The sequence below is a fragment of the Apium graveolens genome, chromosome 11 (genome assembly GCF_009905375.1).
Source record: "Apium graveolens cultivar Ventura chromosome 11, ASM990537v1, whole genome shotgun sequence".
NCBI classification, from domain to species: domain Eukaryota; kingdom Viridiplantae; phylum Streptophyta; class Magnoliopsida; order Apiales; family Apiaceae; genus Apium; species Apium graveolens.
Window position 1 is genome coordinate 197,746,063 of NC_133657.1, and position 108,088 is coordinate 197,854,150.

Sequence of the window (108,088 nt, forward strand, 5' to 3'; positions counted from 1 at the left end):
TGATGATATATTTAACAAAACACTTAAGTAGAAATTCAGTGTCTGTAGCCTCAACGGATAAGACCACTTTGGCTATCCGTTGATGGTGTAGCTTTACTTAGAAATAAGTCTAGTGTTGTAGCATATTTCAGTCTCTGTATTTAAGATGTAATTCTTAGAAGTTGAGGGAAACTATGAGTCATGTTGACTACTAGAAGATATGCAGATAGGAAGGCCAATTGTAAATATTTCATGCCTTGTAATTTTGTATAAATGAAGTGGTATCAACGGATGACTTAAAGACCTTCAACGGATGAGAAGCTAAGCTTCAACGGATGTCTCTAAAGCTTCAACGGATAACATCCTTCAACGGATGAGTGCATCAACGGATGAAAGCTTCAACGGATGTTCTGTTGAATAACCGTTGATAAGTGGTAGTTGTACCTACAAACAGAGGCACGTGGGTGAACAGAGATAACTGAGATGTGGCAGCCTAATTTCAGGAACATCAGAAAAAGCAGCCGTTCTACTCTAGTATAAAGAGACATTAAGTCAACAAAGTACTGGAGTGAACTGGAGAAGAAACAAGTGGAGATCTTACTTTATTATTTTATTATATCCTTGTCTTCACTTGTAAACTTGGTAATATATAAACCAAGTAGTAGCTAGTAATTAGATGAGAATTTTTCCAGAGCTGTTTAGAAAATCTTGAGAGAAAAATTATCTAGTTTGTACTAGGATGCAGCTGTGATCAAATTCTTAGATCACAGAATTTCTGAAATACCATCTCTGGTGGAACAACAAATCCACCAGAAAAGTTTTTAAAGGTTTATTGTGTTCTTTACATTTGTGTTTGAATATATATCTGTCTGTATCAGCTTAAAGCAATTCACACACTTGTTCATCTTGAACACACAGTCTTTATAAACTGCTCAAAACTTGAAAAAGTTTTGAGATTTACATTCAACCCCCCTTCTGTAAATCTCATTGTTAGTTCACTAGAAATAACAATTGGTATCAGAGCAGGCTCTTGACAAACAAAGAGTTTAAAGATCTTGGAATCTAACAAAGATGAGTAAGAAGGATATTGGAGTAAAAATCCCAGTTCTTGACAGAGACAATTATCACCACTGGAAGGTGAAAATGCACCTTCATCTACTCTCCCAAGATGAAGGTTATGTAAACTGTATTGAGAATGGTCCTCACATTCCCCACAAAGTAGCCACAGTTGCTACGGCCACAATTGCTGTTGGTCAATCCATTCCAAAACCTAGAGCAGAATGGACAATGGAAGACACAGAAGAAGTCCACAAGGATAAGAAGGCTATGAACATTTTGTTTAATGGTCTTGACAAGGATATGTTTGATAATGTGATAAATTGCTCAACTGCCAAAGAGGTTTGGGACACAGTTCAGCTGCTGTGTGAAGGTACAGAACAAGTAAAGAGAACAAGATGCAGCTTCTCATTCAACAGTATGAGTATTTTCATTTTGAAGAAAATGAATCTTTAAATGACACATTTAACAGATTCCAAAAGCTGTTGAATGGATTGAAGCTGTATGGTAGAGTGTACCAGGTGAAGGATTCAAATCTTAAATTCTTAAGATCCTTGCCAAAGGAATGGAAACCCATGACTGTCTCCTTAAGAAACTCTCAGGATTATAAGGACTTCACTCTTGAAAGATTATATGGAATCTTGAAGACTTATGAACTAGAGTTGGAACAGGATGAGGTATTGGAGAAGGGGAGAAAGAAAGGAAGGTTCAGTTGCATTGGTAGCTGAAAATGAGAGAGAATGCAGACAAGAAACTGTGAGATCTACATCAAACTCCAAAGATGGTACAAGATATCAGGAATCAAGCAAGGAAAAGAGCAAGTTGCTGAGAATGAAGACAACTCCAGTCAAGATGACTCTGATAGTATTGATGAGCATCTTGCATTTCTGTCCAGGAGATTTGCAAAGATGAAGTTTAGGAAAAACACTAGAGCCACTAAACCTCATAAGAACATGGTGGACAAATCCAAGTTCAAGTGTTTTCAATTGTGGTATAAGTGGACACTTTGCAAGTGAGTGCAGAAAGCCAACTTCTGAAAAGAAGAAATCTGATCCAAGTAGATTACAAGAAGAAATATTTTGATCTGCTCAAGCAAAAGGAAAGGGCTTTCATTACTCAAGAAAGAGACTGGGCAGCTGATGGAGAAGAAGAGGATGAAGATGTGGAATATGTCAACTTGGCTCTCATGGCTGATTCTGAGGAGAATGAAGTTAGTTCATCAAGCAACCAGGTAATTACTACTGATATAACACAGCTTACTAAAGAAGAGTGCAATGATGCTTTTAATGACATGTCTACTGAACTGTATCATTTGCGTGTGTCTCTTAAATCTCTTGCTAAAGAAAATAGTAGGATTAAAGAGAACAATCTGTTTTTAAGTAATAGAAATGCTCTGTTAGAAGATAAGTTAATTGACCTAGAAAAGACTAAACTGCATTATATATCTATTGAAAATGAACTAGCTGAATCTGTTAAGAAAGTAGAAATACTTTCTAATCAATTAGAGAGAGAGCAAGAGGTGATTAAAGCCTGGAAAACATCTAGGGATGTTAGTGCTCAAATTTCCAAGGTCCAAGGAATTGAATCATTCTGTGAAACTGCCTGGGATAAAAACAAAAAGAAACTGGAATTAATTGATGGGCTGTCAACGGATGTGGAATCAACGGATGATGAAAGTTATCCGTTGAAGGAAGAAAAGGAGCATCCGTTGAAGGTTCCTCAATTAAAACAGGCAGATGTTTATAATAGTGAAAATCTAAAGAAACTCAACAAAAAGTTTGGTTCAACTTCCAAGAACTTTGTCAAAGAAGAAGCAAGCACATCCAAAGATGTCAGTAAGGTGAATATAGGGCACATGACCTTAGAACAGTTAAATAATAGGCTCAAATTGGTTGAGGATAAAAAGGAAACTAAAAGAAAATCTAATAGAAATGGGAAGGTAGGGGTTAACAAACATAACAATTACACACCTGACAAGTATGCTCCTAGAAAAAGCTGTGTGCATTGTAGTAGTGTTAATCATCTATCTGCTAATTGCAAATCTATTAAGAAAACTCCCATGCCTGTACCCTCTTCCATGCCTAACATGTCTGCATCACCTCTACATGCTATGCCTATTACGTCTCAACAGAATCCTTATGCACATTTTGCAAACATGCCATATTTTAACAATCCTTATCTTGCTGCATTTAGTATGCCTCAAATGCCATACAATATGCCTATGTGGAATAACATGTATGCACAATCCATGCCTTATCATATTCCAAATGTGCTAAATGATTCTGTGACTAACCCTACACCTCAACCAACTACATCCAAGACCAAGGTTGACTCAAAGTTACCTAAGTCTAAAGATGCAGGAGGAATGAAGTCTAGGAGAAAGGCTAACAAGAATGGACCCAAGGAAACTTGGGTACCAAAATCAAATTGATTGATTTTATGGTGTGCAGGGAAATAGAAGAAATCTATGGTACTTGGACAGTGGCTGTTCAAGACACATGACAGGAGATTTCACCCTGCTCACAGAGTTTAAGGAGAGAGCTGGCCCTAGCATAACCTTTGGAGATGACAGCAAAGGGTTTACTATGGGATATGGCTTAATTTCAACAAGGAATGTCATCATAGATGAAGTTGCATTAGTTGATGGTCTCAAGCATAACTTACTGAGCATCAGTCAACTATGTGATAGAGGGAATACAGTTTCCTTCAATTCTGAAGCCTGTGTTGTCACTAGTAAGAAAGACAACAAAGTGGTTCTAACTGGAGTTAGAAAAGGAAATGTGTACTTAGCTGACTTCAACTCTACAGATGCAGAATCTATTACTTGTCTCTTCAGCAAGGCAAGTTCAGTTGAAAGTTGGCTATGGCACAAGAAGCTATCCCATTTGAATTTCAAGACAATGAATGATCTAGTCAAAAAGGACTTAGTAAGAGGAATTCCTCTTGTTGAATTCTCAAGGGATGGTCTGTGTGATGCTTGTCAAAAAGGCAAACAAAGGAAAGCATCATTCAGAAGAAGCTTGAAACAATAATTGATGAACCATTACAGCTGCTACATATAGATTTGTTTGGACCAGTCAATGTATTGTCAATTGCAAGAAAAAGATATTGCTTAGTGATTGTAGATGATTTCTCAAAGTTTTCATGGGTCTATTTTCTTGGATCAAAGGATGAAGCAAGTGAAATCATTATCAATCACATCAGGCAAGTCAATAATCATCCTGACTTGAAGGTTAGGAATATCAGGAGTGACAATGGAACTGAGTTCAAAATTTGTCAATAAGGCTGTTCTGTGAAGAAAATGGAATCATGCATGAGTTCTCAGCTCCAAGAACACCTCAGCAAAATGGGGTAGTTGAAAGAAAGAACAGATCTTTAATTGAGGCTGCCAGAACAATGCTTGAAGAATCAAAGTTACCAACATATTTTGGGCTGAAGCTGTTAATTGTGCCTGTTTCACTCAAAATATTTCTTTGATCAATCAAGCTAAAGGTATGACTCCTTATCAGTTGTTCAAGAGAAGAAAACCAACTCTAAACTTTCTTCATGTCTTTGGATGTAAATGTTTTATACTGAGGAATCAATCTGACCATAAAGGGAAGTTTGATGCAAAGGCTGATGAAGGGATATTTGTTGGTTATTCAGCTGGAAAATCTTATAGGGTCTACAATCTAAGAACCAACATTGTTATGGAATCTGTACATGTTGTGTTTGATGATAAAAAGATTGATGGACTAACAGATGAGGGACAACATGAGAGACTCAAATTTGACAACATTGAGATATATAGTGATGATAGTGAAGAGGAGATTGATGGAGATGACACTTCAAAAGGGATTCAAAACATGCCCTTGGATAATGCACAAAATACTGCATCCGTTGATAGAGGCAATGCAGTATCCGTTGAAAGACATAGTGCATCATCCGTTGAAGTACAAAATGAAACATCCGTTGATCGTATTTCATCAACGGATAATAGGTTTACATCATCAGTTGATAGAACTCCAAGTTCCCTGCAAAGGACCAACAACTCAGGGGGAGTTTCAACTAATCAACACTCTGTCTCACATCATGACAATACTGAGGCCACCTCATCTAGAGCACATCTTCCACTTCAAAGGAAATGGACCAAGAATCATCCTTTTGAACTGATCATTGGTGATGCATCATCTAAAGTGCAAACAAGAAGAGCTACTCAAGATGAATGTCTGTATAGTAGTTTTCTATCTCAGGAGGAACCTAAGAAAGTGGAAGAAGCCTTATTGGATCCAGATTGGATATTAGCTATGCAGGAAGAGCTAAACCAATTTGAGAGAAACCAAGTTTGGAAGCTGGTACCCAAACCAAAGAACAAGAGTCCTATTGACACAAAATGGGTATTCAGAAACAAGATGGATGAAAATGGCATTATCATAAGGAATAAAGCCAGATTGGTTGCTAAAGGCTATTCTCAGCAAGAGGGAATAGATTTTGATGAGACATATGCTCCTGTTGCAAGACTTGAAGCCATCAGAATTTTTCTAGCCTATGCAGCCCATGCCAATTTCAAAGTCTATCAAATGGATGTCAAGAGTGCATTTCTAAATGGGAAATTAGAGGAAGAAGTCTATGTAAGTCAACCTCCAGGATTTGAAGATCCAAATTTTCCAGACTATGTGTATTATCTGTTGAAAGCACTCTATGGACTGAAGCAAGCACCTAGAGCCTGGTATGAAACCTTATCAAAATTTCTTTTGAAGAATCACTTCATTAGAGGTACCGTTGATAAAACTCTCTTCTTTAGAAATGTTAATGGCTCTAGTATACTTGTTCAAATTTATGTAGATGACATAATATTTGGTTCTAAAGATGATAAACTTTGTAAAAAGTTTGCTAAGCTAATGCAAAGTAATTATGAAATGAGCCTTATGGGAGAACTAACCTATTTTCTTGGTTTACAAATTAAACAAGTTAGTAATGGAATTTTCATTAGTCAAACTAAATACATTCATGATCTTTTAAAGAAGTTTGACTTAATGGAATGTTCATCTGCAAAAACTCCCATGGCCACTGCCACCAAACTTGAATTAAATAAGACTGAAAGGTCTGTGGACATTACAAGTTATAGAGGCATGGTTGGTTCACTTTTATATTTAACTGCTAGCAGACCAGATATAATGTTTGCTACATGTCTGTGTGCTAGATTTCAAGCTGATCCTAGGGAGTCTCACTTAATAGCTATCAAAAGGATTTTCAGATATCTCAAGGGTACACCAAATTTAGGTATTTGGTATCCTAGAGAATCTGGCTTTGATCTAATTGGTTATTCAGATGCAGACTATGCAGGTTGCAAAATAGACAGGAAAAGTACAACAGGCTCCTGCCAATTCCTGGGAAACAAGCTTGTATCATGGTTTAGCAAAAAGCAAAATCCAGTCTCTACTTCTACAGCTGAGGCTGAATACATTGCTGCTGGAAGTTGCTGCTCTCAAGTGTTATGGATGAGAAATCAACTCCTTGACTATGGACTTCATGTTGATAGAATTCCTATCTTTTGTGACAACACAAGTGCCATAGCCATAACAGAGAATCCTGTACAGCACTCAAGAACCAAGCACATTGATATCAAGTACCACTTCATTAGGGAACATGTCATGAATGGTACAGTGGAACTACATTTTGTTCCAAGTGAACAACAAATTGCAGACATATTTACCAAGCCACTTGATGAATCAACATTCACAAGATTAGTAAGTGAGCTAGGTATGCTTAATTACTCTTAAAATTCATATCCTTATTGCAATTTGAATTGAAGCCTGAAATGTATTAGCTACTAGAACAAATTTGACTTCTAACACAGATTATTTCATCAACGGATGATCCCTATCCGTTGAAAGTCAAAATTGTTCTGTCAACGGATGTTCATTATCCGTTGAAAGACAAATACATTTCTGGAATTTTTATCCGTCAACGGATAAAGCTGAAGTGCTTTTCAACGGATAATAGTTTACCTTATCCGTTGAAATGACACATCAGTCATTTCAGGTGTTTCACAGCCGTTGATTCTTTTACTCAACCGTTGATACAAATATACAGTGTTGTATGTATGTGTATTTACGGTAGTTTTCAGAATCTCTACAGTTTTATTTATTCCTGAACGGCTATCACTTACTTAAAAGTATCTTTTAATTATTTTATTTACGTTTTAATTCAAGAAAGTATAAAAGCCCAATTGAATTCTTATTCTCACTTTACGCTTTCTTGCAATTATTATTCTCTCTCTTATTTTTCAAGTTTTTCTCTGCAACCTCTACTCACAACAATGGCACCAGTAGTCAAAATTATGTCTTAAACAGGATTTGTTTATGAAAAGAATAATTTCATAGTCTTGGTTGAAAAGAATGAAGCCCATTCTGATTATCACAAGATGATGGACTTCATCAAGAACTGCAAACTGAGCTATGCGATGTTGGAAGCCCCAACCATCTACTGTGAGGTGGTAGAGGAAATTTGGACTACTGCAGAGTTTAACTCCACAGATATGACTATTGCCTTCTCTCTCAAAGGTAAGAACTATTGCATTAATTGTGATGATGTACAATCTTGCTTTAAGTTGCCTGAGAATAATGCCATGACACCACACACTGATAAAGATGTCTCTGCAATGCTAGATTCCATAGGCTATGCTTTTAATTCTGCCAGTTTAGGTAGTATTAGAAGGAAAGGACTTAGGAAAGAATGGAGTTTTCTTGGAGATGCCTTTATCAAGGTTTTCTCTGGGAAAATTAGTAATTTTGATGCCATAACTTCATCTCTAGTTAATATGCTCTATATGCTTGTTTCTGATAGGTATTTTAATTTTAGCAACTATGTTATGCTAGAATTAGGTTCCAGATTAGGTAACAAAGCTAATAGACCACATAACATCTACTTTGCTAGATTCTTTATGTTGTTAGCTAACCATGTTGCTGAAGGTTTGGTTATATCCAATGAGAATAATAAGCTCAAATGCTGGGCACAAGAGAAAAGGGTCCTTGCAGACCTTTTGAGAATGAACCTCAACAGCCAGGTGCCATTGGTATACTTGCCAATTATGAATGCACCACAGGTAAGTGAGGTAAATGTTTCCATTACTCCTACTATTTCCAACCCCAATGTTTCTTTGCCTTCTAGTGTGGCTATGGAACCTGTGTCTTTGACCAAACAGGCTCCTACCAAAGCCACCAAAACTAAAATTTCCAAAGTCAAGTCAAAGAAGCCTACCTCTGTTGTCTCTCAAAAGACAACAGTTGTAACAACTACCAAAAACCCTGAAGGGAGTGAACAGGGTGTGAGTGGTGAGGGGAGGGGTGAACATCAAAAAGCCCCCCAGGATAAGGTGGGAGAGGTGAGTGGTACCCAAACCAGCCAAGCCACAGTCTCTCAAAAGACTGTGGTGGTTCAAAAGGAGTCCAGCACATCCCTAGTTGCATCCTCCCAAAAGGATGTAACTATTGAAAAGAGTCCCCAACCAGGGACACAGAACAAAAGAGGGAGGGACACTGAAGCCACACATTCACCAATTAAAGCCTTTTCAAGAAAGAAGAAGGCCAAAACCCTAGTTTCCACACAAGGGACACACACAGCACAGATACATCCACCAGTATCTGTGCCTTCTCAAATTCAGCTTGATGTGATTCCAGCAAATGTGGAATCACAGCCCCATTCTCTCAATATAGAAACACACCATTTATCAAACTCTCCAACACCCTCTCTGGATGTGGATATGATATTCACATCAATTCCTGATTCTCCCTCATTAAAACTCAGGGAGGAGCCCCACTCAAATATAGGTGATCATCGTCTTTTAGATGATTTGTTGGATCACCCACAAATTCTTTCAGATATAATTGAAGGATCTGTGTCACCAATTCTCAAATCAATCCACACAGATTCAACAGTTATATCACTTTCAATTTCTACTTCTTTTCCTTCTTCAACGGATATCACTCATCCGTTGACAAGTGGTTGTTCTTCAACGGATAAGCTTAACAGCAGTTATCCGTTGATATCATCAGTTTCCACTTCAACGGATACTCCTTATCCGTTGATGGCCTCTACACACTTAACAGAAACTATTCCAACTGTAGAGGACATGGCAACTGTACAATCTCTTTTAGGACTGAGGGAAGGGAGTGAAAATTTGAGTGAGAGGCTGGGTTGCTCCCAGGCAAAAGGAGAGGTTGAGAGCTCATATATGCATGCTATTTCTTCCAGCATGGCAAAAGTAAGTGAGAGGAGTTCCACCTTAGTAGGTGAAGGTGAGGGAGTGAGATGTGTGAGCCAGGGGGAGCCCTGATGCAAGAATATAGAGAAATTGAGAGAATAGCAGGTACAGAAGCTATAAGGGTGGATCCAGCCATTGCTAATGAGTCAATGATTGTGGATGATGCTGAAAAGGAAAGACAATTTCAGCAACATTACAAAGCTGTAATTGATAACATTTCCTTGGATGCTGACACTTTTACTCATCCTGTGTCAGCCTATCAAATGTTCGCTGCTCAGGGCAACGAGGAGGCAGAGAAGACACTACATCTAGTACATACAACAGAATCTCTTCAAAGGGATAAAGCTGCTATTAACAAGATGCCTTCTACAGCTGGTGAGCCATCTGAGGAATTTGGAGTAAATTCTGATGATGATGACTCTGTTTCTTTTGATGGAAGCATGAACTTAGGGGGAGATGAAGGCCCTAGTTCAATTCCAAATCTACCTGAATGGGCTTTGACAAAGGAGTATAGATCAGGGGAATTCAATGTCTCCTTAGTCAAACAAATCAACACTATTCAACAGGCCATTCAGAATACTTCACATGCAAGTATCAAGGCTATCCTTCAAGCTCACCTGGACTCACTGCATCTCATGAAGTTGCAGCAAGTAAAGCAGAATCTGAGTATGGATGATCTCAGGAAGGATATTGCTGACTTGAAATCCTACAGTTCTGAAAAATTGGATTCAGTCATGCCCTATGGTACATTGCAGGACTTGGTTTCGAGATTGAAAAAGGAATCAGTTACTGGGAAAAGGCTGGCCAAGTTGGAAGACAGAGTTCAAGTTATTGAAGATTCTATGGCCACCATTCTTCACAACCAACAATCTCAAACCAGTCTCTTAATGCAGCTGGCAAAAGCACAAGGCTTGACCCCTCTCCTTGATGATAACAAAAAGGGGGAGAGTAAAAGGGAAGGGGAAGGAGAGCCATCTACAAAAATCAAAATATCTAAAGTGCTAGTTCCTGCCATCACTACTTCTCCAATCATTCAAATCAAAGGAAAGCCTGATGGAATTGATTTAATCCAACTGGCAGCAGCTGAAATTCAAGTACAAGAGCAAAGGAGGAGAATTGATGAAAGGGTGCAACAGTTGTTTGGCTCTACACAAAATAAATCAAGATCTGTGAAATATAGCACAAAGATTGAACCAATCAACATGGAGCTCAAGCCAGTAGGGAGACATAAGGATGGAGAAGCTTCTTCCAAAGAACTACAAGCTATAATTCTCAAGCCCAATAAAAGATCCAATAAGGACTCTACAAAGAATCCTTTAAAAGAAGTGGACTTTCCTCCTCCAAAAGCTGATGAGAACAAGCTTTTAGGTAGGAGTATTGCTTATCTCAAAGAGACCATGGATGAGGCTGTAAGGAGAAATAGGGCTATTATCTCTAGAGAGGGAAAGAGCATATGTGTGATGCAAGGACATCCCAAATTCTCAATAGCCAAGAAGGAAGAAGTCAAGCAACTAATGGCTGACAAAAGAGCACAAGCAAAGCTTGAACAACAGCTAAAGTCAAGTCAAGTTGAAGAAGAAAAAGGAATTGAAGTCAGGGGTGAAGACAAGATTACAGACCTAGATGAGGTTTTTGGAAGTATATTTGGTGAGAGTATGGAGGAAAGAGAGGAATGGCAGAAGGGAAACAGAAGAAAGGCCAAGGCACACAGAAGGAGTGAAGATAACCCTGAACAAACCAAATCTACATCTAAACCACTACCTTCCATACCTGAACCCTTTATTGTTGATCCCACTATAAACATCCATGGTGAACCAATCATTCCAAAAGAGGAACCTGTTGATTGGGACACCATCAAATTGCCTACCTTTCTAACCACTCTTCCACTACCAAAGAAACAGAAAAGAAAACCCAAATCTACACCTCCCATAACCTCTAAGAAATTCACTCAAAAACAAAAACCTAACCCTAAGCCACCCATTTCTAAAGATGATTATGTTCACATCTGTGACATAAAAGAAGCTTCAGACATTAATCTCTATCTGGATGAGCTGGAGGAAGTAAGGGGAATAGCTGCCTACAGACAGCTACCAGAGAGATTGGTGTTCAGATACAAGGGAGCTGGGGAAAGAACATGGCCTCTCTACAGGATTCTGAATGAAGGCTACTCTACCTTAATCAGAGTCTTTTCAGCCATACAGAAGGATTCTGGCTTTACCAGAACTGCTAAGACTGAAATTCTCAACAAGATTGCCAACATAAGGAAGACTTGGAGGGAACCCAATGCTTTGCCCAGAACCTTACTCATACAAGAAAGGGGAACTACAATTCACAAATCACCTCATTGGTTGATGGAATTTAGAGATGACAAAGGAGTCAGAAGATTTTTCAGACTTGAAGACCAACTCAAGATTGCCAGCAATGAAACTCTCAAGGAAATGCAATCTAAGTTGGATATCAGTGATGAAGATGAAGCTGAATTCTTCAGACAACTCCAACTCCAAATTGAGGAAAATGACAAAGGGCTAGGAAAGAAAACCAGGGAACAAAGAAGAAATTAATGATTTGCTCAGGCTAGAGGAGCACCCTTGGAAATACTGTAAATCTTCAATTACCTCCTAGTACATACACTTTTGCAGCACTTTTAAAATTTCTACTTAGTTTCATTCCATATATTTGTTAAGTGTTTTGTTATCATCAAGTTAACCCTGAATTTATGCCTACAATTCTTATAGACATAAATAGGGGGAGATTGTTAGGAATATATGTGCATTAGTTTGCTGATATGTTTAACAAAACACTTAAGTAGAAATTCAGTGTCTGTAGCCTCAACGGATAAGACCACTTTGGCTATCCGTTGATGGTGTAGCTTTACTTAGAAATAAGTCTAGTGTTGTAGCATATTTCAGTCTCTGTATTTAAGATGTAATTCTTAGAAGTTGAGAGAAACTATGAGTCATGTTGACTACTAGAAGATATGCAGATAGGAAGGCCAATTGTAAATATTTCATGCCTTGTAATTTTGTATAAATGAAGTGGTATCAATGGATGACTTAAAGACCTTCAACGGATGAGAAGCTAAGCTTCAACGGATAACATCCTTCAACGGATGAGTGTATCAACGGATGAAAGCTTCAACGGATAACATCCTTCAACGGATGAGTGTATCAACGGATGAAAGCTTCAACGGATGTTCTGATTAACCGTTGATAAGTGGTAGTTGTACCTACAAACAGAGGCACGTGGGTGAACAGAGATAACTGAAATATGGAAGCCTAATTTCAGGAACATCAGAAAAAGCAGCCGTTCTACTCTAGTATAAAGAGACATTAAGTCAACAAAGTACTGGAGTGAACTGGAGAAGAAACAAGTGGAGATATCACTTTATTATTTTATTATATCATTGTCTTCACTTGTAAACTTGGTAATATATAAACCAAGTAGCAGCTAGTAATTAGATAAGAATTTTTCCAGAGCTGTTTAGAAAAATCTTGAGAGAAAAATTATCTAGTTTGTACTAGGACGCAGCTGTGATCAAATTCTTAGATCACAGAATTTCTGAAATACCATCTCTGGTGGAACAACAAATCCACCAGAAAAGTTTTTAAGTTCTGCTGTGTTATTTTCATAAGTGTTTGAATATATATCTGTCTGTATCAGCTTAAAGCAATTCACACACTTGTTCATCTTGAACACACAGTTCTTAAAACTTCTCAAAACTTGAAAGAGTTTTGAGATTTACATTCAACCCCCCCTTCTGTAAATCTCATTGTTAGTCCACTAGGAATAACAGTGACACAGATCCTTCAATTACATCTGAAAGAATTTGCGGGTGATCCAACAAATCATCTAAAAGATGATGATCACCTGTATTTGAGTGGGGCTCCTCCCTGAGTTGTAAAGAGGGAGAATCAGGAATTGATGGGAATAACATATCCATATCCAGAGATGGTGATGAAGTGTGTGGTGATTGATGTGTGTTAATTGTGAGAGAATGGGGCTGTGACTCCACATTTGTTGGAGCCACATCAAACTGAGTTTGAGAAGGCATAGATACAGATGGATGTATCTGTGCAGTGTGTGCACCCTGTGTAGAAGATTGGGTTCTAGCCCTCTTTCTTCTAATAAAAGCTTTTGTTGGTGAGTGTTTGGCTTCTGTGTCCCTCCCTCGTTTGTTCCGTGTTCCTGGTTGGGAACTATTTTCAATAGTTACATCCTTTTGGGAGAATGCAGCTAGGGATGTGCTAGTAACCTTTTCAACCACCACAGCTTTTTGAGAAACTGTGGCTTGGCTAGCTTGGGAAACACTTATCTCTCCTTCCTTATCCTGGGGGTTTCTTTGATGTTCACCCCTCCCCTCACCACTCACACCCTGTTCACTCCCCTCAGGGTTAAGGGTAGGTGTTACAACTGTTGTCTTTTGAGAAACAACAGAGGTGGTTTTCTTTGTCTTTGATTTTGAAAGTTTAGTTTTGGTGACCTTGGTAGGAATCTGTTGGGGCATTGTCACAGATTCCATGGGCACACTAGAAGATAAAGAAATAGAGGGGTTGGAAGAAGTAGGAGTTGTAGAAACAATTACCTCACTTACCTGAGGTGCATCCATGATTGGTAAATATACCAATGGTACACTGCTGTTGAGATCCATTCTCAATAAATCTGCAAGAACTCTTTTCTCTTGTGCCCATCACTTGAGTTTATTATTCTCATTGGTTATGACCAAACCTTCAGCAACATGGTTAGCCAATAACATAAAGAATCTAGCATAATAGATGTTATTAGGTCTATTAGCTTTGTTACCTAATCTAGTACCCAATTCTAGCATAACATAATTGCTAAAGTTAAAATACCCATCAGAAACAAGCATATAGAGCATATTAACAAGAGATGAAGTTATGGCATCAAAATTACTAATTTTCCCAGAGAAAACCTTGATAAAGACATCCCCAAGAAAACTCCATTCTTTCCTAAGGCCTTTTCTTTTAATACTCCCTAAACTAGCAGAGTTAAGAGAATAACCTATGGAATCTAACATGCTGGATACATCATTATCAGTGTGTGGTGTAATGGCATTGTTCTCAGGCAATTTAAAACATGCTAGTAAATCATCACAGTTAACACAGTGATTTTTACCTTTGAGAGTGAAAGAGATGGTCATATCTATGGAGTTGAACTCAGCAGTTGTCCAAATCTCCTCAACTACTTCACAGTAAATCGTTGGGGCTTCCAGCATTGCATAGCTAAGTTTACAGTTTTTGATGAAGTCCATCATTTTGTGATAATCTGAGTGGGCTTCATTCTTTGCTACCAAAGCTATGAAATTGTTCTTCTCATAGATGAACCCAGATTGAGACATAATTTTTACTACTGGTGCCATTGTTGTAAGTAGAAATTGCAGAGAATAACTTGAAGGTTTTGCAGAGAGTAAATGGTAAAAGCTTTGAAGTTTCAAGAAAGCGTAAAGTAAAAATGAAAAATCAAAAGGGCTTATATACTTTCTCAAATTAAAAAGCATAAATAAAAGATTAAACAATAAATATATGTAAGTGAGTTTCAGCCGTTTAAGATTAAACTGTAAGTATTCTAAAAACTACCTTTAAAACAAATACATACAGCTGTATGTATGAGTATCAACGGTTAAGAAAATAGAATCAACGGCTGTAAGACACCTGAATCGACTGATGTGACATTTCAACGGATAAAGTAAATTGTCATCCGTTGAAAAGTACTACAGTTTTATCCGTTGGCGGATAAAAATTCCAGAAATGTATATGTCTTTCAACGGATAATGAACATCCGTTGATGGAATAATTTTGACTTTCAACGGATAGGAAATACCCGTTGATGGAATAATCTGTGTTAAAAAGTCAAATTTGTTCTAGCAACTAATACATTTCAGGCTTCAAATCAAATTGCAATTAGGACATAAATTTTATGAGTAATTAAGCATACCTAGCTCACTTACCAAACTTGTGAATGTTGACTCATCAAGTGGCTTGGTAAATATGTCTGCAATTTGTTGTTCACTTGGAACAAAATGTAGTTCCACTGTACCATTCATGACATGCTCTCTGATGAAGTGGTACTTGATATCAATGTGCTTGGTCCTTGAGTGCTGCACAGGATTCTCTGTTATGGCTATGGCACTTGTGTTGTCACAAAAGATAGGAATTCTATCAACATGAAGTCCATAATTAAGGAGTTAATTCCTCATCCATAACACTTGAGAGCAGCAACTTCCAGCAGCAATATATTCAGCCTCAGCTGTAGAAGTAGAGACTGAATTTTGCTTTTTGCTAAACCATGATACAAGCTTGTTTCCCAGGAATTGGCAGGAGCCTGTTGTACTTTTCCTGTCTATTTTGCAACCTGAATAGTCTGCATCTGAATAACCAATTAGATCAAAGCCAGATTCTCTAGGATACCAAATACCTAAATTTGGTGTACCCTTGAGATATCTGAAAATCCTCTTGATAGCAATTAAGTGAGACTCCCTAGGATCAGCTTGAAATCTAGCACACAGACATGTAGCAAACATTATATCTGGTCTACTGGCAGTTAAATATAAAAGTGAACCAACCATGCCTCTATAACTTGTAATGTCCACAGACCTTTCAGTCTTATTCAATTCAAGTTTGGTGGCAGTGGCCATGGGAGTTCTTGCAGATGAACATTCCATTAAGTCAAACATTTTAGAAGATCATGAATATATTTAGTTTGACTAATGAAAATTCCATCACTAACTTGTTTAACTTGTAAACCAAGAAAATAGGTTAGTTCTCCCATCAGGCTCATTTCATACTTACTTTGCATTAGCTTAGCAAACTTTTTGCAAAGTTTATTATCTTTAGAACCAAATATTATGTCATCTACATAAATTTGAACAAGTATACTAGAGCCATTAACATTCCTAAAGAAGAGAGTTTTATCAACAGTACCTCTAGTGAAGTGATTCTCCAAAAGGAATTTTGATAGGGTTTCATACCAGGCTCTAGGTGCTTGCTTCAGTCCATAGAGTGCTTTCAACAGATAATACACATAGTCTGGAAAATTTGGATCTTCAAATCCTGGAGGTTGACTTACATAGACTTCTTCCTCCAATTTCCCATTTAGAAATGCATTCTTGACATCCATTTGATAGACTTTGAAATTGGCATGGGCTGCATAGGCTAGAAAAATTCTGATGGCTTCAAGTCTTGCAACAAGAGCATATGTTTCATCAAAATCTATTCCCTCTTGTTGAGAATAGCCTTTAGCAACCAATCTGGCTTTATTCCTTATGACAATACCATTTTCATCCATCTTGTTTCTGAATACCCATTTTGTGTCAATAGGACTCTTGTTCTTTGGTTTGGGTACCAGCTTCCAAACTTTATTTCTCTCAAATTGGTTCAGCTCTTCCTGCATAGCTAATATCCAATCTGGATCCAATAAAGCTTCTTCCACTTTCTTAGGTTCCTCCTGAGATAGAAAACTACTATACAGACATTCATCTTGAGTAGCTTTTCTTGTTTGCACTTTAGATGATGCATCACCAATGATCAGTTCAAAGGGATGATTCTTGGTCCATTTCCTTTGAGGTGGAAGATTTGCTCTAGATGAGGTGGCCTCAATATTGTCATGATGTGAGACAGAGTGTTGATTAGTTGAAACTCCCCCTGAGTTGTTGGTTCTTTGCAGGGAATTTGGAGTTCTATCAACTGATGATGTAAATCGATTATCCGTTGATGAACTATGATCAACGGATGCTTCATTTTGTACTTCAACGGATGATGCACTATGTCTTTCAACGGATACTGCATTGCCTCTATCAACGGATGCAGAATTTTGTGCATTATCCAAGGGCATATTTTGAATCCCTTTTGAAGTGTCATCTCCATCAATCTCCTCTTCACTATCATCACAATATATCTCAATGTTGTCAAATTTGAGTCTCTCATTGTGTCCCTCATCTGTTAATCCATCAATCTTTTTATCATCAAACACAACATGCACAGATTCCATAACAATGTTGGTTCTTAGATTGTAGACCCTATAAGATTTTCCAGCTGAGTAACCAACAAATATCCCTTCATCAGCCTTTGCATCAAACTTCCCTTTATGGTCAGATTGATTTCTCAGTATAAAGCATTTACATCCAAAGACATGAAGAAAGTTTAGAGTTGGTTTTCTTCTCTTGAACAACTGATAAGGAGTCATGCCTTTAGTTTGATTGATCAAAGAAATATTTTGAGTGTAGCAGGCATAATTAACAGCTTCAGCCCAGAAATATGTTGGTAACTTTGATTCTTCAAGCATTGTTCTGGCAGCCTCAATCAAAGATCTGTTCTTTCTTTCAACTACCCCATTTTGCTGAGGTGTTCTTGGAGCTGAGAACTCATGCATGATTCCATTTTCTTCACAGAACAGCCTTATTGACAAATTCTTGAACTCAGTTCCATTGTCACTCCTGATATTCCTAACCTTCAAGTCAGGATGATTATTGACTTGCCTGATGTGATTGATAATGATTTCACTTGCTTCATCCTTTGATCCAAGAAAATAGACCCATGAAAACTTTGAGAAATCATCTACAATCACTAAGCAATATATTTTTCTTGCAATTGACAATACATTGACTGGTCCAAACAAATCCATATGTAGCAGCTGTAATGGTTCATCAATTGTTGTTTCAAGCTTCTTTTTGAATGATGCTTTCCTTTGTTTTCCTTTCTGACAAGCATCACACAAACCATCTCTTGAGAATACAACAAGAGGAATTCCTCTGACTAAGTCCTTTTTGACTAGATCATTCATTGTCTTGAAATTCAAATGGGATAACTTCTTGTGCCATAGCCAACTTTCAACTGGACTTGCTTTGCTGAAGAGACAAGTAATAGATTCTACATCTGTAGAGTTGAAGTCAGCTAAGTACACATTTCCTTTTCTAACTCCAGTTAGAATCACTTTGTTGTCTTTCTTACTGGTGACAACACAGACTTCTGAATTGAAGGAAATTGTATTCCCTCTATCACATAGTTGACTGATGCTCAGTAAGTTGTGCTTGAGACCATCAACTAATGCAACTTCATCAATGATGACATTCCCTGTTGAAATCAAGCCATATCCCATAGTAAACCCTTTGCTGTCATCTCCAAAGGTTATGCTAGGGCCAACTCTCTCCTTAAACTCAGTGAGCAGGGAGAAATCTCCTGTCATGTGTCTTGAACAGCCACTGTCCAAGTACCATAGATTTCTTCTTTTTTTCTGCACACCATAAAATCAATCAAGTTGATTTTGGTACCCAAGTTTCCTTGGGTCCATTCTTGTTAGCCTTTCTCCTAGACTTCATTCCTCCTGCATCTTTATACTTAGGTAACTTTGAGTCAACCTTGATCTTAGATGTAGTTGGTTGAGGTGTAGGGTTAGTCACAGAATCATTTAGCATATTTGGAATTTGATAAGGCATGGATTGTGCAAGCATGTTATTCCATATTGGCATATTGTATGGCATTTGAGGCATACTAAATGCAGCAAGATAAGGATTGTTAAAATATGGCATGTTTGCAAAATGTGCATAAGGATTCTGTTGAGACATAACAGGCATAACATGCAGAGGTGATGCAGACATATTAGGCATGGAAGAGGGCACAGGTATGGGAGTTTTTTTAATAGATTTGCAATTAGCAGATAGATGATTAACACTACTACAATGCACACAGCTTTTTCTAGGAGCATACTTATCAGGTGTGTAATTGTTATGTTGGTTAACCCCTGCCTTCCCATTTCTATTAGATTTCCTTTTAGTTTCCTTTTTATCCTCAACCACTTTGAGTCTATTCTTTAACTGTTCTAAGGTCATGTGTCCTATATTCACCTTACTGAAATCTTTGGATGTGCTTGCTTCTCCTTTGACAAAGTTCTTGGAAGTTGAACCAAACTTTTTGTTGAGTTTCTTTAGATTTTCACTTTTAGAAACATCTGCTTGTTTTAATTGAGGAACTTTCAACGGATGCTCCTTTTCTTCCTTCAACGGATAACTTTCATCATCCGTTGATTCCACATCCGTTGACAGCCCATCAATTAATTCCAGTTTCTTTTTGTTTTTATCCCAGGCAGTCTCACAGAATGATTCAATTCCTTGGACCTTGGAAATTTGAGCACTAACATCCCTAGATGTCTTCCAGGCTTTAATCACCTCTTGCTCTCTCTCTAATTGATTGGAAAGTATTTCTACTTTCTTAACAGATTCAGCTAGTTTATTTTCAACAGATATACAATGTAGCTTAGTTTTCTCCAGGTCAATCAACTTATCTTCTAACACAGCATTTCTATTACTTAAAAACAGATTGTTCTCTTTAATCCTACTATTTTCTTTAGCAAGAGATTTAAGAGACACACGCAAATGATACAATTCAGTAGACATGTCATTAAAAGCATCATTGCACTCTTCTTTAGTAAGCTGTGTTAAATCAGTAGTGATTACCTGGTTGCTTGATAAACTAACTTCATTTTCCTCAGAATCAGCCATGAGAGCCAAGTTGACATATTCCACATCTTCATCCTCTTCTTCTCCATCAGCTGCCCAGTCTTTTTCTTGAGTAATGAAAGCCCTCTCCTTTTGCTTGAGCAGATCAAAATATTTCTTTTTGTAATCTACTTGGTCAAATTTCTTCTTTTCAGAAGTTGGCTTTCTGCACTCACTTGCAAAGTGTCCACTTATACCACAATTGAAACACTTGAACTTGGATTTGTCCACCATGTTCTTATGAGGTTTAGTGGCTCTAGTGTTTTTCCTAAATTTCATCTTTGCAAATCTCCTGGACAGAAATGCAAGATGCTCATCAATACCATCAGAGTCATCTTGGCTGGAGTTGTCTTCATTCTCAGCAACTTGCTCCTTACCCTTGCTTGATTCTGATTTGCTTGTGCCATCTTTGGAGTTTGATGTAGATCTCACAGTTTCTTGTCTGCATTTTTTCTCATTTTCAGCTACCAAGGCAACTGAACCTCCTTTCTTTCTTCCCTTCTCCAATACCTCATCATGTTCCAGCTCTAGTTCATAAGTCTTCAAGATTCCATATAATCTTTCAAGAGTGAAGTCCTTATAATCTTGAGAGTTTCTCAAGGAGACAGTCATGGGTTTCCATTCCTTTGGCAAGGATCTTAAAAATTTAAGATTTGAATCCTTCACCTGGTACACTCTACCATACAGCTTCAGTCCATTCAACAACTTTTGGAATCTATTGAATGTGTCATTTAAAGATTCATTTTCTTCAAAATGAAAATACTCATACTGTTGAATGAGAAGCTGCATTTTGTTTTCTTTTACTTGTTCTGTACCTTCACACAGTAGCTGAACTGTGTCCCAAACCTCTTTGGCAGTTGTACAATTTATCACATTATCAAACATATCCTTGTCAAGACCATTAAACAAAATGTTCATAGCCTTCTTATCCTTGTGGACTTCTTCTGTGTCTTCCATTGTCCATTCTGCTCTAGGTTTTGGAATGGATTGACCAACAGCAATTGTGGCCGTAGCAACTGTGGCTACTTTGTGGGGAATGTGAGGACCATTCTCAATGCAGTTTACATAACCTTCATCTTGGGAGAGTAGATGAAGGTGCATTTTCACCTTCCAATGGTGATAACTGTCTTTGTCAAGAACTGGGATTTTTACTCCAATATCCTTCTTACTCATCTTTGTTAGTTTCCAAGATCTTTAAACTCTTTGTGTGTCAAGAGCTTGCTCTGATACCAATTGTTATTCCTAGTGGACTAACAATGAGATTTACAGAAGGGGGGTTGAATGTAAATCTCAAAATTTTTTCAAATTTTGAGCAGTTTTAAAGGCTTTGTGTTCAAGATAAACAAGTGTGTGAATTGCTTTAAGCTAATACAGACAGATATATATTCAAGCACTAATGTAAAGAACACAACAGACCTTAAAAACTTTTCTGGTGGATTGTTGTTCCACCAGAGATGGTATTTCAGAAAATCTGTGATTCAAAATGTTGATCACAGCTGCGTCCTAGTACAAACTAGATAATTTTTCTCTCAAGATTTTTCTAAACAGCACTGGAAAAAATTCTTTTCTAATTACTAGCTGCTACTTGGTTTATATATCACCAAGTGTACAAGTGAAGACAAAGATAAAAATACAATAATAAAATGAGTTCTCCACTTGTTTCTTCTCCATATCACTCAAGTACTTTGTTGACTATTGCCTCTTTGTACTAGAGTAGAACGGCTGTTTTTTCTGATGCTCCTGAAATTAGGCTTCCACATTTCAGTTATCTCTGTCAACCCATGTGCCTCTGTCTGCTGTTACAACTACCACTTATCAACTGCTATTTAACAGAACATCCGTTGAAGCCTTCATCCGTTGATGGCTTTATCCGTTGATGTGTTAGCAGTTGAAGCTCTATCTGTTGAAGCTTTAGAGACATCCGTTGAAGCTTTGTTTCTCATCCGTTGAAGGTCTTTAAGACATCCGTTGATACCACTTCATTTATACAAAATTACAAGGCATGAAATATTTACAATTGGCCTTCCTATTTGCATATCTTCTAGTAGTCAACATGACTTATATTTTCTCTCAACTTCTAAGAATTATATCTTAAATACAGAGACTGAAATGTGCTACAACACTAGACTTATTTCTAAGTAAAGCTGCACCATCAACGGATAGCCAAAGTGGTCTTATCCGTTGAGGCTACAAACACTAAACTTCTACTTAAGTGTTTTGTTAAACATATCATCAAACTAATGCACATATATTCCTAACACATAAAGTGATAATTATTACAACCCAAAAGTAATTAAGTCTTACCGGGGAGTAACCTTTAAGTAAGGCTAGTCCGTCGGTCAAATATACGTTTCTTATTTATTACCTTATATAAGTCATACTTATAAATGAGCCGAACTAAAAACAACTGGAAACCAATCCAGCTTATTCGGACTACCTGTGGTACAACACCAAACAACCTACGGAACAGCTGGCCATTTCCTACCCGTTTCCTGGCTGTGGTTCTCATGGTAGGCATCTTGATTCACTGTTGTGTTGTGTCAATTTAAGAAAACAAGTGTGAGCTATAATGCCCAGCATAATAATGTACAGTATGAAAATGACTGTAATGATAAACCCACATAAAACATCATATATGATAATTATGTTTTATTCAAAAATAGTTTTCCTTGGCGATACACACCTTCTCAGGAAAACAATTCTTTAGTGGATTTTATTATCCTGCGAATACCTTAATGGTAAACCCAACACCTAGGCTTGGGTTACGATATTGCATCACAATTCCAATTGGAAGAATATGACATTCACTGGAGCCACCGCATACGATGATCAGTCATACTACGGAAATAGTAACCTTTTCTACATGTAGATGAACGATTCCCTTTTATTATCGGTTATCACCCTGGCCGCATTCAGGCCTTTTCTGTGTCCGTCCCTCTCAGGTACACACTTCGCGTCTATCCCTCTCAAGACATGGTTTTTGCGTCCATCCCTCTCAGGTACGCATACTCCACATGTTCATCAGTATATAAGATACCTTCTCATGTGGTAGTAAATTGGTAGTCTCCCCAGTCCACGAAGTACTGGAGTCTACCCCTCCTTGTCCTTGTAAGAATCCCATCATATATATGGAACTTATATTGTTCCCCAAACATATTGCTTGTTGATAGGTACACTTTGATTTGTATGTACACATATGTACTTCCGAGAATTTTCGGAGGAAGTACTAAGGATGTGAGTTGACCGTTGTCAACATATTTGTTATATAAGAGGGGAGTTTCTTTTGAAACTATAATCAAAATAATTAAAATAAGTCGAGATAATATTCTCCGACGTACTGAAATTATTCGAATGATTTTCCGAAAATTAGAAAGTATTTTAAATCAGGTTTTATAATTTTTAAATCATAAATAACTCATTTAATAAATAATAAATAATTAAATAATAATCGTTAAATAATTAAACCTCGAATAATTATACTTTTTAAAAGAATATTTGAAATAATATTCCTCAACTAATTTATGTTTAAGTAATTTAATAATCTTTAATATTTAATCGAGTCTGAAATAAATATTCACTGGAGAATACTTCTCCCATAATAAATGAATAGTAAATAAATATTTACTATTCGAACGATAAAGTATAGTTAAGGGAATACGATCTTTGGAAATCATTTTCATAAAAGTTCGAGGTATTTAATATTTCGTAAGTGGACGTTGAGTCCCTTAAAACGTACTACTATGAACTTTTAATCGTCCTATAATATCACCGGGATGATCACCGGGTTTTTATCTTAAAATCCCGACCAACTCTCGGTCTTATAATTATACGTCACGCTTAAAGTGGAATTAAACATTTTACGATACATACTTATCGTACAACATCGCTACATCATGTGAAAAATTCAATTATTACGTATCATGGCAAGCATGGTATTTATGTAATGACAATAAAACAATCCTTTCACAACACAACAGTAAATGGAGTTGGGTTCGTAAACTTGCCTGGGTATCTCGAGGTGGAGGATGCTCTAGGTTCCGCTCGGAAATCTATAATCATAAACACAATTCGTTTCGTTAGGTCCCGTTCTAATTTACGGCTACCCGCACTCATATGCTAATTATTATGCATCCTCTCAACTTATATTACCCTTATTGTTTCTTTAAGTCCTTTTTCTCATTATGGTCGCTTCCTTTTTCAAAATATCTTAAGTCCATTTTCATTTTCGTCGTCGGCTCCGCTTATGGATTCTATGGTTGTGGCTCCGATATTTTTATAAAATTGAAAAATCATTATTCTCACTTGAAATTTTTATGGCAGTTAGGAAACTCAATATTCTACTCTCTGTAAAAATTTCATGATTTATGAACCTTCAGTCGATCCTTTATATTTTAAAAATTCGTAATTCGTAGCAGTTTTTGTCGCGTAAATCACTTTTAGTAAAACGGTCATAACTTTTGATCCGTAAATCGGAATCAAGCGATTCAAGTGCCTAAACGATCCTTATAACATTGTATATCATAATCAAGGGTTATTTTTCAAGAAACTACAGTTTACATCCTCGGGACTTTCCGCAGAAACTTAAAGTTACGTTTTGTTCGTTTCAACGAGATTACGGTTACGATCAGAGTTTCGTTTATGCCTTAAATCATTATACTACCACCAACAACCAACATATCATCATCAACACACTAAATTCTCTCAATAACATCATGTTCTTCAGGCAACAACAATCAACCTTAAATCTACTTAGCTAAACATCAAGATTACAACAATACTCCCACCAAAACTATGTTTACAACTACATACTAAAAGGATCTTGAACTTAAATCTTAAATAAAGTTGGGCCAAAGATTTTTAACTTTATTGAGAGCTTGAAATGTGTTCTTGATGATGATGAAGTCTTGGGAGTGCTTAGTATGGTTTTTGGAACCTAAAACAACCATCAAAATCAAGAAACCAAAGAAGAGTCACTATTCATACTATTCATTATCAACTTTCTTGATTTTATTTCACCCATCAAACCTTGATAAAAAGAGCTCAAAGATTTATCTTATCTTAGTTTGGTTGTTAGGAAGCTTGAGAATTAATGGGAGGATTTATCCATGTATAGAGCTTGAAGTTTTGATTTTGATTTCTTGGTTTTTGAAGAAATAGCCGAATGGGAGGTTTAGAGAGAGAAGAAATGTTTTAATGCTTGCTTTCTTGGTTGCTTTTTGGAAGTAAGGTTGTGATATCTTTTTATTTTATTGATATTCTCTAGTTTAGATCCTAGGATTTTATTCTTGTTGCAAATCTTGGGGACAAATCCAACTAGCTTCCTAGTTTACAAGCTAAGCCACTTGTTTAGCTCTTTAGCTTACTATTTGATAGCCTTGGTTGATCATCCTACACCTTAGCTCACTATTTGATAAAGTAACCATGGTTACTTTCTTACCATGGTTAGTTAGTGTGTTACGTTTATTTAATCGTTTACGCATTCGCTCGGTCGCTTAAACGTTTTTGAAATACTTTCTCGTAAATGGTTTGCGACGTAATTCCTTTCGTATTTATTCCTTATGTTTTGAATTATCATACTTGGATATAAATCCGTAGGGTTTTAATTTTTTTAATTATATTGTGATTCCCGTAATCCTCGATGATTCGTAAATATGGTCGTTTTTCAAAGTTCGTTTTCTTCGAAAACTAATAGTGTTTACATACACTCATTTGGTACGTATAATCATAATATCAACTCCGAAACTCATTTTCTCATGCACTACATAGCGTGGGCTAAAAAGTTTTTCCCCGTCTGTCAGGGTTACTATTCATTAAACGTTTTACAAGGTCTAAAAAATTTGAGTTATTACAATATGTCTCGTCATAATCGATTCCTTCCTGTTGGTTGTATCCCTGAGCAACCAAACGAGCCTTGTTTCGAATAATATTACCTTTTTCATCTTTCTTGTTCTTGAAAACCCAACGAGTACCAATGATTTTGGCATCCCGAGGAGGTGGGACAAGTTCCCAAATATCACAATGCTCGAACTGATTGAGTTCTTCCTGTATTGCAACTGACCAATGCTCATCTGCAACAGCTTCTTGATCATTCTTGGCTTCGAACTTAGCAACAAAAGCACAAAATGCACAAAGATTGTGAAGTCTACTATGAGTTGAGATTCCTTGATCCAAATCTGTAAGAAGATTATCAGGAGGATGATTCTTCACTGTTCTGGAAGACTTTGGAAGACTAATATTTCTCATTTCTTCTTCATTAGAATTGTCTGCCTAAAACTGAATAGGAGTTGTCTCATTTGAATGAGACGGTCTCATTTTCGCTTGTGAAGATATATCCGGAGGAGTAGCAGAGAACACATTTGAGACACTATCAGGAGTCTTTGGAGAGCCAGAAGATTTATCTGAATCTTGAGAAGAACCTGAAGAGTTATTAGAAGACTGCGATGGACCTGGAGAGTCTTGACTGCTCGATTTGTCAGAATGAGACTGACTCTTTTTAGAAGATTGATCCGCAGTGTCTTCGTCAATTTGAGATATATTGCTTGAAGATTCATTGAAAGCAATATTTATGGATTCTTCTACTTTGTTCTTGACAGAATTAAAAACTCGATAAGCTTTGCTTGTTGTAGAATAACCCAAGAAGATTCCTTCCGTAGATTTGCATCGAACTTGCCTCGATTATTTTGAGTATCTAAAATAAAACACTTGGAACCAAATACTCCAAAATAACTAATATTAGGAGTCTTTTTCTTAAGCAATTCATAAGGAGTTTTAAGCAATATAGGACGAATAAGTACTCTATTTAGAACATAACATGATGCATGAACAGCTTCAACCCAAAAATTATGAGGAAGCTTACTCTCATGCAAAAGAGTTCTTGATGTCTCCTGTAAAGTTCTGTTTTTGCGTTCGACAACTCCATTATGTTGAGGAGTTCTAGGAGCGGAAAACTCATGAGTAATTCCCCTGGACTTGCAAAAAGTTATGAAATCCTTTTCGAATTCACCTCTATGGTCACTACGGATAGTCTTGAGCTTATATGAATACTTAGTTTCAAGGTTAGTAATAAGGTCTTTAAATTCAACAAAAGCTTCATCCTTAGTACGTAAAAATAATACCCATGTAAAGCGTGAGTAATCATCAACTATGACAAAAGCATAATTTTTACCTCCAAGACTTACATATCTTTCAGGACCAAAAAGATCTAGGTAAAGAAGCTGTAAATGATCAGTTGTTGACACACGATTCTTAGCAACAAAAGATGTTTTCACCTATTTTCCTAGCTGACATGCCGAGCAAGGTTCAACCTTCTTGTATTTCAGCTTGGGCAGACCTCGTACCAGACCATGAGAAGATATCTTTCGATGAAGATCCATGTGAACATGACCTAGACGTCGATGCCAAAGATTATGTTGTTCTTGAACAGTAGCAAGACAGATTTCCTCCTGATGTTCATCAAAATCTAACACGAAAATATTCCCTTTTCTTTTGGCAACTAAAGCAAACTCATTAGATTGAGTACCAATATAACATACATCTTTATCAAAGTTAACTTTATGACCAGCATCGGTAAGTTGACTTGCACTAATAAGATTGTATTTCAAATCATCTACTAAATGAACGTTATAAATAAAAAAACCTGTCATTACCAATTGTGCCTTTTCCAATAATTCGGACGGTGTTAGAATCTCCAAGAGTAACTAAACCACCTTCCTTGGCAACTAGAGATATAAAATTGGATTTATCACCGGTCATATGACGTGAACAACCACTGTCGATGATCCATTTATTTCGCGGAACATGGACCTTCAAGCAAACCTGCAAAAATTGCTTTATCTCTTAGGTACCCACTTCACTCTGGGTCCTGGTGTGTTAGTATCACAAATTTTATATAAATGCCTATCAGATTTTTTAATCCACATTTGAATAATAGTAGCAGATGTATGTGTAGGTTTACGTCTAGTATTAGATCTAGAAGAAAGGTTAGGAACATGGTCCTGCATGCCACATAATCTGGATTCTGAAGAAGGATGAGCAGATTTGCCACAATCTCTGCATTTCTCATATGACATTTTATACTTCATACGAGTTCTCTTGTATCCATCTTGAAATGCTCTTTTCTTGATGGATTCATATCCTAATCCACTCTTATCGAGAGAAGACTTCTGCTCTGTAAGTAAAGCATTTAGAGTTCCTTCACCATGGAAACAACGAGCTAGATCATTTTCTAGCTGCACCACTTTCTGTTTCAATTCAGGAACCAACGGATCAGGAGTACTGTCTCTTTTGACATTTTCTGGAACAACTGAGGCTGTCTCTTTCTTCAATGCTTCCAGACATACATCCTTCATCTCAATCTCATTCTTGAGATATTGATTTTCCTCAGTAAGCTTAGAAACCTTTTCAAGCAAAAATTTGTTTTCTGCAGCCAAGGCTTCATCCTTCATAGGATCGTTCATTTCACTAAGAACTTCACTTAATGCTTGTTTTAAATAAGCATTCTTTTCTTTTAGCTTCTTAACCTGGACCTGCAAATTCAACATAGATGAAGATACATTTGAATTTACATTATATTTTATATTCTGTACCTCATCGTTGTCACTGGAGCTGTCCTCGAGTCTAACAAAGCAAAGTTGAGCAACTTCATCATCTGAATCGATCTCAACATCAGACTCATCATCACTCCAAGTGATCAATGCCCTCTTTTTGTTCTTCATCTTGTAGCAGTCCTTTTTGAAATTCCCTTTCTTTCCATATTCAAAGCATGTATCCTTGCTTTGATTTACTTTATTCTCCTTGCTAGGATTAGATTTGAAGTCCTTCTTTGGAAACTGCGACTTCACAGGTCGTTTAGAGGCATTCCGTTTGGCAAGAAATTTATAAAAATTCTTGGTCAGAAGAGCAATTTCCTCATCGGAATCATCAGGAGACTCATCAGCTTCGGTATTGTGTGCAAGAGTCTTTTTACGAGGAGCTTCATCTTCTTCATCATATCTGCGTAGCTGATTTTCGAACACTTCCAATTCACTGAAGAGTGTTAAAGTGTCCATAGTCGAAAGAAGTATTGAATCTTGCAGAATGGTATCCTTTGGAGCGAACTTCTTTGGTATTGCCCTGAGGATTTTCCTATTGATCTTAGATTGAGGAATGATCCTTTCCAATAGTGAGATAGAGTTCATTAGTGTCAGGAATCTTCCTTGAGCATCCCGTACACTTTCATCTCTTTCCAACCTGAAACCTTCATAATCGCTCATTAGCATACTTAATTTGACTTCACGTACCTTAGAAGTGCCTTCATGGCTGACTTTGATCGTATCCCAGATCTGTTTCGCAGTTGTACATGCTGATACTTTTCGTAACTCGGTAGCTACCATGCCATTAAGAAGTGAGTTCATAGCTTTAGCATTGGAATTGATTGCATTCACTTCTTCTGGAGATAGTTCCTTCAGAGGTTTAGGCTTTCCATCTTTCATAGGGATTGTGAAACCATTCTTAACAACATCCTATTCAAACGCATCACGCTGGAGGAAGATTTTCATCCGGAATTTCCAGTCATTGTAGTTTTCAGCACCTTGGAGCAATGGTGGATAATTATTTGAATACCTATCTGGTTGAGTCATGGATCGTTAGCAAAATAAACACTAAATAGAAAACTAAATGCACCTGCTCTGATACCAATTAAAATTTAAAAGCTCGATAGATATGTATTATATTCTAACTGACAAAGCAAATGGGACAGTCTCTTATGCAAATGGGACAGTCCCTTTACAAATGAGATAGGGTATGAGACAGTCTCTTTTAACTGCAGAAAGAAAATAACAGTAAAATAAATACAGTATGCTGTAAACTGAATAAAGTAAAAAACACCAGAAGTTTTCACTTGGTTCGACCCTTATACATAGTTTATGGCCTACATCCAAGTCCCAATGCCAACTAGCATAGAGAATGTATTAAATCAACTTTAATAAAAGAACTTTAATAAACCCTTTCCCAAGCTAATCTTGCTACCTAGCCTACTGCTATTCTTTAGCCTTCTAACTACCTTGCTATGCTTTGAAATCAAGCCTTGCCACAACTTGACACAAAGTTGATATGAATACACGAGTACAAGAATAAACAAATTGATTACAACTCACACTATATCTTGTTCGACTGGATTTGTATTTGGAGAAAAATGAACAAGAAAATATATCAAATGATAAAAAATAGACGTGAAAGCATTAGTCCAAATCTGAAATACTCGAGTTGTATTTATAGACAAAGTCTAACAGATTTTGTTTTCAAATAAGTGATGAGATAAACGTTAGCAAGAACGGTTTTGAAAACATTTGAAGAAGTCCCGAAGATAATAATTTGTTAGAGTGTTTGGAAATGGATAAACTTAGTTAAAGATAAATATTTGAAAGATTCAAACTAAGTTTAAGATTGGGTTTGTTCAGAAGAAGTTTATATCCAGTCAAACTAAGATGTACATTAAAACCCCAAACCTTATCTGCTAGAATGTCTCTGAAAACTGCAAAGCATTAATCTCGGGTTTGATTCTGTTGCAATCTCGTTGAATTATTATGTTGTAATAATCTCATTCTGTTGTATTTGGATCATCATCAGAAACCTTGTAAGCCAACAACACAGAGCTTGGATATGGCCAACTGAAGGGTTGCATGAGTAGCAACCCCGATTTTTTTTGAACCGATCGGGACGGGCTTTTTCAATAATCAGGTCGGGCCGAACCGAGCTTTATCCGGACTTTTTATTTATATATTAAAAATTATTATAATATTTATAACTCGAATTATGAGTAGTTTAAATACCGGATAAATTAATATCTTGATATATCAGATATAGTAGTTTAGACACTGTGATAAATAATTATTTTATAATATAATATACAAAATTTTAAAAATTATTAAAAGTATTTTATATTTTCAAATTTTATATAAAATATTCGGTTTTTTAATCGGGGTTTTCAAAATGTCCGGGCTTTTATCCGGTCCGAACCGGGTTTTTATCCGAGTTTTTTTTTTATCCGGAATTTTATCCAGCTAAGGCCCGCGGGCCGGGTCGAACTGGGCCGGGCTTTTTTTTCGGATCGTGCTTTCCGAATTTTTTTCCGGATCGGATTTCGGGTTTCGAATTTTTTGAACATCTCTGTCTGAGAGTGCTATTTTTTTCCTGATTTCCTAGACTAAGGAATTTATTTTTATTTCTTGGTCATTGTCCCTAACGGTTAACGGAGATTACTTCATCAAATTAGAAAATATTCTTTCTTTTAATTAGCAAAATTTAATTCCTAAATAATATTTTCAAATACAAATTAACATGATATCTTTATGTAAATTTTCATTCTAAATTTCATACTTATTTTAAATTTTAAATTTTTTATTGCCTGACAAAAAATAACTTTTAATTTAAATTATTGCTTATTTATAATATCAATATTAAATCAATTTAATTTTCTTATAACGTCCGACTCTGCTCGATTTTTGAAATATTTTATATTTTTCCCCGATCTCATTCACTCGTATTCAAAAAAGTCTGAATTTTTTATCTCTAAATGGGATCGAATCGGGGTGAAGCATAACGGACAAAAATCATACATTTTTTTTTTAAAAAGTAATCGGGGTTCTGTCGCAGAATAAATTTCGAACTACGCGGACCGAACCAAACCATAACCATATCCAAACAGTCACACAGTGTCACTATTCACATGGCCGATCCATCTGCACCGATCCGATTCGGAATTATCGGTTGCGCCGATATCGCGCGAAAGCTCTCTCGCGCCATAAATCTCACTCCCAACGCTTCTCTCGCCGCCGTCGGCAGCCGTTCCTCCGAAAAAGCCGCTCAATTCGCCGCCGCCAACAACTTCCCGGCGACGTCGAAGGTATACGGCAGCTACGACGCCGTTTTGGACGATCCCGAAATTGACGCCGTTTACTTACCGTTACCGACGAGTTTACACGTGGTTTGGGCGGTTAAAGCAGCTGAGAAGAAGAAACATGTGTTGTTAGAGAAGCCTGTGGCGATAAATGCTTTCGAATTCGATACGATTATCGAGGCGTGTGAGAGGAATGGAGTGCAGTTTATGGATGGGACTATGTGGATGCATCATCCTAGAACTAGTAAAATTCAGGAGTTTTTATCCGATTCGGAGAATTTCGGGGAACTTAAGGCGGTATGATTGCCTAATTATATATATATGTGTGCTAGCGCCTGTTTACGTGTTAATTTTGGTATTGGATGAATTGATGATCCTTATGCTTGTGTTATGAAATTGTTTGTTTTGATTGAGTGCTAATTGAGTTTTGCGTAAGTGTCGTAAATGTATGTAGATAGGATAGTTAGGTACATTTTTCGAGATTAGTTTTGGAATTGAATAATGCTTGTGCTGTGAAATGATTAGTTTGATTCGAAACTGATCAGCTAGTTAGCTTTGCTTATGTTCTGAAAATGTGTTGTAAATAAATAACGGATTGGAGCTTAATACAATAGAGGACTTCTCTATGAGTGTGAGTGCAACATCTAGTTTAGTTATTTAATTTGCACATCTGTATGGTCGGATCATCACAACACGATCACTAGACATTGTTAGAGGCTGCACTAATAGGGAACTTCTGTATTCATATATGAAAATTATTATTGGAATTAGATGATGCTTGTGATATGATTTTATTTATTTTTGGTTGTGTACTAACTGACCTTTGCTTATGAGCTGAGAATGTGTTGTACATATGTACACATATATATTAAGGTTAATTTTGGAATTGATATTTACTTTTATGACTTCAGTTTCAGTAAAGATTGGGAAATATACATTATAGCCCTTTCCTTTTGCTTCCTATATTCAAGTCATTTTCCTTTGCTTCTTATTCTCAAACTCATTATAGGCAGTGGCAATAAACTTTTAGGGCTTTCAATATGAAAACAATATTATTAAACTTATAAGTTGGAAGGTAATCAATCACACTTCCCAGTGTTACTGTAATATACACTGCCAGCGAGCATTACATATTGAATTTTTACCTCAATTGTTATACAATGTGCAAATCATTAATTTTATAATAGTTTATACTGCAAGGATTTGGATGACACAATATATCAAACAGTTTGTAAACAGTAATCACAGTTATAAGCAGGAAGATACACATCGACTAACTAAGAAGAGGTAAAAACACAGACACAGTGGAATATGTCTATTAAAGTAAGATTTCATGAATAGCACTCTGCTCCACTATCTCCGACCGCTGTATATATTGTAAAGATATATAGCATATGTAGTATTTTAACATATGGGAAAAGGAATTTATGTAGGTTATGGTCGTCGATAGAGGCACCCCCTCCTCTTTCCCCCCCAAAAATATAATAATATAAGAAAAATATTCTGTCTCCAATTTAGTTTATGTAGGATAAAGACTGATGTAGCTATTAGTCCGCTTTAGGCGAAAGATCTGTCTTTTTTTCATGGTTGTAATGTCGTCTTGTGGGTTACATAAGAAACATTTTTTACATCCAATTTTCATTTCATCTGTTTATCTGATAACATCAACATATTTTGTTGCCGGCCTTTATCATATTTAACAACTGAGCTCATTATCATCATTGAATTGTATTCTGGAACCATATAAAAAAATTCATGTTAAACTATCCGCAATGTCTAAATTGCAACATTTCACTTATCTGCAAAAATTACCGTTACCACCTCTAGTAGTTACACAAGCCATTAATTAAATAGGAATACTTGTAAAACATCTGGCAGGAGCATTCTTCACCATGTTATTGTTATGTCTTTTGTTGGGGTTTTCTCTCTCCCATTTTTCTCCCTTCTTATATTATTTTATATTAGTTTTATTACTTTTACTTTCTATCTGAATCATGAGACGTTTTGCGGTTTTGAAAAAAACTTCTGTATTTTTGTAATAGGCGACTATTTATTTATCAATGTTTCATATGCTGTTTAACAATTTTACAGTTATTATAGGATAGAAAGTGATTGGTACATCATATACTTTTAGCAATTTTCTAATATTTTAGGTTTCTTTACTTCTGCCTTTTTTTCTTGTAGCTTGGTGCAAATGTCAGAAGTTCTAAACCATAATCTGGATAAACATTTGCTATTAGGTTAGCATATTTTAAGTTTTACTCTAGTGAATATTTAAACCAACTTCATTTTTAACAATATTGTGGGGGTTTTGCTTCCTTCACTTGAATACACTAGTAACATGTCCATTCTGCCGGTCAGTAATGTGTAAAATATAATTTAAACAACAAAATTTATATTTGAGTACAGTATAAATATTCAATCGGTAGGTGTTTTACAAACAGACCATTTTATAATTTCGTTCTTCGATATTTAGATTTGGCCATTCTTCTAGGTCTCGTGTTTCTTATTCATTCAGTAATTTTAATTATTTCTGCTGAACAGTCCATTAGACCTGACAAACTATCTACGGGTGTAATATTTATCTCTATCTTAATGATATGTAAGAAATTTAGCATTACTTGACCAGGATAACTTAAAATTTATATCCTTTTAAATGTCTTTTATTAGTAAAGCTTTTACATCTCTATTTTATTTTGATAAGCTAAGATATATTCCTGGATGTCTGGATGATCTTAAAATAATGTTATGTGTAGTTTTTTTTTTGGCATGTTTTGGCAGTAAAACTGTTTAATTCATGGTATTGGTCTATTGGACTATAATCAGTTGCCTTGAACTTCCTATATGTTTAATTACTATTTGCTGTGCAACTGATCGGCTGGTCAATGTTAGAATATTATTAGCTGGAACAAAACACAAGGAGGCAACAGGCCCTTAATATTTTGAGAGCTAGCACTTCTTTTTTATTCCCATGGTAGTCTGCACTATTTCTTATGTTGGTTTTGAATTTTGACAGGTAAGTAGCTGCTTCGGTTTCTCTGTTACTCCTGATTTTCTAGAGAATGATATTAGAACAAAGCCCGATCTTGATGGTCTAGGCGCTCTTGGTGACGTGGGGTGGTACTGCATCAGGTCAATCCTGTTGGCTACTGATTTTGAACTTCCTAAATTTGTAACTGCTCTGCCTGGAACTGTTTTCAACAAAGCAGGTGTTATTTTGACATGTGGTGCTTCCTTGCATTGGGAAGATGGAAAAGTAGCAACCTTCCATTGCTCTTTCTTGCAAAACTTGACCATGGATGTCACCTTTGTTGGGACCAACGGAACTTTACATATGCACGATTTTGTTATCCCTTATGAAGAAAACAAAGCATCATTTTCCACTGGTATAAAGTCAGGATTCAACGACTTGGTAACTGGTTGGGTGCCGAAGCCAAGTGAGCACACAGTTATGACAGATCTCCCTCAGGAATGCCTGATGGTGAGGGAGTTTTCAAGGTTGGTGGCGGATATTGAAAACGGTGCAAAACCTGAGATCAAATGGCCAGCCTTCAGCAGGAAGACGCAACTGACCTTAGATGCTGTCAAAGAATCTGTCTACAATGATTCTAAGAAAGTTGAGATTGTCAATTAATTATCTACTCAAGTTTTATTGAGTTGTAGCACCTTCTAGAACTGGCCTGTAATGAATTCTCTGTTTGTAACTTGTAAGAAAGTCTGCATTAATAGGAATTGTATTCTTTTGTCTTGTTAATTGTTGCTCAAGGTGGCAGAATAAGGTCTATTAAATAAGCATTTACACTTTAATCACTGATCTATTAAGACTTATTTTTATTAACAAAGTTGTTTAATGTGTTTTTTGATCAATGATGTTGTTGCATAATATTAAAAAGATGCGGTGACACTTTTTCTCTTAATACATATATCTTATCTTTTTACCAGTTTGAGGAAATTTTCTCAATATAGTTTCTCTATATTGCTGTGGATATCTAACTGAGTCCCAGCGCCTAAAACGTGAATTGTAGTCGTGTATAAAAAACAAACTCAGAAACAACTACATTTACAGTTTTTTAAAGTAAACCGACGCACAACGTGAAGTCGAACCCTTACCCTCCGGAGGAGAAGGGTAACAACTCAAACCGTGCACCAACCCAAAATATTTGGAAACATAAAATGTAGAAAATCAGGAAAACCTAACGAGCTCTATATTCCTTCATAAGATGTCAAGTGCAATAACGTTCCTCTTTTTCGAAATAACAGAACTACAGGCTCTGTATTCATATTCATATTCAAAATAAGGGGAGGTCCCTGACAACGGTTTGCGAGGGAGTCCTTATACAACAAATGATTTTTTGTCTGTTGGATCAACTATCCAACGGCTGTGTTTTAAAAAATACGTATAGGGACCACGTACTTTGTCAGCGGTCCGGAGAGAATGTCCGTTGTGCGGAGAAACGGACAACGGACATCGTCTGCGGTTGGGACCTGAAATAAATTTCTATTTACTAAGTGAAAATGGATCCCCGCATTAACATTAAGTCCCAAATGCGGACATTGTCCGCAGTCAACGAGGGCAAAATATAACTTCTCCGGACCGCAAACATTCCTATAGTTATTTTTTTAATTACGGCCATTGGATGGTTCATCGAATGACCAGAAAATCGTTTGTTATATAACTCGTCTGTGGCAACCCTAACTCGTCTGTGGCAAGGCCAAACCCTCAGAACAATACTTAACCATCAGAATTTTATGTTCATCTTGCTGACAGTACAAATACAGTTCCCACTATATTAATAGTCTAGAGGGAACCAGAGCCCCCTGGATCTGCCGTGATTGATATCTTCTGCCTCGACGCCCTAATAACCTACATGAGAACATTATTAATGGAATTCAAATTACAAGACCATTTCAATTCATACACTTTGCACGCTAGATATCGAGGATTTTAATCTTGTTTTAGACAAAATATGTCTGTCAAATGTTTTAATTATCAAAAAGAAACTGATGCAATCTCAATATCCCAATTACCAATGAAATCAAATACCAATCTGTTAAGGGATTATTCTGAGCCCTTAAAGATGGCTACAACTTGCCAACATACAACCAATCAAGAACAAGAACTTACAAGAATTAGAGTGAGAGAGAGAAAGAGAGAGATGAAGAGAGTTTAGAGAGAAAATAAGAGAGATGAGAGAACATATTGATAAGTTGGTATTTCATTTCATAAAATGGATCAGGTGTTTCTTAACAATATTAATACAATATGTCGATAATAGAATTTCCCGCTTAAAGTTCAGTTTGACCTTTTCAGCTAAAAGAATAAAATTGTAAAAAGAAATGAAAATCATTTCTATTTTAATCCTGTAACAATGCTTCCCCCATCTAAAACTTGTCCTCAAGTCTGAAATAAGAACAACTAATCTTGTAGCTGAGCCAAAGCATCATCAATTGGAAAATCTGGAAACTGCTGCAAAAATTGTTCTACAATTTCCCATGTGGCTTCATGAACAGGCAAATGGTCCCACTTCACTAAATACTGAATCTGGACAACATTATGAGATTTCACCACTCGAGTTTGCAACACAGCTTGAGGCTTCAGAGCTAAAGAGTCAAATGTGTTCATCCAATCAGGCAGTGAAACCAATAAAGGAGGGGCACCATAAAATGGTTTTAATAAAGACACATGAAAGACCCTGTGAACTTGGACATTGTCACGAAATTTCAATTTATAAGCAACTTTACCCACAACACTTTCAACTTGGAAAGGACCATAGTACTTTCTGGCTAACTTCTGATTTGTCTTATGATGAATAGAGAGATGTATGTAAGGTTGTAACTTCAACCATACCCAATCATTTACTTGGAAAATTCTGTCACTTCTGTGCTTATCAGCCTGAGATTTCATCCAATTCTGAAATCATCAATTCCTTTTTTTCCAGACTCCTATCAACTACCTCGTTAGTTGATTCTCCATCGAGATATGGTAAATGCAAGGGGGGTTGCTGATTATAGACAACCTCATAGGGAGTTAAACCTATAGCAGTATGGAAATTAGTGTTATACCACCATTCTGCTAGGGGTAACCACATATTCCAATCTTTGACATGATACCCGCACATGCATCTAAGATAAGTTTCTAAACATCTGTTAACAACCTCAGTTTGCCCATCAATGGTTGGATGATATGCAGATGACATCAGGAATTCAGTACCATGGACCAAAAACAAGCTTTTCCAGAAGTCACTCAAGAATACAAAATCTCTATCACTGACTATGCTTTTGGGCCACCCATGTAATTTAAAGACATTATCCAAATACAATTGAGCAACCTGTATAGCAGTAAATGGATGAGATAAAGCCAGAAAATGCCCACACTTGCTCAGCCTATCTACAATTACCAAAATCACATCTTTGCCATTAGTTTTGGGAAGACCAGTGATAAAGTCCATTGAAATATCTAACCATACTTCCTGAGGGACAGGTAAAGGTTGCAATAACCCTGAAAATGCCGCAGTATCATATTTTGCAGTTTGACACACCTGACAGTTTCCAACAAATCCTTTAACATCCTTTGACAAGCCCTTCCAAGTAAAAATAGTTTTAATTCTTTTAATAGTAGCATCTCTACCTGAATGGCCACCTCCAGGAGCATTATGATGCCAATTAAGAATTTTGGTCTTCAATTGAGAATCAGGACCAACCAGAATTTTAGTTTTTTTCTTAATTAAATTTCCAACCAAACTGTAATCTTCCCACTGTCCCTGATTCTGCTGTATTTTATCCAAAATAACCATGATATTATCATCTCATATATAACTTTCCTGGATCACCCTGTCAATATCAAAAGAAACTGCAGAAATGGCCCAACACAATACTTCTGCATTAGTAACTCTTCACAAAGCATCTGCAACCAAATTCTCCTTCCCTTGTTTATATTGTATTTCATAATCAAAACCTAAAAGTTTTGAAAGCCAAAACTGTTGAAAAGGAGTAGAGATCTTCTGTTGTAATAACCATTTCAAGCTTTTTTGATCAGTTTTGATTATGAAATGATTTCCAGTAAGATATTGCTCCTACTTTTGTATAGCAAATACAATTGCAAGCAATTCTTTCTCATAGACTGACAGTTTCTGCCATTTTTTCCCTAAAGCTCTACTAATGAATGCCAAAGGATGGGAATCTTGCATTAAAAATGCTCCTATACCAGTTTTAGAAGTATCAGTTTCCACCACAAATTCCTTGTTAAAATCAGGAATAGCCAAAACAGGGGCAGTAGTTAAAGCTAATTTTAACTTCTCAAAAGAATCTTGTGTCAACTCATTCCACTGAAAATTTCCTTTCTTTAACAAGTCCGTCAAATTTCTGCTTATAGTCGCATATCCCCTCACAAATTTCCTGTAATAACCTGTCAACCCTAAAAAACTTCTTAATTCTTTTACAGACTTAGGGACAGGCCAACTATCCACAACAGATATCTTACTAGGATCAATTTCAATACCCTTCCCAGAAATAAAATGACCAAGGTATTTCACCTTGTCCACAACAAAGAAACACTTGCTCTGTTTAGCATACATCTGATTGTCTTTCATCAAAGTAAACACAGCAGCTAAATGAGACCAGTGGTCTGTTTTACTCTTGCTATACACCAATATATCATCAAAGAAGACTAAGACACATTTTCTTAATAAAGGTTTAAAAACTGCATTCATCCAACTTTGAAAAGAAGCCGGTGCATTTGTTAAACCAAAGGGCATGACTAAAAATTCATAATGCCCAGTGTGTGTCTTAAATGCAGTTTTGAATACCTCATCTGGATGTAGCCTGAGTTGGTGGTAGTTGGTGGTAGCCTGCTCTCAAATCCAATTTGCTAAAATACTGTGCTCTAGCCAATTCATCAATAAGCTCATCTATAACAGGTATTGGGAACTTATCCTTAACCGTCTTCTTATTCAATTCCCTATAATTGATGCATAGTCTCCAAGTCCCATCTTTCTTTCCCACTAACACCACTGGAGACGCAAATGGACTTGAACTAGCTTGAATTATACCTCTGTCCAACATTTCCTAAATTAATTGCTCAATTGCATCTCTTTGTGTCAGGGGATACCTGTATGGCCTGATGTTTATAGGTCTAGAATTAGGTTCCAGAGGAATTTTATGATCATAAATTCCTCTATGTGGAGGTAACTCATCTGGTTCTGCAAAAATAACAACAAATTCCTTCTGCAACTTTTCCAGTTCTGACCCATGTTTATTCTTTTCTGGCTTACTAGACTGAACTGATTGGTTGGGGCTTATTAAAGATAGCTCTTGTACCTGAATAAAACAAAGTTGAGCTGCTTGCTTAAGCAATTTGGAAGAAGGAGGTTTATCCAAAACCTTCAGCTTATGACATGGTACTCCCTGTAATTTGATAGCAGCTCCTTTGAATACAAACTCCATCTTCAACTTCTTAAAATCCCACTTGATAGGACCTAATGTACTTAACCATTGTACTCCTAATACCATATCACATCCTCCTAATGGAATCAACATAGCTTCTGTACTAAAAGATCTACCACCCATTTCCTAACAAAATGACTTACACACTTGATTACATGGTTTGTGATTCCCATCAACCACAGTAACAGCTTGAGTATCAATACTTTCCAGATTACAATTCAAGGATTTTTCCAGATTAACATCCACAAAATTATGAGTGCTACCAGAATTCACTAAAATAGAAATGACCTTATTTTTAATAATACCTCTTATTCTCATGGTCTAAAAGTTTTGCCCGCCTGCTAAAGCACTGACAGATATGCAGGGTTCACTTTCTTCTAAAACAGACTGAATTGTTTCTTCTTCTTCATCAATCTGTTCTACATCACCTAGTACTTCCACAGTGAATAATTGTGATTCTCTAAACTTACATTTATGGCCTATTTCATAAGGTTGATCACAAAAATAATACAGCCCCTTTGCAATCTTTTCAGCCCTTACATCAGCTGGTACAAATATGTTGTTTCTGGCCTGCCTTGGGTTAAATTTTGTTAAGGGCAATTGATCTGGTTTAGTAGCAGGTGTTGGTAGCAAGGGAGGTTTAGAATTAGCCAACATAGGAATAGATTGTATAGGTTTTGGCGCATTATTAAAACTATACCTAGTTGACTTCTGAGAAACCACGGCTAATGATTCTTCTTGCAATCTTGCATACTCTATAGCTTGAGAGATTGTTTGAGGCTTAAAAGCTCTTACAAACGGTTTCACAGACGGTTTCAGGCCACCAATAAAACTATCAAGAATGTAATTATCTGGTAAAATGTGATTAATCTGAATCATAACAGACCTCAAATCTTCAAAATCATCAATGTACTTCTCAAGACTCTCATTCTGCATCAGTTTGTTAAACTGTTCTACTATATTACTACCATTTTCTTCCTTAAATCTTGCTGTCAAATCTTCAGTAAACACCCCCCATTCTACATTTTTTCTTATAGCCAAATAACTAGTAACCCAATTTTCTGCCTTGTCCAACATGTGCAATGATGCTAAATCTACCCTCTGATCAGGTTGAATTTTACACAATTCAAAGTATTTCGTAGCCTTCTTAATCCATACCCTAGGATTAGACCCATCAAACTTTGGAAACTCAAGTTTAGGCAAGAAACTTAATGATCGAACACCAGAAATTGTACATATAATTGGTACTTTTTGGCGTCCTGATGCATTCTCTGCAGATTTGATTTGTTCCTTCATGTCTGTAATTATTTGCATCATCTTTATCATGTTGTCTTCAAGCCTTTTAATCTGAGCTTCTTATTTTCTTGTACTTGTCTCCAATAAAATCTTGAATTGCTCCTCCATAGCCGTCGTTTTGGGAGTTCCACACGCCAGATTTGATGAATATACTAACACACCATGTGTTTGAGTAATTGCGTCAAAGAAATACAGGATAGAACAACTCTGATACCAATGTTAAAGGATTATTCTGAGCCCTTAAAGTTGGCTACAACTTGCCAACATACAACCAATCAAGAACAAGAACTTACAAGAATTAGAAAGAGAGAAAGAGAGTTTAGAGAGAAAAGAAGAGAGATGAGAGAACAAATTGATAAGTTGTTATTTCATTTCATAAAATGAATCAGGTGTCTCTTAACAGTATTAATGTCGATAACAGAATTTCCAGTTTAAAGTTTAGTTTGACCTTTTCAGCTAAAAGAATAAAATTGTAAAAAGAAATGAAAATCATTTCTATTTTAATCCTGTAACACAATTTAGGTTCGATCCTCACTCACCCGAAAATTTACGAGAACATATACTTTTTTCGATAAGCCATATTTGTCGACAAAAAAAGATCAAAAAATTTCAACCCGTTTCGCTTTCAAAATAATACGAGTTATTTTTTATTTATGAGATGCATATTCATAAGAGGGGCCTACTTCATTTATTAATTAACATTCAAATGCACGTCGACAATTTAACATTCAGGATTAATTTCGGCAACGGTTGTTGAGACTCTAACATTTCTCGTAAAGGAAAAGTGATAAAAATAAAGAGTACCGGGAAATGAGCGTTACTATTTCGATTATACCGAAGGCATATCTTAATTTTTTATTTGCGAACAAATAAAATGTAAGTTGAATACATTTATTCTATTTATTCTATTATATATAATAGAGCAAGTAGGATATTTGTGAGATAATTTATTCATATTAAAATTACTGAGTTATCCCTTATAATTGTATGCTAGTAATTATTTTCATTTAATATAAATGTATTACGTACTCAGACTCATTATCGCGTGTGTTTAGTACTGCGTGTGTTTAGTACTACTTCATTATTTAATATTAATAATTTATAACTATATATGGATAAATTAAATACTTTACTTAGGAAAAAAAATAAGGTTAATGTATGAAAAATGAAGTACGTATAGTAGAAATTATTCTTGATTGTAAAGATACGGGGAACTATTATAAAAGACTTAGCTTTCATAAAATGATTAAGATTACACATCAACAATGATTATATTGAAAAATTTAAAGATATATGTGTTATAATGTTGAAATTTTTTAACAGTATTTATATCTAACAAATATCAAACTTCTATTTTTACAAGAAAATAGTTGAACAAACTCAAGGATTATTAATATTAGATTGCTGACCCTGAGGTCACCCTCAGGTAACAACTCCGAGGTTAAAATAAATACAATATAAGTGGAGGTTATTTTTGTAAATATATGGGGGAGATTCAGTTATTACAAAAATGTCATCCATCATTTGTATGGAAAAATGTTATAACCTTAGGTAAGATAGCTGAGGTCAACCTCAGGCCTAGTTTTCTCTATTAATATTATGACACATATTTCGAGTAGAGGGATCATTAGTCTAACAACACATACATACTTTTATCTGTTAGGTTTCAGGTTATAAATATACAGCAGAAACAAACATTAAAATTGTAAAAACTGAATAAAATCGAAACCCACCGCAAGATCCATGCAAAAACAATGTTTAATTCGTGGATGGGATGTTTACCTTAAGAAATTTTACGATTATGGTTGTCCAATAGAGGTCCTTGCTTAAAAAGATCATCCCGTATCCCGTCGAGCAATTTATGCCCTATATGTATCCACACGAAAACTTGAGCGGAGGAGGGAGGCGTGTACTAGCACCGAAAATCTGAACCCGTTCTTCTTCTTCTTCTCTCTCTTTCTCTATCTCCTACAATTTTGTATTTTTAATCCAATAAAAAATATAGCCCCCTAATTCAGCCCTAAAAGAGATCATATATGAGAGACAAAAACGAGTTCTAACCATAATCCAACATTAGGGTTATAATAAATCTGAAATTCCAATTTATTGTCTAATTAAGTCTCACTTAATCATCCAACAACTGAATTTCTAATAATAATTCATTCGAATTTCATTTAATCTATTAATTAAGTCCAACTTAATTAATAATAAATAATATGGAATTCATATATAATTCAAATCCGAATTTAAATTAAATATCCCTCCAAGTTTTCTTTGTGCAACCCTATAGATTATTATTACGTTGATATCTCATATTAAAATTATAAATAATGAATGACATCTAGTAATACATCAGTGCTACCAAGTAATTATAATTAAATCGATGACCGATTAAATCTTTCGTGAATAATGTACAATTTAATATAATCTCTTTAACCATATATTACAGATTAAATTCGAGGCATATTATGTGTCATACTCTTCATGATTTAATCCAGGTTTTCTTGATCAATGAGTAGACTATTATTTCAAATCAATATTTAAGTGTGGCGTCACGCATTTCATAGTCTAGTTCAAACAAGAGACCAATAGTATAACTCAAAAATAGGAGGGTTAAACCATTTCTAGATCATTCATACTTCTCATAAGATTCATAATATATCTGAAATCCACTTTTATCATAAGTATAATAATTATCTTATAGAAATACATTGTAAATCACATATATATTTCGATATATTCACTTAAAGAGAATATTTTGTAATGAAATCATCATCAACATTAAAATTGCAGCGGTAAATAAAATTTCTGCAATTTAAGTTTGGAAAAACTCTTTTTTTTATAAGTGCAGCGGTAATAAATAATTATTAAAATTGTAGATGTAATTTTTACATTATGAAAGCACGAAAATCTTTTTAAAAAATTTAATGAATCTAATTCTTCTATTCTATCCAAATTTCTTATATTTTTTTAAGAAAACTTCACAAATATTTTTCTTAAAAACAAAATTTTCATTTCTAGTTATTTCTTAACATGAAAATTCGGGACCCTATAATTACGGAGGCCCTGTGCGGTGGCTCACTCCGCGCTGCATTATCTACTTTGTTCATATATTTAATGTATTTCTTGTTTAAATTTAAAATTTATTATTCTCTATTCTTTTTCTTTTTAGGGTTTCTTAAGACCATTTCAGACTGCTCTAGTTGATCAAAGAATGCATTTGCTGGTGTTTCTTTGCAAGGGATAAGAACCAAAGATGTATAGTTTTATTATGATTCAAATCACAAAATGTTAATTTGTTGACTTCTTTGTGTTCTTATTGTTTTCCTTTTTTCAGTTGGGAACACTGACTTCAAAATTATCAGAGCTAAAGAATCTTCCGGGGCCTTATCAGTAATTCATGTTTCCGAGTGCATATGTTCCCCGAGGTGGCTTACCTCTTTACGAGACAGTGAGTAGTGACTGTCCCCCTCAGCTAAATAACATGAAAACAAAAAATATGCACTATTTTTCCCTTCAATTATGTATTGTGTCTTTATTGATTGAATTTTTTTTTGCAGAAGGTCCGATGGTCTATATCTTGAGAATGGACGTTTGGCCCAATCCTTTTTGTTGGATGTTTCACGGGATTTGGCCAACCTACATTTCATGACATTGTTTGGTGCATTATAAATTAGAGGTCATGTCCAGGGTCGACATTAATTTGATGAGTGAATAAGTCAAACAGGTAAGATCAAAATTTATGTATTGAATAATTGTTTGTTTCTTAGAACACATATATACTATATTATAATAGACGAAACATTAAAAGTTTGGTAGTTGGTCGGTCGGTACTTGGTGAAATTACTTAATTACCCTTACTTAATTATTTCAATTCTAATTATTGGGGTCGATCAATTCTAATTCTAATTGATATTGAAATCAACTTCCTCTATTACTTTACCAATTTCAATTCTATTTTATATCGAACTCTATATCATTATAATTTATATTAAATTTAAAAAATTAATGAATTAATAATAACCAAGATTAGATAGCAATTGATGGATAAGATTGTGATTTCTAGTTTCTTAAAAACAAAGTTTTCTCCAAACAGTTTCTACACTTCTGAAACTATTCGTAAAGAGTTGAGAATGTTGTTTGGAGTTGTCGTTTAATTGATAGTGAAGGTCGATGATGATATGGGATATTATCCGGAGTCCACAGGAATTCCATTCATCCACAATCTGGGATTATTTGTAGCTCATGATCCAACTCAAGTATTCCATTTCAAATTTTATGACCACGCAAGCGGATTGACTAAGGTATCGCAGGGGTATCTTTATTATTTGATGTAAAAATTTGATAAAAACAAAGAATCATGTTTAACCTAAATGTAGAGCGGGTTCATGTTGATCAATAATTGTATGTAATCTTTATCATATGGGTTTGCGTCATATGAATATTGTTCATATTCCGTAATCATCACGGGCTTGGACCTTTCCACCACCTACCTATGCGGGAAAACCAAGCTTTTGGAATGGACAACTTTTTTTCATCTTCCTTGTCTGGGCTCGCAGAATTGGTGGCTTGAATATCACTATTAATATGGTCATCCTTGTTTATGGGTAAGTGCAACAACCCTTCTTGCATACCCCAATAAGCGGCATGATATTTGCGATCATAAGGTACTGGTCGCCCATCAATAAATGGTTCCCCTGTCACAAAAAAATAAAAACAACCCAGGATAAAGTTATGAACTTTATTAAAGGCTATCCCAATTTTCTAATTTGTTTTAACTCCCATGATATAGGAATTTACCTCATAAGAAATTTTTACAAACATTAAACACTTATCTATATGTAATGGCAAAATGTTAGTTATTTTTCTTATTTGATTCATTTAATACTAGAAATAAGGGGAAATAATGATAAGCTCATCAGATGTGAACCCTCTTAGATCTAGACAGTATACAATTGATACTCATTGCATTATAATGTAATGTACTGGTCATAGATTTCAATAACTCCAAAATAGAAGGGTTAAATCATTTCTAGATCATTTATACTTCTCATAAGATTCATAATATACTCGAAGTCCACTTTTATCATTAACCGATCAAAGACAACTTTTAATGTAATCAAAGTATAATAATCTTATAAAAATAAATTGTAAACCACATATATATTTCGATATATTCACTTAAAGAAAATATTTTGTAATGAAATCATTATCAACATTTAACCTTTCTTACGACATAGTGGTTCGTAAATAAAATTTCTGCAATTTGAGCTTGGAAAAACTCTTTTTTATAAGTGCAACGGTAATAGGAATAATTATTAAAATCTTATAAGTAATTTTTACATTATGAAAGCACGAAAATCTTTGTAAGAACTTTAATGAATCTAATTCTCCTATTCTATCCAAATTTCTTATATTTTTTAGGAAAACTTCACAAATTTTTTTCTTAAGAACTAAATTTTCATTTCGAGTTATTTTTTAACATGAAAATTCGGGACCCTATATTACGGAGGCCCTGTGCGGTGGCTCACCCCGCGCTACATTATCTACTTTGTGCGTATGTTTAATGTATTTCTTATTTAAATTTAAAATTTTTTATTCTCTATTCTTTTTTATTTTAGGGTTTCTTGAGAAAATTTCAGGCTGTTCTGGTTGATCAAAGACGTGCATTTGCTGGTGTTTCTATGCACGTGACAAGAACCAAATTATGATTCAAATCACAAAATGTTAATTTGTTGACATCTTGCTTATTGTTTTCTATTTTTTGAGCTGGGAGCACTAACTTCAAAATTATGAGAGCTAAAAGAATCTTCCGTGGCCTTATCACTAATTCATGTTTTCGAGTGCATATGTTCCCGAGGTGTCTTACCTCTTTACGAGACAGTGAGTAGTGAGCACTCTTGTTCCATTCAATTATGTAACTTTATTGATTGAAATTTTTTTTGCAAGAGGTCCGATGGTCTATGACATGCATTTGCTGGTGTTTCTTTGCATTGTGGTTCATGTAAGCCCAAACATAGATAATTAGAGTGCTTGTACATGTTTTCTAAGATGAGATATACAATGTAGATGGATTCACCGATTTCATGATATTTTTTCTGTAAGTTTTGAGGCAATTGTTGCTGGTTGTCCGAGGATACAAATTTGTCAACGGTCTACTTATTTTGAGAGGGTATATATAATAGGGGAAGATAGTTCGAGTTCGATAAAGAATTGTTTCTACTTCTCTAACACTAGCAGCATCAACGACATGAATGGAGTTGATATTTCACTGGGTAACTTCTGCTTTCTATGCAACTTGCATAGCTTAGAGTGCTGAGCTGTTCAAATATGGTAATTAGAAGCTCTTTTTTCCGCCTGAGATGAGATATGCAGAAAAAATGTACTATTAATAGAAGCACCTCATGATGTAGAGATTGTTTTTAATTTCTTTTCATAATATAGAAGTATAGAACAATTGTTTTGTTTTGGTAATCTGAATTCCATATAATAGCGGGCAAAGTGTATGAATTGAAATGGTATGGTAATCCAAATTCCATCTAATAATGTTCTTCATCCTTTGTTGATGCAGAAGAAATTGAGAAGTTGGGCGTTGTGGCAGAAGATATCAAGCAGAGGCAGAATGAGCTGGTGCACAAATCAGGTTAAAGTTCTACTATTAAATGTATTGAACCAGTAGAATCATTGCACTTATTTCCCCTAATAATTCTAATGCTTCTATATATATGGTCAGCGAATTAATTATTTAAGTAGCCCATCAACTTGTAAGCTATTCATGCTCAGATTGTATCTTCACAGAGTAATTGAACTTCCTACTGAATTTCATTCTACTTTGATAGAAGATTATTCTACTTTATATTCGTTCAACGCGCGTACTATTCCAGGTCAAATCTCCAAACTCAAATGGCTTATGCAGTAACATGTCAATTTGTTATTCGTGTCCCTGAATGTTCTTCGTCCTTTGTTGATGCAGGAGATATCAATGAAGGGCGTAACCAACTGGTGGACTCAGGAGATATCAATCAAGGGCATAACCAACTGGTAGACTCTGGTCCACCTCTCAGTTACTAGAGAACTCTGTTTGTGTAAGCAAATTCGGTCATGGTTCTGAGGTTGCAACAATGATTTGAATCTGAATGCGTTGTCTATGAAATTCTGCATCAACACATTTAGTGTCCAAGCACATCCATGGTAATTTTAAACATACTTGAATGAAGCTTTTTTGTATTGGATTGACCATGATCTCTAATTTTGTCTCGTGCAACAGTGTATAGAGCTTGTAGTTCTGATATCATTGAAAACGAGGAATGCTGTGGACTTCTATCTTACAACGAAATATAGAGCTCATTAGGTGTTCCTAACTTTGTAGTTTCTACATCTTATGTTCTGTTGCGAAAATTGTTCTGGGTTTTTCTTTGATGTTGGATTACAATGGTGCTTATTTGGTATCTTGACCAAATTTCGAAATGTATGGGCTGAATTTAGAGCTTGAAAGCATCAGTGTGTGAGTATACTCTTTGATGGCAGAGGAAGAACCAAAGTAACAAGTCTGCAATGGAAAATATAAGATGCTTGTGTAATACATGAAAATCCTAGCAAAAAGATATTAAAAAAATCCAACATACTTTCATTAAAAAATCCAACGTACTTTCATAAAATATGAGAAGCTGGCTACGTGTATACTATATTTTAATATATCAAATATTAAAAATTTGGTAGGGTCCGTGAGTACTTGCTGAAATTACTAAGTTACCCTTACTTATTTATTCTCATTTTAATTGGTTGGTTGGTTGGTCAATTAATTCTAATTCTAATTGATATCAAAGTCAAATTACTCTAACCATTTAAACTTTATTTCATATATAACTCTATATCATTATAATTGATATTAAAGTTAACTCTTTTTTTTACCAATTTAACTTTTAATTCATATTAAGGTCTATATTATTCAAATTGATATTTCGGGCTAAAATCAAATTATCTTATTGATCCGAACTTAAAAAGTCGGAATAAAGAGCTTCGGGTTATAAACAAAACATTTAAAAGTTTTGTAGTCGATCGATACTTGCTAAAATTACTTAATTACTCTTATTTAATTATTATAATTTTAATTAGTCGGTTGGTTCATGAAATCATATCATTTAAAATTTTAAATAACAAATTTAAGAATTCAATTCAGATTTTTTTTTCGAGAAATTATATAATATTAAATAGTATTTGTGCAATCTGTGCATCGCACGGGTTTTAAGGCTAATAAATTTTAAATAAACAAGGTCATAAATGAACTCATCTATAAATAGTAGTAACAAATATTTGAGAATATTTTTGAATGATAATAAATTTATAAAATGATAAAAAGTATCACCAAAATATTTCTTTTTTGAACTTAATTATCCAAAATGTACATATCACTTTTGCTGATTAACTTATTAAAATCTTTGATAAATATTAGGATGTATTACATAAGTAATTTGGGGACAACCGCATAGAATTTAAATAAGCACATTTTATTTATAATACTTTTTATTTTAAATAATAAGTTAAAGAAAAAGGATATTCTTTAATATAATTTAAAATGGGGGAATTTTTCAAAAATAAAGCTTCATACATATTATTTTTTTTCAAAAAAGTAATTTTATACAAAACAATTTTCAAACAATAATTTTTAAAATTCACATACAAAAATACGATTTAAAACTTCTGTAAGTAAAATAAAATATTAATTTTGTTATTCTTTTAAATTAGTTTTAAAATTGATTTAGACTGGAATAAGAAAAAAGATCGATTATATGTAAATCAATTCTTTTCTAAAATTGACAAAGTTTTATTTTGTATCTCACAAGTTGGAAGCCATATATTTGAACATAAATTTTTCAAAATGATCATATTTCTAAAATATAATATCCTAGTTATTCGATCTTTTATAAATACTTTGAAACATAATTAAAAGTGAAAGTAAAATTAAACTATTCATCATGCACCTACTTTCCTTCCTATTTAAAATTCACCAGTAAAATGTAAGTGTGTCGTGTAATTACTTACTTTTTTTAAAATATTATTGATTAATTTAATTTACAAGTTTAAAAAACAACAAAAACTATTACTATCTCCGTTCTCTCATTTTTTTACAGTTTTTTTCACATGCTTGACACGCATTTTAAGACAACTATAAAGTATATTTCCGTATTTTTTTTAATTTTCTTTTTATGTATAAAAGTTTGAACATTATATTTTCATTTAGAAAAAAATTGAGAAATAATTATTCAACTACATTTAATAAGAGTATTAAAGTGCGTGCCGAGTTCTCGTCCCCAATATAAAGAATTGAGAGGAACATTAAAGTGCGTGCCAAGTTACCGTTCCTCAATATAAAAAATTGAGGGGGACGGAGGGAGTACATTATAATAGAATCTCAATAAATAAATATTGGATAAACTAATAATCTCGTTAAATAAATATTTTTTTCGTTTCAAAAATAATCGACATAATATATCCGGTTCCGAGAGCCTGTTAAGTTTAACTTCTAGTGAAATACTAGAATCTCGCCAAAGTGTACCGCGTTAAGCAAACAAACACGTCTAATCCGCTTAACAACATAGAGGAGCAGGTACACTATCTGTATACATACATAATCGTATATAACTGAAACACTTATTATTATTTCTTGTTTAATTAGTTTTTTCATTTAATTTCACACACACAAGCACACAGTTATATCGGCGATTCGATCTACACGATTTGCAGATGTCGATGCTTGATTCGTTCTTCAACAAAGGCTTTAAAGCTCCGAGATGGTAAATTTCTTCATTTTAATCTTCAATTGTTGTTTTTATATGTTTAAATCGATTGATTATGTAGTGATTTAACTGATTGTAGAGTTGATTAGGTTAAATTCAGTTTTTACCGTGCTTGATTGAACTGGAATTGTGATTTAAATTACTTTTTTTAATTTTAGGAATTGTTTAAAAATTGATTGTGTTGTTTGACGGATTTCGGTAATTCGATGCGTAAAAATGTGGATAGATGAGTCTGACTTGAGTTTTACTTGTGTTTGTAGTAAAACTGAAACAATAGTCGATTGAGTATGTAGTGATTTAACTGATTGTAGAGTTAATTAGGTAAATTTCAGTTTTTACTGTGCGTAGTTGAAACAATTTTATGTTTTAGAAGGCATTTGATTGTGTTGTTTGACAGTTGATAATTCGATGCCTAAAAATGTGAATAGATGAGTCTGACTTGAGTTTACTTGTGCATATAATAAAACGCTACTTACATTGACGATTCCATGGATTAAGTTGTTGAATTGTAGAGTTGATTAGGTTAAATTCAGTTTTTACTGTGCTTGATTGAAGTGAAATTGTGATTTTAATTACTGTGCAATTTTATGTAATGGAAGACAAATGATTGTGTTGCTTGACAGTTTACGATAATTCGATGCGTAAATATGTGAATAGATGCGTCTGACTTGAGTTTACATGTGTATGTAGTAAAACGCTACTTAAATTGACCATTCCGCGGATTAAATTGTTGAGGAATCGTAGAGAAATTCAACTAAAGCAGATGCGTAGGGATATTGCTAAATTGTTGGAGACTGGACAGGAAGCTACGGCTCGGATTCGGGTAAAATCTGATTTAAATTGAAATTGTGTTTTGTTGATGCGTTATCGGTTTGGTATCGGTTTGGTTTTGATTGGTGATGAGGAAATCATAACTTAATTTATTTTATCGAATCAATGATCAGGTTGAGCATATTATACGAGAGGAGAAAATGATGGCGGCACAGGAGATCATTGAGCTGTTCTGTGAGCTTATTAGTGTCCGCCTTCCTATTATCGAGTCGCAGAGGTAGCTTGTGAGTTGTGACTTTGGTTTTTGTTTTGCTGTATTATCTACCTATATCTGAATATTTAATATTACGTGAATGATATGCTATCTGCTACTAGTTTTATATAGAAAAACAGGCCTAATTTAGGATGAGATAGAGCATCGGTTTGTTTTGTTGTATTATACATATATCCTGGCCCCTGGAAAGCACGGTGCGGGTGCAGGAGTGCACGGTGCGGGGATACGAGAATTCAGAAAATTTCAAAAATGGGGATACGGGTGTGAGGTATCGTCAAATATTAAACTATTTAAAATATATATTATATATATTTAACAGTTACTATATACATTCAAGATTTAAACATTTATATTTCTTTTAATATATACATATTATAATTTAAATCCAGCAGAATTACAAAAAAAATGTGCAAGCAAAAGATTAAAAATTAAAATCGATACAGTATGCAGTGTACACACGCAGTCAAAAAGCCCAGATCAGGTAACTCGTCTATTCACTGTACACTCATATAGACACACAAAACAGAGGGAATTTACCAAACAAAAACCAGAGAATCCAACGTCGACATAATCAGAGTAGGACTTTAATTAGGGCTCCAAACCATCTCTCTTCGATTGGAGCTTCTACAATTGGTAAATGATTGAAACCCCGATTGTTTTTGTTTGTGTTTAAAATGTTGTTAAATTACTTTTTCTGTCCTTCCCTCACCACATTTCCCGCACCCCAGCATATCGGCTCGCCGATTTGTCGGTAAGCCACCTGGCGCACCCCGTAGCACCCCTCACCGTACGCGCACCCCCCTGCAATTCTTCACCCTATTGAAGTATCCCTGCTTTCCAGCTTATATGTGAATATTTAATATTATGTGAATGTATGCTTATGCTATTTGATACTAGTTTATATAGGAAAACAGACATTTAGAATGTGATAGAGCATCGGTGAGGCAGACTGCAGACATATGCAGCTACTATGAATATGAATGAATATCGAGATTATACAGCTACTATGTTTGTTGGCTTCACACCTTGGGTTTCAAGTTATATTATCATTAAAAGTCTACTCCTTGCTAGTTGTATTTGCTAGCTGTATTTGGTCTTGATATTATTATCAAAATTCTACTCCTAGCTAGTTGTTTAACCTGGAACAGAAAAGAGATTGGTAGAATCATGTAGAAGTTGTGCAGCGTACACAATACACAGATCAATTAATTTCAATGTAATAATAAGTTGTGAATGCTAAAATTGCTTGTTCAGGAACACAGAATTCATTTAAATTTTGGATTTTGTACAGAGGACATGTTTGGGTAACCAAAATAGTTTGGATCTGGATTTCATTCAATTACAAGACATTCAAATATAAGTATTAAATTGAGAATTTGTAATGACAGCTCAATTTATGTCATTTAAATCCATAATTTAAAATGTTTTTTCATGTCCTTAAACACAATTAAAAATGAATTTGCGTTGAAAGAATTATCAAAGTCGCATGGTTGTCTACTTGCATGGTTCCATGGGTCTTATGAGATGAATCCTATTATTCAATTGTACATCTGCTTTGCTAAGTGGTGTTAAGTCTGTACAAAATTATTGTCTGAATTGTGATTATGATGTTGCGAAGTCTGCTCTAATGTCATGAAACTGTTTATCATAAGAAAGGTGATACCATAATGTCAGCAAGACAACTGACTGAGGTCTAGGTCATGCATTATTTTCAGGAGCACTGTAGCACTATATGAAAGCTGAGGTCTAAGTCATGCACTTTCTTCAGTAACACTGTGGCACTATATAAAAAAATTCATTTACTTGATATGCAACTCGAGGCTTTTTTTAATGTGTATAGTAGGACAACTGGTCAAGATATTTTGCTATTGAATAGTTAGTGCATCAACAATTCCAAAATCCATAAGCTGTGTTCCCCCTTATTGAAGATGTATTTTATTCCATGTAGTCCTCTAAACTTTACCTAGCTTTTTCTCTGGATATTTCCATGACAATAATTTGTTATCTGTGATGTCTTTTTCTATTGAATTACCCACTTTTTTAGTTGTGTCTGACACAGTCAGCCAATTGGTTTACTTCCAAGTATTGCATGTGCGTTATTTTCTTCTTTCTTCAATTTCTAAATAATGGCCAAAAAATCAGTGCTTAATTTTGTCACTATTATGTAGTCAATTCATCATGGTTGATATTTAGGTAATCTTGGTTTTTTTTTATTATAAGGTGAGGATATTATCGAACATGTACTTGTAGAAGTAGTTTACAAGTTGAGTTTATGGTCAAGACTCGATTAATATGTTCTTGTAATAGTAGTGTATGAATTTGCCTCATTTCTGTAAATTGAGTTTTAATTTATTGTGTACTGAATTTAGGGAATGTCCTATTGATTTGAAAGAAGCAATTTCAAGCATCTGTTTTGCTGCACCAAGATGTGCGGATTTGCCTGAGTTGATCCAGGTTCAAATGCTCTTTGCTGGAAAATACGGGAAAGAATTTGTAGTAGCTGCAACAGAGCTGATGCCAGAATGTGGCGTCAATCGACAGGTTTGGCATCTGTAACGATCGAACTAATTAGTCTCTTTTTCTTTTGTATTGGAAGTCGTACAAGTAACTCGATTACTTGGGACAAATCAGACTTGCATTTACACTATATCAGCATAGAGTATGACTAAGAGCAGCAGGGCTTGCAAGATTGTTCTTATATGACATTTCTTCTTCCTATGCTTTGTAGTTGATAGAATTGCTTTCTGTCCGTGCTCCTGCTCCTGATGTCAAGTTGAAGTTGTTGAAGGACATTGCAGAAGAACACGAATTAGATTGGGATCCAGCTGCCTCTGAAGCTGAATTGATAAAACCGCACGAAGATTTGTTGGTGAGTAATTGATGTTGCAATTCCACCAAATAGGAACCAAAAAAGGAAAATTTAACAATTATTCTTGTGCTATTGTTTCATGTTAATTTTTTTTCATTGTGCACTATCTTTTGGCAGAATGGTCCAACACAATTTGTGAGTGAAACTAAAGTTCCTTCTCCCAAAGAAAAGAATGATGATGATGATGTTGAGGATTCTGCCTCTGAACAAGTCCCTTATTACGCATCTGACTCAGATGCAGGATTTGACACATCTGATTTCCCTGAAGTTCCAAAATCTTCACTTCGTCCAAGTACAGGGACTGGGACAGCCCCGGAGATGCTCCCTTTCCCAGCTTCTGCTTTGTCTGGCCTTGATACTGAATCACCAAACGAATCAGGCGATGAAGAATCTTATTCAGATAATTTAAAGGCAGAGCTTGAGGAAATGCTCCAGGAGAAATCAGAAAGCAAGGACGTTGAACCTCCTAATACTTCGGTTGGTGAAACCAAGCAGTTTCTGCCGTTCATATCCCCCCCGCCGCCATCCTCAACCTCTACTCCCCCACCACTGTCTTCCACATCTATTGAAAGAAAAAGCAACCCTCCTCCATCTGTTTCAAGGACCAACACTGACGTTGATGTGGATCTGCTAGATGTTTTGGCTGCAGCCCGGGCTGCTGCTTCTAGTGCTGAGCATGCTGCGGCTGCTGCTCGCTCAGCTGCGAGCCTAGCTGAATTTAGAATTAATGAACTTGTCAGCAAAAGAAATGTTGGTGGTTCTGATATTACAGGTGATAACATTTTTCATTCAGGTTCTGCACAATCGGATACAGTGAAGAGACAGACTCTTGATCATGAAAAATCATTCACAGATTTTAATGTTTCGAATTCTTTACACTCCCGTTTTGATCTTGGAGATCACCCCGAGTTAGAAACAACAACATATCCCGAATATGAAAATTCCGAGCTGAATTCGAACCCCTCCATTCCTGAGAACCTCTCCCCTGGTCAATACACGCCTCCACACCAGCCGAAAAGATTGGATTCTCTAGAAGATGAGTCGTATCTCTCATACCCCAACTTATTTAGCAGAGACCCAAATTCTGTATCTCGTGAGCCCTCATTCGATGACAAATTCGACTCTGCTGGGAAGCATTGAGTTGGGTTTTCAGTTGAGTTTTAAACACGCATGTTCTTCATTCTTGTCGGTATCAGTGTGAAGTTGTACCGGGTGTTCTATTATCTTCTATTTTATTATCTTCTATTGCGTATAGATTATTATAAAATCTGTATATTTATGTTTGTGTTTTTTTAATACCATACTTAAACAGTTAAACTTGAACCGGGTCTCTGTTCCTATGTAAACATTGAGATAATTAAAATAGGTTTTTTATGTAAATTGTTTTGGCTGTGCTTGTTTCTCTCTTCCCCTCTCTCTCCCTCACTGGGTTTCGCAACACAATTTCACCATTTCCATCGATCCTGACGTTAACAGATCCGGATGCTCCGTCCTTCGCCGCTGCCTTAATTAGAAATCCAATCAGCATCGGAGTCGTTTGAATCCAAATAAATCAGATCTGTCGCTCTTTTTCTCCGATCGGTTTCGGTGTCGGTTATATATCGGTTATCATGCCTTTTCAATAGTGATTCAAGCAAACACATTGATACACTTTCAAGAAGGCTTGGTAGAGATTTAAAATCCCCTCGCTAGTACGTGCTTCGTGTTTAAAAGATCTTGTTTAGTCACTGCTTAATTCTTTGTTGCTATATTTGTTTTGTTATTATCCTTTTCTATATGTGAATGTCTTGCATAATGTAATTATGCATGTTTATATTTGTGGATAGTGTTTTATCTTAACTATCGATTTAGTCTCTTATTATTTTGGTGATCAGAGTGATGTTTCTCGGTCGGAGGTTTGGGTGGTCGGTTTTCTACTGTTTCAAGAATTTAGTTGTGGTCTTTCTTTTTCTTTTTTTTTGCAGAAATATAAATATTTCCATTGATAAAAATCAAGAATACAATCGGAGGGACATAGTTTCCTTCATTCATCAAAGTATATCATCTAAACAAAAAGCAAGCAAGTGCTCCCAGAAACTTAGACAATATTGCTTTAGTGTCCGATCAGATAACTCACAGCTATATCTCATTAAAACCCTTCAAGAGTAAAATCCAGTGGGAAAAAAACTCTGGAGGGGAAAAAGAGTACCCACTAAAAATATATTATTCAAAATTAAGTATAAACTAGAGTATGATAGTTGCGCGGGTAATCTCGCATATATTCAACATTATCTTATAATCCGAGAACTTGGTTGATAACTGAGCTTTAAATATGATATGAGAATCTCCATTAAATCTCTTACCATCCTGAGAAGAAAATCAAAGAGACAAGGAAAAATATTAAAAAAAACGATTATTAAAATTATAAAACACAAATACAAATATATAATACATAATAATAACATAAAATCTAACCAAAATATTAGTTAAACACAAGCAATCCCAATAAATTGGCACAGAACCAGTCCAATAACTGGCACAAAACAAGCCCGATAAATTGACACAAAACAAGCCCGATAAATTGGCACAAAATAGGCTCAATAATTGCCACCAGATTTCATCTAAAAGGCCAAAATTATGCCCTCAAATAGGCCACCCATTAAAGCCTTCAATCAAGACACTCATTAAAATATCTAACAATTAATTAAATAGATTCTAGATTTGTAACTCCCTCTTTTAAGTAAATACCAAAATTACTCCAACAATTATGACATCAACAATTAAATTGAATAAACAACATCCGTCAAATTAATACACCCAAATACCCATCATCTTCTCCAACCTTCCACCACCAACAATCATGGCTACTTCTGGTGATATCATCGTCCGGCCTCCTACCGGTCAAATTTCGACAAGCTCGAAACACAAATTTTCTCCGGAGTTCTACTCACCATTGCCCGAACTATCAATCTACTCGACCCGTTTTTCCAAATTCTACCCGAAATACTCCGAATTTTAAATATCAAAATACACTAAAATACTAAACATCTTCAACCTCTAGATATTATCATCTTCTTCAACCTTCTGCCACCTGCAGCCATGGCTGCCGCCGATCGTCACCGTCGTCCGGCTGCCGCCGACCATATTCCGGCAACCTCCCAAAACTCAATTTCTTTCTCGAAATACTACCTTCAATCCCCGATCTATCTTTTCGCCCTAGCCATTTTTCCAAAAACGAACCGTAAATAATTTTTCGGTCACTCTCTCTCCACCTCTCTCTCTCCATCTCTCTCTCTTCCTTGTCTCACAACATCACAGCACTGCCACCACCATCGTCGGTGGTGGCTTCACCTCTGCTGATGGGGTTTTCCAAATTATACTCATATACCTATTTCAAGTTGTAAATTTCCATAGAATTTGGGAGTATGTAAACTAGTTCTTGTAGTTGTGGTTTGTTTAAAAAGGTATTTTGTAGTGTTAAGTGATAGTACGTGAATTAGACGCATTAATATGGTGTGTCTGGTTTAAAAAGTTGGGTTTGGTGTCTAAAAATTATTACTCCTTGCAATTTCTGTTCTAAAAATTATCATAAGTTAATTTGATTAACCAGCATAATAGCTTGTACGAGGTACAGACCATTCTCTAATAACATCAAAATACTTGTTCACTGTCATTTTGGATGTGAGATGTTAAATTCAAAAAAATCATTTTGTAATAAAAAATTTACGTTCTTAATCATGCAAAATGAATGTGGAAAAAGTAGGATGAAACCGAAAACTTAAAATTGCAACTATGCCATGACACACAATTACATTTATATATCTTTTAGCAAAAGAAAACAAATTGTAAAATGTAAAATTCTAAAGTATGGATGTATAATACATAATATCTTTTTATATTATAAGGAAAAATATCTCTTTGGGCGATTCATGATCCTTCTGTTTTTTCAACTTCGTATCTGAATCATTATTGACATCAATTTTTATAAGTGGTAAGCACTACAGGACACATGGGACAATGTATTTCTCAAAGTGTTGGATAACGAAATATATTTATGATTTCAACTTGGAATGCACAGAGTTTCAGAATGATATTTTTGATATAATATCAAGTTATTTTATGATATTTTAAGTGTGTTAAATATTCAACTGATCACTGAAACGGAGCTCATATATCATTTTTTTCACCGATCTTAATAAGTTATCATTTGTAGTCATTTAAGGTGGTCTAATTATTACTTTTTTAGCTTTTAATTTTAAAAATAAGTGTAAATATATTTAAAAATTAAAAAAGAAAAGAAAAAAAGTATCGCCATTAAAACTATATTCAAAGTTTTGCTCTTGGTTTTATCATGAAAATAGACAAAAAAAAGTTACTTTTATTTTTTAAAAACTTTAGTACGAGTTTTGTTAGAAAATAAAATATATATTACTTGATAATTTATTTGAAATGTAGTAAAAATATCACTCGAAACATCTTATACCCAATAATTATTTTGACTTTTTAGTGATGAAATATTTTGTAGTGTTTCGGGTTTTTTCTTTTTAGTCTTTTATGATTCTAGTTATGATATAAATTTTAGGTAAATGCAATATTTGAGTTAAAAATTTGGCGATACTAGTTGTATTTTGTGTAGGTCCAATTTTTATGGGTGTACGGTAATTGAAACCTTTTATATTTGGAATCGACAATGTCTTCGTCCAACTTCATTGATATCGTATTAAAGTGTTAGTACAAGATTGGTATATTCATGGTGACGACGTGCAGTTAACAATATATGTATGTCGCATTAGATATGTATTTGAAAATATGTTATAGTGATGATCGTGTTTGATATAAGTCGTACATGGATTGTTTTATAGTATAAGGATTAATATAACGTTATTTTAATCTTTGATGACTTTTATCCATGAATGATGTCAACCTTTCTCCATTTACTGATTCAATAATATTATTTATTTATTTTTCAAAATTATTTTTTATAAATTTGACTCAATTGTCATAACTATTTGTTGTGATTTATGAATTTATAAATCATTTTAGAATTTCTATGAAGTAATTCCATGACATTTGTCGTGATTAATCTGATTATATTTTTATAAATATTATAGAATGGATCCAATCAAATAATATAATTTAGTGTGTGTATATATATTAATTAACTATTTAAATTAAATATATGTTATCAGTACTAAATTGGGATAAAATATATATATTGAACTACTCCCTTCGTCTCAATTTATCTGTCTTATTTGACTTTTGATGGTCAAATTGACTCAACTTTGACCGTAAACAAAAACTCATTCTTTCATTATTTCGAAAAATTAAAATATAAATATTAAAGTAAATTAAGCATACTTTCTAATTATATAAATTTTATAAGTATTTTCGATATTATACTATGTGAAATTTTCGGTCAAAGTTGAGTCAATTTGACCGTAAAAAGTCAAAAAAGACAGATAAATTGGGACGAAGGGAGTATTAAATATATTCCATCGTAAATATATAATACTTGATTTCAATTTGATTAACCCTCGTCATGCAAAAAAAAAGTTCAGACCATCCAACAAATCCAAACCCAATAGTTATACATACTTACCCCCTCTATTCACCATTTCTCATCTTATGTACACACACAAAGTATACATATAATATAATATGTGCCCTTTCCCAACCATGATTGGTTGGGGTCTATTTCGTAGCCAACCAACCCTTCCGCAATGATTCATTGCGGAAGGACTCATGGCTTCCGCAATGAAACATTGAGGAAGTCCACGAGGCTTCCGCAATGAATCATTGCGGAAGGATTGAAATTACCCTTTTGCCCTTAATACTTTCGCAATGATTCATTGCGGAAGTCATTAACTGATAAACACAACTAGCGACTGTTAACAGTTTTCATTCGATTAAAACACTAAAAACACACACAGCCACACCGATTTCAGGCGATTTCAAGGTTATTTTCAGGCGATTCATTCTTCTTCTTCCTCCTCGATTTTCTGAGGTTTGTTTTTCTTTCCGTATACACACACACACACCGTATACACACACACACACACGAGATGTATGTATATATACGACTATAAATACATACACACAAGATTGTTCTTGATTATACACACACATGATGTACTTGATTTTTTTTTAAATTTGTTTCGAATTATATGTTGACTTGATGATTATTAGTTCAAATTTTGTATTCTTGATTTTTTTGGTGATTTAATTCGAATTTAGGTTTATTTAACAATTAGGGTTAGGATTAATTAGGAATAAAATGCATCATAAATTTTTATTTCGAATTAAATATTGATGTTATGCTTTTAATTCGAATTATATGTTGATTTGATTCTTTTTAGTTCGAATTTTATGTTCTTCATTATTTGTGGTGATTTAATTCGAATTTAGGTTGAATTTTGGATTTTATAACAATTATGGTTAGGATTAATTAGGTCATTTTAATTTTTTAATTCAAATAAACTAGTTGAGAAATTAGTTTAGGTTTAATTTTGAGTTGTGAATTTCATTCGAATAATTAGGTTAATTATATACATATTAATTCGAGTTATTAGATTAAATTTAGGATTAATGATAGATGATTTGGGATAATTATGGGTGATCAGGCATGCTTTTAGTATTTAAATATATGAGTTAGGCATACTTGTTTATTTGGGCTAATTAGAATGACTAAATATGATTAGAATAATTAATTTTAATTTAAAGTAATAATTTGAAATAAGCATTAGGACATTTTAATTTTTTAATTTGAAATAAATTAGTTAAGAAATGAATTTAGGTTTAATTTTGAGTTGTGAATTTCATTCGAATAATTATGTTAATATTTAAAATTAATGATAAATGGTTTGGAATAGTTATGAATAATTATTAGGTTAATTTGAATTAATAATTTCAATTAAGGATATTTCTTAGTATTTAAATATATATTTGTTTAAATACTTGTTTAATTGGGGCTAATGAAAATGACTATATATGATTAGAATAATTAATTTGGATTTGAAATAAAGATATATTTAAAGATATCCTTGTTTACACTTATTTAATTGCAAATTACTTGTTTAATTGTTAATTAATTGTTCATAATCTATCCTTGTTTAATTACTTGTTTATTTGCAGTTATTTGTTTAGTTGCTTGTTATTCTGCCCTTATTTGTGCATTATAATATCAAACTGAAATAATTCTTGTTTTGAAAATTGCAGATAAAATGAATATGGAATGCGGGCCTATGGATCGATCATTGCTGACCATGCAGGATGATCACATTAGTACTCTTATATGGCATGGGGGTGAGAGGGAGACGCTCGATGTTAGACAGTTGACTGCTAACATGGGTAACTGGGTATTGGATGAGGAACAAATACATTTGCTTACAGGTTAGGGTTTCGGGGTGTTTGTTAACCCCTTGGTTGTTCCGCAGAATGATATTCGCTTGATCACTGCACTGGTGGAGAGGTGGAGGCCAGAGACTAACTCATTTCACTTCACATTCGGTGAGATGACCATTACGGTGGAGGATGTTTACATGATCTTGGGGCTGCCTATTACTGGTCGTGCTGTTACCCATACGGAGCTTGATAATCTGAAACCATATTGGCTGACCAACTGGGAGGATTTGAGGATGACTGAGAAGGAGAGGGCTGATATGTATGGTCGAGGTGGGGTGACTCTTCACAAGTTACGTACGAGATATGGTTCTAGGCCAGAGGGGGAGTAGAGTCCAGAGTTTCTTCACCAGGATCCTATAGTTTACACCCGGACATATCTTCTGTTTCTGATTGGAGGTATATTATTTCCTACCTCATCTCGGGATGTGGTGCACCCCCGATATCTACAACTTATACAGGACACTGATCATATTATCGATTATGCTTGGGGGCTGCTGTTCTGAGCTACTTGTATAGATGCTTGTCGAAGGATGTGCATAAGTCTTCAGGCAGTCTGAACGGGTGTGCTATGTTGCTGATGTTGTGGGCTTGGGAGAGGGTATTACCTGGCCGTCCGGAGATTGCACCGCGTACGAGGTTTGTGTTGCCGAGGGCTACAGCGTGGGCTAGACCGGTAGCTAACAGGAGGAGTAACCCTCACCATCACACAGGAGGTTATCGGGGAGATTTTGATAGCTTTCAGATGAGTTGGTTGACATGGCAGCCATATCGGAGGTTTTATAGGTGGATTGATTATAGTGCCGATGATTATGATACTGACATGATGGATATGTTGCATACGGCACTCGGTCGCATACCGATGATTCATTTTGAGATGGTGGAGTATGTCATGCCGGACAGGGTTCTGAGACAGTTCGGTATGTTGCAGCATATTCGTGAGGAGCCGGTGGATCACGGTTTTCTACGTGTAGAGAGGTTATCCCGTATGCAACGGGATAACCATACTGTTTTGTTGAGACAGTTTATAGTGGAGTGGGATTCTTTCGTTGACACGGGTATGCCTATTGTTACAGAGGGGACTTATGTACCGATGACAGAGTATATGTACTGGTATAGGAGGGTGAGTAAATTGAAGATAGCACCATTTGTAGTTGAGCATGCCACTAAGATACGGCCTCGTGATTGGTATAACCAGTAGAATATGGTTGATGCAGTATATTTTATAACTCTTCCTTAATTCTTGCAATTTTACCCCTTAAATTGATTAAATCTTGCATTTTTAGGAATAAAATGCCTAATTATTTCATATTTAGGACTTGAAAAAAGAATTAATGCATTTTACCCCTTAGATAGATTAAATCTTGCATTTTAGAAATAAAATGCCTAATTATTTCATATTTAGGACTTAAAAAAAAGAATTAATGCATTTTACCCCTTAAATTGATTAAATCTTGCATTTTTAGGAATAAAATGCTTAATTATTTCATATTTAGGACTTAAAAAAGAATTAATGCATTTTACCCCTTAGATTGATTAAATCTTGCATTTTTAGGAATAAAATGCCTAATTATTTCATATTTAGGACTTAAAAAAAGAATTAATGTATTTTACCCCTTAGATTGATTAAATCTTACATTTTTAGGAATAAAATGCATAATTATTTCATATTTAGGACTTAAAAAAGAATTAATGCATTTTACCCCTTAGTTTGATTAAATCTTGCAATTTTAGGAATAAAATGCCTAATTATTTCATATTTAGGACTTTAAAAAAGAATTAATGCATTTTACCACTTAGATTGATTAAATCTTGCATTTTTAGGAATAAAATGCCTAATTATTTCATATTTAGGACTTAAAAAGAATTAATGCATTTTACCCCTTAGATTGATTAAATCTTGCATTTTTAGGAATAAAATGCCTAATTATTTCATATTTAGGACTTAAAAAAAAGAATTATTGCATTTTACCCCTTAAATTGATTAAATCTTGCATTTTTAGGAATAAAATGCCTAATTATTTCATATTTAGGACTTAAAAAAAGAATTAATGCATTTTACCCCTTAGATTGATTAAATCTTGCATTTTTAGGAATAAAATGTCTAATTATTTCATATTTAGGACTTAAAAAAAAATTAATGTAATTTACCCCTTAGATTGATTAAATCTTGCATTTTTAGGAATAAAATGCCTAATTATTTCATATTTAGGACTTAAAAAAAGAATTAATGCATTTTACCCCTTAGTTTGATTAAATCTTGCATTTTTAGGAATAAAATGCCTAATTATTACATATTTAGGACTTAAAAAAAGAATTAATGCATTTTACCCCTTAGATTGATTAAATCTTGCATTTTTAGGAATAAAATGCCTAATTATTTCATATTTAGGACTTAAAAAAGAATTATTGCATTTTACCCCTTAAATTGATTAAATCTTTCATTTTTAGGAATAAAATACCTAATTATTTATCATTTTTTTATATATTAGTTGGAGAGTGCTATGAGGTTGGCTCAGGTGGTACACAGTCAAGATGTTGGAGAATGGTTTTATGAAGCGGTTCCTGATTTTTTGACTCGATATGATCGAGTCATGACCGAGTGGAGGGGTCATTTGGTTGATAGACCCTCCTTTAAAAGACCTGATCATTGCACTGTATCTCATAAACGTACACGCGAGGTAGTATTATTTATTTGTCAGAAATTTCACGATAAACTTGTTTACAATTGATAATGTATTGAAATGTTGTAAATGTTACCGCAGGCTGAGACTAGTGATGCACAGTCTTCCGAGGACCCACTTCATGTCTCCCAGAAACGCTTACGCCAGGTACTCTTTGATAAACTTCTTAAATAATGCATTGATATGGTACTCTCTTCTTAAATAATGCATTGATATTATTAACATGTTATTGTAGGGTGAGACTGTTGATGTTCATACTACCCATCATGTCGGTAGTACATCACCTCCTCCCTCCCAGCAGACCCCTCATACATCGGCTCCCCATCCCACATCTGTTCCACCTCCTACATCCGCTACCCCTCCTACATCTATTCCACCTCCTACATCCACTACCCCTCCTACATCTGTTCCACCTCCTACATCCTCTCCCATTTCTACCTCTGTTCCAGTCGGTGTTGAGGTAGTGTATTAATTTGGTTCTTTAAAACTGCATTTGTGCATTATGTGCATTGTGTGTGATTATTATTTTTTATTATTTTAGGAGGTTGAGACTGGTACTCCTCCGACACAGCTGACCATTCCTGTCACTCATCCTCCCGGCGTTCAGGTTTTAATCAGTATATTTAATCACAACTACCACTTAGTTAGTATTTCTTATGTGGGACTAAATTGTTTTGCTGATTCATATTTATTGCAGATTGATAGTGCTACACCTGCTTCTGCTACACCATCTCTCCCGATTGCTTTTCATCCTGTTGATATGGAGGTATCATTTATTTCTTAGTGTTGAGTTAAAATTCATCATGTATAACTACTCTTGAATGGTTGCATGATGTTTGTTGATTTAATTGCAGCTTGCTAGTGCTACTCCTGTTACATGAGGATTTGTTGATTTTCGTGGTAATGTTACCAGTTTTCCTGCTAAGTTAGCCTCCATATTTGAGGTACAATTTAAAAGAATTAATGCATTTTGACATATTTAGTTACTCCTGTTACATGTGTTCATTGTTTTGACATGTATTTGCAAATCGACAAAAGTGAAGACTTTTATAAAGATAAGGAGAGGCGTGGTGGTCAGGACAGACGGGGTGATTTGACTAGGCCAATTAAGAACCGAAAGATCTACTGGATTTTTACACATTGGTGGGCTGGTGATCTGCCATATGTTTTTGAAAGGCACACAGATATTACCATGTTCCTTAGTAAGCAGCAAGTGCAGACCCTGGCACCCGGGAATGAATTGGAGGATGATGTTGTCAATGCTTATATGGAGTTGGTAAGGCTTCGAGAGAAGTATATGTGGCAAAATGGGGATCTACATTCACCGGCAAAGAGGTTTTTCATTGCTCCTAGTTTCCTCATGTACCAGACAAAGAATTTAAGCACAAATCTGAATGTACTAGCATCTAATACCTACCTCTCTTTAATTACAAATGTCTATTATTTCTTGAATTGTGTTATTACTGACGTCTATTTTACAGATGGATCCATACAAGAAGACAGGAGCGAAGCTTGCTGAACAGATTGACTTCTTTAAGACCTACCATAGGCAATTTCAAGGGCCAGATATCCAGTTACGTGATTATGCTTTATTTCCTACATGCACTGGAGGTCATTGGATCTTGTTTATTGTGGACCTGAACAAGATGAAAGTTCTATTAGTTAATCCACTTCGTGAGGATGGGCCCTTCAGTAATTTCAAGATGATTTACTCCGTCCAGTATTACTTCATGGTAACCTCTAATCTTTGCATATTTAGACTTATAAAAAGAGTTTATGCTTAATAAAGAGTTATGCAAATAATTCATGTCTTTTAGCCCTTATTTTGATTTATTATTTGCATATTTAGGATAAAATGCTTAATAAAGACTTATAAAAAAAATTCATGTCTTTTAGCCCTTAATTTGATTTATTATTTGCATATTTAAAATGCTTGATAAAGACTTATAAAAAAAATTCATGTCTTTTAGCCCTAAATTTGATTTATTATTTGCATATTTAGGATAAAATGCTTAATAAAGACTTATAAAAAAAATTCATGTCTTTTAGCCCTAAATTTGATTTATTATTTGCATATTTAGGATAAAATGTATAATAAAGACTTATAAAAAAGAATTCATGTGTTTTATCCCTTAATTTGATTTATTATTTGCATATTTAGGATAAAATACATAATAAAGACTTATAGAAAATAATTTGTGTCTTTTAGCCCTTAATTTGATTTATTATTTGCATATTTAGGATAAAATGCATAATAAAGACTTATAGAAAAGAATTCATGTCTTTTAGCCCTTAATTTGATTTATTATTTGCATATTTAGGATAAAATGCATAATAAAGACTTATAGAAAAGAATTCATGTCTTTTAACCCTTAATTTGATTTATTATTTGCATATTTAGGATAAAATGCTTAATAAAGACTTATAAAAAAAATTCATGTCTTTAAGCCCTAAATTTGATTTATTATTTGCATATTTAGGATAAATTGCATAATAAAGACTTAATTATTTCATATTTGTTACTAATTATTTGAAATTGTAGGAGAAAGTCCTCCCGTGCTGGCTAAATTACTTGGACCCCCAGAGATTTACAAAGAAATTCATGAAGATGGCTATAGTTACGGTTCGGCCGAAGCAAGATACTGGAGTTGACTGCGGCGTCTATGTATGCAAGTATGTGGATGCCATTCTTAATGTGATTAGATTGGAGCACGCTGTCTTGCATCCATATGATGATGTAGAGACATTTCGTTATCGCATTACTTGGGAATTGCGTAGGGGGCGTGCTCGTCATCTTTCAGCATGGGGATTGACCCAAAGAAATTTGGGTTTATGATTTATTTCTTGAATTTGTATTAGAAGGTTTATTGGACTTGTATTTGTATACTTATGTTGGTTCTTGTGGTAGTGTTTCGATTGTTCATGTTGGTATGAACTTATTTAGAATGGTTAAATTGTTCGTATGGATTTGTTTTGCATTTTTGATTTGGATTTGGTTTGGATTTTTGATTTGGTTAGCTTTTGAATGTTAGAATAAATGGTTAGAATGTTTATCATTTTCGATGAGGATTGGTGTTTGATTTGTTGGATTCGTTAATTTGGATTGGTGTTTGATTTGTTGGAAAGGTTATGTCTTTTTATTATTGAGTTTGTAGCGTAGAAACAGGGACATGAAAACTAGGAATTGCAGGAAACTACAGGCTGCAAAAACAGCAAAACCTGCAGTTTGCAGGTTTTAGTACCCTTCCGCAATGAATTATTGTGGAAGCAAGTCCCATCCGCAATGAATCATTGCGGAAGCTTGAAATTTCTGCAAAAATCACAATTTGGTCACCCTGTTTCATTTTTTTATAATTTGGTCACTACATATCAATAAATTCGAATTAAATAATAAAAACTCTTACAATTATTGCAAAAAATGCCTGGAACACTGAAAATTTTAAAAAAATAATTTCTGTATTTTTTTCACCATTTCTCATTTTTTCCATTTTATTTTGATTTTTTCCTTTAATAATATGTATTAATTCGAATTAAAAATAAAGAAAAAATAAAAAAATGGACTTTTCTTAAAAATTAATCAAAAATTAGAGGAGACACTGAAATTATCAAAAAACAGTGTCACTAATTTTTTTTCACCAATTTTGGCCTTTTTTTATTTTTTTCCTTTAATAATATGTATTAATTGGAATTAAAAATAAAGAAAAAATAAAAAAATGGACTTTTCTTAAAAATTAATCAAAAATTAGAGGAGACACTGAAATTATCGAAAAATAGTGTCACTAATTTTTTTTCACCATTTCTTACTTTTTTCCTTTTTTTTTGATTTTTTTCCTTTAATAATATGTATTAATTCGAATTAAAAATAAAGAAAAAATAAAAAATGGACATTTCTTAAAAATTATTTAAAAATTAGAGGAGAGACTGAAATTATGAAAAAATAGTGTCACTAATTATTTTTCACCATTTCCCATATTTTTCCATTTTATTTTGATTTTTTTCCTATAATAATATGTATTAATTCGAATTAAAAATAAAGAAAAAATAAAAATAATGGACATTTCTTAAAAATTAATTAAAAATTAGAGGAGATACTGAAATTATCAAAAAACAGTGTCACTAATTATTTTTCACCATTTCTGACTTTTTTCCTTTTTTTTTGATTTTTTCCTTTAATAATATGTATTAATTCGAATTAAAAATAAAGAAAAAAAATAAAAAAATGGACTTTTTTTAAAAATTAATCAAAAATTAGAGGAGACACTGAAATTATCAAAAAATAGTGTCACTATTTTTTTTCACCATTTCTGACTTTTTTCTTTTTTTGATTATTTCTCCTTTAATAATATGTATTAATTCGAATTAAAAATAAAGAAAAAATAAAAAAATGGACTTTTCTTAAAAATTAATCAAAAATTAGAGGAGCCACTGAAATCATCAAAAAATAGTTTCACTAATTTTTTTCACCATTTCTGACTTTTTTCTTCTTTTTTTTGATTTTTTTCCTTTAATAATATGTATTAATTCGAATTAAAAATAAAAAAAATAAAAAAATGGACTTTTCTTAAAAATTAATCAAAAATTAGAGGAGACACTGAAATTATCAAAAAATAGTGTCACTAATTTTTTTCACCATTTCTGACTTTTTTCCATTTAATATTGAATTTTTTAAAAATTTAAAATTGAGTTAATTTCTCAAAAATTCGAAGCTAAGCAAAAACAGAGGGAAACAGGGGAAACGGGGACCTTCCGCAATGAATCATTGCGGAAGCAAAACAGTTCCGCAATGAATCATTGCGGAAGTGGGCTCTGCTGTTCCCCTGTTTTTTTCAGCTTCGAATTTTTTAAAATTTGTACTTATAAAAAATGTAAATAATAGCTCAAATACATACCAAATAATATTTAAAAGTAAAATTCAAATATTACATTCCAAATTCAAATATTACATTCCAAATTTAAATTTCTACATTCAAATAAATTGTGAATTAAATCATTTAAAATTTCTATTTGGGTTTTATAGACAACGCCTCCTATCATGTCCGGCCACACCACAAAAGCCGCAATAACGGATTTTTACAGTTGACGTCTCAATACCACTTTTAGACCTTCCCGAATTCTTCTTTGTTGTTGACGTCTCATTGCCACTTTTATACCTTGCTGAATCCTTCTTTCCTCCCTTTGTTTGTGACATTGGAGGATTAAATATTGGATCATGTTCATCGTAAGCTTGGAACTCCTCTTCCATTCTTGAATTATTTTCTTCTTCACGAAATTTTTGAATCACGTAACATTTTCCTTTCTCAATCAAATCCATCACGTAATTGTATCGTGGTTTTGAACAACTTCCAAGAGCACCCAAACCTTGAAAAGATTTACACAAAGCACTATACCTTGCCGTTGTTGAATCACCAACAACAACAAGAACGGGAGGATTATAAGGCGAAAAACCATCAATTTTATTTGCGCTCGCCGTCCATCTTGATTTGATAAAAATTGTTGGTATCATAGTTTTTTATTTCTTGTCAAGATAGCGTAGGATATGTTTGCAAAGCATCCCGGAATGTTCAAATTTTTTACATTCACGATCAATATTTCCTTCCAAAGAAACCATTACCCGACACCTTCTTCTAAGATTCTCCGGCACATTATAATTCTCAACTAAATACAACTTCCACATGTAATTGTAACCATCTTTGCAACTATTTACCACATAAGATGTGCTTTTTCTAAGCTCATTTTGAAATTGTCTAAACATTTCTTTTGTGTAAATAGAAGAAGCATGATTTTCTAAGGCGGAATTAAATATCAATCTCCTTTCCTTATACTCGGTCTCGTAGTCGGCTTTAACCTCATTAAGAATTTGTGTTTCCAAAGCCTTTTGTGAATTCTCAATGAATTCTTTCAACCCGGTTGAAGCTTTCACATACTCGTCAAAAAATGAATTCATGGAATCGCTTCTTGAGGTGGTGGTCATACCGGCGGAGAAATGTTGTTTTGTGTAAGTACGAATCCATTTATCTTTTATGGCATACATATCGTTTAGCCAAATATAATTCTCGAGTCCATACTTATCAACCAAAACCTCCCACTTACCAACAAATTCCGTGGGTGACAACGACTTGTACAAACAATCATTAAAATCCCCTTTAAATTCCGGATATTGTGTGTACAAAGCCGACAATATTTCGGGAAATTTATTACTTATGTGCCACGAACATAATATGTGCTTGGTATCCGGCAAAATCTCGGCAATAGCATTTCCCAATGCTATATCTTGATCCGTAATAATAGTGAGGGGAGGTTTGTTTCCGACGGCTTCCAACCATGTCTTTAAAACCCATTTATATGAAATCTCCGTCTCATCCCGCATGAATGCAAACCCGAACAAGATATTTTAGTAATGGTGATTGACCCCGATTATTGGTATAAACGGCATACAATACCTATTGGTCCTATATGTGGAGTCAATGAAACAACATCTCCAAAATTCGTGTATGCGTTCAATGATCGATGATCAACCTAAACCAAACCTCTAACTCTATTTTCTTCATCCAAATCAACTCGATAGAAAAAGTTTTCAAAACTTTTTTCTTTCAATTGTCGTAGCAATGTCATCCCACTCCCCGCATCACCGGAATCGAACACCCGTCGTCGAATATCACAAATTACATTACGAACATCTTGATTAGAAAATCCAAGTTTTTCCACACCACCCCATATTTCACAAGAAATCTCATCGCTTTAGCGGTTTCAATGCTCGATTTATCAAATAACTCAAGCAATGCTCGGGTAACCGGATCTATATTTTTGGACCTTTGCATGAATTGTACTTTATCCGAGGTTACCATATCATGATCATGCTCTAATTTAACCAAAGTTACTTCCCATTTATCATTTTTAACTCTATGAGTGACACACATTCGAGCACTACAATTTGTTCTCGAAATTACATCTCTAATCCTTCTTTTTTCCTTTCTTTCATCATCAACATCCAATTTCGTACTAGAACCTAGTCTTCCACCCTTACGACAAATATACAAACGAGAGGAGATACCATTACCCCGTGAATGTCTATGAGTACTCCTAATAATAATCTCAAATCCAACACTTCTACCATAATCTCTATAAAAATTTTCGGCTTCATCCAAAGTGTTAAAAAACATACCAACGCAAGGCACAACATTATTCATATTTGATTTTGAAAAACCGTAACCTTTTTTGTCAAAACTCATATCATCATCATCAACATCAATATCACTTATATTCATTTTCTCTTCTCTACAAAAATCATCATCATTCATTTTTCCTTTACCCTTACAATCTCCCTCTTCTTTTTTATGATATTTCTCTTTTTCCATATACTCAATATCATCATAATCCATATTCTTTTTTTCCATATACTCAATATCATCATCATCCATATCCAATTTTTTCTTACATTTATAATTATCAACATCTATCCATTCATTAACATCATCTACAATAAGCTTACGATAAACCAGATTTTTCCCAACGGGTGTAAAATAATCAAAATCGTCATGCTCACTAGATGAACTTGAATAATTAAATAAATGAGATGCCATTAAAAATAGTAAATAAAAACTAACCTCTTTTTGGCTCCAAATTGAAAAATGATAGAGAAAAATGGTGAAATTGGGTTTACAAAGCAAAAAAATGAAGCTGGTAATCAAAAAATTAATTTTTTTTTGGAATTATTATTGTATATTTTGCCTTTTTTTGATGAAAAAAATACATAAAAATATTTAAAAAAAATGTCTAAACATATAATACTTAATTTTAATTTGTTTTTTTATAATATATAGGTATGTGAAAAAATAAATAAATATTATTTTGTTGAGAAAATATATTAAATACTTGATAAGTATAAATGGAGTACAATGTCAATAAGTAAGTTATATATTTTCATTTGAAATTTCTAATATTGAATGTTTAATGTTATCTTCAACACTTAAATCTTCATTATTAAATCTTGATAAATAAATTTGAATTTATAGTCTTATGTTTGATTTTTATTTTTTTAAAAAATAAAGTACTTAATAAAATTTAAGAAAGAGATTTATATTGAATTAAACATTGAATAAAATTTAAAATAAAAAAAGAACCACTTCCCTTACTTACCATCATATTAGTTCGAGGGACGTATACCCGGGTGGGTAAGTAAGGGAAGTGGTTTTTTTTTTTAAAAAAAATTATTTAATATTTAATTCAATATAAATTTCTTTCTTAAATTTTATTAAGTACTTTATTTTTAAAAAATAACTTATTTGTTTTAAATTATAAATATTGTATTTGTTTTAAATTATAAATATATTTAAATCAAAAACACATTTAAAGCACATATTATTTAAATAATTTTTTTTTAAAAAAAACAAAACGCTTCCGCATTGTATTAATGCGGTTTCCGCAATGTATCATAGCGGTTGTCTTCCGCATTGTTTCATTGCGGAAGCTTTCACAATGTATCATAACGGATGTCTTCCGCATTGTTTCATTGCGGAAGCCTTTTCTGTTGGCTCCCAGCCGCGTGAAGCCAACCGTGGCTGTGGAACTTTTGCCAAATTTCTTGTGTTCAACAATTTGAACTAAGTGGTGTGGGGGTTGGCAACGAGAACAGGAGATGGAGAAGAAAGATACTTTAAATAAGTTTAAATGGTCTAAAAAGTTATGAACATATACATTTACTTATATAATTATCATGAAGTCATATCATTTAAAGTTTTAAATGAACAAAATTAAGAATTGAATTCAAGAATTTTTTTTAAAAAATTATATAATATTTAAAAAAAATTGCAATCCGTACGTCGCACGGTTTTAAGCTAGTATTTACTAGAATAAAACTTTATTCTCCAATTGTATGATTACCTAAGAAAACCTCCCACACACCGTACTCTCCGAATTATGCCCAACTCAGATTGCCAGTGGAATAAATAGTCCAACTCGAAACTCGGCTCACTCGGCTCGCACTTCTCGAAGACAGTGTATACCTATATTAAGCAGAAAGAGTATCTATAACGGCTTGAAACAATCATAAACAAAATGGCAACATCTTTAAACATATCAATCTCACTAAACCCTAATTTCAAACCCACAACAATCCCAATTATCTCACCACACACACTCTCATTCAACTCAAACCCTAGAAAACCTACATCAAATTCACTTCAGTTCACCTGTCTCGCCGCCAAACAGAGCACTAATCCGGTCAATAAGAAGCGCAAAAAGAAGCCTAGCAGTGATTATAACAACAATAAGAGTAGTAGTAGTAGTAGTAGTAAGAAGAAGAATGATGTTTATAAAGGTTTTAGTGTAAGTGAATTTGTCGAAAATGATGAGGATGAGGAGGTGGATGAGGAGGTGGAGGCTTATCAGTCGATGCCGAAACCGCCAGCTGGATTTGTTGTGGATGAGCAAGGGAAAGTGGTTTTGGTTTCGAATAAGCGGATTGTCACCATTGTGAGTATTAATTATTCCTACAATTGGCCTATTTTATGCTTTCGACTTGTTAATGTATGAATGTAGTATAAGAGGTAATATGTTGGAAATTAAATAAGGAACACGAGGAAATTAGGAAATGTAATTAGTTGTTTGACGAATTGTAAGGGAAAGTGGTTTTGGTTTCGGAGTAAGCGGATTGTCACCATTGTAAGTATTAATTATTCGTACAATTCGCCTATTTTATGCTTTCGACTTGTTAATGTATAAATGTAGTATAAGAGGTAATATAGTGGAAACTAAATAAGGAACACGATGAAATTAGGAAATGTAGTTAGTTGCTTGACGAATTGTAAGAGTTTGGTTTTGTAGTTTATTGTAAGTAATATATATTCCAATTTTATACACACATTTATACACTGACTTGCATGTTTTGTACTTTTGACTTGAATGTATTTGGGGGTATGTAGTGGACTTGATGTATAATTGTAGTTTAAGCTGAAATATGGCGGATATTATGTGAGGAACGCGTTGAGACTACTGAATATAATTTAGTTGGTTGAGGAATTGTGAGAGTTTGGTTTTGTAGTTATGGTGTGTACTTTGTTTTAGCAGTAGGTGAAGAAAAGTTAGGATGTTATTAATGTTTGATTTATTTTAAATTACTTGGTTGTATCTGATTAATGAAAGAAATTTGGTTAAGACGTTTGAAGTTATTAATGGCATTATAGTGTGCAGCAAATCAGTTGATTAGTCAATTATAAAACCCGTGACTGGTAGAGTGGCAGTACTTGTAATTATAATTAGAATACAGAAAAAAGTAGGTAAATGTACTTCATTGAAAAAGAGAAAGATAATTAGTTCTGGACGAAAACATATCACTTTGTTGAGAAGAAGAAACCCCTTAAAAGGAAAAAAGTTGCAAAATATTATAGTCAAATTAGAGGTACTTAATGGTCTATCTTACATGGTAATGCCTATTTTTTGCATTGTAAACTGTGATGTATGTTTCAGTGTCATCAAGTCGTGAGGAATGATGAAATAATGAACTATAATACATACTTTGTCAACATTTCTGCTGTTAGTTTTACAGAAGGTCACCTGGATAGAAGTCATTGCACATGTTTCTAAGCCTCCATAATCACTCTTGAGCTGATATTTCATGTGGATATTGCCATTAAGTGGTCACTACACATCAATGAAGCTTACATTACAAACACTTCCAACTTGGGCATCATGCTTTTGGGATGGTCAAATAGCAAAATTCCACAAAAATATATTAAGCCGTATGCAAAATATATTGATAAACATTATATGGTAATTTATATCTATTTTTAAAGTCTTGAAAACATTCTGAACTCCTGAAACATGAAAAATGATTAGTCTCTCTAGTAAACACGTAGGCTACACACATACAAAGATTTATTTATGAAATATTTCTGGTATATTAATTAACGCTACTCACTTCGTACCTTCTTTTTCTGTACCATTATATGTGTCTTCTTCATTTTGTTGAGCATTCCAATTTGAAATAAACATGTACAGGTTGATTCCACCAATAATTACCCATTAGACTGTGTCGTCAGAAGAGTTTTCAAAAGTTCCAGAGGAGACGACTGTTTGCTTCTTTGCCCAGTTGATATGTAAGTATTGGAGCTGCTTTCCTTGCAAGCCTTCAGACAAATGATAATTATTCTGTCTTCTGGTTATATTTTGACAATTTTTTTGCTGCAGGCCTGTTCAGATAATGAAGAGTACAAATTTTGAGGGATGGTCAGCTGTATGTTGTCGATCCATTTTAAGTTTATCTTCAAAATTGTTCGATAATCAGTTTTTTCAAGATTTAGTTAGAGAAAGGCTTTTGCATGCATTTTTTAGATGATTCATAAATCTCTATATCCTTCGTGAATGGCTTGATGACTTGCAGAATCATTATCATTCTTTTGATCCGTTCTTCAGAAATAAATTATTCCTGTGATGTTGGTGAATAGTAGGTTGCTGCTTCTGCTCTCGTATTCAGTGCTAGATCACGCTTGTCTTTACCAAATATTATCCTAAATTTTTTACTAATTCTGCAAACACACCTCTGAAATTTTAGAAGTTAAGTTTGAACTTATACGTTTATGTTCACTAAGGAGTCAGCATGCAGCATGTTACATGTGTAATCCACGGAGTAAATTCTGTAATTTTGATTTATCGCGGCTTGTCTGTCTATCTTATATTTATCACTAGACATTAAATCCTCATTGTGTTTTCTTCAGTTATTTTGGAAACCAAGTTCAAACTTTTCACTCTGTTAATTTGTATGCATTTGCATTTTAGGTCAGTGATGAAGAAGTCGAAGCCCTTCTTCCCACGGCAGCTTATGCACTTGCTAAGATACACATGCACCTGATACACAGCGGGTACGCTTTCTACACTCTTGTACTTGGATAATTGCAGTCTACCTTTAGTTGGCCAAGTGTGGAATTGCCCTTTTTTATGTCTGTAACATTTTTTCTAAAAGTATCATTTCTCTTCTCTGCATCAGGTTTTGCTATACGGCTAGAGGAGGATTCTGCTATACAGAGGATAACATATTTGAATTTGGTACAGGTATCCGTCCTTAACTTTGACCATGTTGAACGTTTTAGAAATATTGTATTTTCAAATAGTCAAATCATAAAATTTGTTCACACGGTAGCAAGATTGTGGGTGTTTAAGTCTGTGAGCTGCTAAATGTATCAATATTCGGTTTTATTTGCAATATCCAATTACTCAAAACCATTACTGAAGTTATACTTTGTAAGCTGATTGTCAATAGACATTATTACTTATTACTTATTAGCCACTATGCATCAGTTTAAGTTTATTGTTAGTCTTTGAGTCCCTTTATTGTTTAAATTCCTTAATACGATTTAGTCTATTGTCATGTCTTCAAACCTTTTTTTATGTAATATCATGTAGTATGATTTATAGTAAGGTGAAGTTGATAGTTACAGATAACATTATTAGCAACAATTTATATTATTAAAACTAGCTACTGTAAGAATAAGGGAGTTACTACCCTCCAGTTTACTCCAAAACCCCACTTCTCTTTTTAAGAGTAATATATGGTAAAAATTATACGAATGGATTTCAAGTGTTCATCAAGATGTTCTGGCATTCTGCAGATGACGGTGAAGATGTAGATGGTTTGCCAAATGAAGGCGTTGAAATTACGTTCTTTCATCTGGTAAGGTTTTAGATGAATACTTATGAATAGTCGAGTTGATATCACTATAAACGTATAATTTGGCCGAAAAAGACAAGAAACACAAACATATTCAAATCATAGTTGTTGGTACACCTCTACATCTATTATCAAATATATTGATGATTGAAATGTTCTAAAAATTGATTGCTTTGTATTGTCAATGACGGGTAAACTCCTGTCAGCAGTTATGCATTGTACATATTGCATGTCATGTTAGGCCCGTATTATTTATGGGTATAGTTCCTACTTCCTACATAAAATTTACAGCAATCAACCGTCGAAGGCCACTTCTGCACCTTTCATCTAATAATAATATTCTTAACATACTTATCATCTTTATCAATGAACTTGGTTTGATTTTACTTTTACCTTTTAAAGTTTGTTGTTTTGATCTGGGCATCTGGTTAAATCTCTACTTTTCCCTGTCCTATAAATCATGAAAGTTTTGCTATATATGCAGCCTTGTAGTGACTTGCGATTATGTCTCATCCACTAAATCTTTTAGCAGCTCGTTTTATATTTCTTGAGGTATTGGTCAAACATTAATACTTCCGAGAGGGTTCCGTATAAAATACTTCCAAGTAAATTTATGACATGCCGTAAGTATTATTTAATCTCTGTGCTGACCAACCTTGAAGTTACTCTTTCGCTCCACGTTTGATCTAAGAAACTTCATTATGCAGGATGGTTCTCATTACATGATCTACACACCTTCAGATCCACTACTGTTTGTTGCCACAAAGGTAAACCTTGCAGCATCTCTTGCAACCCAGATGTACTCATCCATTAATAGCATTATAATTTTTTATTTTTATGCATATGAACTTACCGTGATTTCAAAAGTCATATTAGTGGGAATGAAACGAAACCTATATATAGTTACTCAATCTAGCTTCTTTTATCGGTATGCAGGATCAGGATGGGTGCTTGCAAATTGCTGATGATGTAAGGAATCCCTTTCCTTTTTTGGTCATTTATTATTTAGTTCTTTGACTGCAGTTAGTTTTGAAAATTTATTGCTTAATCGTGCCACCCTTCTGTTATAAAATGTGTTGTCATGCACTTGCTTGTATATGATTCTTATCTTTCCTGCTAATAATTAAAAAAGGTTTATGTGTTTATTTCTTCTCGAGGATGTTGCTAGGCCTTTGTTACTCATCGGTAAGTGATAAATGTCATAAGCCTTTTATCCGAGCAGATTACCCTTGCTTTACTGAGCAGATTTACTCGGTATGTATGCATATACGATGCCTTTTCCCCAATATGTTATGCAACATAGTTCCTAATCCTCCCCTAAACTGTTAAGTCTATTATTGCTGCAACATTCTACTACAAACGATCAAGGTGCTTCCGTGTAAAAACTAATGTAAGCTTTATGTTATGCTCATTGTGTTTGAAAATGTAAGCAGGAGCTTTTGGAGGACCCTGCTACGATAAGTGCCATAGACGAGGAAACCGAATTTAATGCATTAGTTGTAAGTACTTTTCCACTCAACCCAGGACTAAGCTCTATGAAGAACCAAGCAATACTGAATCAACAATTTCCTTGTGTTGGTTTTTTGCAGGAAGAAGAGGCTGCCCTGCTAGAGTCATTGTTTGGCGAAAGATAACTTTTGCTTAAAAACGTCAAAATGGCGGAATTATTATCAAGCCTGCGACAAGTTTATCACCGTTCAGCATTACTAGTAATAGGTTTAGGCATTCAAGCGTGTGTTGTACATAAATTACATTTGTAATGTTTTATAGTCAACAAGACAACTGAGCAAGTAGATAACTGTAGCACTCTGTAATTGGTTTGTCAGTTGTCACCCCAAATTTTGGGGCATATGAATGCAAATTGTAAATGAATCTTATATAAATTATAGCGTGACATAATAACAGAGACATGGGACACTACAACAATTTAGCATTTTTGTATATATTTCTTATTCAAGCGCGTATTTTTTTTAAAAAAAATTAAATATATGGACCATGCCCCCTCGAAATTTCTTGAAATTTATACCATGGAGTAGGCATGGCACTCACCAAACCATCAAATAAACATAAAACGACTTGTTGTATGATAAGTAAAATAAAATCTTCTTCCGTTAAATTGTTTTAAATTCTTTAAGCAGAGGGTTACAAGTTTATATTTAGTAGTTCGAAAAAAAATGTATCAAGAGTCCTTAAAAACTTTCAAAAAGTCCCCAAAAAATAAGTTAATGAGTTGCAATAGTATTATTAGTATTATTGATGATTATCTCTTAAATGAAATGAATCTTCTACTTGTATAAGTCTTACATATAAGAAAATTTCCGTAATGTGATAACATTTTATCGCATTTCAGATATGATGAAGTCTTCTCTATTTTTAGGAGTCTCACACATAAAAATACATTATATCATAAATATTTTGTCATCGTCTGAGAACATTTTTGTCGCATTTCAAATGTGTTCGTCATCTGAAAACATTTTTGTCGCATTTCAAGTACGCAAAGTTAATTCTATATAAAAAAACTGAAAGCAATTATGAACATAAGATTATGCAAAATATGCTAAAACTTGTCAAAACCCAAATCTATTGACTATTGGCTAGTGAAAAAAAACAAAAGAAAAAATAACAAGAAAGACTATTGGCTACTTCACACACTACAAACCTAACACTACAACTTCATAGATTTCTCTCCCATATTTCTAGGGTTTTACTTCTTCATCACTAAAATTTCAACTAATCAACTATATTGATTATGATTACAACTTCCCAAACCACACCATGATGAAATACACACACAATTTGTATCTATATCTTATTCTTCTTTTACTTATAGTTCCTCATTTCACCACTGTGTTTTCTTGGAAAAAAGAGGAATTTAGGAATTGTAATCAGACCCCATTTTGTAAAAGAGCTCGATCTCGAAAACCCAGTTCTTGTAATTTGATTGCAACCCATGTTTCGATCAGTGATGGAGATCTAAAGGCCCTGTTGGTGCCCAAAAATCAAGAAAATCAAGAGGAAATTCAAGAAAATCAAGAAAATCAAGAAAATCAAGAAAATGAAAAAAGGTTGGAACTTTCTAATAAGCCTTTGGTTTTGAGCTTATCTGTTTATTCTGATGGTATATTGAGGTTAAAGATTGATGAAGATCCTAGTTTGGATCCTGTTAAGAAGAGATTTGAGGTGCCTGATGTGATCGAACCGGAGTTTTTCGATAAGAAGCTTTGGTTAGAGAGTGCGGATGAAAAGGGTGGGGAGAATGTTGTTTATTTGGATGGTGAAAATGTGGTTGTTTTACGAAATGACCCTTTTGAGATTTTGGTGAGGGGGAAAGATGGGAGGAATGTATTGAGTTTGAATTCACATGGGTTGTTTGATTTCGAGCAATTGAGGGAGAAGAAAGAAGGGGAGGATTGGGAGGAAAGGTGGAAAGGGCATACGGATAGGAGGCCGTTTGGACCTCAATCGATAAGTTTTGATGTGTCGTTTTATGATGTTAGTTTTGTTTATGGGATTCCGGAACATGCTACTAGTCTTGCATTGAAGCCTACTAGGGGTCCTGGTGTTGAGGATTCGGAGCCGTATAGGTTGTTTAATTTGGATGTGTTTGAGTATTTACATGAGTCGCCGTTTGGGCTTTATGGGTCGATTCCGTTTATGCTTGGGCATGGGAATAGGGGGACTTCTGGGTTTTTTTGGTTGAATGCTGCGGAAATGCAGATTGATGTTCTTAAAGAAGGGTGGGATGCAGAGTCGTCGATTGCGCTTCCTTCGGGTCAGAGTAGGATTGATACGTTTTGGATGAGTGAGGCGGGGATTGTTGATGCGTTCTTTTTTGTCGGTCCTGGACCTAAAGATGTTGTTAGGCAGTATACGAGTGTGACTGGAACACCGGCATTGCCACAGCTTTTTGCTACGGGTTATCATCAGTGTAGGTGGAATTATAGGGACGAGGAAGATGTTCAAAATGTAGATTCCAAGTTTGATGAACATGATATTCCCTATGATGTCTTATGGCTTGATATCGAGCACACGGATGGAAAGAAGTACTTTACGTGGGATAGGGTGCTTTTCCCTAATCCAGAAAATATGCAGAAAAGTTTGGCTGCAAAGGGTAGGAAAATGGTTACCATCGTAGATCCTCACATAAAGAGGGACAATTCATATCACATTCATAAGGAAGCTACCGAGAAAGGGTATTATGTTAAGGATTCAAATGGTAATGATTATGATGGTTGGTGCTGGCCTGGCTCCTCATCTTACATTGATATGGTGAATCCTGAGATCAGGTCATGGTGGGGTGAGAAGTTCTCATACCAGGAATACGTCGGTTCAACTCCTTCCTTGTACATCTGGAACGATATGAATGAACCTTCTGTGTTTAATGGTCCTGAGGTATGCTGTTTTGTTTAATATAATGGGTGTGTGTCCTCTGCATAAGTATGAAATTGCCACTATTCTCCGTGCATATTGTAGCTTGCGAAGGGAAATAGATACCGTTTTTTAGTAATTTATCACCTGTTTTGCATGTTCTTTGGTACAATCCCATCCCCCGTGTCCTCGATCTAATCAACCCGTCCTCTGTGATCTACCTACTTATCTGTAAGTCTGTAAACCCACCAAAATAGAATATACAGTACATATATGCTGTGGAAGTTGTCAAGTTGATGCAGTCTGTAGGAGTATTATATATGCATGAGGTATTGTTTACTAGTTTTGAGCATCATATCAAAGGCAGTTACAGTATTATATAAGAGCAGTAAAAGGAGAAACAGCAGATTGACATGAGAACAATTCCATGTCTCAAAAGTTGAGGTTGTGTCAATTCTAACATTAAAATGATAAGTGGATAACAAAGTGTATTTCTTTTTGTGAAGTAATTACTGAGGTTTTTTTAGTAATTGTATTTAGCCCCCCCCCCTACAATCTTATGCTTGTTTCAGTGGGCGGCTTTGCGGTCTTTTAAAGCCACGTGCATTGGTTATTATATCAATGCAGCATATTAATGATTTTTTCTGTAGTATCTTTTTTTTTAATACTTAGAACAGCTTTAAACAGATGACAGAATATGACCATGATTTAATAATGGTTCAGCATGAGTGTCTCATCTGAAATACAAGATTGTGTTTCACCACCAGAAGAATTTAGATTATATTATACGCATTGATTCTCTACATAAGTTTTACATTTTTAATTTTTCAATGTAATCAGATCTCAATGCCTCGAGATGCTTTGCACTATGGAAATGTTGAACACCGAGAATTGCATAATGCCTATGGTTACTACTTTCACATGGCTACATCTGGGGGACTTGTAAAACGAGAAAATGGCAATGACAGGCCGTTTGTTTTGTCAAGGGCATTTTTCCCTGGAAGCCAGAGGTATGGTGCAGTTTGGACAGGAGATAACACAGCAGAATGGGAGCAGCTAAGAGTCTCGGTTCCAATGATTTTAACACTTGGTCTTACTGGACTTTCATTCTCAGGTTAGTAGTCTGTTCTGTCAGGGTTTATGACTTAAAGCTATTCATCCAAACTCATTATATCTCTCTTCCTATAAATGCATATCACAGGCGCTGATGTTGGTGGCTTCTTTGGAAATCCTGAGCCTGAGTTATTACTTCGTTGGTATCAAGTAGGTGCCTACTATCCCTTTTTTAGGGCCCATGCACATCATGACACCAAGAGACGAGAACCCTGGTTATTTGGGTATGATCTTCTTTACATTTTAAATATTATTTATATTGATAGCCAAAGTATGTTGCTGGAAACTGTTACCGTGTATCTGACATAAACAATCTTTAGAACTAAGAAGTTTATCTAGTGCTCCAATACCTAAAAATTACAAAAGAAAAATATTTGAATTATTTAGTAAATATAAAGCTAGTACACTGCAGCTTCTACAGAGAGGCTGTTGTCAAAGCTATGCCATTTTAAACATGTAATATTCATGTTTGAGATGTTGTAGAGTATATGCAGCAATTTATTTTTGTAATGTTTTAATCTGTCAAGTTACCAAATTATGGTTTTAGTCTCAAAATATTAAATTAATAGTACTTTGAAAACCAAATGATCTCCTTCATTAAGGAGCTTTAATATACTGTATTTGAAGACGCCTGGTAACAAATTTATGTTAGTGCAAAAATATTTTAATATTTAGCTCTAATATAGGTGGATTGTCGACTCTCGAAAGCTTTTTTTTTTGTCAGGCCGACTGTCGAAAGTTTATGTGAACTAATTGAGTCTTATTCAGGTATTCCAGAATAATAATGAGTTAGTTATCTGTTTTGTGTTTCATACAATGTGGACTGTTATAGAAACTCGAGTGAGGAGTCAATACATGATTTATATTATATACTTTTAAATTATTATATGGAAATGGCTAATTAAGTGTATATAGTCATCTTTGGTAAAAATGTTATAAATATCAGAAATTTCTCTCTCGTGATACCAGAGTCATCCTTTTGTCCAAAAAGAATAAATATAATTTCTAAATGTATATCTTGTTTCGTTTGGTAGGGTGACAAAAGGATCGCCGTACTTGACTGATTAAGCATGTGCATGTGTCTAAAAATTTTATGTTTAGAATATCCATTGCATATATCTGTAAAAGATTGTTGATACTTTAGTTCACACTGACCACAGAGAGCGCAAGACTGAGCTAATCAGAGAAGCCATACATATTCGGTACATGTTACTTCCTTATTTCTACACATTGTTCCGAGAGGCAAATGTGAGTGGAACCCCTGTAGTTCGGCCTCTTTGGATGGAATTTCCTTCCGATGAAGGTACCTTTGGCACTGATGAAGCTTTCATGGTTGGCAATAGTATTTTAGTCCAAGGAATCTATACTGAGGTAATTTCTTAGTATCTCAACCTGCATCCCAGGACTCTTTGGGTCCCTTTCTTCTTTTATAATTTTACGGGTTATGTTTTCTGAAAACCTAGTTTGCAGCAAACTGAATGCATCATATTGTTAAGCAGGGTGCTAAACATGTATCAGTATATTTACCGGGAGGACAATCATGGTATGATCTGAGAACTGGAACAGCATACACGGGAGGAGTTACTCACAAGCTAGAGGTATCAGAAGAGGCCATCCCTGCTTTCCAGCGGGCTGGAACTATCATTCCGAGGAAAGATCGTTTCCGTAGAAGCTCCAAACAAATGGAAAATGACCCATATACTTTAGTACGTCTTTGATTCTCAAGTGTGTGTTTTCGCTTTATTTAATATGTATAAATAATTTGAATCAACTTATGATGGTGAGGGTGACGTGATACTTTAAAAAAAATTGCATCTGCTCAACTTCTTCGAAGACAAGGTAGTTGTACTAGGTAAAAGTGTTTGTCGCGTATACTATAAACAGGCCATGCTAAAAACAATGACTTGGGGGTGGGGGCATAAGGATGAAGTGCATGCACTAATCTCACAGTTCGTACTATAGATGGAAAAAATGATGTAAGTAATTAAGCAGGTTTTCCACTATTGTTCGCAGCAGAATGGCTAATTTTATCTTTCTTTTTTTTCGTGAAACTTTCAGTCACGTGTCTTCACGGTTAATAATGACTTGAAATCTGTATATGCATAATTAAATTATATCTATAAATGACTGCACCTGGCTAATAAGTATTTAAATTGTTTATTTGGATTATGGAGTGACATTTTGAGTTTGGATGGAGATTTACTTTTGCTTGAGATTGTTCAGATTATAGGGAGCTACATTGCTGAGAATCAAATACTGTCTTTGTTATTTTACTAAATCTATGTATCTGATCCTTAGGTGATAGCTCTTAATAGCTCTCGTGAAGCTGAAGGCGAGCTTTATGTTGATGATGGCAAGAGCTTTGCATTTGAGCAAGGAGCTTACATCCATCGCCGGTTTGTATTCTCAAATGGAAAGCTCACATCTTTGAACATTGCACCTTCTACTCTCGGAAAAAGTCAATCTGTCACAGATTGTACTGTTGAGAGGATTATACTTCTTGGACACTCAACTGGACATAAAGGTGCCCTCGTTGAACCTTCGAATCAGAAGGCTGAAGTAGAAGATGGGCCCCTAATGCTTCGACCAGGACGGAGCTCATCTGTACCAACAATCCGCAAGCCTGGTGTACGGATCACAGATGATTGGACTATAAAGATTTTGTAATTCTTGAGGAATACCTAGTGCAGAGAGGGGTTATTTATAATCTACGAAGCCATCCGAATGATTCATTTCTTTGGCAGACGATCGACCTGTTCTCAAACTTGTCCGCTATTTTAAAAATGTACCTGTTAACTTTAGAAGATTTTAAAGTTACGAACCCTAAGATTTCCATATTACAAACATTTCTAAGCAAACCCTTGTTTATTTTTGCTCTATGTTGTGTTTAACTGTTTAGAATTTTAGAAATAGACAAGAGCATCTTCAACGGATGCACCTGTCAGCAAAAAAACCTAATTCGCACCTTGTTAGAATAGTTAACAAGCCTTCTGAGAGGATACATGTAAATTTTTGCAATTCATCTTTCCTGGTTGCTATATTTGGAACACCGCAAAGTACTGCTCCCTCCCTCCGTTTTGATTTCTTATCAAAAGGATTAGACACGGAATTTAATAAATATGTATAAAGTAGTGAAAAAGAGAAAGAAAAGTGTGTGAAGTGGTGGGACTCATTGATTTTTAATGTATAAAAGAAAGATAATGGGGTAAAAGTAGTGTGAGAAGGGAGGAAAAGTGGGAAAATGGTGAGACCCATTGACTATTTTTGGTAAGTTTTGAAATGTAAAAAAATAGATGGGATATATATCAAAAAGAAAAATGTAAAGAAATGAAAATGACGGAGGGAGTACATTTTAGCATAAAAAATTGGCTTCGAAATCATCTCCAACCCATCTATTACGCAATCAATACTGTTTCTGAAGTTTACTTGATCATTCTAACAGACCAACACCATGAGTGTACAACAGCTTATAAATTCGACTAATTTTAACTAACAAATGCTTTGTAATATTTTAGCTAAGAAAAATACAAGGGTCCTAAAACAGTTGTTGAAACTGTTCCCAAATGCTGATATGTGATGTGACATGCCTATTTGATAAAATTTCTGATAAATGAGATGTGATACCGTGCATATATGCCCACAAATTAAAACGTGACGAATATCACAACACGTCATTCATAAAAGATTTTGTGATGGATTCGGGATAATTAGCACTAATCTTTATTGTTTATTATTGAGTTATTTGCAAAATGTATTCCTCTGATTTGGTCGAAATGCGTTTTTTACCTATAATTTAAATAACTGTACTTTGCATCCCCTAACTATTTTTGGCGCGATAAATTGCACTCTTTTCGTTAATTTTGTTAAATTTTTCAGGGGTATTTTAGAAAATTAAAATATTTATTATTTTTAGATCTTTATTTAAGGTTTTTGACCCTCTAAACGGTACATTCCGAAAAAAATTGAAGAACAAAAGTAACAGGGAATGAAAAGATCTTCCTGAAATAAAAAGTTTCAAAACTGAAATATATTTTTTTATAATTCTTTTTAATAAATTCATTAAGTATAGATCTAATTTAATTTCGGCTTCGTAAAATTTTTGATAATTTTTTAATGTTATTGTTTTGAAAAGATTTTTTCGTTCTCTGCAACTTCCGTTCTTTAATTTTTTTTGAAAAGTATCATTTAAAGGGTCAAAAAAATTAAATAATAATATAATTATAATTAAATATTTTAATTTCCAAAAATACCCCTGAGAATTTTAACAAAATTAGCGAAAATGGTGCAATTTGTCGCGCCAAAAATAGTTAGGGAATGCAAAGCGCAGTTATTTAAAATATAGGTAAAAAACGCATTTCGGCCAAATCAGGGGATGAATTTTGCAAATAACTCTTTATTATTTAAACCCCGACTTTTATTTTTGACATATTTTAATTACACATATACCCGTATTTAATCAATATTTAAATTAATTTACTTTATGTTTGTCATGAATAATTTTATAATTTACATGTCATTAATCTTCTTTATCAATTCCCTTTATTTTTATTTAAATTCAAAATCACAAAAAACAAAAAATATTATACTGAGGGAGTTCAGGACACAATTGGGCCCTGAAGCAAAACATCAGGCAGCCCCCACAAATTTTGGACATTATTGTTGGACTAAGGTCAGGCCCGTTTGACATTTTACCTGAAGAGTTAAGTAGGCCTAGCCCAATTGAAAATTAAGGAGATATGATTGAAAGCATGTGGGTCAATTTGAATAATTCATCTTTTTGGGCCTACATGCAACAGTGCCAACAGATACACTGTCACCCTGCTTTCATGATACACCAGAAGTGCCTTAAATTTGATTTTAACAATTAGGTCAAGAAAATGAAATTATTATTGGTATTTGTAATCCAATTTTTTTTATCCTTTTTTTATTTTTTTCGAAAAGGGAAATCAATTCATTAAATAACAGTGATACAGAATTTACAAATACAATCGAAATTGAACAAACGTTGAAAAATAACGTTCTTTCCTCTTGTTGCAGCCCGACTGTTTTAATCAATAAACAGTAGATGCAATTATAAAATTGTTTTTAATCAATCGAGAGTAGATGTAATTATACAATCCCCTGCTGTGACCCAACTATTTCAATTAACCGACAATAGATGCAATTATACAATTTCGGATAGACACAATTTATGAAACTATAATTTTCCATATGTCTCTCTATAGTGATAATTCCAAAACTAACAAAGAAAGATAAATTTATGTACAATATATCACATATTCGACTCGAAACGGGGAAATATATTTTTCCTGCCGACATAGTAAATACTAAACAGCCAGTTCACCACACAACGCTGTCATCCTATTTCAACCAAGTAGTAGTTTGTTAGTATATATTTGTTGACGAGTAGATGCTACAAACTTATGACGCAACTGCATATGTATATATATACAAGCCCCTATAGTCCATAATCTTGATTAACACGAGTTGTGTTGTGTGCATATATCAAGTACATATAATCCATTTAAGAGGACAAAAAACATAAGTGAAAAATGACATGATCATAGGCAAGACTTGTTGTCTTAACTCTATTATACAGTTCAAGAAATTACTGTGTACTCATATCTTTGCTCACCTAATTTATCTTTTTCTTTGACTTTATTTTCTTTTTGTCAGTGCACATTTATGTACCTTTCAATCTTTGATATATCTAGGGAGAGAGTGTGTATTAGTACTAGAACAATGTTTAGCTGAAAACCCCATGTGACATCTCTATCACTATAAATGTATCTTTAACTTTCAGGGTCCAGAAACTCTAAAACAAAGAACTTTCAAGTTCTTGTTTTTTGTTTTTTTCAATCTTTTCTTGGTTTTTGCTGTTGGGTTTTGTAGATGGAAGGGGTTGGTGTTCAAGAAAATGTTGGTCATAAAGTTGTTATGATTTCTGCTGGTGCTAGTCACTCTGTTGCTCTCCTTGGTAATCTCTCTCTCTCTCTCTCTCTCTCTCTCTCTCTCTCTCTCTCTCTCTCTCTCTCTCTCTCTCTCTCTCTCTCTCTCCCTCTCCCTCTCCCTCTCCCTCTCTCTCTCTCTCCCTCCCTCTCTCCCTCTCTCCCCCTCTCTCTCTCCGTGGATGTGTTTGTGGGTAGTTTTTATTTTTTTTCTATTTTTAAGTGCAAATTGTGGGATATTTCGATGTTGTGATATTTGGGAATGCCTTGAAATTTTACTGGGAAGTACTCTTTTGTAGTGTTTATATAATTTGTGGTCAGAAAGAGCTTGCTTTATCTTGAATTCTAGTAGGGAGAGCTTTAGGTGAGTGTTTATGTTACTTATGGTAGTAATTGCACAAATTTATTTAGCAAAAAAATTAAAAATTGCAAAAATTTGTTTGGCAAAATATGGTCTGATTATTTCTAATATTAGTTCTTTGATTGGTGGTGATGTATAGGACAAAGATCCATAGTGTATGCTAGAGGTTGCAAATTGTTTCGCAATCTTAAGCTTCTGGCATTCATATTAGAGAGCTAATTTCAGTATTGGGTTTTAGGGTTTGGACTACGGAGTATTATTTTATTATATATAAATTCGGTTTGGTGAATATAATTGTGTTCAGAAATGTTTAAGACCGAACAACAGAATGAGACGGGAAGGAAGAATTATTGGGGATGAGCATAGTACATTAGCTGGTCACTCTTTACATTTATGCGCATTAATATCTATATTGCATTGGTAGTAATTTCTAGCATCATGGAAAACTGAATTTACAGCTGGAAATGTTGTGTGCTCATGGGGCCGAGGGGAGGATGGACAACTGGGCCACGGGGATGCTGAAGATCGAGTTTCTCCTACTCAAGTGACTGCTTTAGATGGTCAGGATATAGTATCTGTGAGCTGTGGAGCTGATCACTCGACTGCTTATTCTGAGTCTAGTAAGCAAGTGTACAGTTGGGGATGGTATGTTCTGCGTGTCGGACAACTGTATATGTAATTTCTTTTGGTGTCAATCTTGGCAGTCATTTAATACTCACTTTAACATATGGTCTTTGGAATTTTTAGGGGTGATTTTGGGAGACTTGGGCATGGGAACTCTACTGATGTATTTATTCCTCAGCCAATAAAAGCATTACATGGTATGCCTATAAAGCAGATTGCTTGTGGGGATAGCCATTGTTTGGCAGTGTCCATGGAAGGCGAGGTGCATAGGTTCGTTATATGCGCATTGTTTGTATTGAAAAATCATATTTATGTTGAATATTGAGTATTGCTCCTTTTTTTTATCTTACTAATGCTCTTGGTATACTGTGTGTCTATTGCACATCTTTTTCTCTGTTTGTATACGTGCATCTTCAAGAGGCTTTGAAACCTCTATCAGGGGCTTGGCAGTTTTTCCCCTTTTAGATATTGGCTAGAAAATCATTACTTTTGAGTTTGAAAAGACAACATGGAACCTAAATGGTTTATGCACAACATTTATACACAAATCTATTTTCTTAAATAAACGACTAACCCAACTGTTAGCTTTGAGGACCTTTTCAAAATTTAAAAATTGGTATGTAAATTTGCTCTAAAGTATGCACTTTCTAATCATCTTGTAAAGTCAAATGTAATACTGGTATGATGTGAGTAGCAGTTTTGCACTGCAAGGCAAAACCTGTCCCTAGTATTATCTTGTATTAGAGGCTTAATTCCGAAGAGAGAGTAAGCCACCGTTACATCGCATGTTCAGTTTCTATTTATTTCTTTTTCATATACCAATTTTGCTTGATTTCCACACTTAACTTTATGTTTTTCATTTTCTATCTTTGCTTTATTCATCTCTTTCATCCATTGTAGCTGGGGACGAAATCAAAATGGTCAGCTAGGTCTAGGCACCATGGAGGATTCTCTTGTGCCCCAAAAAGTTCAAGCTTTCCAGGTATGCATGGCTATATAATAGCTAGGTCGAGTAATATGTAGTTAGTAATTCAGAATTTATACAAGTTGTCGTTAATCTACTTTTTTCATGATTTATCGAGGCAAGATATATATATATATATATATATATATATATATATATATATATATATATATATATATATATAAAGTAAAGTTCTATGGAGTCCACCTTTTATTGGAGTCCTCGGAGTCTATCTATGTTCTGCAAATGAAATATCTTGTAAAACGTGTTATCTTGCAAAACATGTTACACAAATATCATTATTTCAATAAAATCATGCAAATCTCATACATTTACAAGTACAATATGTATATTCTGCAACATTAACAATATATATATAGCCCCTACATTCTGACTGGTATATATAAGTTGCATCTGTTGTTCACTTTTAGCATTGTGTTGGAAATTTGCAGACATACTGTTATGCTTATATCTTTTCTTTTTGAAGGAATAATATTGAAAATAGGTTAAATGTCATAAGCTTTATTAACTTATAATTGCTGTGTAGGGAATAGCTGTCAAAATGGTTGCTGCTGGTGCTGAACATACAGGTGCTATTACAGAAGATGGTGAACTTTATGGTTGGGGATGGGGACGATATGGGAATTTGGGATTAGGTGACCGGAATGATCGCTTAGTACCTGAAAAAGTTGCAACAGTCGATGTATGTTAGTTCAATTAAGTTATTTATATAGTTTGTCATACACTTAAACTTCTTCAATTCCTTTTATCTACTGTTTTCTAAAATGAGTCTTAAATGCCTAATGCCTTCTACAGTGTACTTGCTGGTCACACACTTGTTTTTACAATTCTTTACTTGGATATTACTATCTGACTGTTTAATGTTTATTATGTTACAAACTGCTGCGTAGCAAGTTCCCCTTCTTTTCCTTTTCAATCTTTCCCTTTAGATCAAGAGTTTTCGATGCTGTTATCATCTTATATCTTATGTGCTATTTTACGGGGTAGGATTGTGATGTTCTAAACACAGAAGATGATCATCTAGTGATTTTGTAATATGACTAAAATATTGGAACTTGCTGGCGATTATCCATGAATTACTGGCTGCTCAAGGTTGAATCATTCTATGACGATGAAGAATCTGAAACACAATAAGAACATGTAGTACAAATCGGACATTCTTCACAATACATGATGATATCTGCTTATAGAACAGAAGGTCTATGGTTGTAAACGTAGTCAAACTTGCCTCATTCGATCAAAGCTGTTTCAAACTCTAGCTTCAACATAAAATTAAAGTTTAAGGCTAGAACCACTCTGATGCTTAGCCAAGCTTCTTTCTTTGAAGCTTCTAGCTGAGCTCCTGTATTTTGCATGTTCAAAATCTACCTGAACTCTATACCTGTGAGTCCTCAAGGCAAAAATCGACTCAATAGAATAATAGATAATTATCCATGTAAAGGCTCGAACTTGACTTAAGCCCAATTGAACTCTACCAAATCATTAAAGGTCGAGTTTGTGCTCAAGAAGCGTCAAACCAGCATATAGAGATCTTAGATTATGCATGAAACCTATGTTTATGTACTTTCAATATTCAACTCCAAATGTCTGATTGTGGCAGGATGATAAGATGGTTCTCATTGCATGTGGATGGCGGCATACAATATCCGTGTCCTCCTCTGGTGGTTTATACACTTATGGATGGAGCAAATATGGTCAACTAGGGCATGGGGATTTTGAAGACCACCTCATCCCTCATAAGCTTGATGCCTTGCGCACAGAAGTTATTTCCCAGGTAGTATAGTAGACTCTGCACAGATTAAACTAAGTTATTTCCCAGGTAGTATAGTAGACTCTGCACAGATTAAACTATCTTCTCGGCTTCTTCTTTGTTCTGTTATGATTGATTGTTATAATTCACAAGGACATATTGCCACTGCTAAAATATGCCTTACATAGTTCTGAGCATCGTCTAGTCATCACTTGTGCTGAACTTTTAAATTACAATATGGTAAACTTTTTGATCATGTTTTTTTTTGACATTAAGTATCCAGTGTTAAATTACAATATGGTAAACTTTTTGATCATGTTTTTTTTTGACAACTTTTTGATCATGTTTAATTTTATTGATGTTTCCCCTTGGAAAGTCAAGTATCCAGTGTTTTAGACAGTAAAAAATACTTTGTGTGACAACCCGAGTCAAATCCCGAGTCTTTTTTGAAAATCGGGTCAAGTCCTGATTCCGAGTCCGAAATAAGTCAAAGCATACTGTCCCGAGTGCAACCAACTTGGGTTACGACAAGCCCACCACAGGCCCCCAAAAGATCATGATTTGTTGGTGCACATAGTAGTAGTACTTTGCCTTATAAACTAAACAGAAGTCCCAAATCTCCTCGATGTGGGACTGGGGTGTTACACTTTCCTGGTGATAACAATGGTATGAAGTAAGCGTGTCATGCCTCCAAGATTAGAATTTGATTTCCCATGCCATTGTTATGCAACCCTGTGTGTGATTTTGACAGTCTTATCATGTAGAGTAGCAAAGCCAGAGTTGCTGATAAACTCCATAAGCTTCTTGTATGTAATACATGTAACTTCCTATTTGAGATTGAGTCTGTCATCTGGTTTTTGCCAAATTATATGAAAATCACAAAAGTAGTATTTTTTTTCTTGTTTTTTAAGAAAAGTAATTCATGGAAAGTATATTTATCCGAAGCAGCTATATTTTGACGTTAATAATTTCTACCAGGGTAAAATTATTAAATTGTAAGGTGAAGTAAATCCATTTCATATCAAAAAGACTTTTGATGTATGAACTTATTCATCATTTACTTCTATATCCTATAGTAATGGTGTATGTATTACAACTATGTTCAAAGTATGATTTGAAAAGGCTTGACAAAATGATAGACTCTTATACAATCAACACTGTACTTGTTTAGCAGGACTTCTATTATTAGGTAATTAGGAGTCAATATCTTTTACTTCTCTTAAGTTTGCCCTTTGGAAAAAATTAATATGTAAGACATTAGGTATTAGGGATCAAAACATAGTGTACGCTACGGTGCCTTTGTTGAAGCGCTGGCTTAATATCTTACTAAATTTGCTGGTCCTCTAGATCCTGATTTCTGCACAATGAACCCTATTGTGAAGATGGTCATAGAAATTATGCGAAGGTAGTATGTCAGTATTCCGTCCGCTAGTTAAGTGTATGCAATGCAGTGCCGCTCTATGCATTTTCCAGTCAGTTATCTGTTTCTTGCTGTATGCTTTTGAAGGAGAGATTGTATATTTTTGTATCTCCTAACTAATGTGAGTGTCTTTGATGAACTTGATCCAGATATCAGGCGGTTGGAGACACACCATGGCAGTGACATCAACTGGAAAACTCTATGGCTGGGGATGGAATAAGGTTTCTAACCCACTCTTTTCTTTTCGTGCGTGTACAAAAGCTCTGTGCTGAAATTAAACTTGAATTTAGTTCTGTGGTTTGCATTGAACTTCATACAAAGTTATTGTATTTTCTTCTAAAGAGCTCTTCTTTGTTTGTGCCGTCGTAGTAGAGAATTTCCATCAGTATGACTTTGTATCAAGTCTGAAGCAAAATTTGTCAAAGCAAGAAATTCATAAAGTGTTATACTCGCTTACTTAAGCAACCAACAACTGGGTTGATAACGACTCTATCAACTACTATTTTTTTGCCTCTTCCCTTTTGAACATAAGCAGATCTCACTAGGAACGCTGGGTTCACCAACCTTATTTTTTACACAGTATACTAAACTATTTCTCTAATGATGACATTTATACAAGTTTTGTGCCCCTATGACATACAACGACGATGATGGTATGTTTAGAGGTTATAAATTGTGACAGGGAACTTTTATGTGACCCTGGGATTTACAAAATTAGGCATCTTTGCTTTTGTAGTTTTGCCTTCCGAGCTCTGAATTAACTTTGTAATATTCAAAGTGTAAAATTAATGTGATTATGGATATATGATATAAGTTAATGAATATACTATTTTTTTTATTCTGTGTATTGATGCGAGTTTTGTTATCTCTTTTACTTCTAAAAAACCCTCATAAGATTCTTTTAATTTGGAGAAAATGTGGGGGAGTGGGAACTGATAGCAATTATTATAAAATTGCAGTATGTATCAAGGTATTATAGGCTATAGCTACGCGTTTCTATTGTTTAGGTTTTACTCTGCAAAAAACACTCGTTAGCAAAACCTAATATTATCATATAGCTCTATACATAAGCATGCTTGATCACTTCTAATAATGGTTTATTTGCATTATAACTAAATATACATGGATGATTTCCATATACAGTTCGGACAAGTTGGATGTGGTGACAATCTGGATCATTGCTCTCCGATGCCTGTTAATTTTCCACATGAGCAGGCATGCCCTTGTCCTGCATCTTTTTTCTTTTAGTATTTGTTTCAAATGTTAGTTTTTCTGCTAATAGAAGTTATCATTTCACTCTCCTTTCAACGTAGTTACATGTTTTACTTTTCCAATTTTTCACTGGCAGAAAGTAGTTCAGATCTCATGTGGGTGGAGGCACACGCTTGCTGTCACTGATAAACAAAACATATTTTCGTGGGGAAGAGGTACTAATGGACAGCTGGGACACAGGGAATCAATAGACAGGTACTAATGTTCTTACTTCTGAAAAATGTAGCAGTACATTAGTTTTTCATGTTTTGATTTTCTGCCTATAAAATGCCTAGGGGATAGTAATGCTAGTTTCTTTTTAATGAGTATCACTCTGGGAGAAGTAGATTTCTTTCATGCCAACAAATAATGAGAATATATTGTGGAGCATGGGTCTCTTTAATATTCTTTTCGCATTTGTCAGTTATATTAAGTTATCAATGAAGAGTCCTGTCTCTAATGTTTTTATCCAACTTACCTTTAAATTGTTTAGGGCTTTCACCATCCCTCCTAAGTTTAATTCTCTTATAAAAACATGAGTAAGCATACAGTTTAGTGCAAAAATTTGTTATCCATGCCATTACTGCATTTTACACGAACAGCTGAAGGAAAGTCTATATACAGATTATTATAGTGTACACAGTGATTTATCATAAGCCCTTTTAGTAAGAAAGTTGCTGGACTAGGAAAATCAGTTGGTTGTGAATCTGTTCATCCAATATGTTTCATGACATCGACCAAGAAAAAACATCCTATAAGAACCTATATCAATAGATTAGGGACGAAGGGAGCAAGACTTTGCAACAAAAGCATTAATGTTGAACATTTACCAACTGAATTTAGTTGTTTTATTCCTCCTTACTTTGCAGTAAGCAGAACCTGTTTTAATATTTACTTCTAGAGTCTATATGGTAATGATTTTCTGGCTCTTCATTGAGATATTAAATTATGAACTGATGTTTTTTTTCTCGAGAATCGCAGAAACACTCCAAAAATCATAGAGGCTTTAAGTGTGGATGGGTCGAACGGGCAACTGATAGAGTCCTCAAACATTGATCCATCAATAGGTATCACATACTTATATATGGTTTCCTTGTTTACTTATAATTTGAAAGAGTGAGTCACAATGAAACATATTGATAACTTCAATTATTTTCTTTAGCAGGGAAAATTTCAGTCTCGCCATCTGATAGATATGCAGTTGTTCCAGATGAGAACAAGGTATGCTCTCTTTCTAAGAAGCTTCATTACTAGGTTTACCATTTCTAGAATATGTAGATGTCACAAGTAATCTGACAAGAAAGAAAACGAATAAAGGAGTGGCAAATATTTATCCCTAAAGTATTCTCGAGCAGCTCCCCCTAACTTATCTTTCAGTTACTAATTACCTATAAACTATATGTTTCATTTCTCGTCTTTTACTTTATTCATCATTTTCCTTATTTTAGAACTTATAAGATAATTCAAATCGATTCAGGCACATGGACAAACAATTCCTTCAGCAACGGGTATTACAACTGATGCAAGCGTCCCAGAAGGTGATGGGAAAAGGATCCGTTTATGAAATTGCCCGTCTTTCTTAAACGAATCATTATCAAAGCTGACCACTCGTAATAATAATCTACGAATCAAATTATGCACAACGATCATGTATATGTATGGATAACTTATATATAGTCAGATAATTAACGACTCCATTAGCGGTTATGCATTGCAAAGTATAACTCCAACTCCAGTCTCCAGGTGCTACGTACTCGCCTGAAGTTATAGTACTTTTATTGCTCATGTTATGTTCTCGTTCACCACGATCTGATGTTGGAATAATATAAGATACTGGAAATGGTCATTCTTCTAACACCTTCAGGTTTTAGAGTAACTGGTTCCTTGACATACAGTTATGATCGCGACGACTGAATTAGGCCGTCCTTGCTAGCAGAACATACTCTTTCGAAGTCTTTTGTACTCCATTGGCAAAGCAATGGTCACCGTTGCTTGAAAGGAATGTAAATAACGCGGTAAGTGGTGGTGGTCTGGGGGGCTCACTGGACTTCTTCTGTCTAGATTATGAATAATTAGTGTACGTCAAATCAGTTCAGCTGTCTTGATTCGATATGTGATGACTAAATATATTTGTGCCAATTTTATTAATAAAAATAAAATAATAACTTCGACATTTATCGTTGTGTAAAATATAGTTTCCCTAATTTGTAAATGGAACTATTATAGAAAAAAATAATAATATAATCATTGGTAAATGCGTTTTTGAACGAATTTGGTTATATTTTAACGAGTAAATTAAAATCTTTCCAAAAAAAAACGGGTATATCGAAAATAACGAATTTAATATGTTTTGGTTCGAAAAAAGATAATTAAAAATAATCCAAGCTTACGAGTTGAGGGACATTTCAAATGAAAAGAGTTTACCCTTATTTTTTCAAGATTCGGAGTTTGATTTTCATTAATCTTGAACAAATACTATTTTTTTAGAAATATTAACAAATTATCCTTTTTTAAGGTAGATAGTTATTTATACCTAAAGGTGGGTGTTTAATTGTATGCGAGTTACACATTCGTCGGTTGGCTATTTTAAAATTTTATTTTGAGATATCCGGTTTTAAAATAAGATATTCAATATAATATATTTTTACGATACTCAATTGTCAGTTAGGTACTTATCCAATTAGCGTATGGGGTATTTTAAAATTAGCCAAAATCTTTTAATACTTATTATTTTTATTAATTTCTATCAAAAAAATTGTTATTTAACCTTCTTTCGTATCGTAGCTCATAAGGCTGCACATGGGTTGATTTGGACCGGTTTAACTATTTTAACGAACCAAACCATTTAGTACGAGTTACAAATATATTAAACCATCAATCTCAAAAAAAATAATTAAATCCAACCCTAATAATTGTGTAACGAGTTGAGTTGGTTATGGTTGGGTTGATCGAATTGCAAGCATATTTTTTTATATTTTTTTTTATCAAAGGTGTGCATTTGGGATGAACTTATCATGTTATAAGTCATAAGCTCGCATTGTAAATATTATTAATAAAGGCAGCAGCATGCCCAAAACTTTATTAATATTGGAGAAATAAATAAAGCACTAACTGTGTTATATGAACTCATGCGAATATAATTATATAATCAAAATTATGTCAGGAACATGATAAAGCATTCTCACGGGTCTGAAACAAAATAACATAATTTATAACTATTGTATTTGATAATTATTCACAATATTTCAGATTTGATTTTTTAAATATTTTCGAACATCTATGTATATTATTTAGCTTGACTTTATTAGTCAGGTTTCCTTTTAACTTCAAGTAAAGTATAAGCATTTGCAAGGTGAGAATCGTGATTGACACGGCTAAAATTACAAGTTGTATACTAAAATTATAAACATATAAATATTTTTGTAGATTTTTTGTTAGGAATGTAATGGAATTAAAATGGGTCACAGTGTAATATATTTCAGATGAGCGGGACTTAATTAAATCAGATTAGTTTAGAATTAGTTTAGGATTTTAAATCGGTACAACCTGACCAATGCCATTATAAACGGATTAAATAAAAAATAATAATTCATAAATTTAAACGGCTCGATCTAAACAATTCATATTAGGATTAAATTGAATTGGATTTTACGAGTTACGTAATCCATGAATTCCCCGCATCCTAGTCACCGACAATGGAACACAGTTCAACGAGGAAGCTCATACTCGAGTAGTGGATCCATGTATACGACTCAAAGGCGACCATTTCACTAGACCGGGTCTAAAACGCAACCCAAAGTACTTCACTAAAGACCCAACTCAAATCAAGTTTGGCAACTATACCATTTAACAATTCATTGACCTTGACTTTTTAGTCACTCTGATTTTTATAACTCACTTCATTAACCATCACTTAATCATAATTATATTTGTATAAAATATAAACAAATTGTTCACACTTGAGACTTGCAATATTCAAACAAAGCATCAATGGAACATGAAGCTTCTTCGTAAGTTATCTAACTAGTCCAGTCCTGCAAAATTTCCATGTATTTTTCTCTATTGACTAAACATTTCTAATATAGTACTAGTACTTATTCTACGTCTCACTCATTTCTTTACAGTTTCGAAATCAGTGAAATGCTGGCGAATTTTGTGGCCTCGACGCCACTGCTGGAACAAACCTGGAAACTCTGCCAACGAGCCAAATCAACGCCTGATGGTTTGGTTACGGATTGTGTCGGAGATGCAATCCATATTGCGTTCTCCGGTGGTGGTAGCATGCCTGGTTTGGACACGGTTTGCGGAAATTTGGTTCCGTTGATCGATAAGATGAATAGAAACAGAGAAATGTTTTCTGCATTTGAGAGACAAGAAGATGAAGCTGTTATGGTTCATTCAGGGTTTTTGCATCAGTTTATGTGCATGTATAACAACTCCACCTTCCAAAAACAGGTTAGTATAATTATTATCTTCTAGTTAATCAACTTTGCACTAAAACCTTGCTCCCGAGTTTTTATTATGAAAGGAAGTAAGTGACTGGGAGGTAAAGTAACTTCATTCCAAAATGAAGGTAAAGTATATAAAATTTATATTCATTATCACTTGCTTTCGCTCCTTTTATAAATTCGGGAGCATGATTAGCAACGAAAATGAAATTATTTTACTTACCATCCACTTGATTTCCGTTCTTTTTAAAACTCGGGAGTAAGAATAAGCTAGTTGTTCATATAGTACTATTATACCACTAGAACACTCTGACCACGATATCAAGAAATAAACCAAATTGGTTGCAGTCTAGAGTTAAAATTTTTAAAATCCTGGTTACGCCATCATATAGTTGAACAAGATATTCACTATCACATTTTGCAGATTTTAAGCTATATCGTACTATTAGACCACAAAAATATTTTGACCACGATATTAAGAAATAAACCGAAGTGTTTGAGATTTAAACTTAAATTCTTTTAAAATTCTGATTCCGCCATCAGTTGTCGCCATAGTCGAACAAGATATTCACTATCACATTTTGCAGATTTCTTAGCTATATCGTACTATTAGACCACTAAAATACTCTGACCATTATCAAGAAATAAACCAAAGTGTTTGAGATTTAAACTTAAATTCTTTTAAAATTCTGGTTCCGCCATCGGTTGTTGCCATAATCGAACAAGATATTCACTATCACATTTCGCAGTTTTGCACTGTTCACAACTAAGGCTAATAACGCGTTTTTTATGATTTAGTATTTAAGTTGTTTTCAGATATTACTTTTTATTATCATTATTGTTGAAATGTACAATTAAAATGTGTATATAAAAGTATAAACAACCGTGGCGTTTATTATCTAACGCAGTGTGCTATTTCATATCATTGTATCATTATCAAGCCTATCTCTTTCAATGGGTTTATATATATTTATTTGTATTATAATACGAAAACGTGATAAAAATGAATTAAGAAATATACAGAGGTCAAGTGTCCAAGTAGTTGTAGAAGCAAAATACAAATTCATATTTGTTAGGCAACGGTCCAAGGGTCCCTGACAACTGGCAAGTCATAGATAAAGATATTCATCTAAAATAGTGATAAAATAATAAAAATTTACAGAAATATTAAGCAAAATATAATTATTTGGTATAACAAAAGAGATAAAGAATAATACATCAGACAAGTCCTTTTCTTGGTGTGGAAAAAATGGGTATATCTACAGATTCTTTTTTTTGAGATAAACGTACTTGCTTACATTAAATTGAATCAATAATCAATACATCTTGCTTACATTAAATTGAATCAATAATCAATACATCGGAGAGAAATTCCGGAGCAACGTCAATCCACTCCCGGAAGATGAGCGGCTTTAGCTAAAGCATGAGCTACTCCATTCGCAGATATCTATAGATTTTTATTTGATCACCACTTCTTCGAATTATAATTTTTCTTTTCATCCCGTACCTAAAAATGATTTGTAAACCGCCTCCGCTAAAAGTATCCTCAATATTGCATTTCACAAGACTCTAAGATAAAAAAACCCACGTGACACGTGACAGGCTGTGTAAATATATTATGCACTCTCGAATGATACAAAACCCATGCAAAACCCTTGGCTAAATATTTTCTTTTCATTCCGTACCTAAAAATGATCTGCAGTTAAAATTTGTATAGCCCTCCCCTAATAAACCAATGTGATCATTTCAAATAAAAAAATGTAACAGATCTAAAAAAAATGATTTCGTAGAAAATCTGATTACTAAAGCTCGTTCCTGTTTCTAATGGCAGATGCTAGATATATTGAAGGAAAGGAAATCATTAGTACTTACAGGCCACTCCTTTGGAGGTGCAATTGCATCTCTTACAGCTCTTTGGCTCCTCTCTTATCTTCACTCCATATCTGCATCCATTTCTGTGCTTTGCATCACATTTGGGTCACCAATGCTCGGAAACAAATCTCTCTCTCGGGCCATCCTCCAAGAACGGTGGGCTGGGAACTTCATTCATGTGATAGGAAAGCATGACATTGTTCCTCGACTCCTGTTTGCTCCATTAGATCAAGTGACTACTCACCTTCATTGCCTCCTGCAGTTCTGGAATTCCTCCATGAAGCTTGAGGAGTTGTCCTGCAGTGAACAGACTTTATTTGGAACTCAGAATTCACAACTACTAAAGTTTGTACTAGTTCATAATAATGCAGTAGCAGAAAATTTGGAAAAAGGGGATGCAGAACTGAAATCAGCATTTTCACCATTTGGGAACTATATGTTTTGTAGCGATGAAGGAGCCATATGCATGGACAATGATATAGCTGTCACCAAGTTGCTACATGTGTTGTTTTCGACAGCTACAGTAAGTTCTGTTCATGAGGATCATATGAACTATACTGGTTATGTTGAGAACATTTCATCCCAATTCCTGAAAAGGAGAAGCTATTCGGAACTTGGTGAAGTACCTGATCAATCAAACTACGATGCTGGGCTTGCTATGGCCTTGCAGTCCTCAGGAATAAGCATTAGTCATGTAAACATCTTAACCGAAGTTTATCTCATCTTCTGTCTTGCATACTAGTCAGGAAACATGTAAATGGTTGTGGATAAATATACATATATGATATTAATATCTTTGTGTTTTGCTTGTTACAGGAACCTGTCTATGCAGTAGCAAAAGACTGCCTAAAGATGGCAAAGAGAATGGGCAGAACTCCAAACCTCAACAGTGCTAATCTAGCTATTGGTTTATCTAAAATTAATCCACTACGAGCTCAAATAGAGTGGTACAAAGCATCCTGTGATGCTTCTGATGAACAAATGGGCTATTATGATTCATTTAAGCGGAGAGGTGCCTCAAAGTGTGGCTTCAAGGTCAACATGAACCGCATAAAGCTTGCCCGGTTTTGGAAGGCAGTAATTGAAATGTTAGAAAATAATCAATTACCCCATAATTTCCACAAGAGCGCAAAATGGGTTAATGCGTCTCAGTTCTATAAACTCCTTGTCGAGCCATTAGACATTGCAGAATATTATGGAAAAGGAATGCACCGGACGAAGGGGCATTATATAAAGCATGGTAGAGAGAGAAGATACGAGATCTTTGATAGGTGGTGGGAAGATAGAAAGGTACCTCATGAAGAAAAAAATATCAAGAGAAGCAAATTTGCAAGCCTTACACAAGATACATGCTTTTGGGCCAAGGTAGAGGAAGCAAGAGAGTGGCTTGATGATCTTAGACTTGCTGAGAATGATCCCATGCAAAGCGCTCTCCTCTGGCAGAATGTTGAGAAATTTGAAAAGTATGCAAATGGAATGGTGGAGAGAAAAGAGGTGTCAATAGATGTTTTGGCAAAAAATTCAAGCTACAGTTTGTGGGTTGAGGAACTCAAGGCAGTAAAATTACAGTTGCTAAGATTTCCTCCTCAGTATCCTGGTTTCCTAGTTGAGGAAACTGTTCAATAATTTGTTGACCTTGGAAGATCAAATAAACGGTTGATGTAGAAAATAAGCTTTATGTAGATGTTCTAAAATGCTATATTGTATCCCTGTACGCAATAATTGACCTCAACCAATATCTTGCACCATCTATCTATTTCTTTCATTCTTTGTGATATATACCTGTAATATATGTTATCTGTCTTATATACTTGTATTACGTTATACAGTTGTTTAAAAGTCCATTTCCCCTGTTCGTTTGAGGTTATAAGTTTGCAAGACCAAGATTACCTACAGGAGGTAAGATCATTGTTATCATATGGGAAGATTAGGCTTTTATATCTCAAAGTAACACCAATTAGGTCAATCTTATTGCAACAATAAGGTTTGGTTATGTACTAGGTTAAGCATGCTAATAGGTTTCGGACTACTGTCCTCCAAACTCAAGTAAAGAAAAGGTCAATTACAGCAAGGAATAAAATGTATGCATGCCTATAGTATGGCACCACTAGTAGTTAGCAAGAGATTGATATGACATCTTAGGACAACTTCTCGGGGATGACTACTTCCATGAGGCATACTGCAAAAGTTGGGAGAACCAGTTTATATCAGCATATAGAGAAAATTTAAAACTAACATACCTGTTGTCTATACACATTTGAGTTGAACATACTGAAGGCCTGAAAAAGATGTTGGTGCTCATGTATAGCAAAGGAGCAGTATTGAAGGAATGCAGAACTTCCAATTTATGTCCCCTATTTGTGTCAGCTGGACTCTCGGCCATGTCACTATGAGCTATAGAGGTACAACTTCCTAGAGGCCACAAATAAAATAAATGCAGCTCAGAAAATCCTCTGCATCCCTCCCCTGCAAATAGCAACTTCATACCAAACTCGTAAACTTAAAGAGACAACAGTGTTAGGAATCTTGCATTAGTTGCTTGATGATGCTCAGAAACGGAAATAGTTTGTTAGAATTTTTGGCATAGGCTGATGTGATTAACAAACACCAGAAGATAACTTTAGAAGCTGAAAATTTACGCCGTGCCTCCAATCATGTAATTTAAAAGTTATTTCGTTAGTAATTCAGAAAACATAGCTAGTCAACCTTGCCAACTTGATAATATTAGTTAACAATTATTATCTTGCTTCAAAATTTTACTTCTGATTAAGAGATGGTACACCACAAAATACATCGCCTGCCTGTTACTCCAAAATCAGAGTCCTGTTGACAGGATAAAGGACGATTCCAATAGTCCGCCAGGAAGAAGAAAGGTTTTCTTTACACTCATTACAATGTTGAAATGTGAAAATAAAAGGTTTTAACTAATAATAGTAGTTCGCTACCTAAGACTCAAATCCAAATGCTTCCAAAGGCTTCTTCAAGTGCCCTTTTCTTGCTTAATTCTATGCTCCACCCTCCAGCTTTTCCACCATTTTTTGCTTTAAGTTTCATCATTTCTTCATCGTCAAACTGATAACCCAGCATCTCATGTCCCGGTCCAATTGGGATTGGCTGTGCTATGGTACCGCCAGCAACTGCAGGAACATAATGCCCACCCGCACCACTTGTAGCTTGAGAGCTCTGACCAGCAGTCTAAGAGAAATCGAGGATATAACATAAACCCCTTGGGGATAAAAAGTAACAGTTGACATGTTTGACATGGAAGTGCAACAAATCTGGTAAAAATCACTGACTCGTGATATTTTCATCCTGCAAATTTATCATTAATGGTCTAATACATGCCTAAAGTTGTATGAATGTAGTGCACCATGTGACAACTCGTAACTGTCTACATCTACCCTTTTCTCGCTCAGCTCCTTAATTACTAATACAAGTTGGCTTTGCGCTGTATATCCAAATGGAAGGTTGCAAACCCCTACCAGTATATTCTCTCCTGGAATGTAACAAGTGTACTAATGCAGCTCTAAAGCAAATGATTATTTCACAACTCACATATGTTAAAAAAGAAATGCATCGGGTTTTAGTTCTTTCTTGTATTGACTAATGGTACATATGAGTAGAAATGCAAAGGTATTGGGAAGGAAGGCGCTCATCACTTATAACTGATAAGAGTGTCCACATATGTGGCAGATTAAAGGTAATTTAGATCAGTTACAAGTTACAACTCAATTATTTGACATAGGACAAACATGTAAGAGTTCATGTATATAGAGAGTATAACAAACAGTGTATTGCTACACCAGTCTCAATTAAGATCAAGGAGAAATATGGATGTGAGCGTAGCATGATACCATATGATGCAAGAAACTACCACTCATCAGAAGACTCACCGCATCTACTTCGCTATGAACAGGCTGCCCTCTGCTTGCTGCCAATGCTGCTGCATATTCTTCTGCCTACTTGGCATCAAAACAACAATTCCAGTCATAAAAAAACATTGGAAGTTATTCAAATTATTCAAACTCAATGATTCACGAAAAAAAACTAAAAACATGTATGTTTGAGGAACCTTGCGAGCTTGGGCATTCATTATTTGTTCGGAATTTTCTCTCTGGTATTGAGTAATCCTAGCTTCAATGGCAGGAACATCTATTCCTTCAACCATGTTTACAACTGCAAACGAAACGTGTGATCATAAAAAAAACATCACAATGTTGAACAAGAGTAATGCAAAATAATATACAACCAAAAATATATGCTTAAGCCGTAGTCTGAAGGAGGTAATATCAAAGTTCTCTATATATAAAAGACACCAATAGAGAAACTCAACCGAGTAGAAAACTTACTCATGTCCTCCACCTCCTCCAAGTAATCGTTATACTCTCTTAACGAAGGAAAATCATCTTCTCGTTTATTGAATCTATAAATCATAAACAATAAATGAACAAATTAGTAATCAACACTTAACATATGAAGAGCGAAAATCAAAATCCACGGGCATTAAACCATGCTTAGTAAAACAAGCCTCAATAATAATCATCTTCGCTACAAAGACTACAGTGAGATAAGTTACTATACATAACAAAGCGGCTCCAAGTCCATCCAATTTGTGATACACTATAAGGTAAGTTCACAAATCTAAAAATACGAATTTATAATCCAGCTAGAATACACAAAACCAAATGTCTTTATTTACACTCTTCGTTCTAGTTCCAAGTCCATCACATTCGAGATACACTAAAATAATACACAAGAGTAAATGTTTCTATCTACTCTCTTCGCCCTACCTAACTACCAAAGGTCGAGAGTTCGAGTCCTAGCTAAATGTGTTCGTGAATATTTAAATTTCTCGTAATTTAAAACAGTTTAGCGATTAAACAACTATGTTCCTGGAATTAATCTCAGCTAAATTAGTAGCAGTATTAATTAAAACAATTAAGAATCGGATCAAAACAGTTTGGCGATTAGCCCTAATTGAACAGAAAAGTTTGTAAGTATGTATAGATAGAGAGAGGAGGGGTAAAAAGGTAAAATACATATTGGAAATGCGTTTACGGATGGCCATCTCCTTGGCGAAAGTAGTGGTACCAGCTGCCACCACCACCATTGTTAATCTTGATTGATTGGGGTGCTCAGAGGGGTTTGCTTGAGTTTTTTTAACATCTTCCTTCCACCAGCTATAATATCAAAAAGTTTTGAAAAAAATACCTCTTTTAGTTTTCGACAAAAATACTTCTTTTTAAAATTTTGGTCGAAAATATCCGTCTAACACGCGATTACAATTGGTTATTACTAATATGTATTTAAAAAATGGGTAATTTGTATAAAAAAAGTTGAAAAAAATTAAAAAAGAGACACGCATTCACATAATTCTCATCACCCATTTGATTCTGGTGATACACATTCACATAAAAGTGGTATTCTTGTTATAACTTCTAAAAAAAGAGATATTTTTGACCATCACCCAAAAAATTTCATATTAAATGTGTGATCATTTATCGGAAATTTATCAATTGCGTTAAATATATTTGGGGGGTTTTCTAAAATACTCACTCGTGTTGCAGAAACCAAAAAGTATATTCAAAAATACGATATGTGATATTTGCAGTCCCGTGTACAATTTTGAGCAAATTTTTCTACAATATATACGGGCTCGTATGTAATTTTGAGTAATCTCCTGTTCACCCTCTTATGCAACATTTACCGTATTTTTGTAAATAAGTTAACAAATATGGATATTTTTGATAAATTCCCAATATATTTGATATTATTAAAAAATATATCGGTAATTTTTTAAAAATCGATATATTTTTATAATTGGACTTGAATGTGATTTTTAATTAATAAAATCGCAATCATGAAAACCGCAATATAAGCAATATGAGTGCATTATATGCAAAATCGATTTTGAATCTGGGTGATTTTTTTCTTGTAATTGCACAAAACTAAAATAAGTACGTGTTATTAAATTCATTGACTTTCGTGTAGTAATATAATTTATTAATTGACATACTCTTAAAATTATGAGAAATAGATTAAGAACTATCTCGAAAAGAAATTCAAACTATGAGAAAAAATCGTATAAAAGCACCGCTCCTTCAACAAAAATTAA

At 34.4% G+C, this 108,088-nt stretch overlaps 10 protein-coding genes and 1 long non-coding RNA gene across 13 annotated transcripts; 8 read left to right on the forward strand and 3 right to left on the reverse strand.

Moving 5' to 3' along the window:
• The first annotated feature begins 31,438 nt into the window (after window positions 1-31,438).
• On the forward strand, window positions 31,439-35,529 carry LOC141697670 (putative oxidoreductase At4g09670). The gene is made up of 2 exons (XM_074502161.1): window positions 31,439-31,959; window positions 34,679-35,529. Exons 1-2 carry the CDS (start codon window positions 31,492-31,494, stop codon window positions 35,294-35,296), a joined length of 1,086 nt encoding a protein of 361 aa, XP_074358262.1. The 5' UTR covers window positions 31,439-31,491; the 3' UTR covers window positions 35,297-35,529.
• Window positions 35,530-38,735: 3,206 nt separating this feature from the next.
• Window positions 38,736-39,723, reverse strand: LOC141696448 (putative mitochondrial protein AtMg00860). Its single transcript, XM_074500589.1, has 2 exons — window positions 39,539-39,723; window positions 38,736-39,300 (listed from the first exon to the last, which is right to left on the reverse strand). Exons 1-2 carry the CDS (start codon window positions 39,721-39,723, stop codon window positions 38,736-38,738), a joined length of 750 nt encoding a protein of 249 aa, XP_074356690.1.
• Window positions 39,724-47,909: 8,186 nt separating this feature from the next.
• On the forward strand, window positions 47,910-48,650 carry LOC141696627 (uncharacterized). Its single transcript, XR_012564456.1, has 3 exons — window positions 47,910-48,043; window positions 48,199-48,284; window positions 48,374-48,650. It is a non-coding gene; the product is annotated as an uncharacterized LOC141696627 (long non-coding RNA).
• A 2,260-nt stretch (window positions 48,651-50,910) lies between these two features.
• On the forward strand, window positions 50,911-56,491 carry LOC141697036 (uncharacterized). Of its 2 annotated transcripts, none has more exons than XM_074501216.1 (7): window positions 50,911-51,007; window positions 51,105-51,194; window positions 51,888-52,020; window positions 52,142-52,245; window positions 54,612-54,783; window positions 54,971-55,111; window positions 55,229-56,491. In XM_074501216.1, exons 2-7 carry the CDS (start codon window positions 51,145-51,147, stop codon window positions 56,249-56,251), a joined length of 1,623 nt encoding a protein of 540 aa, XP_074357317.1. In that variant the 5' UTR covers window positions 50,911-51,007; window positions 51,105-51,144; the 3' UTR covers window positions 56,252-56,491. The 2 variants fall into 2 exon arrangements, with proteins under 2 accessions (XP_074357317.1, XP_074357318.1); XM_074501217.1 differs by having other exon boundaries at window positions 50,937-51,007; window positions 51,112-51,194.
• A 9,696-nt stretch (window positions 56,492-66,187) lies between these two features.
• On the forward strand, window positions 66,188-68,008 carry LOC141696449 (uncharacterized). Its single transcript, XM_074500590.1, has 3 exons — window positions 66,188-66,568; window positions 66,654-66,905; window positions 67,715-68,008. Exons 1-3 carry the CDS (start codon window positions 66,188-66,190, stop codon window positions 68,006-68,008), a joined length of 927 nt encoding a protein of 308 aa, XP_074356691.1.
• Window positions 68,009-70,681: 2,673 nt separating this feature from the next.
• LOC141696450 (protein FAR1-RELATED SEQUENCE 5-like) lies at window positions 70,682-71,539 on the reverse strand. Its single transcript, XM_074500591.1, has one exon. It carries the CDS (start codon window positions 71,537-71,539, stop codon window positions 70,682-70,684), a length of 858 nt encoding a protein of 285 aa, XP_074356692.1.
• Window positions 71,540-74,079: 2,540 nt separating this feature from the next.
• On the forward strand, window positions 74,080-79,761 carry LOC141697626 (uncharacterized). The gene is made up of 10 exons (XM_074502115.1): window positions 74,080-74,643; window positions 76,168-76,265; window positions 76,357-76,402; window positions 76,945-77,027; window positions 77,153-77,217; window positions 77,775-77,836; window positions 78,541-78,600; window positions 78,770-78,802; window positions 79,267-79,332; window positions 79,423-79,761. Exons 1-10 carry the CDS (start codon window positions 74,227-74,229, stop codon window positions 79,465-79,467), a joined length of 975 nt encoding a protein of 324 aa, XP_074358216.1. The 5' UTR covers window positions 74,080-74,226; the 3' UTR covers window positions 79,468-79,761.
• A 700-nt stretch (window positions 79,762-80,461) lies between these two features.
• Window positions 80,462-86,191, forward strand: LOC141698309 (putative glucan 1,3-alpha-glucosidase). The gene is made up of 6 exons (XM_074502978.1): window positions 80,462-82,225; window positions 83,042-83,315; window positions 83,403-83,538; window positions 84,475-84,685; window positions 84,814-85,020; window positions 85,613-86,191. The coding sequence occupies exons 1-6, from the start codon at window positions 80,609-80,611 to the stop codon at window positions 85,979-85,981; spliced, it is 2,814 nt and encodes a 937-aa protein (XP_074359079.1). The 5' UTR covers window positions 80,462-80,608; the 3' UTR covers window positions 85,982-86,191.
• A 2,681-nt stretch (window positions 86,192-88,872) lies between these two features.
• LOC141697475 (ultraviolet-B receptor UVR8) lies at window positions 88,873-97,348 on the forward strand. 2 transcript variants are annotated; one of them, XM_074501880.1, is made up of 12 exons: window positions 88,873-89,291; window positions 90,082-90,268; window positions 90,371-90,517; window positions 91,148-91,229; window positions 91,759-91,914; window positions 92,833-93,006; window positions 94,552-94,623; window positions 95,546-95,617; window positions 95,751-95,869; window positions 96,635-96,720; window positions 96,816-96,874; window positions 97,131-97,348. In XM_074501880.1, exons 1-12 carry the CDS (start codon window positions 89,207-89,209, stop codon window positions 97,215-97,217), a joined length of 1,326 nt encoding a protein of 441 aa, XP_074357981.1. In that variant the 5' UTR covers window positions 88,873-89,206; the 3' UTR covers window positions 97,218-97,348. The 2 variants fall into 2 exon arrangements, with proteins under 2 accessions (XP_074357981.1, XP_074357982.1); XM_074501881.1 differs by having other exon boundaries at window positions 88,877-89,291; window positions 96,819-96,874.
• A 2,166-nt stretch (window positions 97,349-99,514) lies between these two features.
• LOC141697082 (lipase-like PAD4) lies at window positions 99,515-103,738 on the forward strand. Its single transcript, XM_074501292.1, has 4 exons — window positions 99,515-99,663; window positions 99,778-100,108; window positions 101,933-102,667; window positions 102,790-103,738. Exons 1-4 carry the CDS (start codon window positions 99,644-99,646, stop codon window positions 103,597-103,599), a joined length of 1,896 nt encoding a protein of 631 aa, XP_074357393.1. The 5' UTR covers window positions 99,515-99,643; the 3' UTR covers window positions 103,600-103,738.
• A 1,061-nt stretch (window positions 103,739-104,799) lies between these two features.
• Window positions 104,800-107,170, reverse strand: LOC141697083 (uncharacterized). The gene is made up of 5 exons (XM_074501293.1): window positions 107,013-107,170; window positions 106,323-106,396; window positions 106,046-106,149; window positions 105,867-105,932; window positions 104,800-105,168 (listed from the first exon to the last, which is right to left on the reverse strand). The coding sequence occupies exons 1-5, from the start codon at window positions 107,081-107,083 to the stop codon at window positions 104,926-104,928; spliced, it is 558 nt and encodes a 185-aa protein (XP_074357394.1). The 5' UTR covers window positions 107,084-107,170; the 3' UTR covers window positions 104,800-104,925.
• Window positions 107,171-108,088: the final 918 nt, after the last annotated feature.

What these genes read in the sequence shown, in the direction of transcription:
- LOC141697626 (XM_074502115.1), top strand. Translation starts at nt 74,227, where the DNA reads ATGGCAACATCTTTAAACATATCAATCTCACTAAACCCTAATTTCAAA. An exon ending in ATAAGCGGATTGTCACCATT is followed by an intron (nt 74,644 to 76,167) that starts GTGAGTATTAAT and finishes AAACATGTACAG; the next exon opens with GTTGATTCCACCAATAATTA. An exon ending in CTTCTTTGCCCAGTTGATAT is followed by an intron (nt 76,266 to 76,356) that starts GTAAGTATTGGA and finishes TTTTTGCTGCAG; the next exon opens with GCCTGTTCAGATAATGAAGA.
- LOC141696448 (XM_074500589.1), bottom strand. Translation starts at nt 39,723, where the DNA reads ATGTTGGACAGAGGTATAATTCAAGCTAGTTCAAGTCCATTTGCGTCT. An exon ending in GATGAATTGGCTAGAGCACA is followed by an intron (nt 39,301 to 39,538) that starts GTATTTTAGCAA and finishes ATTGGTGTATAG; the next exon opens with CAAGAGTAAAACAGACCACT.
- LOC141696449 (XM_074500590.1), top strand. Translation starts at nt 66,188, where the DNA reads ATGTATTTGCAAATCGACAAAAGTGAAGACTTTTATAAAGATAAGGAG. An exon ending in ATTTAAGCACAAATCTGAAT is followed by an intron (nt 66,569 to 66,653) that starts GTACTAGCATCT and finishes TCTATTTTACAG; the next exon opens with ATGGATCCATACAAGAAGAC. An exon ending in CCGTCCAGTATTACTTCATG is followed by an intron (nt 66,906 to 67,714) that starts GTAACCTCTAAT and finishes TTGAAATTGTAG; the next exon opens with GAGAAAGTCCTCCCGTGCTG.
- LOC141697082 (XM_074501292.1), top strand. Translation starts at nt 99,644, where the DNA reads ATGGAACATGAAGCTTCTTC. An exon ending in ATGGAACATGAAGCTTCTTC is followed by an intron (nt 99,664 to 99,777) that starts GTAAGTTATCTA and finishes ATTTCTTTACAG; the next exon opens with TTTCGAAATCAGTGAAATGC. An exon ending in CAGGAATAAGCATTAGTCAT is followed by an intron (nt 102,668 to 102,789) that starts GTAAACATCTTA and finishes TGCTTGTTACAG; the next exon opens with GAACCTGTCTATGCAGTAGC.
- LOC141697036 (XM_074501216.1), top strand. Translation starts at nt 51,145, where the DNA reads ATGTCGATGCTTGATTCGTTCTTCAACAAAGGCTTTAAAGCTCCGAGA. An exon ending in GGCTTTAAAGCTCCGAGATG is followed by an intron (nt 51,195 to 51,887) that starts GTAAATTTCTTC and finishes ATGTGTATGTAG; the next exon opens with TAAAACGCTACTTAAATTGA. An exon ending in AATGTGGCGTCAATCGACAG is followed by an intron (nt 54,784 to 54,970) that starts GTTTGGCATCTG and finishes TATGCTTTGTAG; the next exon opens with TTGATAGAATTGCTTTCTGT.
- LOC141696450 (XM_074500591.1), bottom strand. Translation starts at nt 71,539, where the DNA reads ATGCGGGATGAGACGGAGATTTCATATAAATGGGTTTTAAAGACATGG.
- LOC141697083 (XM_074501293.1), bottom strand. Translation starts at nt 107,083, where the DNA reads ATGGTGGTGGTGGCAGCTGGTACCACTACTTTCGCCAAGGAGATGGCC. An exon ending in TGAATGCCCAAGCTCGCAAG is followed by an intron (nt 105,933 to 106,045) that starts GTTCCTCAAACA and finishes GATGCCAAGTAG; the next exon opens with GCAGAAGAATATGCAGCAGC. An exon ending in TTCATAGCGAAGTAGATGCG is followed by an intron (nt 105,169 to 105,866) that starts GTGAGTCTTCTG and finishes GATTTCTCTTAG; the next exon opens with ACTGCTGGTCAGAGCTCTCA.
- LOC141697475 (XM_074501880.1), top strand. Translation starts at nt 89,207, where the DNA reads ATGGAAGGGGTTGGTGTTCAAGAAAATGTTGGTCATAAAGTTGTTATG. An exon ending in ATGGAAGGCGAGGTGCATAG is followed by an intron (nt 90,518 to 91,147) that starts GTTCGTTATATG and finishes CATCCATTGTAG; the next exon opens with CTGGGGACGAAATCAAAATG. An exon ending in AAAAAGTTCAAGCTTTCCAG is followed by an intron (nt 91,230 to 91,758) that starts GTATGCATGGCT and finishes ATTGCTGTGTAG; the next exon opens with GGAATAGCTGTCAAAATGGT.
- LOC141698309 (XM_074502978.1), top strand. Translation starts at nt 80,609, where the DNA reads ATGATGAAATACACACACAATTTGTATCTATATCTTATTCTTCTTTTA. An exon ending in CTGTGTTTAATGGTCCTGAG is followed by an intron (nt 82,226 to 83,041) that starts GTATGCTGTTTT and finishes CAATGTAATCAG; the next exon opens with ATCTCAATGCCTCGAGATGC. An exon ending in CGAGAACCCTGGTTATTTGG is followed by an intron (nt 83,539 to 84,474) that starts GTATGATCTTCT and finishes CACTGACCACAG; the next exon opens with AGAGCGCAAGACTGAGCTAA.
- LOC141697670 (XM_074502161.1), top strand. Translation starts at nt 31,492, where the DNA reads ATGGCCGATCCATCTGCACCGATCCGATTCGGAATTATCGGTTGCGCC. An exon ending in ATTTCGGGGAACTTAAGGCG is followed by an intron (nt 31,960 to 34,678) that starts GTATGATTGCCT and finishes GAATTTTGACAG; the next exon opens with GTAAGTAGCTGCTTCGGTTT.